At 49.6% G+C, this 114,026-nt stretch overlaps 2 protein-coding genes and 1 non-coding gene across 3 annotated transcripts; 2 read left to right on the forward strand and 1 right to left on the reverse strand.

The window, feature by feature from the left end:
- Positions 1-10,319: 10,319 nt before the first annotated feature.
- CCM2 (CCM2 scaffold protein) lies at positions 10,320-20,238 on the reverse strand. The gene is made up of 9 exons (XM_056857751.1): positions 20,223-20,238; positions 17,898-17,981; positions 16,624-16,805; positions 15,658-15,794; positions 14,986-15,121; positions 14,675-14,732; positions 13,659-13,797; positions 13,018-13,156; positions 10,320-10,625 (listed from the first exon to the last, which is right to left on the reverse strand). Exons 2-9 carry the CDS (start codon positions 17,903-17,905, stop codon positions 10,345-10,347), a joined length of 1,080 nt encoding a protein of 359 aa, XP_056713729.1. The 5' UTR covers positions 17,906-17,981; positions 20,223-20,238; the 3' UTR covers positions 10,320-10,344.
- A 21,825-nt stretch (positions 20,239-42,063) lies between these two features.
- On the forward strand, positions 42,064-42,201 carry LOC130484901 (small nucleolar RNA SNORA9). Its single transcript, XR_008933711.1, has one exon. It is a non-coding gene; the product is annotated as a small nucleolar RNA SNORA9 (small nucleolar RNA).
- Positions 42,202-49,271: 7,070 nt separating this feature from the next.
- On the forward strand, positions 49,272-113,196 carry MYO1G (myosin IG). Its single transcript, XM_056857167.1, has 22 exons — positions 49,272-49,372; positions 53,774-53,982; positions 55,275-55,368; positions 58,066-58,231; positions 59,996-60,049; positions 61,767-61,862; positions 65,143-65,259; positions 66,693-66,899; positions 68,568-68,713; positions 70,194-70,308; positions 71,245-71,415; positions 73,215-73,285; positions 74,609-74,683; positions 75,554-75,686; positions 76,901-77,067; positions 78,811-79,018; positions 80,611-80,834; positions 82,571-82,715; positions 88,256-88,360; positions 89,171-89,284; positions 91,185-91,339; positions 113,040-113,196. The coding sequence occupies exons 1-22, from the start codon at positions 49,278-49,280 to the stop codon at positions 113,194-113,196; spliced, it is 3,024 nt and encodes a 1,007-aa protein (XP_056713145.1). The 5' UTR covers positions 49,272-49,277.
- Positions 113,197-114,026: the final 830 nt, after the last annotated feature.

Raw genomic sequence — 114,026 nt, forward strand, 5'->3', positions numbered from 1 at the left:
GAGGTACTAGCAGCTGCCAGGTGAGAGGGGGCCTCCAGTGTGCATCACTTATCTGTAACATGCCTATGTGCTATGTCTGCTTAGGTTGGGGGGGGCACATGGTCTGGAGCAGGAAGTGAAGAAGGGGTGAGTGCGTTAACCCATCTGAGCGTCAGGGAGCCCAGAGCTGAGGGCCGGCCTGTTCTCTCGGCTCATCTGCCGGCTAAAGCTTTTCATGTTCTTACAATGTGCTTTGCCGGCTCGGCTCCTGGCTGTCTTGAATAAGGGGAGGGGCCCTGTGACTGACGAAGCCTAGAATAGAGTAGAATCATAGTTGGAAGGGACCACCAGGGTCATCTAGTCCAACCCCCTGCACAATGCAGGAATCTCACAACTACCTCCCCTCTACACCCCAGTGACCCCCACTCCATATGCAGAAGATGGCTAAGATGCCCTCCCTCTCATGAACTGCCTAAGGTTATAGAATCAGCATCGCTGACAGATGGCCATCGAACCTCTTCTTAAAAACTTCCAGCAAAGGAGAGCCCATCACCTCCCGAGGAAGCCTGTTCCACTGAGGAACAGTTCTAACTGTTAGAAAATTCCTCCTAATGTCTAGATCACTGGTTCCCAACCGGGGGTCCGTGGACCCCCAGGGGTCCGCGAGAACTAAATTAAGGTCCGCGAAACATAGTTATAAACCCATAATAAATTAATATTTTCAATTAAAAGTTCTCTATTATAAAAATATATTCAAATATTATTCTAAGTTTAATGTTTAACTAACAGTTATGATTAAAGTTTATTTTCAAATTCTCGGAATTTTTATTTTGAACCTTGGAGTCCCTGCACCGAACAAAAAATTCCTAGTGGTCCCTGGTCAAAAAAAGGTTGGGAACCGCTGGTCTAGATGGAAACTCTTTTGATTTAATTTCTGTTCTGAAGACTGCTCCACAATGCGCAGCCTCCAGGCAGTGCCGGATTTAGATGAAGAGAGGCCCTAGGCAATTTCACTTGTGAGCCCCCCCCCAATCCCCCACCCTCGCGGCTAGAGGAAGATGGAAAAGTGTTTTCAACAAAATTCAGTGAAGCCGAGGATGATGACGGGTGTTTAAAATTCTGCAATTCACAATTCCTCCTCTAAAGAACATAAGATGTTATTGTTAAATACTGTAGTGATTGCGGAAAAAAGCATAAATGTTAAAATGAACACTGTGAATAACTTTTGGCATAACCGAACTTTGTAAACATTCTGTGGAATAAGCAGGAATTTTTAGGAAAATGAAGTTGTAAGTTTACAGTTATAGTTTTTAAAATGTATATTAAGAAATAAACTACAATAATCAAATACACTAGGCTATTCCACTTGTGAGGCCCTTCCCAATCCCCCACCCTCGTGGCTAGAGGAAGATGGAAGATTGTTTTAAACAAAATTCAGTGAAGCTGAGGATGATGATGGGTGTTTAATTCACAAAGGACGTAAGATGTTATTGGAGGGGAGCATAAAGGTTAAAATTAACATTGTGGAAAACTTGCAATAACCGAACTTAAGGGGAGGGGCTGTGGCTCAGTGTTAGAGCATCTGCTTGGCATGCAGAAGGTCCCAAGTTCAATCCCCGGCCTTTCCAGTTAAAGGGACTAGGCAAGTACCGGTCGGTGATGTGAAAGACCTCTGCCTGAGACCCCGGAGAGCTGCTGCCAGTCTGAGTAGACAATACTGACTTTGATGGACCAAGGGGGGTCTGATTCAGTAGACGGCAGCTTCGTGTGTGCAGAAGCTTCACAGCCTCTCCAAGAGACACTTTCGGGGAGGGGCCGTGGCTCAGTGGTAGAGCATCTGCTTGGCATGCAGAAGGTCCCAGGTTCATAAGAACATAAGAAAGGCCCTGCTGGATCAGACCAAGGCCCATTAAGTCCAGCAGTCTGTTCACACAGTGGCCAACCAGGTGCCTCTAGGAAGCCACTAACAAGACGAGTGCAGCAGCACCAATTCCCAGCATCTCCAGTTAAAGGGACCAGGCAAGTAGGTGATGTGAAAGACCTCAGCCTGAGACTCTGGAGAGCCACTGCCGGTCTCAGTAGACAATACTGACTTTGATGGACCAAGGGTCTGATTCAGTAGAAGTCAGCTTCATGTAAACAGTCTGTGGAATAAGCAGGAATTTTTAGGAAAATGAAATTGTAAATTTACTGCCTTGGAGGGTGGTGGAGTCCCCGTTTTTGGAGGTCTTTAAGCAGAGGTTGGATGGCCATCTGTCGGGAGCACTTTGATTGTGGGATCCTGCATGGCAGGGGGTTGGACTCGATGGCCCTTGTGGTCTCTTCCAACCTTGTGTGATTTGTGAACATACATATATTCTTTTAAAATACATATTAAAAAATAAAGAAACTACAATGATCAAATACACTACTGCAGCATGTGTAAGAAAGGCCTATGACCGTGTCAAAAATATTATACACCTTGGCAGGAGGCCCCCCCTAGATTTTGAGGCCCGAGGCTTCAGCCTGCCAAGCCTATAGCTAAATCCGGCACTGTCTCCAGTGTAAACTGAGGCTGTGCTTTATCAATGAGCACTAGAAACCTGGTTTTCCCTGCAAGAGAGTTTGCAGTGTGCCACCAGTGCGCCGCAGCTGAAGTTGTGCTGCAAATTAAGTCTGTATTTACGGTTCTGCAGCTGCCCTGATGCAAGAACAAGAAATCACTTGCAGCTTGTCAACAGAAGGAGGGACAGCCAAATTTGGGGGGGGGGAAGGCTAGAGACAACAGTGTGCATCTGATGCAAGAGAAGGAAAGCGTCACTGGGCGTACTGCTTGGGCAAGCAGGAAACTGTCGCTGCCCCCAGCCAAGGGCTTTAGCGGCAGGACTTGGTCTTCTGTGCAAAATGTTGAGACTTGAAGCACCAGCCTCTCTCCCCTTCCGCCGCCAAGCCTGTCTTCCTGCTCTGGGACTGCAAGCTCCTTGGGGCATGGCCCTCCCCCTTTTGCACTCGGGCTAAGTTGGTGCTGCTGTACTAAAAACAAGCAGGGGATGGGGGTGGACAATATATTTTTAGCAGCACAGCCTGATGCCTCTTGTGCAGGCCTGCCTGCAGAGGATTGCATGCGGTTGGGCACAGCCTCCGAGCAGCAGGCAGTGATGTCAGACAGGTAGATTCGAGTCCAGGAACACCTCAGGGACCAACAAGGTTTTTGGGAGTCAAAGCTCTCTTCGTCAGATATGAAAGGTTACTCCGGGCATGCTCCTTTTCTGCCGCCTCCCCCTGCGTATTCTGAAGGTGACAGCAACCCCCCCACCCCAGGAAGTGGGGATAGAGGGAAAGTTAGCAGGGCTGTGGGGCTGCAGGGGAGCCACCCCACAAGCTTTCAGCCCCTTCTTTTTTAGGCCATGGCTGGTGTTTCCTCAGGGTGAGTGGCTAGCAACGGCCTCTTTTAGAGTCCAACTGTTTCCCCGGCTTCTCTCAAACACCAGTGAGCGTTAGAAGTACCAGGCTGAGTGCAATCTGCCATCTTGCACATGCTTTCGGTCCAATTTTTGGATAAATGTCTTTGGAGATGAGACTGCGGGCATCACCATGAGGCAAAGCCCGGTTGGCCCCTGTGTGAACAGACTGCCGGACTTGATGGGCCTGGGTCTGATCCAGCAGGGCCTTTCCTAATGTTCTTATGTTCAAAGCAAAAACCCAAATCTCACTTTGTTTTGCTTTGTTATGATCAACCATAAGAGCATAAAACAAGGACAGGGAGGAGAATCAGCTGGGGGCGGGGTAGCAGCTAGCTCCCCCCCGCCCCCGTGTGGCTTCCACTGACTCTTGCTGGTGCATCAACAGAATCCCTCTCCAGTATGAATGGGTGGGCTTTCCCCTCTGCTCTTGGGCTTCCGAGGGACAGCTATTCTCCGCTGGGGTGAAAAAGATGCCCTCGATCACCTCCGGTGGTTAAGAGTGCGAAGGGATGCTGCCTTCATCTCTGTCCCCTTCTTTCCAGAAGGCCAAAGGTGCTGTCTGCACCCAGCACCCATTCAGGTCTTCAGGGACTTTGTATAGGATTGGGGCCTGAAGCATCCTGGTTTCTTGCCCACTTGCCCAGTTTTTGCGGTTGTTCTTTGACATCCAGCCTGGTAAAGAATTGCAGAGAATGCCAAAGCCAGTGCTTACTACTTTGTTTTCCGTTGGTCGGCCCTAATAAGCGGCATTGAACAGTTTGTGTGTCTTTTTGGTACTACTTAATTAGCCTCTTAGCTTCAGGTTGGTAGAGGAAAAGAGTAAATGTATTGGCGTTAGGAGACTTTACCAACAGGGTGGAGAATGTGGGCGAGCAGTTCCTCATTTTCAGCTGGGACACGGCAGAGGGTATAAATGGGCTGGCTGACTTCTACCCCAGCACTTACCAAGCTGAAAGCCCGCGCTGGATTCCTTCGGTGGCAATTCCGGCAGATGGAGAGACCAAGAATAGAAAAGGCCTCAATTAAAAAAAAAAAATTAAGTCGCTGTTGCCTACTTGGGTTTTGGGTCCTGGCCTCCCTTCTTCCATTGCTGGCTGGGGGCTTTGCAGTCCCTCCTCACCTGGCTTGCATCCTCAAAAACATTTGTGTTGTTTGGCCCTGGTGGCCCCCTCTGGAAAATAAAGACTAACAACATTTATTTCCAGGTGAGCTTTCAAACAGCAGCCCATTTCTTCAGAGAGGAAGCCAAGGCTTGGTGCGAATGGCACACGAGATGTTCAAGCATAAATCTCAAGGCAAGGGGAAAAGGCAGGAGTTGATGTCAGAAAGGTTCGGTATGAGTCCCGTCATAAATCAATTAGTGCTGGTGAGGGAGGTCAGAAGTTCAAGCAGAGAAGCAAATAATTTTCACTAAAATTAACTGGCATTGCTACAAGGTTATAGTCTGACAAAACATGTCAAGGACAGCCAATTAATCTTTCTAAAAAAATGGGCCCTGTAGAGGTTATTAGAGACTGCAGTGAGAGAGGGGAAAGTGTAGAACTAGAACTCGGTAAAACTGCAGTGCTCCATGTCATCCTGGCTTTAACAGTGACTGAAGATTTACACTTGGAAGACACCAAGCCTTGCCTTGCCCAATTTTCCCCATAAGATTACCTTCACATTGCTATGTGAAGAAGTGGGCTGTGACCCAAGAAAGCTCATACGTGCCTAATGCCTGTCCTTATTTAGTTAATCTCAGAATCAGAAGGGACCAGCAGGGTCATCTAGTCCAACCCCCTGCCAATGCAGGCACTACAACTATAACATCCCCAACAAATAGGTATCCAATCACTATTTAAAAGCCCCCAAAGACTCCACCACCTCATGAGAGAGGCGGGTCCAGTGTCAAATACACCTCATCGCCAGAAGTTCTCCCTCATTCTTCTCCTCCTGGACTAGGAGAAACCATGTTAGCAGCCCCTCTTATACGCAATCAGCCCCCTTTAGAATGCTGCAACCACAGAATTCTTAATGGCCATAATTTTTAATTCTCACCTCCATCCAGCAGATGCTTTAGTCCAGTTTCCCAAACGTTTTGAGTCACAGAGCACTTTTCAGGAGAGAAATTCGTCACTGAGCACTAAATTTCACCCAGCACCTATATACTAAACCAAATGACAGTAGTATTTTTCTTTCCAATCTCTTCATGGAGCACCAGGAGATGTTTAGCGGAGCACCAAGTGCTCCACAAAGCACAGTTTGGGAACCTTTGCTTTAATCTAACACACACACACAGTGGCTCATGAGGTTTTAGCAAGACCTAGGCTGGTGTGGTGATGAGATGCCAGACCAACAATCGGGAGGCCTGGGTTCGAATCCCCCTACTCTGCCATGGGAGCTTTCTGGATGCCCTTGGGCCAGCTGATCTCTTGCAGCCTGAGCTACTTCACCGGGTTGTTGTGAGGACAAAAGGGACTGCCAACTTTGAAGGCTTTAAGAGGGGAGTGGACAGGTTCATGGAGGAAAGGGATATTCATGGCTACTAGTAAAATGGATACTAGTCATGATGCATACCTATTCTCTCCAGGATCAGAGGAGCATGCCGAATATATTGGGTGCTGTGGAACGCAGGCAGGATAACGCTGCTGCAGTAGTCGTTTGTGGGCTTCCTAGAGGCACCTGGTTGGCCACTGTGTGAACAGGCTGCTGGACTTGGTGGGCCTGGATCTGATCCAGCATGGCTGTTCTTATGGGGAGGGGCTGTAAGCAGGAAGGAAGTGGGGAGAAGCGCGGAAGGAAAGACCAAAGCAGACCTCAGGTGCAGTGTTATATTTGCTGGTAACAAACACTCCATACACAAAAAGGCAGCCGTCAGTCATCGGACAATCCCGCGTAAGAAGTCATGCTTGAGGGTGCTTCCAACGACCTGCAATGCAACCACCAGCCCTTCCGATCCCCCCAGTCGGAACAGTGGCAAACCTGAACCGGATCTTTGGTAGATGGATTTTCAAAAGCCAGGCAAGGGTGCTTTTGGAAAAGTCCAGGCCGGCCGGGACTGTTTTGGTTTCTTTTATGAAATTTGGCAGGGAAGAAGAGAAAGTACCGCAAGGAAAAGCCAGATTCGAGGCCTCCCGTCTCTTGAACCACTTTCAGAAGCAGCCGTGGACTTGCTCAGATGGGAGCAGGGCCCATGAGGCACGAGAGAGTCCACCCCATGAGCCTCCAACCCCCAAAGGTTGGAAATATGCCTTAACCCGGTAAGTACTACGAACTTCAAGGGGCAAAAGATACATAAAAAGCGAATGGCCTTGCACGTCGCCTAGGCTCGTTGTTCTTCAACAGAGCAAGGTCGGGGTATGCTTTGGAATTGCTACAGGTAGAAGAGAACCCAACATTCGTGACACAGGAAACCAACCTGAACAGGCGGTATGGGAAGAGGGGAAAAAAGGAACCAGGTATACAAAAATAGCCCCACTGCTTTACCCCCCTCCCCTATGTGTCTCTGCATTTCATTATACAACCATTTCAAAAATAAGCTTTTATTTTCACAAAACAACCTTCAATGGTCTGCCTATACTTTTGAGAGGAGCAAATATACATATATTTGCTAGAAAAAGTAAATATATATATATTTACTAGAAAAAGGCACTAGGAATAAGCCCACCCTAAAGATCCTGGATTCACACACCACGCTTAGGAAGATCCAAATTTATCAAGGAACCAATTAACCTTGTGCTGGATGGAAGGTATTCTAAAGCAGGCATGTGTTTGCTCACTTCTCAAAGTGGGGGGGAGGGTCCCAGCATCTTTCACCTGTTCAACTAGGGGGGGGAATCACACAGCCCTTGCAGTGCGGACATCACCGTCCTGGCTCCCATATTCTCCCAATACTGACAGGCACAATCCAGCTCTGAACAAACTTTCCGGCCACATAGACTGCAAGCGGGTGAGAGAAGCAGGCCTATCCTGAACTCTCTCACTAGAACAAAAGGGTCCAAGAATGACCCCCAGGCAGGCACAGATGCAGACGCCATGGGGCAGCAAAGATTCTGACACCACAACCCAGCCAGGCTTCCTGCAACCAGTGAGCAACCAAGCTGGATAAAAAGAGGCCCAGTCAGGAGGGGCCGTGGCTCAGTAGTAGAGCATCTGCTTGGCATGCAGAAGGTCCCAGGTTCAATCCCCGGCATCTCCAGTTAAAGGGAATAGGCAAGTAGGTGATGTAAAAAACCTCTCTACCTGAGACCCTGGAGAGCCGCTGCCAGTCTGAGTAGACAATACTGACTTTGATGGACCAAGGGTATAAGGCAGCTTCATGTGTTCATGTGATCAGTAGAGAAGAACTAAACGTGTTCATGAGTCCCCAACCTCGCTGAGGCTGCAGGCATGTCTGGAATTTTGAGAGGGGGAGATGAGCACCACCCCAAAATGGCTGCCATAGGAGGCGGAGCCAAACCCAAAATGGCTGCCTACAGAAGCAGAGCCAAATGGCATACTTCTGTCCTTACACCTCCTGGGAAGAAGGAAATCCTGAAAGGGGAATGGAACCACACACTGACTAAGGAAAGCACCGTTGCATACCAGTCCCCCTGATCCTCCCGTGAAAAACCCTTTTCATTTGAATGAGGGAAGCCAATAACAAGCCCTGCCTTACAACGGTACCCGCCCCTTTCCTGAAAAACTTGGCGGACACCAAGCAAAGTACTGGCAGGTGCCATGGTGCCCATGGGCAACACGCTGGGAAACCCAGGGCCCAGTTTTTGGGGCTCAAAGATGCCAACTATACACTTCAACCGTTCTTCCAGAAGACAACTCTGTCCGCAAATCCCGGTTTCCAGACATCTCCCACTTCATGCTATTTTTGCAAAGCCAAAGATCAATCTGCTGTGCTTTTTCATTTCAAGCAATAAAGGGGGGCAGCTTAGTGGAAGAGTATTTGCTGTGCATGCAGAAGGCCCCAGGTTGCGTTTAACTTGAGATGCCAGGGATTGAATAATAGGTGATGTGAAGGGCCTCTGCCTGAAACCCTGGAGAGCCACTGCCAGTCTAAGAAGACTGTGCTGATCTTGATGGAGCGAGGGTCTGGTTCAGTATGAGGCAGCTTCCTGTGTGTGCCCCAGAAGAGGGGCACCACTGTTCCCTGAGTGGAAGAGAAAGACCCAATCCTCAACCAAGATGGGCACAGCAACAGGGGTCCGTCTCCCACCCAGATCAGCTACGGTTCTTCTGAACACCCCCCAGGCTGAGCATGACCCATGCCAGGACACAACTTCATGCCTTTGGCACAACCCCCGTCAAACCCAAGTAGATTTTTTGCAGCCACGTCTACCATTTTCTCAGCAAGACCTGCCACATCACCCGCTGGGGGCCAGAGACGAAAACGGGGACCGGCTTACACCTCACGCTTGGCGTAGCTGACACTAAGGGCCTACTTAGGCCAATGTGCCAGGTAGAAAAGGGCTGCTGATTCTCCCTGCCGACAGCCAACGTTTTGTTTGCAACTTGCGTGTAGAAAAAAACGGCATTTTTCTTTATAAAAGCCACACCCTCAGTTTTCCCTACTAAGTTTCTATTCTTCTTGCCCCAGGAATTCTTATGGCATGAAACACACATACAAAAATCAGGGTGCCTTTATAGGTATAATATATATACAGTGCATATACATTATGTATATAGTTCTTCCATATCTTGTTTCTTTTAGAAAAAAACAAAACAACCAAAACCCAAAGAAATCTATTTCACCCTTCTGTTTGCTATCACCTTCCCACAATCTGGGAAAGCAACCCAACCGATTCATACAAAAGCTCCCGGAGCACCTCAAATGCCCAAGTGACGGACCAGCCCCTCCAAAGGGGAAGAGAAACGAAGTCTGTCAAACGCTGCCAACCGGCACGGGGCCCACTGAAGGCCAGCTCAGGGATCCTGCCAGCGATCCTCCGCTGAGGCAAGAGTGCTTGGTGCCCCAAAGCCCCACCCCGCCACAACCACTGCCCGAGCAACCTACAGGACCGGACACTCAACGTCCTAAGCAGGTACGGCAGCACCGCTGACCTCTGCAGGAAACAATGGTCCACATAAAGCGGAAGGGATCTGGACACAGATGGCCTAGCTAAAGGACAGCCTCGCCCAAAGTAACCGGGTTGCCTGCCACCGGTTCTCCACTACAGGATCTCCTTGCAGGCAAGCTTCCCCATCCCAAACCCAGCAACAAGCGCTGAAAGCCAAGGAAAACGCATGGCCGCCAGGACTCAGCCGCTCGAGGTGGCACAGCCTACCCGACATCCTGGCTTGCTAAGGAAAGATCAGCTGGCAAGAGGTACCTCCGGGGCCAGGGAAGATCGGCTTCTGACTGAGGCCTTCGCCACAGAATGACACCACCCTCCCCTTGACAACCAAGGCCACCTTCTGGTTTGCATCGGAAACAACTCCTGACAACACCTGGAACATTAAGTTATTCACATTGTGGTTAAAACTTCATTAAAAAAATAGAAATGTCGTGTGCAACGCTGTCAACTGGCTGAGAGGCTCCTCGCGGCTGGCAATCCTCAGCTAGGCCCGAGCCCCTCCTCTTGGCTTCCCTGCTTCTCTGATGGTTCAGACTTGGGGGAGAAGAGAGGGGGACACACCAGGAAGAGCTGCTGAGCTTTGCCCTCCCCCTGCCCAGCCCTCTTCCCCTGCCGCGGCTTGCTCGCTTCGGCTCCTTCACAGAAGAGACCATTGGACACGAGCACAAGGTGGATTCCAAACGGAGCCACGGGTAAAGGCGGGAGGGGGAAAAAAGCCGTACGGGTTTCCACCTTTAGTTTTCCCCAGAGACAAACTGGGGAAGTCATCCCTCTAGGTGTGCGTGTGTGTACAGGAGAGCCACAAAGCCCCCCCCTGGGTGCGTGGGTGGGTGCACGCGCCAGAGCCGCCTCTATCCTCTCCTGACCTCTGGGTTTCAGGAGGAATCGTGGTCCATGCTGCAGCCGAGAGCTTCGATGTCGTTGCTTATGTCCGAGATCATGCGGTCCCACTCATCGCCCTCTGAGGGAGCCGACTGGTCATCCGAGCTCCCCGTGGCCCCGTTGCCGTTGGTCGTGGAGTTGGAGGTAGAGCTGACCGTCCGCCGGTACCTCCCAAAGCTGTCAGTGATGATGCCACGGCCGTCCTTCACGCCGAGAGTTTCTAGGAAGTTCTCAAAGTATTGGCTGTCCTTTTCGGGAATGAACGGTCTCAGGCCTTTGGGAAAGGAAGAGTCAGGAGAGAAAGAAGCGAACATTTTTAACCCTTCCTGTTGGGGCCAGGCAAGCATTCTGAGGCCATATTTCCCCCCAGAAGCAGAATGACCACATAGAAGAATAACCGAAGAGACCCCCCATATCCAGAGGCAGTAAAGTTCTGTGCTAAGAGGCCCCCATCAGGGGCAGGCCTTAGCCTCTGTGCCCTGTCTGTTGACACTCCAGGGCAACTGGTGGGCTACTGTGTGAAATGGGATGCCAGACTAGATGGACCCTCGCCGGCCTGATTCAGCAGGGCTCTACTGTTCTTCCTGTTTCCAGAGCCAGCTTCAAGGGTCAGCATCCAACTGGGGGGGGGGGATTTTGTTGCAAAATGGGTGAAGACCCCAATGTGATTGTCCACCTTGAACTGATAAATTAGGGTGCTTGTCTTCCATTTCTTCCAAAAGTTGCATTGGCTGAGCCACTAGAGGGAGCCACGAGAAAACACAACTTGCTAGAATTTTATTCAAAATGCTCCTGAAGCTGACTTCCCACAACAGGTTTAGCTACTAGACAGAGCATCTGAAAGAAGCAGCAAGCTCAAGCTGACACACACACACACACACTCCCTGTTATGCAGGATTCACACTCAACCCCCCCTGCTCTAACTATGCTCAGATAGCCACTGCTCTGTTGAACTTTTAAAAGTTTCCTTTAAAAAAATCTTTTCCCCCTCCCTGTAGCTCTCTCCAGGGATGACAACAGTGGTGCAGTCATGTGAGTTACTGGGGCCAGCAGCTGAATCACGTACTGTCCCGCACCGCTTCGCTCGCACCACCAAAATCCAAGCATTTATCAGGGAGGGGCATAAAGGTCCTTTGCCTTCTGCAAGAACAAGCCATCCTCCACCCCGTTGCTTCCATTCAAACCGACAGTGGATGGGCTCTCCTAGAGATTCACTCCCCCCCCCCACATCTCCCCATATGCAACTTAAGCATCTAAAAGGATCCAGCGGTCTTGAGCCCTGTCGAGTCCGGGAGTCCCCCCAGCTGAGTCACAAGCCTTGTTTGGCTTCCCATGGGAAGGTCTTGCTACACATGTGCTGAGAACATGCCTCCTGCCTCTCTCTGTGCGCCTGCTAACAAGGGTCGCAGGATGGTGCAGTGATGCCACTCAGGGATGGAGAGGATCGTGCCTTGCTGTTTTTCTCCCTTTCTAAAGCCCCCCGTCCCCATCCCCCCTGCGGTTCTGGTGTTTCTTTCTCTCGGTCTGTTGCCCACAGGACTAACCTTCACACCAGCCAAGGTATGGCTCTGGCTTCCTTTCTTCCCATCACGCCCTGGAAAGCTCTACGTCACCCTGAGGATCACATCTAGCCAGGAATCTGGCGTCTGATCACCACTAATTTCCGCAGCTTAAGAACATAAGAAAAGCCCTGCTGGATCAGACCCAGGCCCATCCAGTCCAGCAGTCTGCTCACACAGTGGCCGACCAGGTGCCTCCAGGAAGCCCCCAAACAAGACGACTGCAGCAGCATTCTCCTGCCTGCGTTCCACAGCACCTAATATAATAGGAATTCTCCTCTGATCCTGGAGAGAATAGGCATGCATCATGACTAGTAGCCATGGATAGCCCTCTCCTCCATGAACATGTCTACTCCCCTCTTAAAGCCTTCCAAGTTGCACCCCTTACCACATCCATCGGGTGTCCTAAACAGGATCTTATGTTTTTATGATTGGTATGGCCTAATGGGCTTGAATCTACATAAACATAAGAACATAAGGAAAACCCTGCTGTATCAGACCAAGGTCCATCAAGTCCAGCAGTCTGTTCACACAGTGGCCGACCAGGTGCCTCTAGGAAGCCCATCAGTCATAAGAACATAAGGAAAGCCCTGCTGGATCAGACCAAGGTCCATCAACTCCAGCAGTCTGTTCACAGTGGCCTCTAGGAAGACCACAAACAAGATGACTGCAGCAGCAGCACCTCATAGAACAGGCCTGCTTCTCTGATCCTGAAGAGAATAGGTCTGCTTCATGACTAGTATCCATTTTGACTAGTAGCCATGAATAGCCCTCTCCTCCATGAACATGTCCCCTCCCCTCTTAAAGCTTCTCAATTTCCACACGACCTTCCCATGGTTAATCAGTGTATACGAGAGGGGCAAGAGTGAGCCTGTGCAGGCCAGTATTCTCCTCGTACTGCAGATGGTGGGGGAGGGGAGAGCCAGGCTGCTGAACGAAGGGGCTGGATCCCACAGACCGGTCCTGCTAACTACAGAACTTCCCCAAGCACCAAGGAGCCTCCTCCTGTTGCAAAATGGTTCTGTCGGATCTGACTGGCAGCGAATATCAACACCAGCGGCCTTTCAGGATTAACTCTGAGTGAGCTCGACTCCAGCGGGGGCTCACCTAGGAGGAGGAATTTCCTGCTGTCCCCGTAGAGCTGCCGCAGGCTGGTGCAGAACTCCTGGATGGAGGCCCCGTTGCGGTATTCGTGCAAAAGCAGGGCGAACTGCTGGATCTCGTGAGAGGAGAGTTTTGTTCGTAACTAGGAAAGGGAAAGACGTGGGGGGAACTCATCAGTGGTGATTCCAACATTGGAGGGAACAGATCTAAATATTGGTAAGGCATCCCAACAGGCATGGCGATGTCATTTGTGCAAATGTCTCGCACTGGGTCAGACAATACGCTCAGTTTAGGTTTCCAAATTGCTCTCACACACATGAACACACGAAGCTGCCTTATACTGGACCTGGCCCACCAAAGTCAGTACTGTCTACAAAGACCGGCAACGGCTCTCCAGGGTCTCAGGCAGGGGTCTTTCACATCACCTACTTGCCTAGTCCCTTTAAACGGAGATGCCGAGGATTGAACCTGGGACCTTCTGCATGCCAAGCAGAGGCTCTACGATTGAGCTATAGCCCTTCCCCTAACAGGACAGTAAGGACCCCTCCATCTAACATGAACACATGAAGCTGCCTTATACTGAATCAAACCCTTGGTCCAACCAAGTCAGTATTGTCTACTCAGACCGGCAGAGGCTCACCTACCGTCATCATGTAGTCCTGGAGCAGCTCCGTCGCGGTGGTGCTCAGCTCACTTTCGCTGGCCGCCTTTGTGTGCGGAGACGGCTGCGTGGTGAAGGAAGAGGGGGAGTTGCCACCGGTCTCAGAGGATTCTGGGAAAGAGCTAAAAATGCACAAGGGCTCTCGGAATCACTCGAACTGGACCCAGGGTAGTTGGAGCCTCAGAGATTCCCTCCCCCCCAATTCTGGATCATGGAAATTCAGATACTGACGTGCATTTGCACGGTACAGCCCCCATCCCCTACTACCCCCCCCCCCGGACATCATCACCCTTCCTCCACAGCAATGTCAATGCCAAACGCCTCCCTGAAAACCTTCCAGAATCCCGACGCATTTCATTGGCCCTCTTGCCCCCTCTGGCTGTTCAGATGTAGACTGGGATTAACTGTTGTGTCAGGACAGCTGGATTTAAGTCCAGGAGCATCTTAGAGACCAACGGGATTTGGGAAGGGGTGCTGCGTTTTGACTCTTGAAAACTCATCCCCCCCTCTCCTCAAATCTCTAAGATCTCTCTTTACTCAATTCTAGCTGTCCTACTGCAGGCCCACCCTCTGAAACCATGTTGTGTCAGGACGGTTTAAGTATGAAGAAATCAAACGAGAAGAAGAGTTGGTTTTTATATGCCGACTTTCTCTACCACTTAAGGAAGACTCAAACTGGTTTACAATCACCTTCCCTTCTCCTCCCCACAGCAGACACCCTGTGAAGTAAGTGAGGCTGAGAGAGTTCGGAGAGAACTGTGACTAGCCCAAGGTCACCCAGCTGGCTTCATGTGGAGGAGTGGGGAAACCAACCCGGTTCACCAGATTAGCCTCCGCCACTGATGTGGAGGAGTGGGGAATCAAACTTGGTCCTCCAGAACAGAGTCCACCACTCCAAACCACTGCTCTTAACCACTACACCACGCTGGTCTCAAGAGGGGTGTAGTGGTTAAGGGGCGAATGGGCCCCCCTTCTTCCTTCAGTGTTTTGGGTACTCACATCGTGCTCGCTTCAGTTTCATAAGAATCTTTAACATCCACTTTTGTAGAAGAGTCATCTGCAAAGATGTCAGAGAGAAGAGAGCCATCAATGCCACTGCAGGCCTCCGGGGGCTCAGTGGGGTGCTCACAGCAGGCCCCCGAAGCATGTGTACAAGGGGCAGGCAGAGAGATTAGAGAGAGTCCTTGGGGCTGAGTTAGGGGCAGCTATGGCCCCCCAGTGAAGAGGAGAGCAGCAGGCAGGTGGGAAAAAAGTAAGAGTGGCCCTTGAGGATACCCCAGAAGACATGATCGGAGTGCCGTTGCTCATACCACTGTGCAGGGACAGGTGACGCGTTGGTGTGGAGGCCCCATCAAATATTGCTCTGTCTAGGAAGTCTATGGTGGACTCTGTGTAAACAATATGGAAGACTTGGCTGAGAAGGGAGCAGAGCTCCTCCGCCGTTACCTGGAGAAGGAGAGAAAAGGGGTCAAGAACAAGAGAGGGATCCCCTCAGCCTTAAAAGCAACAAGCTGAGAACTTGCCCAAGAGAAAACAACATTTCAGCATGGCGAGAAAGCTGTCTACACAAGTCACCCTCCACTGTTCCAGATGTGGGTTCATTTGCTGCATTATGTTGCCGTGGTCCCAGAAATGCAGCCATACCAAATTGCAAAGGTCAAAAGGGGCATCTGCAGAGATTCGGCCCATCTCCTGTTGCTCTGCTCCTCTAGATTGTGCCCGAAATTGGTCTTCATTTAGACAGAGCACAGGATTGCGTGAGATCACCTTGCGTTCCCTCACAGTCCACATGGGACACTTCACCACCACTGCGCCATCCACAGTGATGAGAGGTGCAGGTCAGGAGTAACGGGCATTTCTTTTGCGAGTCTGGTCCATGCTGAAAGGACCCTAATGGGGACCCCTTTGAGGGGGAAACGCACAAGTGCAGACACGCCCCGGGGAGGGAACGCCACCAGAGCAGAAAAGCAGAAGCGTCTTACTTTGTTCTCCGTAGCCAGGACCACTAGGCAGCAGGCTTCGACGGGTACCACTCCGCTCTCTGAGAGCGATCCGGAAGTAAGAGCTTTTGAGCTTTCGGTGCAAAGACTCTGGCTGGGGGAAATCCCGGGGTCCTGAGCTGAGAAAAACCAGAGACTGTTAGTGAAACCACTAAGCAAGTCTGCATAGCTCCCTGTATCTTCCTAGGGTTGCCAACTTCCAAGTGCTAGCTGGCAATCTCCTGTTATTACAACTGATCTCCAGCCGCTAGAGATCTTTGGCCATTGGACTCCATGTCACTGATGTCCCTCCCCAAACCCCGCCCTCCTCAGGCCCCGCCCCCAAACCGCCCGCCGGTGGCAAAGAGGGACCTGGCAACCCTATATCTTCCCCCACCCTCCAGTTACCTTCCAGAATTACACGGAAGCATATTGGCACAGACTACCACCACGGTGGGGGGGGGGGGAATGAAACTGGATACATGGTGGTAGCGGGGAGAGAGGGCAAGGGGAACAAAGCCAAGAAGGCAGGGTGGGTGCGAGGCATCGAAGCCCACCCGGACCTAGACCCCTGAAAATCAAGAGGGTGTGTCTCTCCACGATGAGGCCAATGGGGAAAGGAAGCACTGATCAAATGATAGCCAAGATTCAAGCGATTCTTCCTGGCGAACCTGCGGCTTTGCAAACAAGGAGAGCCATGAATAAGCGGACGGACGGCCCATAGTAAGCAAACCTCCCAGTGTTATGCAAATAGGAGCTAAAAGTGCATCGCACCACGACTTCCTTTTCCTTGTCGAGCACCAACTGCTGTTGAGATGCTGCCACCCTCGGGACAGCAAAGGAATTGGGGTGGGGTGGGTGGTACAGATATAAACAAGGGGGCTTCTTCCCCCCAATGGAGCAACAAAAGCCGAGGGAGCCATCAAGACTCCTAACGGAGGCAGATTCCCCAAGCTGGTCCCGGCCTACCTGTTTTCAGCACCACCAAATGCGAGGAGTCGTCCCGGATGTACGAGACCGACGCGATGTCGTGGATGGGGACCCTGAGAATGATATCTTCGCCATCTCGCCACACCAGCTTGATGTTGTAGGCTGACAAACTAATCACTGCATCATGCTCTGGGGTCAGCTGACCCGGAAGCTGATGTGCTCTCTAGGGGAAGGGGGGAGAAAGAGATAGCAACCAACCACAACATCTGCAGACAGTATGTTTGCTCAGAAAGGCAGAAGCCAGAAATGGAGTGAAAGATTATAACGGGGGAGGGGGGGAATACCATTCCCTTTGGATTACCTAAACCTATCACTTGCATTTTTCTAAGGTGGAAGAAATTAGATCAGTAAAACTCCCCCCCTCAATAAACTCACACATATTTTGGGGCACAGAATCATAGAGTTGGAAGGGGCCATCTAGACCAACCCCCTGCTCAATGCTCCCAACAAAACTTTATGCTTTGAAGAAGAGTTGGTTTTTATATGTCAACTTTCTCTGCCACTCAAGGCAGAATCAAACCAGTTTACAATCACCTTCCCTTCCCCTCCCCACAACAGACACCCTGTGAGGTAGGTGAGGCTGAGAGTCACTAGCCCAAGGTCACCCAGCTGGCTTCATGTGGAGGAGTAGGGAAACAATTCCAGTTCACCAGATGAGCCTCCATTGCTCATGTGGAGGAGTGGGGAATAAAACCTGGTTCTCCAGATCAGATTCCACCACCAAACCACCGCTCTTAACCACTACACCACGCTGGCAGCGCATATACTAAAATTGGAATGATACAGAGAAGATTAGCATGGCCATGCTCAATGCAGGATCAGCCTAGAGCATCCCTGTCAAGTGATTGTCCAGCCTCTGCTTAAAGATTGCTAGTCAGGGGGAGCTCACCACCTCCCTAGGCAGCTGATTCCACTGTTGAACAACAATTACTCTGGCTGGGGCTGCCTCATATCTCAGAGGAAAGAGGCCCTTTTCCCCACTCTTGATGACCCCAGATTTCCAGGCAATGCCAGGGATGGCAGCCAGGACTTACGAAGGCTGAAGAACATGCGCTACCACTCGCCTTCTAATGGCTGTGGCCAAGAAGAATCACCAGGGAGGGTCCGTTAGCAAACCTCCTTCCTTTGGATGTGTGATTTAGGCAATTTTGATTTTTTTTAAATCTCTGCTCTGCTCCAGAATGCTAAAGCTGAGGTTTAGCCCCAAGTAGAGCCCAAAGTTCAGACTTACACTCGAGTAAACTGTTACGCACCTTTGCATTGTCTATTAAATAAAGTATTTCGGTACGGCTGGAAGGATTCAGGTACCCCGGGACAGACGTTAATTGTCCTAAATACTGGAAAGCAAGAAAAATGTAACTGAGCGAGAGAGATGCATGCTCCTCTTGGGCCCAAGCTAAAAGACAAGCAGTGTGGCTTTCAGAACGCACCGGGGCAGAATGCCTTTCCCTGCACAGTCCCCTCCATGCATTTAACGCAAGCAAGCCCCATCTTTTATCTTTACCTTTACTCAAGTTTAACAGCCCATAAGCCATAGACCGTTTAAGAATTTAAAATGACAGCAAAGAAAACTTTTGCCACATCAACCGTGCAAGATTTACAGAAGCCACTCAGAAGCAGTCTTAATTGATGGGGTATCAGAAGCGGCTGAATATTTTAACAACCACTTCACAAGCAAGCCATTCTTGCTTTGAAAGGGTGCTCCCCCATTTTCACGAGCAAGAATGGGTGTGTGTGAGAGAGAAATGACCTAATCTTTTAAAATAGACTACTACAGAAGCTTCACATAAACCAAAGCCACAAATAAGGATTTTTTTCAGACAGGCCTTTGGGGATTATAAATGTGTGCTGGTTTTCATTTGACCATCATTTTTACTGCAATATGCTATTAGACTTTACGCTACTACCTTTATGATGTTCCGATACTAGACAACCCCCAGAGCCAGGGTGGGATAGCGGTTATTTATTTACTTACTTCATTTATGCCCCACCTTTCTCTCCAGTGGGGACTCCCACAGCAGCTTACATCGTCCTCCTCTCCTCCATTTAACACTCACAACAATCCTGCGGGGTAGGTTAGGCTGAGTGACGGGCCCACTAGGTCACCCGCAGCTTCCATGGCAGTGTTGGGGTTTGAACAAGGGCTTCCCAGACCCTACACTGACACTCTATCACTACACCCTCCTGGCTCACTGGTTAGAGTGCTGGCCAGGAAGGAAGGTCTGGATTCAAATCTTTGCTTGAAATGAAGCTCGCTGGGAGACTTGAGGCCGCCTACATGCGAGTAGTCTTTCTCTCTCAGCCTAACCTTCCTCACAGGGTTGTTCATCTGATCTCTCCAATATCACAGGAGCAGGCCTATTATATTAGGTGCTGTGGAACCCAGGCAAGATAATGCTTTGTGGGCTTCTTAGAGGCACCTGGTTGGCCTCTGTGTGAACAGACTGCGGGACTTGAGGGGCCTGGGTCTGATCCAGCAGGGCCTTTCTTAGGTTCTTATTCATGATGCATCCCTATTCTCTCCAGTATCAGAGGAGCAGGCCTATTATATGAGGTGCTGTGAGCACAGCCAGGACAATGCTGCTGCAGTCGTCTTGTTTGTGGGCTTCCTAGAGGCACTTGGTTGGCCGCTGTGTGAACAGACTGCAGGACTTGATGGGCCTGGGTCTGATCCAGCAGGGCTGTTCTTATGAAGGACAGGTCTATCCATGGCTACTAGCAAAATGGATACTAGTCATGATGCATACATATTCTCTCCAGGATCAGAGGAGCATGCCTATTACATTAGGTGCTGTGGGACACAGGCAGGATATTGCTGCTGCAGTCGTCTTGTCTGTGGGCTTCCTAGAGGCCCCTGGCTGGCCACTGTGTGAACAGACTGCAGGACTTGATGGGCCTTGGTCTGATCCAGCAGGGCCTTTCTTATGTTCTTATATTCTCTTATGTGAGAATCTTATGTTCTTATATTCTCTTATGTGAGTGGAGGATGAGAGATCCAGTTAAGCCACTCTGTGAGTTCCTTTGGAGGGAAGGTGGGAAGAAAATGTGGCAGGCAGGTATCTGCCCCTCCTCAGCAAATCAGAAGTGTAAAGATTTTGAATGGGGATGAGTAGAGGCAGCCTTGAATTTCCGAGGGTTAGAAAATATTTAACACTTTCAGACTGGTTCCCCATGGGAAGGGGGACGCTTGGTGCCCCCAGCGGCACAAGCGAACTCTCAGGACGCCACTCCTCAACGGACTCACAACAGGGGTACCGAAGCCAGTGTAGTGGTTACAGTGTAAGACTAGGATTTGGGAGATCCAGGTTCGAATCCCCACTCTGCCACAAAAGCTTGCTGGGTCACCTCGGGCCAGTCACACTTGGCCATACCTACCTTGCAGGGTTGTTGTTGTTGTGAGGATAAAATGGAGGAGAGGAGAACGTTGTAACACCACCTTGGGTCCCCACTGGGGAGAGAGGCAGGGGAGAAATGAAGAAAATAAATAAAGAAGCCACCCAGAGGGCCAGAGTGTCTTCAGGCCAAAAATCGGAAGCAAAGACGGTGTGTCCAACTGCCCAAGAGCAGGAAGCCGCTACCTTCACTTCCTTCTCAATGTAGTCGTTCAAGAGGACGTCCGGCTCCACTCGGTCGGGCAAGGAAAGCGACACTGAATGCAGCGGCCGCCGCTCCGTCACCTTCTCCTGAGACTTCTTATCCCTGCCCTTTTCGCCTTTCAGGAAGACGCGCTTGAAAGGGGACACTAATCCAGGCTGCAAGGAGAGAGGGGTGGAAAGTGTTTCAGAATTACGCTGAAGGAGATACCATCACATGCCCACAAAGCCACCTGGGTTTGCACCTAAGTGCAGGACTGCCAGATAGGAATAAATTACAGAGGTATTTTAAAAGGGGGTGCATTCATGGAAAACAGCACAGCCTACCCTCTTCCAGGGAGCTGAGAAGCCCTGATATCAAGTGCAGCCACTTTGCCCATCTTTGGAAAGGGCTCATTAGTTGCCCGTTCCTAAAAGGAACAGCTGGTTCTTCTCTACACAGAGCACCCCACCGGCTCAAAGGAACACAAGTGGGCGGCTATTTATGTCACCCCACGTCCCAGAAACCAGGCTGGCCCAATGCAGTTTGCTCGCTGCCTTCAATGAGCTCCGCTGCGGGACCCGGAAAGCCTCTGCCCCCCGATCTCCCGCAGCGTCAGAGAAGGCAAGCAGAGGCTTTTCAAGGGAACACGGGGCATGCGCTTCAAACCGCAGCCTGTTCCAGTGGCAACCTAGCAGTACTGCCACCTCCCCCACAAACACACACATGCAACAGCACAGGCTGCCTGCACAGGGAAGGGCTGTGGCTCAGTTTTAGAGCATCTGCTTGGCGTGCAGAAGGTCCCAGGTTCAATCCCCGGCATCTCCAGTTAAAGGGACCAGGCAAATAGGTGATGTGAAAGGCCTTGGCCTGAGATCCTGGAGAGCCGCTGCCGATCTGAGCAGACAATACTGACTTGCTGGACCAAGGGTCTGATTCAGTATAAGGCAGCTTCTTGTGTTCACAAGCGGCCTGGTTCCATCCTGAGAACAATTAACTCTGTTTTCGTTTCACGTCTTTCCAGTTGTGGAGCTTTATTCTTGACACGTTTATAAGCCATGACATGGCAAAGTTTGGGGAAATGCAGAAAGAACCTGCCTGTCAAGGTAATGCACCAACAGGCAGTGCTGCACACTCCTAATATTTGTGCTCATGAAGTTTGATTCCACAACCGTTTCAAAGAAAACAAACAACGAAGCAGGTGTTCTCCTCCACTGCTTACGCCATGCTGGGACAACCCTCAACACAGGCCTTCCTCACTAAAGGACACATGAAGCTGCCTTCTTCTGAATCAGACCCTTGGCCATCAAGACCAGTGTTGTCTATACTCAGATTAACAGTGGCTGTCCAGGGTCTTCGGCGGGGGTCCTTCACATCATCTACTGCCTGGTCCTTTAACTGGAGATGCCAGAGATGGAACCTGGGACCTTCTGCATGCCAAGCAGATCCTCTGGCCCCTCCCCAGTACCTGATCCTTTAAACTGAACATGCTGAGGACTGAGCTTGGGACCCTCAGTATGCCAAGCAGATGCTCTGCCATTGAGCCAAGGGCGCTCCCAAACAGCACAGGACATGGACATATGAAGCTGCCCCCTACTGAATCAGAACATTGGTCCATCAAGGTCAGTATTATCTACACAGACTAGCAGCAGCTCTCCAAGGTCTCAGGCTGAGGTCTTTCACGTCACCTTGTCCTTTTAAGCCTGCAGCCATCACCACATCCTGGGGCAGGGAGTTCCACAATTTAACTATGCGTTGTGTGAAGAAATACTTCCTTTTATAGGTTTTGAATCTCTCACCCTCCAGCTTCAGAAGATGACCCCACCTTCTAGTATTATGAGTGGGAGAAAAGCTTCTCCCTGTCCACTCTCTCCATACCATGCATCATTTTATAGACCTCTATCATGTCTCCCCTTAACCGCCTTCTTTCCAAGCTAAACAGCCCTAAGCACTTTAACCGCTCCTCAACTACCAGTTGGATGCTGAGAAGCAGTCGCCACTGGATCCCGCTTGTGAACTTCTGCGGCATTCAAATGGCCACTGCGGGAAGCCAGGCTAGAAGGAGCACCGGTCTAATCCGCCACCACAACTCCTCTGCTTTCATTTCTGGCTCTCAAAAAGGTCAGGTGCAGGTGACAAAAGCCACACGCTTCTACGGCAGGTTCGAGTTTCAGTTTTGCTAAATGGCGGTCCACAAGCAGCGCTCCTGTGATTGAGACAACTAGGTGGTTGTTCTGGTTTATTTTTGTAGATTGAGGCTTTGTTGCCTATTGGGTTCCCTTTTCAGCTCTGCTGCACATTTGAATCCGGTATGGAAGAGAAGGGAATGACAGACGGTCCTCTATACATTTAAACTCCCAGTAGCCAGTTGGCTGTAGCCAAGGAAGCTTTTTGATTGCTCTCCCCCCACTTTTTTTTTTTACTTTCTTAATGAACTGGCTTTACCTGACTTGGCTTTTCAAAATGGGAAGGGGGAAAAACCCTGACAGGGAAAAAACAACCCTAAACCGCTTTTGAATAGCAAAACTGACCTGTCAAATTTTTCTCCTCTGTTCATGTATCAAAATCTCCTTTCCCCTTGTTATGGCTATGGTTTTTCTCCACTCTTTTCCCTCTGCAATATTCTGTATACAATGTGCTGTTTTAAGGCCTGGATTTGGCCTATGCGCCTCCCAGGCCCACCTTCCCCTCATATACAAACTAGTACACTTTGCCATTTTGCCCCAAGGGTGCTTCTGGGACCCACAGCATGAGGTTTGGTTACAGAAGACAAGGGACAGACAGCACTGGAGGAGGGGGAGAATTGGCAATAAAAGTGCGCGAGTTGCAGCTGAAACTCTTCAGGTGAGAGGAGTTGGGAATTGGCTATCTTGCGGTCAGGGTTACATGCCAGGTGAATTTAGAACTTAAGAACATGAGAAAAGCCCTGCTGGATCAGACCCAGGCCCTTCAAGTCCGGAAGTCTGTTCACACAGTGGCCAACCAGGTGCCTCTAGGAAGCCCACAAGCAAGACGACTGCAGCAGCACCATCCTGCCTGTGTTCCACAGCACCTAAGATAACAGGCCTGCTCCTCTGATCCTGGAGAGAATAGGTCTGCATCATGACTAGTATCCATTTTCACTAGCAGCCATGGATAGTCCTCTCCTTCATGAGCATGTCCACTCCCCTCTTCAAGCATTCCAAGTTGGCAGCCATCACCATGTCCTGGGGCAGGGAGTTCCACAATTTAACATATTTCTAAGTCTGTTGACTATACAAAGGACAAATACAGAAATACAGACACATTTTCACATTTGGTAGTGTAGGGGCCAAGGCAGCATTGTGGTTTGGAGCATCAGACTAGGAGCTGGGGTGATGTCAGTGTCAGGTGTCTGTCCCTAGCATCCCATAAGCAAACTCATCCAGGCAGGTAGCTCTGAAGCAGTAATACTTTATTAGGAGCAAAAAGACAGATTAAAGGACTGACTGCCTACAGGCAGGTGAGGCTAGTAATGGGGAACACAGGCAGGTTACATGCTTAAGATACTACGGACTGAAAGGGTAAACATTGCTAGCCAGCCTCGAGATAAGCGGTTCCCAGCTAAACATTACCACAGCTGCAGAAAACAGGACACAGTACACAGAGGTTAAGTCCTTGGTTCTCATGACTATGAACCAAGGACTTAACGTGTGGCCAGAACCTGGCCTGACTCATGTCAAGAGCCTTTGCTCCAGGAAAAAAAAAAGGCAAAGGCCTGACAGGTGAGTTCCCTGTTCTGCCATGACGTTGGTTCTCCAAAACCACGAAGGGGTGCTTATGAATTTTGAAATAATTGGAATATAATTTCTTAAGCATAATTACATAGCCTAAGTTGCTCAGTTTTCTGTGGAGTATGAGGTTGGTTCTCGGCATAGCCCTCATCATAGGGCTACTGTTGGTGTAAAGCACCGTCAAGTCGCAGCTGACTTACGGAGATCCCCTCATGGGGTTTTCAAGGCAAGAGACAAGTGGAGGTGGTTTGCCATTGCCTGCATCTGTGTGGCAACCTTGGACTTCGACTCCCATCTAAATAGTAACCAGGCTCAACCCTGCTTAGCTTCTGAGAGCTGAAAAGGATGGGCCATCCAGGTCACAGAGTTATGAGGAGGAGACAATGAGAAAAGCAGAGCCACATACGGTGCTCTGAGGTCCCTGGAGAAAGGGCGGCATAAAAATAAGAGACAACTAGCACAGACCAGATGTACATCAACAACAAAGAGTAAAAGGTGACCTTGTAAAGCGTTGGCACCACTGGGACATGGCTGGTCAAGCATGAAGCTCTCCTGTGAGCCAATCCTCGAATCCACAAGTTCCAGAAACAAGTTCCTTAGGCAATTGAGAGGGAGGGGCACCTTGGCTACCTTCTGGGCATGGAATATAGGGGTCACTGGGGGTGCGGGGGGGAGGTAGTTGTGAATTTCCTGCATTGTGCAGGGGGTTGGACTAGATGACCCTGGTGGCCCCTTCCAACTCTATTATTCTATGGCTGAGTTTCCACCGATCTGCCCGCTGGTGAGGAGGGCGGTTCCCGTGCCTACAGACAAAGGGGCAAACCACACCTCTGGAAAAACGCAAGTGTGTGTCGTGCGCTTGGATAACCCCAGGAGAGGTTTTTCCAAGTCATCTGTTAGGAGGGGATTAAAAAACAGAAAAAGATTTGATGGTTGTGGAAGGGGAGGCACAGAAGAGGGAAGGCACAGCAGAGACAAGGAAGAGGTAGAGACGAGGTACATTCAGGGATGGCCGAGGCTCTTTGAGGAAGCAAGACAGGCCCCTGCCACTCGGTCGACAGGCTGCCCAGCAATTCCCAAGGCCTACCTCGTTCTCCATGAAGGATCCAGGGAATCAAGAGCAGAAACACCTGGGAGGGGCTGTTGTCTGGATCCTACTCGGCCTGCCTCACAGCACCCCGCTGCGCTCCACCAGGCGCCCAGCTGATACGTTCAAAGGGCGAGGCAGGCGTCCGCTTGCGCTCTTAAGCAAGTGTACAAACAGGACGCGGGCAGACCGCAACTTCCTTCTGCTCAACCAACATATGAGCAGAACCCAGCCGGAGAGACACCAAGCTGAGACAGCTGCAAAGGCCAGAAGTCCCCGGGAAGGCATGCAGCAGGTGACACACTCGTCTCCAGCCATCCAAGAGTGCTTCTTGTGGCATTAGGGCAGGCCGGATCGAGGAGCACAGGCTCTTTTGTGCAGCCTGAATCGAGGATCGTTGGCTCTTCCCTCTGACAGAAAGCACCACTGTAGCCCGTGGGATCCAACCCAAGAAGCTGGAAGCCAGAACTTGCAAACAGCTGCGCTCTACAACTAAACCAGTCCTCTGCATAGCGACTCTGGACTTCCTTGGCAGTCTCCCATCCAAGGACTAACCAGGGCTGACCCTGCAAAGCTTCTGAGATCTGACGAGATCGGGCTAGCCTGGGCCATCCAGGTCAGGGCAGAGACAAACAGAGGTAGTTAGCCCTTGCCTGCCTCTGCCTTGCGACCCTGGACTTCCTTGGTGGTTTCCCATCCAAGACCTAACCAGGGTCGACTCTGCTTAGGTTCTAAGATCTGATGAGACGAGCTAGCCTGGGCTATCCAGGTCAGGGCAGCCGTTGGCTCCAGGAACGCAAACAGTGTGCAAGAACCCCCCACCACCACCGTCTAAGCTGGTCCTGAGCAAACCAAACGTTGTTTGTATACATTATGAGAATTCCCACGTGCGTGGCAACATGAGCTGGGTCATGCAGCCCTCCCAACTTCCCTTTGTCATGCGCACATGTCACAGACAAAAACCATCACCAGGACCTAAGCCAGCTTTGTAGTGACCTCGCCCTGTGGAGGTCCCCGCCGCATGTCCCCCTCAAAAGAGAGAGATCTACCCGTTCGCCTTCAGTACAGACCGCCACAAACTCTCCGTTTCATGTTTACATCAGCTGTGCTGACCTCAGTGCTGGTATTCAAGGGAAAAGGAAAGGAATTTTCCCCAATGCTATTTTTAGCACCGCCTCCTTTTGCTTGCTCTCTTCAGAGAAGAATTTCAGCCAGCTTGACTTAGTCCTTCAAAAACACGCTTTTAATCCTGATTTATTATACCTCCTGGAGGGAAACTGAATCATTCGTTGAAAGGTTTTAAAAAAAGGGGTGTCATTCTTCATTTGTCAGCCACGGCACCTGCTGGTTGAACTGTTAATGCAGAACAAGCCAAGATTTTAGTTGACATTCACCAGCCAGGAGCCACAAATGCACATATGCATTAACAGTCTTACAGCGCACATAAGAACATAAGGAAAGCCATGCTGGATCAGACCCAGGACCATGAAGTCCAGCAGTCTGTTCACACAGGGGCCAACCAGGTGCCTCTAGGAAGACCACAAGCCAGACGACTGCAGCAGCACCATCCTGCCTGTGTTCCAAGGCACCTAAGATAACAGGCCTGCTCCTCTGATCCTGGAGAGAATAGGCATGCATCATGATTAGCATCCATTTTGACTAGTAGCCATGGATAGCCCTCTCTTCCATGCACACTTAGCACACACAAAACCTACACACAGGCCAGCTGGTTCAATGCTGGGCTCCGTGGCTATCACCGCCAAGTTTGCCCTGAAACTGCCTCCTTCCTGAAAGGCGAGACTAACTGCTAGGAAACCCCTGCACTGCTGGATGTGTAATTGCTTGGCCACTCAGAAAGCCGAGAGGCAGGGATGTGCCAGTCACCAATGACCCAGAATGCTGGAAGGGAGACTCTAGAGACTCAACTCCCTTCCAGGATGCTTGGACGCTAATGAAAACCACACTAACTGAAGCCCAGATACAATACATTCTCCATGTTAGGAATGGTGCAGTCTTAAAAGGATGCTTGCAGGCTTAACAAACCAAGTCACAGAAGGCGAGGTTTCCTTTAAAGGAAGAGGCATGTGCCAACAAGGTGAACAGAAAGGAGCGCAGGTTCCAGTAAAACAAGTGCACAGTGACGATAAGTCAGCAAAAGGAGAATCTGAGCAGCAGGTTGCTAAAAACCATAAGCATTTCCTTAAATATATCAGAAGCAAGAAACTGACCAGAGAGGCAGTTGGGCCACTGGACAACAAAGGAATGGAAAGATTATTGCATAAGACTGTGTGTGTGTGGGTCTAAACTGTGACTGAAAAGGAAAGAATCTGGATTAGACTACTACAACGCACTCTAGGTGGGATTGCCCTTGAAGACTGTCCGGAAGCTACGGTTGGCACAAAATGCTGAGGCCAGAACGCTGACTGGCAGGCCTCCAAGGGACCCAATCACTCCAGCCTTGTTCCATCTGAACTGCCTCCCCATTTGCTTCTGGTCTCAATTCAAAGTGCTGGACTTGACCTTAAAAGTCCTGTATGGCCTGTGACCATCATTTTCTGCATTGTTTATACTATAGGGCAACCAGGATGATTAGGGGGTTGGAGCATCTTCTCTACGAGGGAAGGCTGAAGAGTCTGGGACTTTTCAGTTTAAAAAAAGAAACAACTAAGAGTGGACGTGATAGTCATGTATAAAATTATGCATGGGGTAGAGAGAGATGACAAAAAGAACTTTCCCCTCTCTCTCAAAACACTAGAACTTGAGGGCATCCAATGAAGATGATGGGCAATAGATTCAGGACAGACAAAAAGAAATACTTCTTTATACGACGAGTGATTAAAATGTGGCATTCGCTACCAGAGGATGTAGTGATGGGCACAGGCATAAATGGCTTTAAAAGGGGACTAGATTGATTCATGGAAGATTGGTCTATCGGTGACTACTAGCCATGTAGAACCATGTCCAGAGGCAGTAATTGTATGAATACCCGCATCAGGAGGCAACATCAGGGGAAGGCCTCGGCCTCTATTCCCTGCTGTTGGTCGTCCAGAGTAACTGGTTGGCCACTGTATGAGACAGGATGCTGGACTAGATGGACCACCGGTCTGATCCAGCAGGGCTCTTCTTATGCCTTAAGGACCTCCTTTTCCCATATGAACCTAGTCACCCATTCCAGTCACCTTTGGAGGCCTTGTTTCAGGTACCCTTGCCATTGGAGAATAGACAGGGGGCAACCCAAGAAAGGGCCTTCTCAGTCATGGCACCAAAACTTTAGAACTCTAGTTCCAGGGAGATTCTATGGTCTCCATCGTTGACTTTTGCCAGTGAGTAAAGGCTTTTTTCTTTCGTTTGTCATATGCCCAACAACTGTTAACAGCTCTCCTCCACGTTTTGCGAACTTAGGCAGATTGTGAGAGGGAGGGCAGGAAGGGATGAGTCAGTGCTCGGCTCTAGTGGCCCTTTCTTACATGCCCAGGGTAATGCCTATCACCACTATGCAGTCAGGAAGGAATTTTCCTCCAGGCCAGACTGGCCAGGGACCCTGGAGGTTTTTTGCCTTCCTCTGGGCACAGGGCAGGGGTCACAGGGGGAGGGGGAAGGTAGCTGTCAATTTCCTGCGTTATGCAGGGGGCTGGACTAGATGACCCTTGAAGTCCCTTCCAGGGCTATGTTTCTGATGTACATTTATGCTTGTGTGTGTGTTAAGTGCCGTCAAGTCGCTTCCGACTCATGGCGACCCTATGAATGAAAGTCCTCCAAAATGTCCTATCTTTGACAGCCTTGCTCAGATCTTGCAAACTGAAGGCTGTGGCTTCCTTTATTGAGTCAATCCATCCCTTGTTGGGTCTTCCTCTTTTCCTGCTGCCCTCAACGTTTCCTAGCATGACTGTCTTTTCCAGTGACTCTTGTCGTCTCATGACATGACCAAAATACGACAGCCTCAGTTTAGTCATTTTAGCGTCTAGGGTCAGTTCAGGCTTGGTTTTATCTATAACCCACTGATTTGTTTTTTTGGCAGTCCACGGAATCCGTAACACTCTCCTCCAACACCACATTTCAAAGGAATCTATTTTCTTCCTATCAGCTTTCTTCACTGTCCAGCTTTCACACCCATACATAGTAATAGGGAACACGATGGCATGAATTAATCTAGTCTTGGTGGCCAATGACACATCCTTACACTTCAAAATCTTTCTGATTGAAAATGTCCTAATCCAGTCCACTTTAATTCACTTACTCCCAGGACTGAAATGTCCATACGTTCCATTTCTTGTTTAACAATTTCAAGCTTACCCTGATTCATGCTTCTCACATTCCATGTTCCTATTATATGCATCGAACTGCTTCGGACTTTCCTTTTGCATTTATGCTTATATTACATTATTTTAAATATACCTTTATTACATTATTTTATATATACTTTATATTAAATGCTGTTTTAATGTTGAAACATTTTGATATTTGCTGCCTGGGGGATCCTATTTGGGTGGAAAAGTGGCATGGAAGCGTTTCAATTTAATAAATGAATAGTCTGCCCCCGGTTCCCACTGAGAAAGGCGGACTATGAAGGAAAACAACAGGTTTGGAGAGGTTGTCCACCACAGAGTGGTGTGCATATCCCCCAAAGACAAACCAAAGTGCTGTGGTAACACTGGAGTTCTGCTTACAAGCCCAAGTGCTTTTGCTGTTACGTACAAGTCATTTCACAAGAGGGGAAATTTGCAGACCGTGCTGATACTTGGAAACGACAAGACAGGTGGGATGGGAAAACCCACTCGCTGCTTCATTTAATCAGCTCCATCCATCTGCCAGGACTTTGCCGCAGGTGCTGGCCCATCAGGGGGCGAAAGATGTTTCTAACATGTTTTCGGAGAGCCATGACAGAGACAAGCAGGCAGCCTTTATAGAGGTCTCTGGGCAGACTGTACAGCAAGGCTCGTGTTTTATGTAAATTTGAGCCCATTAGGCATAATGAGCACCAATAATAAGAACCTAAGAAAAGCCCTGCTGGATCAGTCCAAGGCCCATCAAGTCCAGCAGTGTGCTCACACAGTGGCCAACTGGACCTCTAGGAAGCCCACAAACAAGACAACTGCAGCAGCAGCATCCTGCCTATGTTTCACAGCACCTAAGATAACAGGCATGCTCCACTGATCCTGGAGATAACAGGTATGCATGTTGACTAGTATCCGTTTTGACTAATAGCCAAGGACAGCCCTCTCCTCCATGAACATGTCCAGTCCCCTCGTACAGCCTTCCAAGTTGGCAGCCATCACCACATCCTGGGACAGGGAGTTCCACAATTTAACTATGTGTTGTGGGAAGAAATACTAACTTCTGTCTGGTTCTTGTAGGTTATCCGGGCTGTGTAACCGTGGTCTTGGTATTTTCTTTCCTGACGTTTCGCCAGCAGCTGTGGAAGGCATCTTCAGAGGGGTAACACTGAAGGACAGTGTCTCTCAGTGTCAAGTGTGTAGGAAGAGTAATATATAGTCAGAAAGGGGTTGGGTTTGAGCTGAATCATGTTCTGCAAAAAGTAACAAAGGTAATGTGCTAACCATTGTCCTGTAAGTATCAAGATAATGTGCTAATGAGGGTGTGGTATGTTAATATGGAACCATTGTATCCTGAAGTGATCTGTTAATGTGTGAAATCCAAAGCTAATCTGCATGGCTATTGTTGACTGTAGTCTTTGTTAGTCTGGAGGTTTTCAGGACAGGAAGCCAAGCCTTATTCATTCTTAAACTCTCTTCTTTTCTGTTAAAGTTGCGCTGATGTTTATGAATTTCAATGGCTTCTCTGTGCAATCTGACAAAATAGTTGGTAGAACTGTCCAGTCTTTCAGTGTCTTGGAATAAGACCCTGTGTCCTGTTTGTGTCAGTCCATGTTCAGCCACTGCTGATTTCTCAGGTTGGCCCAGTCTGCAGTATCTTTCATGTTCTTTTATCCTTTTTTGTATGCTGCGTTTTGTTGTCCCGATGTAAACTTCTCCACAGCTGCAAGGTATGATATACTCCTGCAGAGGTGAGGGGGTCTCTTTTGTCTTTTGCTGATCATAGCATTTGTTGTATTTTCTTGGTGGGTTTAAACACTGTTTGTAGGTTAACTTTTGGATCATCCTTTTGGGGAGGGGCCATGGGCTCAGCAGCAGAGCATCTGCTTGGCATGCAGAAAGTTCCAAGTTCAATCCCCGGCATCTCCAGCTGAAAGGAAAGGACCAGGCGGTAGGGGAGGCGAAAAAACTCCACCAGAGAACTTGGAGAGCTGCTGCCAGTCAGAGCAGACGACACTGACTGTGATGGACCAATGGTCTAATGCACTTTAAGACAGCCGCATGTGACACAATGGTCTAATGCACTACTCATGGTGCCAAGTTGTTTTCTGTTGCCCCAGAAGGTCGGACCAGAACCAACAGGTTGAACTTAAATCAAAAGAGTTTCCATCTAGAAATTAGGAAGAACTTTCTAACAGTTAGAGCGGTTCCTCAGTGGAACAGTCTTCCTCGGGAGGTGGTGAGCTCTCCTTCCCTGGAGGTTTTTAAGAAGAGGCTAGATGGCCATCTGTCAGCAATGCTGATTCTATGACCTTAAGCAGATCATGAGAGGGAGGGCACCTTAGCCATCTTCTGGGCATGGAGTAGTGGTCACTGGGTGTCTGTGGGGGCGAGGTAGTTGTGAGTTTCCTGCATTGTGCAGGGGGTTGGACTAAATGACCCTGGTGGTCCCTTCCTACTCTATGATTCTATGAGGGGCTGCAGCAAAAGAGCACAGGCTTGGCACGCAGAAGGTCCCAGGTTCAATCCCCAGCATCTCCAGCTGAAAGGATCAGGTAGTAGGTGATGCAAGAGCCGCTGCCAGTCATAATATTGACCTTAGTGGACCAATAGCCAGATTCCGTATAAGGCAAATTCATGTGTTCCTGTGTGTTCAACCCATTTGCTACTTTTCTATTTGCAACAAAGGCAGCAAAGGAGAAACCATGCATGGCCAGCGCTCATTCTCAGCCCCAAGATCCTGTGCCCAATGCCCTCATGGCCCACACAGAAGAAGTTTGTTTTTATATGCCGACTTTCTCTACCACTTAAGGGAGAATCAAACCGGCTTACAATCACCTTCCCTTCCCCTCCCCACAACAGACACCCTGTGAGGTAGATGGGGCTGAGAGAGTGTGACTAGCCCAAGGTCATCCAGCTGGCTTCATGTGGAGGAGTGGGGGAAACAAATCCAGTTCACCAGATTTGCCTCCGCTGCTCATGTGGAAGAGTGGGGAATCGAACCAGGTTCTGCAGATTAGAGTCTAAACCACCGCTGTTAACAACTACACCACGCTGGCTCTCACTACACACAGTGACATTGTCTCATGTTTCTGTGATGATCGTTCCTGCCATTCACACTTGTCTTATCTTGCAGTTTAATTTCTCTGACTTTCACCCTTGTTTGTTCACCCCAGTGCCTCTTGCTACGTCTTGGCAAGCAGCACAGGAGACGTATCAATCACTCCTCTCCAGACAGCAAGTTTCTGCCGGCTTCTGTACTTCAAACAATACAAAGAAGAAGAGTTGTTTTTTTCTACCCCAACTTCCTCTACCAACCGGCTTACAATCACCTTCCCTTCCCCTCCCCACAACACCACAGTCAAGCAACTGCCTGGTTGGAGGGTGAAGAAAAGGTACAAGGTCTTTGTACGGACAACTGGAACAATGCACTCCAGTGTGTTTGTGGGACAAGAGAGGCTGACCCAACATTTCCGGGAGTGGTCGCCATGCCCCATTGGAGCTCTGGATTAAGGAGCCAGTGAAGGGTATATTTTTAGCCCTACAGCATATGTGAATTCCAAAGGACAGAATGAGGTGGCTCCCATAGGATTCCAGAAAGACTACCACTGAAGGCGTACATTCCCTTTTCCGGCTTTATCCAACCCAGCTGCTACCCAGACAAGACTCCTCCCAAATGGAGCCTCTCAGACTCGTACTCCACGCTTGTAATTTTTTAATCTATAATGGGAGTTCTGAAGCTCCATGGACACAGTGGTGTCACCAATTCCTCAATTCTTGATATTCAGGCAAAAAATATGCCACTGATTAGGAAAACTAAGGACACCAGAGCGATTAATGAACAAAGTCCAGGAAACCATAAAAGGCTTCCTTGGCCAAAATTAAGGCAAACAAAATGAGAGGCCGGGGTAACGATTCCCTGCCCTGGATCCCCACGTAAAGCCAGCTCCAGAAAAGTAACTTTGGATGTGGGGGTTTAAGTCTTCTTACTCAGCCAGTCACACGAGTAAAGCACACTTAAATTTCTCCAAAGGAAATGAGAACGGTTGCTCTTTCCACCCCAAAGGTGCAGCAGCACTATCCTGAACTCCCAGGGAGCTTCCATGGAGGGGGGATTCGAACCTGGTTCTCCCAGATCCTAGTCTGATACTCTAACCACTACACAACACTGGTTATTTTGCTGTAGGTCCACATCATCCTTGAAGAGGCAGCCCACTTTTTCCACCCTGCACGTATCCTGGGAAGTCTCCATCCTGGAGTGCGAGAGACCGATGGTCTCGATTCAGTATAAAGCAGCTTCATGTATGTTCACTAAAGCCTCTTCTGGGCCCAAGACGACTCTTGTCCTAGTCTAGAAAGACACATTATCAGCGTGTTTGAATGGCTTTGTCCGAGCGGAAGTGTCTCAGCGCCATGCAACAGGTTGCTCTGCTGTAATTTTTTGAAACTGAACATCTTTCGGAACTCCTTGGCCCAGGATGTGATGATGGCTGCCAACCTGGAAGGCTTTAAGAGGGGAGCAGACATGTTCATGGAGGAGAGGGCTATCCATGGCTACTAGTCAAAATGGATACAAGTCATGATGCATACCTATTCTCTCCAGGATTAGAGAAGCATGCCTATTATATTAGGTGCCTTGGAACACAGGCAGGATAATGCTGCTGCAGTCATCTTGCTTGTGGGCTTCCTAGAAGCACCTGATTGGCCACGGTGTGAACAGACTGCTGGACTTGATGGGCCTTGGTCTGATCCAGCAGGACTTTTCTTATGTTCTTATAAAGTTGCTGCTGCTTAATCCGGCAAACAGGCGTCACTAAAAATAGCTCCTTTCCCACAGTTACGTCCCCAGCTGGGGAGGGCGGGGAGAGAATGGCCAGTTCAAAGGGGATGAGCTCATAGGGCGGCTCTCACTGGAGCTGGTATCCTGGAACTGATGTGTATATATAGCTTTGGTTCTGAGCCTTCTCTCCCAGTCAGTGGGTCCCATTAACACAGCAATACGGAAGCCAGAAGAGCATCTCAGGACGATGCTACGAATTCTGAAATGCAAAAGACACTTGGAGGCAGGTTTCATCAGTAGCAAGTTTCTGCTCTGGAAATATGAGGCTAATTATACCAGCAGCTCCAGCAGATAAATGGAACAGAATGGGTGAGGCCTGTCTTTACACTCACTGATGCCATTCCCAAGGTGAGCGAGATCACGAATGCAGCAGGGAGAAAGCGAGGACTGGGACTGAACCCGGGACCGACTGGGTGCAAAGCAACGGGCTTGACCACCATCCCCAACACGCCCTGGAAAATGCAGCAATAAGAACAAGCCATTTTAGAAAGGGAGACTTTAAACCGCCCAAACTGGGAACATCCTTCAAAGGAAATCATCATACTAGATGGTCTGTGAGCAGCTTGTTCTCTTCTCCCGCCCCCTCTGAAACCATATTTAGAGCAGGGACTAATTTTTGTTCTATGCTCAAACCTAGCTAAAATTAGCTGCCCATTTTAATCAGAACACTGCTCTTGGGAAAAGTCAGAATCGCATTTATGAGCTCGTGGGCTGGAATAGAGAATCACTGACCTCCCTGATTTTTCACTCGTGTGTCATGCCTGTCATCTAAATGCATTCTTTTGAACATGGCCAAATCCTTGACGTGAAAGCCCTGGGAAAATTAAATGCCACTTCAGCCCCCGTCTCAGTTCTTTTGTAAGCGAATGCAAGTGTATACATGTACACAAACGCGCATTCCCCTCTCTCCCCTTGCAGACTGGTCTCCCTTATGAAGTTCCACTCAGGGGGGTAAAATGCATTCTGTTTTCTGGGAAGAACTTCCCCATAACTTTACCAAGCATATATGGCAAATAAAACTCATTCATCCATGAAGCCCGTATATAGCCACAATGGTATGACAGGAAGCACACAGGAAGGGTGGAAAGCCAGAAGGGTTGTCAGCTTTATCCAGCAATGAAGAAAACAATGTCAGTTTTTAGGAGCTAGAGAGACAAAACGCCAGTCCTGGGCAGTCAGACAACATCCTTTCGAATCCCAGGTGCCCAGGAATTTCCCAGTCCAGACACCCAAGGAGTGGGCACATGGATTTCACCAGAGTCACATTTGCTAGGCTGTGCAAAGCTGAATGCACAATACTGAGCTGGCCTCATGCCTTAATGTCCCCGGGAAGAACGTCTCCTTTCTCTCCATGGCACAAAAAGCTTGGTGGCACATTCTGTGACACTACTTTGCACAATGCGTGGTTTCGACGCTGCCTGCATGCAGCCTCCCCCCCCGACCAGCCTCTCTTCACCACAAGCAGCCACACCAGCCGTTCTCTGCCCCCCTTGCCAGTCCTGTTCTACCCACAGCGCCACACCTTCTTTGCCAAGGCCACATTCCCATTTAGTACTACAAGCAATATGTTGCTCTCTCCACCATCTTTCTATCTCACTCTTTGCCAACAAAGGAGACATTTTTTTAAAAAATAACATACAGTAATTGACAGGGAGATAATTTCTCTCTTCCTGAACTTAGGCTTGGTATGCAAACAATCAAAGACAAATTCAAATAAGTAAGAGAACTGGAGTTCATGAATCCCATGGCTTTTGCCTGAATTCTGAAGAATTATGGCTTGCTTCTTGCTCTGGAAAAACTGGCCTCATGCATTAACAGAGCTCTAGTATTCAAATTCTTACACACTAAAAAATGCTGCAGCAAGATATTGTGGTAATCTTTAGTACTCCAGATGCTGAAGGGTATTTTCTGCATCTCATTGCTTCATTTAGCCTCTCTTCTACTTCAGCTACTATCGGAATACAGTGGTGCAAATTCCCACTTCCCATGTTCTGTGAAGGAAGCACAGGTGGAACACTTGATTTGCACGAAGAAGGTCCCAGGTTCAATTCCCAACATCTCCATTTAAAAAGGACCAGGCAGGAGGTGATGTGAAAGAACTCGGCCTGAGACCCTGGAGAACCGCTGCCAGTCAGAACGGATAGATTGATGTGGCATAAGGCAGATTTATGGGTGCGTGTTTCTTTTCTGGGACTCAGTGATGCTAAACGCATTCAACTTTTGGCTGTTCTGCAATAAAATACAAACAGACCCGCTATGAAATTAAGCCTTCTAGAATCATAGAGTTGGAAGGGACTACTAGGGTCATCTAGTCCAACCCCCTGCACAATGCAGGAAACTCACAACTACCTCTCCCACACACACCCAGTGACCCTTACTCCATGCCCAGAAGCTGGCCAAGATCCCCTCCCTCCCTCCCATGAACTGCCCAAGGTCATAGAATCAGCATTGCTGACAGATGGCCATCTAGCCTCTGCTTAAAAACCTTAAGGGAAGGAGCACTTACCACCCTCTCTAGGAAGTCTGTTCCACTGAGGAACCGCTCTGTTAGAAAATTCTTCCTAGATAGAAACTCTTTTGATTTAATTTCAACCCGTTGGTTCTGGTCTGACATTTTGGGGCGACAGAAAACAACTCAGCATCATCCTCCATATGGCAGCCCTTCAAGTACTTGAAGATGGTTATCATATCCCTTCTCAGTCTTCTCCTCTTCAGGCTAAACATACCCAGCTCCTTCAACCTTTCCTCATAGGACTTGGTCTCCAGACCCCTCACCATCTATGTTGCCCTCCTCTGGACACGTTCCGGCTTGTCTACGTCCTTCTTAAATTGTGGCGCCCAACAATACTTCTGTTTGTTGTTGGCAGCTTTGGAAGCCAGCACAAACTATTTCAAAGCAAAGGAATAGGTTTTATTGAAATGTAGAACGGGGTATGTGAATGGAAACAAAGATCACATTTTCTTGCCCAGTTCTGTTGTTTTTCTGTGGTCAATAGTGTTTTATTGACACACATGAAGACTTCTACTGAATCAGACCCTCGGCCCACCAAGGTCAGTTTTGTCTACTCACTGGCAGCAGCTCTTTAGGGTCCCAGGCTGAGGTCTTTCACATCACCTACTGTTTGGTCATTTAAACTGGAGATACTGCTGGGGATTGAACCTGGGACCTTCTCCATATTAAATGGAGACTCTTCCATTGTGACATTGCCCCTCCCCTACTGAATATTTGCTGCTCCCCGTGGGGCTTTAATTGGTTATTTTTATCTCTATGTATGCAGCCCCAGTTACCACTTGGCCAAGGATTATTGCGCAGAATGCAATTTACTACAAGAGATACAGGGCAGGAGAAAAAGGGTCTTTTGGGGTCCGAATCCCTTATGAGAGAAAATGGAAGAGAGGAGGGCAAAAAGGAGACAAAAAAGGATATAAATGAAGTAAGCAAATGAGTAAGTAAGATGCCAGGGGGGGTCCCCTCAACCACCCATGACATGCCAGGAGGGAACGGTGATTAAGGTTGCCAACCTATAGGTACTAGCGGGAGATCTCCTGCTATTACAATTGATCTCCAGCCGATAGAGATCAGTTCACCTGGAGAAAATGGCCGCTTTGGCCATTGGACTCTGTGGCACTGAAGCCCCTCCCCAAACCCCACCCTCCTCAGGCTCTGCCCCAAAAACCTCCTGCCAGTGGCAAAGAGGGACCTGGAAACCCTAACGGTGACCAACCCACTGCCTGGCAAAATGCATGCCAGTATAAGGCAGCTTCATGTGTACATGCCAATGCATTCCCACCCCACCCCCCAGGAAATGGCTGGAAGGCAGGAAGGGAAGCAAATTAGGTCTGAAGCGAGACAGTGCCTGAGTGGTAAAGGGGCAAACCCCACAGGCCACCTTTCGAGTGCCACGATGAAAGAAACGCAGAATCATAGAATTGGGACCACCAGGGTCATCTAGTCCAACCCCCTGCACAAGGCAGGAAATTCACAACTACCTAAACACTAATCTAAAAAAAATAAAAAAGTGTTTCCAGCAATTGCGAACTTCATTCAAAATTATGGCAGCCTCGAACTTATGGGAGAAGCCAGCCTGCAGGGACCCCCCCCCTCTCCAAAAAGAAGTGGGGGGTTCCTCCCCCTCCCCAACCCACGCCCAAGTGCTCAATGAGGAGCCCCTCCCCCGCCCAGACAGACACGCCCAGCCGGCCCCGCCCCCCGGCAGGCCCCGCCCCCCCGCCTCATGACTCGCCTTTTTGCCCCGCTTGCCTTCCTCCTCCATGTCTCAGGCGGGGCCCGGAGCCATGTCCCCGCCCGGGTCCCCCCGCCCCTCCGCCTTCAATCCGCCGCCATCGCCGCACCCGGAAGAGCCGGAGGCTTAACGAGGGGAAGAGGCGCCGCCGCCGCGGCAACAACTTTTCAATCCTGCCGCCATCTTGGGCGTCGGCATCCCCGGCATGCCCCGCGCGCTCTCGCCTCATGCAGGCCTCGCTGAGCCAGCCGCCGGTTAGGCGCCGGAGGACTGACGTCAGTCCTCCGAAGGAGGACGAGCGAGAGGAAGGACAGAGAAACGTGTGGGGGAGCAGCTGGCAGGGCGCATGCGCGCGTTCGGAGACACGGCCCCGAGACAGAAAACGCAATGTTGTGCGCAGCCTTTACTTCCGCTTGTAGGTAGACTCTGCGGGGCGGCAGGGGTAACATGGTTGCATTCCTCGGTGCACGGTTCCCTCGCAGTGCTGCGCAAGTCTATATGCATGGGGTTAGGCTGCAAAAGTGCCGCGTTTAAAACCGCTTTTCTTCCTCTGCCAGGGAGACTTTCACGATCTGCGATACAGAACCGGAAACCCTTCCACAGCCTCACGAAGACTGCAACTCCTATTGCGGCTCCATCCCCTGCCTGCTAGGTACAGGAAGCTGGATGTTGATTGGCCGCTGAGCGGAGTAGTAGTCACAACAAACCGCTAGGGGCCGCATAGGTTAAGGAAAGACCTCGTGCTGAAAGGGGCGGAGGGAATCGAGCGTGATGACGCCACGCGCACGCAGAGAACCGCGGTACCTGGCAGCATGGAGGGAGCGGCGTGTTCCGTCTCCCGGGCAAGGGGACGCTGGAATCCGTTGCCATCCGTGGCGGCGGGGCCCCGGTGCTCGTTGGGACACGGGCGAGGCGGGTGGGTTCATTCCGGGTTTGCGGTAGTTTAAACGGGGAGCGGTCTCGGCTGCTGGTTCCTCGATGTCGTCCATCCTTGCGGACTTCTGTTCCCGGGAGGGAGCGCGGCCCTTCGCCCCCGCCTGTGGCAGGGAGTTACTGTACGGTGCACGTTGGGAATTGTAGTTTATTTGTGGGGAATGGGCAGCTCTTGTGCAGAGTTCTAGGAACAGGTAATTGCTGGTTGCTCCTTTGCTCCCCCTTTTTTTTTTGACAACCTGTCCTTAATCTTGCCCTCTTGAGCCTTTGCCAGGTCCCCCTGTGAGCCACGTGGGTGTGTAGCGTGTAAGACACACTGTTTGCGCGTCTGCAAGAGTAGGGCTTAGGGCTACAAACTCTGCAAGTGCTTATGCAGGGCTTTTGGGTTTCTTACGTGTCGTCCTTCCTATGGTGACACTTGGTCCACAGCTCCGATTTGTCCCCTTTTCTTATTGTGACTAGTGGCTTGCGTCGCCCTTGGCCCTCACGTTGCTTTTCTTCCTTTCCAGGGATGCCAGCCTCCAGGTGGGACCTGGGGATCCCCTGGAATTACAGCTCAATTCCAGACTACAGAGATCAGTTCCCCTGGAGAAAATGGCTGCTTTGGAGGATGGACTCTGTGGCATCATACCCCGCTGAGGTCTCTGCCCTCCCCAGGCTCCACCCTCGAGTTTCCAGGAGAGCCCTACCTCCCCTGTTCCTTTCTCTTTCATCTCCAGGCGTGACCGTCCACCTGTAGCCTTGAGGCTCAGCGAAAGGGATGCAGTTTCTTAAGGTAATGCTGTGGCAGTGGAGAACTGCTGTGAACAGCTGTTGGGGCCACATCCCTTGACCTGTGGGGATTTCTGGGAGGAGGGGGCCTGTTGCCCCTTTGGTCTTCTTAGTGATCATATGCCTGGTGCGCTGGGAGGTAAGAAGATGTGTTTTCTAAATGGTTCCTGCTACCTTTTGTTTTTTTTATGGGGTTTGTATGCCGTTTCATACTTTAGAAGGTAGCTTGTTTACAGTAATAACGACAAAGCAACTGCATCAGTACATTGTAATTGTATCTCTCACAATGTATAAAGAACTGTGGTAATCAAACTGCATGGCTGATCGTAACAGTAGCCCTTCAAGGAAGGCCTGTATTCTCATCCCTGTTTGCAGAGAGAGACACTTGCCTAAGGCTGCCAAGCAAGTCCATAGTGGAGGCAGATTTTAACCTGATGCATAGTTAGACATCATTGTCTCCCACTGAGTTTGCCAGCTCTCAGTGCCACTGCGTTTAAAATTTTGGAAAAGCGTCTAAGCCAGGAGTGTCAAACTCAGTTGTTACGAGGGTGGAATATGATATAAATGTCACTTGGCCACGCTGGGCCTCGCCACACCCAAACTGAGAGTGGGGTGTGTGTGGCTGGCTTGGGGGCCAGATAAGACCTCTCAAAGGGCTGGATCCGGCCCTCAGGCCTTATGTTTGATACCTCTGGTCTAAAATATTCTAAATGCCAGCAAATAAACTAAAAGAGAGCATTTAATCATTCTTTGACAGCGGTTGTCAGAGTACACCAGTGGACTCTACAGTCTGTCTCCATGAACTTTGGAAAAAATGTGTGCTGCTTCTTGGTATGTTAGGGTAAGGCGCACAAACTTTTTTTTTCAGGCTTGGGCAATTCTCAGCTTGCTGAAAGCAAGCCTGTTAGCCACCTCTTAACTATGGCCTGACCATCCAAACGTGATTGGGGTTGGAGGGCAAGACCCCTTATTTTGCCTTCCTATATAATGAAACAAACAAAAAAAGATCCTGGGGCCACAGAAGAGCGCATGCCTTCCTGTTCTCTCCACGGGCGCCAGATTTCCAACAAAGGGCCTCTGTTATCTCTCTTCAGTCCAAGATGCCAGAACAACAACTTTGCCTGGGACCCGGATGAGCTAAATGAGGAGGAAACTGATCTTGCCTTTGAAGCCCTCCTGGTTCTGGGGAACCGTGCCTTCTCGGGGCAGCTCCTTTGTAGAGTCCTGTCCAATGGGGTCGAAGCACTGCAGTGCCCTGACGTGAAAATGGCTGTTCTTCATCGGAGTGACAGGTGAGGGTTTCCAATGGGCAGGCCTCGTGCTGCAAGAACAGCTTTGAGCCTCAGTAAGGTGGCTTTCTAGGTCGTTCCTGGAACAGCTTCTCGGTGCCCAAGGCTCATGTCCAAGGGGGCTTTGGCTGCTGGCCCCCAGAGTGGCATTTGGTCATCTTTTAAGACCATATACCCTGACCTGGTTGGCTCAGGCTAGCCTGATCTCGTTAGATCTCAGAAGCTGAGCAGGGTTGGCCCTGGCTAGTACTTGGATGGGAGACCACCAAGGAAATCCAGGGTCACTACGCTTGACGGCACTGTCTTTACATAAGTTATGTTTGGCAGTTGTTGGTTAGGTACGCTTTCTGTTCTGTGACAGAGAATTTTGTACATTAAGAGAAGTCGTGTGTTGGTTTTCTTGCATGTTGTTGGTTTGCATCGGTGCAGAGTTTCAGGGCGAGGTACAGAGAGGAAGTAATCATCCGTCAAGGTTGCTGTTGTGATTGGGGAGAGCTCTGCAACCTTTGGAATTATTTTAGTCATAGTTTTATAGCAAGAAGGCCAGAAATCAACTTTTACAAAATGATTGCTGAGAGATTCTCTGGGTGGGAGAATGCCAGCCTTGATAGCAGCTATTGCCAGATATTACGGGGAAGGGGTTTCCTGCTTCCCCCTCGCAAGCCTTCCAGCATGGCTGGGTCTTGCCCATGACCCTGATCACTCCTGTAGTGCTTGCAAGAGAAAACCTGAGATGGTTTGAGGCCTTGCTCCGCTCCACCTTCGGGGTGAGGTTATAGAAATCTCAGACAAGCATTGTCTAGCTGCTCTTGGAGGTGGCGTGGGAAAGGACCCCCCCTTCTGTTACGAGTTCCCCTGAGGGAGCCCTTACAGCAGAAGCTTAATTTGAGGCTAGGGAGCTCTGGCAGTTGGCCAAGAGCCTCTGAAGCCCGGGAGTTGTCACAGCACTGAAGAAGGAAACAACAACAGCAGCTTCCTTTCCTAGTGCAGGGCAGAGGGTGGTCTGCCATTCCACACAAGACCTGCGTGATCACAGAGTTTACTGCTTGGCGTCCTGCTGGTGACTTGTAGAATAAACTGCATAACGGAAAAACATGTACATTTATAAACCGTATCGGTATCAATTCATTGGCAAGGTTTTATTGTAAGGCCCAGTGTGTGTATAAAGAAGGATACATCACATACATATCTGCCCTTTCTTATTTTTGTAGGCTTGGACACACGAAGCTGCCTTCTACTAAATCAGACCACCAGTCCATCAAGGTCAGTACTGTATACTCGTACTGGCATCAGCTCTCCAGGGTCTCAGTCTGAGGGCTTTCCCATCACCTACTGCCTGGTCCTCTTGAGATGCCAGGGCTTGAACCTGGGACCCTCAGCATGCAAAGCAGAGGCTCTTCCACTGAGTCACAGTCCCTCTCCATGGCTTGTCTGTTTTTAACTGAGTCTGTTTAAAAGGGAGACTTTTGGACCCATGGGTAGGAAGCTCAGAAACCAAGTAGAGGAGTTCATAGCTGCTTAACAGCAGGCTCAGCTGCCTCATCTTGGCATGGATGATTCCCTGGGAGGAGTGTGCTTGCTGCTGCTGAGTTGTCTGGGGGTGTGGTCCTGTTTGTCGTAGCCATATCTGATGAAGTGGGTACCTTGTGCCAATCACAGCAGCAGCAAATACAGGCCACGGGTTTCTGCAGCCTTGGACTCTCCATGTAGACAAGAAATGGAAAACCCTGCTTGCTGAAGACTATATTCCAGGAGGTATAGAATGGTTAGAGCAGGAGAGAATTGGCTAAAAGAAAGGGAGAAGTTGATTAGACAGATTAACAAAGGATAGGTCTCAGTGGGTAGCCGTGTTAGTCTGTTTGCAGTAGTCAAAAAGGGCAAGAGTCCAGTAGCACCTTAAAGACTAACAAAAATATTTTCTGGTAGGGTATGAGCTTTCTGAAGAAGTGAGCTGTGGCTCACGAAAGCTCATACCCTACCAGAAAATAATTTTGTTAGTCTTTAAGGTGCTACTGGACTCTTGCCCTTTTTGACTAAAGGATAGGTCTGTTAGTGGCTGCTAGCTCTGGTGATCAGAGGGAAAGCTCATTGGTAACCTTAAGACCAGTGCCAGGAGACAACGTCAGGGGAAGGCCTTGGCCTCTATGCCCTGCTTTTGGACCTCCAGGGCAAACTTATTTAACCTCTCCCACCAGTTTCTTGAATCTGCACCTCTTTCCTTCTAACTGTTGTTATGCTGTGAAAGAGGCCTGAATGTTGATGCAGTACAATCACCTTCCCTTCCCTACAACAGGCACTCTGTGAGATAGGTGGGGCTGAGAGAGCTCTAAGAGAGCTGTGACGAGCCCAAGGTCACCCAGCTGGCTTCATGTGGAGGAGTGGGGAAACAAATCCAGTTCTCCAGATTAGTGTCTGCCGTTCATGTGGAGGAGTGGGGAATCCAACCCAGTTCTCCAGATCAGAGTCCACCGCTCTTAGCCACAACACCACACTGGAGGCTATGCAAGAATAGGGTGGTCATGGCCACAAGATTTGGAAACCTCTGGCCTAAATGTGCAACTGCTTCACCAGCGTTCCTGACCTTCAGCATCTTGGCTGTTTCCTTCCAGGTTCCATGAGGAGATTCCCGACAAGGATTCCTTATCCCGACAAGAGGCTCCAGGGAGGGTTCCTGTTCAGCAGGCCCTAGCTTTTGACACTCCTATACTGTCAACCAGGTGTTGCAGTTAATGCACCGGCAGAGTCTCTGATGTCGCCACGTGACTCTTAGCTGAGGGGACATGCCCTCTTTTCTTCCTCAGTCGCTCGCTGACTAATTCCGGGCAGGGTGCAGTTTGAAATGTCTCAAAAGAGGAAGTATCTGCCGTCAGACATTAGCTTCTTTTAATAAACATGCAAAGAGGAATCATCAGGTGTCATCTTGGTTTCTCTGGTGCGCACACTTTGAGAAATGAACCAAACTGAGAAATGGTTTTGGAAATGACCAACACCCAAAAGATATCAGGCCTGGGCTGTGATTGTGGGTGGGGATATTCCAGGTGGTATCAGTTCCGTTATCTGATAGATTGGGGGGGAATCATTTTGCCTGTTTTTCCCTGCCTATAATTCCTTGAGAGAGAGATGGCCACGCCCAGCTGTGTTCTGCATTTCTTTGGCCTTTCTCACAGCCTGGCTGCAAAGTACTGGAGCAGGGAGTAGAATAAAAGGGTGGATCCCACCTAAATTCCCTGCACAGAGAAGTGTGACTTCCCTGCCTCTCTCCTTCCGCTGCAACCTAGAATGCTGATCCTGGGGGAGGGGGGAAATCATGAAAAACTTACCCCTGGTACGTGGATATTTTTCCCCAATGTAAGTGACCCAGAATTGGGGTGGAGGGTTGTTTGTAGTTGAGACTGAGATATCTTGTGTGCTTTTCCTTCATGAATACTGTTACAATTATCACTAGTCAGTCAGACTATATTTAAATCATGTTTTTCTACATGAACAGCACTTCTCATGATGTTTCATTTGGGCCACCAGGCCTTGCATTTCTTTGTTGCAGTGTTTGCATTTTGCACACAGGCCTGTCTTACCCATAGGTAGAGGAACTTCATGAAAATATTTCCAAACTGGGACACTTTTATGGCCTGCTGCCATGATAGGTTTTCTCTACCAGGAGGGAATAATATGATGAGGCTATGTGCACAAAGATCCCAAGACCTGTGGAGACTTGCAAAGGAACAATGGGATTAAGGTCTTCTTCTCAACTCAGTATGTTTGTTTTATAACATTTTTGCCATGAAGAAGAGGCATGATATCTCTGCAGACACAAATTCACAGTTTTGAAAACTGCAAAACCAAGCATCTGTGATAATATCTTCTAGTTAGAAAAATTGCCCAAAATCTTACAGAAACGTTTGGAAGAGCATGACATTGTGAATAGATTAATTTACCAAAAAATGTAAAAATTGCATCATGCTACATAATTTAAATCTAATCCTTATGTCATGATGAATAACCTTTGGACTATATAAGGTAAAGGTCCCCTGTGCATGCATCGGGTCATTCCTGACCCATGGGGTGACGTCCCATCCCGACTTTTACTAGGCAGACTGTTTACAGGGTGGTTTACCAGTGCCTTCCCCAGTCATTTCCCCTTTACCCCCGCCCACCCCACCCCCCGCAAGCTGGATACTCATTTTACTGACCTCAGAAGGATGGAAGGCTGAGTCAACCTTGAGCCGGCTACCTGAAACCAACATCCGTTGGGATCGAACTCAGGTCCGTGAGCAGAGCTTGGACTGCAGTACTGCTGCTTACCACTCTGCTTTAGATAGATTTTTCCTCAAAAAGCATTTTATTTTTAAAAAATCCTATAAATCGATGTAAATTTTTTAATCTGACTTTTTAAAATCCTTTGATTTTTATCTACTCTGGTTTCAAATCTATGCATTAAAATATTTTAAAAGGGAAAAATAAGCCCTTAATACACCGGATGTGGAGCTTCTGCTGCTACTTAAGGTTTGCTCTGTAAGAGGAACGTAGAAATGCATTGTGTGAAATAAGAAATGTGTCACATTGTGGAGTTTTCACGGCCTTTCACTATAGCATGGAACACCTGAAGTTGCCTTCTACCGAATCAGACCGTCGGTCCATCAAGGACAGTATTGCTTACTCAGACTGCCAGTGGCTCTCCAGGGTCTCAGACTGAGATCTTTCACATCACCTGCTGCCTAATCCTTAACTGGAGGTGCGAGGGATTGAACCTAGGACCTTCTCTACCACTGAGCCACAGCCCCTCCCCAAGAAGAACACATGAAGCTGCTTTCTACTGAACCAGACCCTCAGTCCATCAAAGTCAGTATTGTCTACTCAGACAGGCAGTGGCTCTCCAGAGTCTCAGGCAGATCACCTTGCCTGGTCCCTTTAACTGGAGATGCCAGGGATTGAACCTGGGACCTTCTGCATGCCAAGCAGGTGCTCTACCACTGCTCTACCACTCTACCAAGTTCCGCACTAGACAGTGGGTTAGAGGGACTGTGGGCTAACCCACATAGGCTCCTTGGTTGATGCAGCGCCTGCCTCAAGGCAGAAATGACTTCACCAACCACAGGCAGGAGTTGGACGTCACAGTGAAGGCAGGCTGGAGGTGGCTCCTTCAGATGTGATGAACAAGAACAAAGCCATTTATGGTCTGACAGGACAGCTGCCAGGCAATAAGGGTGCCCCGCATGGTGGGATTCTGCACCGTTGCTTCTTGTGCTGTTTTTGAGTATTCTCCAAGTGGGTTAAGGAGAGACAAATTTCCCCACCTGGTGGGGAGAGCCCAGTTCTCACACTAAGAATAAATCACGGGGCTGAGGAAGAACCGCCATTTTCTTTAAAGCTTCTGAGTAATGAAAAATATCTCAAGCCATTCACCTGCTCTGTAGCAGGCTTCACTGGAGATCAAGTCCTATGAGGAAAGGTTGAAGGAGGTGGGTATGTTTAGCCTGAAAAGGAGAAGACAGAGAGGGGATATAATAACAGTCTTCGAGTACTTGAAGGGCTGTCATAGAGAGGAGGGTGCAGTTGTTTTCTGTTGCCCCAGAAGGTCGGACCAGAACCAGCGGGTTGAAATTAAATCAAAAGAGTTTCCGTCTAGACATTAGGAAGAAATTTGTAACAGAGCGGTTCCTCAGTGAAACAGGCTTCCTCGGGAGGTGGTGAGCTCTCTTGCCATGGAGGTTTTTAAGCAGAGGCTAGATGGCCATCTGTCAGCAGTACTGTATCTATGACCTTAGGCAGATGATGAGAGGGAAGGCACCTTGGCCATCTTCTGGGCATGGAGTAGGGGTCACTGGGGGAGTGGGGGGGAGGTAGTTGTGAATTTCTTGCTTTGTGCAGGGTGTTGGACTAGATGACCCTGGTGGTCCCTTCCAACTCTATGATTCAAACCAGTTTAAGGTTTGCCACCTCCTGTTGTTCAGTCCCAGGTTGTGAACTATCGTGACGCATGGCAGATGTTCCATTTAGCTACCACAGTCTGAAATGATCGGGAGGCCCTGTCTTCCATGGGTTTGCTGACTTCCCTGTTAAAGCTATCAAAGCCGGTGGTCACTGCCTTGTCTTGGAGAACTCCATCTGCTAATTATGCGTTACATAACAAAGCAGGGCCAGTTCGAGGTATTTGTCGCCCCAAGCAAGGTGTGCCCATTTCCTTGTAGGAGGACCTTGCTGCTACTTGCCAGGGCTGGCTTTAAGCCCAGGAAAGGGTGCCCCCTTCTCCTCCTGGCCCACTGATGCCTGGAAGAGAGCCATGTCCTTGCAGTGCATCAGCACCTGCCTCCTCTTAGTACTGCCTCAAGTGGCCCCTTAGGGTACTTGGCCAAACCATCAGCCTGGGTTTTAGGGGAGGGGTTGTGGCTCAGTGGTGGAGCATCTGCTTGGCATGCAGAAGGTCCCAGGTTCAATCCCGGGCATCTCTGGTTAAAGGGACCAGGCAAGATGGTGATGTGAAAGACCTCGACCTTGAGACCCTGGGGAGCCGCTGCCGGTCTGAGTAGACAATACTGATTTTGATGGACCAAGGGTCTGATTCAGGATAAGGCAGCTTAGTGTGTGTTCAAGAACCAAATAGCCATCTTCTCCAGGCCTTTTCAATATCGGGAGGGGCCATGGGTCAGTGGTAGAGCATCTGCTTGATATGCAGAAGGTCCCAGGTTCAATCTCCGGCATCTCCAGTTGAAAGAACCTGGCAGGAAGGTGATGAGAAAGACCTCTGAGAGCCGCTGCCGGTCTGAGTAGACAATACTGACTTTGATGGACCAAGGGTCTGATTCCGTATAAGGTAGCTTCATGTGTTCATGTGAATCTGCTGCTTGTCAGTTTTGAGAGGTGACCCTGAGTTCTTGTAGCATTAGGTGTGGTGGAAAAAAGGTCTCTCCCATTCGCCATGCTGTTCAAAAGCCTAGAAACCCTTACATTTGTGCTCAGGTTTTGGATCACACGTTAAGCTGCCTCCTACTGAATCAGAGCCTTGGTCCATCAAGGTTGGTACTGTTTACTCAGAGTGGCAGCAGCTCTCCAGAGTTTCAAGTGGAAGTCTTTCACATCACCTCCTACAAGATCCTTTTAACTGGAAATTCCGGGGATTGAACCTGGGATCTTCTGCAGGCCAAGCAGATGATCTACTGCTCAGCCGCAGCCCCTTCCCAATATATAAACATTATCTACCACCTGATCCTTTCAACTGGAGATGCTGGGGATTGAACTTGGGACCTTCTGCATGCAAAGCAGAGGCTCTTCCGCTGAGCTACAGCTCCTGCCAGAGACTGGCAGTGGCTCTCCAGGGTCTCTGGCAGGGGTCTTTCACATCACCTTTTGCCCAGTCCCTTTTACTGGATTTGCTGGAGATTGAACTTGGCACTTTCTGTGTGCCAAGCAGATGCTCTATCACTCAGCCACAGCCCCTCCTCAAGTTTGGGAAGACCCTCCTTCCTCAAGTCCAGCCTAGAGAGTTTTCCATCAACTTAAGTAGCTCTCCAGTTGGAGAAAGGCTACTTGGAGGATGGTTGGATCCGCCTCATCATTTCCTCCCTTCTAAATCTAAAAGCCCCAGATCACCAAATGAAGTAACCAGCCGCATGTACAGCTAAGGAGCTGGTGAAGGCTCTCTACCGAGTGAAGATGACATCCAAGTAACAGGAACTGTGAGCGGCTGAGAAGTCTTTGCTAACCACAGAACCCCACCCACTCTGCTGTGAAGGAACCTCAGGGCCGGAAACCCTGCCCCGCAGCTCTCATTTGGAGAGTTGAGTCATCTGTGTGCTCTTTTGCTCTGCCAGTGAGAAACAGCCCAGCTCCGGAGAGTTGCTCTGTGTGGCCGGGGCACCTACTCTTGCTGGGCAGCATGGCTGAACAGGAGAGCTTGGAGTTTGGGAAAGCGGACTTTGTCCTCTTGGACCAGGTGACCATGGAGGACTTCATGGAGAACTTGAAACTGAGGTAATGACCAGACACCAGGAAGTGAGAGGGGATGAGGAAGGCCCTGAAAAGCGGGGGTATGATGGTCATGTACGGGGCTAAGACTTGTGCCAGAAGGGAGAAATACCTCCTCCCACTGGTTCAGACCAAGGTAGGTCCATCTCATCTGGCCTCCTGGTCTCAACAGTGGGCAGTCAGGCATTTTGGGGCACCCCCTAAGCACGGGATGATGCGGTTAGTCATCCAATCTGTCTGTCTCTGGCTTCTGATGTTCAAAGTGACACTTCCTCTGAACGTGGAGCCATCAATTTATTGTTATTTTTGTATTTTTGTCCATCTTTTCAGCCCACAACTGCCCCTCAAAACAGCCCACAGCAATCGTTAAGATTTAAAATGTAGGTACATGGGAGAGGGCCATCCAACCTCTTAGAAAGCCTTGCAGATTGTGGCCAGTGGGGCATCTTTTGGAAGTGAAGTCCATGAGCTAATTGTGTGTTGCGTGAAGAAGCGTTTCCTTTGGTCAGTTCTGAATTGACCACCCATCTCCTGCCCTCTGCTTGTTAAAACACGGTTTAACCCAGGTTCTTGTGGGTAACCGATTCTTCTTCCGAGAGGCAGGTTTCAAAGGCTTTGAGTTGTCAAAGCAACTTGCCAAAAGGGAGCTGGGCAGAGAGAGGAAGGACCCCTCCCAGGCCTCTTGAAGCATTCATCCTCCCCACCACAACCTGACTTTTTATAGCTCCCACAGGTTTCATGCTTCTGTCTGTAGCTAAATGAACTAGAAACCTCTGTTGTTGTTGTTTTAAAAACAGACTTTTAGAACAAAGGAGTGATGGTGGTATAGTATAGCCCAACCTCATCAGATCTTGGAAGCTTTTCCGGGTCGGACGCCCCCCCCCCCGCCAAAAGCGCGGAGCCGCGCTCCTGCCGCCCACTGCCTCGGGGCAAACGATCAGCCCTGTGAAGATCTTGGATGGGAGACCACCAAGGAAGGCTCTGCTAGAGGAAAGCAATGGCAAACTACCTCTGCTTCTCAGTTGCCTTGAAAACCCCTTGCTGGGGTTGCCATAAGTCTTGGGTGGGAGACCACCAAGGAAAAATCTGCAGAGGAAGGCAACAGCATACCACCTCTGCTTCTCACTTGCCTTGAAAACCCTATGGGGTCAGCATAAGTCGGCTGTGACCTGATGGCACTTTCCACCACCAGGTTTTGTATGAATGAAATGAGTTCACTCGTGGGAATCAATCATACCTGTACAGACAAGGATGCCCACAACCCCAGTTATGTGTCGGGATGTGTGGATCCAGCAGCCTCTTCCTAGAGTTCAGACCTGCAGAGGAAACCTGGCAGTGCCTTCAGGCTAGTGAGTGTACCCCTGACTGGGAGCTGCAGTCTAACTCTGCTCTTCAAAAACTCACCTGTGTGATACTCATGTTCACGATTTGGGGGTTTTGCCGAAAAGAGGTGACGTGTGAACAGTGGGTACGCCAGGCTGCATCACCTGGGGTCTGGGGCAGCAGCCCCCCGGGTGCCTGAGCTGTGGGGTTCAGGCCAGGTGAATGCCAGCCGCTCTTGTCTCACTGACCTGGCCTGAGCGATTTGTCTTCCTCATCTTCGTTTGTTTTTGTGAGGGCGTTTCCTGCCAGCGGCCTTCCCCTGTTGACAGGAAGGTGCTCGTTTCTCAACCTCAGAGCAGATTCTTGCTCATGCCAGTTGTGGGAACAGACTTTTCTATGGATCCCACCAGTGGCACAGGGGATGGTCAGGGAAGGAGAGAGGCCAGGGGCATGTTCTGGTCCCCCCCTCCACCACGGGCACATGTGATGCCCAGTGGCAGATCTACTATGAAACTATGAAGCTTAAGCTTCAGGGCCCCTAATCCCAGATAAGGCTATTTTAGTGATAGAATTATAAGTAGGGTTGCCAACCTCCAGGTGGTAGCTGGAGATCTCCTGCTATTACAACTGATCTCCAGCCGATAGAGATCAGTTCACCTGGAGAAAATGGCTGCTTTGGCAATTGGACTCTATGGCATTGAAGTCCCTCCCCAAACCCCGCCCTCCTTGGGCTCAGCCCCCAAACCCTCCCACCGGTGTCAGAGAGGGACCTGGCAACCATAATAATAAGCCAATGGGTTGAAGTACTTCAAATTGACCATAGAATATGCTCTAATATCCATTTCATAGGGACCTTGTTGGATGTTGCCCTATTGTGGCTGGTAGCGAAGGGGCCCCCATAACTGTCAAGTTCAGGCATCTGTCCCTAGCATCCCATAAGCAAACTCATCCAGGCAGGTAGCTCTGAAGCAGTAATACTTTATTAGGAGCAAAAAAGACTAATGAACTGACTGCCTACACGCAGGTGAGGCCAGTAATGGTGAATAAAGGCAGGTTACATGCTTAAGACACTACGGACTGGAAAAGTAAACATTGCTAGGCAACCCCGAGATAAGCAGTTCCCAGGCAGGCAGACTAAACATTATCACAGCTGCAGAAAACAGGATGAGCAAAACTGTACATAGACGTTCAGGCATGAGAACCAAGGACTTGACAGAACCTGGCCTAACTCCTGTCAAGAGACTCTGCTCCAGCAAAAAGGCAAAGGTCTGACAATAACGGTTCAAGCTTCAGGGTCCCAAAAATGTAGGTCCGCCGGCGCCACGGTGTGACACTGCCTCCTGCCAAGTCTCTCAAGGACAGAACTGTCTTTTTCTGGCTCTCCAGGGTCATCTTCTCAATGAAGATGCTGGGGGCTGAACCCAGGGCCTTCTGCTGCACACATGAGCACCAGTGGTAGCTGGGCCCAAAGTTCTGCATTCTGGGAATGGTGGAGTCTTCCTCCAGTGAAAAAGTCAGGCCCCGCTTAGGAGAAGACTTCTGGCACCAGACTAAAGACCTGCCTTTGGCAGAATGGAACCTTTTGATCTAATCCAGGATTTGGGATTCCTCAGTCAGATTCCAGAGTTGACCCTGAACCATTTCTAGCTGTTCAGATAGGGCTGCCCACCTCTAGGTGGTGCCTGGAGATCTCCCGCTATTACAACGGATCTCCAGCCGATAGAGATCAGTTCACATGGAGAAAATAGGCCACTTTGGCCATTGGACACTATGGCTTTGAAGCCCCTCCCCTCTCCAAACCCTGCCCTCCTCAGGCTCTCCACCGCCAAAACCTCCAGGTATTTCCCAACCTGGAGCTGGCAACCCTCTGTTCAGATGCTTCTGACAGTAGCGGTCTCTTGCAAACTGGCTCCAGCAGTGAATCTTTAGCCTGCCTTTTCTCTGAGCAGGTATGGGGAGTGTATGAGGACCACTAATTAAAATAAATAACTCATAACAGCTGGGGAGGCAGAAGAACTAATCCAATGCCAGAATACATCTGTCTTCAGCTGCCTCCTAAAGATGAGAGTGGGGGCCAGGTGCACCTCCCTTGGATTATTATTGACAATTAGGGTTGCCAACCTCCAGGTACTAGCAGGAGATCTGCTATTACAACTGATCTCCAGCCGACAGAGATCAGTTCACCTAGAGAAAATGGCTGCTTTGGCAATTGGACTCTATGGCATTGAAGTCCCTCCCCTCCCCAAACCCCGCCCTCCTCAGGGTCCACCCCAAAAACCTCCCGCCGGTAGCAAAGAGGGACCTGGCAACCCTATTGACAATGTTGATGCTCTTATTTTTATTATTTAATTGCATTTTTAAACTCTTGAGAACTGCTTCAAGCAGGTCTTCAGTGAGACGGCATGCACATTTTCAGAATGAATGAATGCCAGAACAGCAATGATTTGTTGGCAAAGAATGACCCCACTGTGCAGCCGCCCATGGTCAGACCACGTTGGTTTGTCTCATAGTTAAATTGTGGAACTCCCTGCCCCAGGATGTGGTGATGGCTGCCAACTTGGAAGGCTTTAAGAGGGGAGTGGACTTTTTCATGGAGGAGGGAGGTATCCATGGCCACTAGTCAAAATTGATACTATTCATGATGCATCCCTGTTCTCTCCAGGATCAGAGGAGCATGCCTATTATCTTAGGTGCTGTGGAACACAGGCAGGATAAAGCTGCTGAGGTCATCTTGTTTGTGGGCTTCCTAGAGGCCCCTGGTTGGCCACTGAGTGAACAGACTGCTGGGCTCGATGGGTCTCGGTCTGATCCAGCAGGGCTTTCTTGATGTTCGTATGGATACTAGTCATTATGCATGCCTATTCACTCCAGTATCAAAGGAATATGTCCATTATATTAGGTGCTTTGGAACGCAGGCAGGTTGGTGCTGCTGCAGTCGTCTTGCTTGTGGGCTTCCTGGAGGCACCTGGTTGGCCACTGTGTGTGAACAGACTGCTGGACTTGATGGACCTTGGTCTGATCCAGCATGGCCTTTCTTATGTTCTTATGTTCTCACATAACTCTGGTTTATTTGGTTCTGTCTAGGTTTGAGAAGGGGAGGATCTACACCTACATTGGGGAGGTGGTGGTCTCCGTGAACCCCTACAGGCAGACAAATCTGTATGGCAAGGACATGATTGAACAGTATCGGGGCCGAGAACTGTACGAGCGGCCGCCTCACCTCTATGCTGTGGCTGATGCAGCCTACAAAGCCATGAAGCGGAGGGCCAAAGACACCTGCATTGTCATCTCAGGTATGGGGTGGGCATGGCCGTCTCTTTCCTAGTCCCATCAGCATCTGGGCTTTTGTAGGATGGTTAAAAATTGCCCCTCTTTTTTGTGGGTTTGGTGTTATGCTTGAGATCCATTTTGCGAGCCACCATACCAGACTTCACCTGTGCTTAATTTGTGCCCAGTATCACCAGAACTCGCCCTAACCTGGAGGGCCCATGCTAGCCCAGTCTTGTCAGATCTTGGAAACTAAGGGGGGTGGCCCTGGTTAGTACTTGAATGGGAGTCCCCCAAGGAAGTCCAGAGTCGCTACGCAGAGGCAGGCAATGGCAAACCACCTCTGTTTGCCTCTTGCCTTAAAACCCCTTGAGACGGTCGCCATAAGTAAGCTGAGACTTGACAGCATTTTACACATACGTACCACATCAGAACTCAGTCCCAATGACAGTTGAAGCAATAAATAAAGATGCGTGACTCTTAGCATTTTGAGAAACCATGGCCAGCCCTCAAAACCTGATCTGCAGAGGTGGGGTTTCCCAGATCAGAGGCTGTGCCTTCCAAAACAGGATTTGGCCATTTTGACTCTTTTTAGGTTTTGGCTGCTAAGATCCACCAAATGCTTCTATTAAGCGACCTGGCTATGGAGCGGGATGTGTCCTAAGGATGTGTCCTAAGGATGTGTCCTAAGCCAACTCTTGGTTTGGAGATTGCTGGAGATTTGGGAATGGAGCCTGGGGAGGGTAGATTTTGGGGATGGGAGGAAGAAGGGATGTAATACCTTCAGTCCACCCTCCGTAGCCATTTTCTCCAGGGGAACTGATCTCTGCAGTTTAGAGATCAGTTGTGGTTCTGGGAAACCTCCAAGCTCCACCGGGAGAATGATAACCTGAGTGCCAAGGCAGTTTGGGATTTAAAAACTGGCCTGAGATGCCCTTGGTGCGCAGGCAGTGCCTCGGGGGCAGGGTTCCTAACCTGCAACCTGGAGGTCTCCCATTACAACTGATCTCCAGACTACAGAGACCTGTTGCCCTGGAGAAAACGGCTGCTTCGGAGGCTGGGCTCTATGGCATTAGGTCCTTCCTCTCTCCTAATCCCGCTCTCCCCAGGCTCCACCCATAAATCTCCAGGAATTTCCCAAACTGGAGATGGCAACCCTACTGAGGAGATTAGCTAAGCTGACCCTTGAACCCCAGCGACTCTCAAGGGCCCGGTACGTGACAGCCCATCTGCCCCGATGCCTACTAAACCGGTCTCTCCATTGAAAGGACTTTCCCCACTCGTCTTACCTGTCTCAACGCATTGACCTGCCTTTCAGGAGAGAGCGGAGCAGGGAAGACGGAAGCCAGCAAGTATATCATGCAATACATTGCTGCCATTACAAATCCCACCCAGAGAGCAGAGGTGGAAAGGTAAGTGGTTCCAGAGGTCGCGTTTTTTAGATGCAGTTAGCCTTATTAATGACTTGGAATGGAAGCTCTGTATCCAGACTAACACCTCCCTACCTCCAAGTGGTTCAAGCTCTTGAGTCGTTGCCACCATCTTGCCTTAGTCATGTGACTGGCCTAGGGTTGCCAGTCTTCAGGTGGTGGCTGGAGATCTGGTATTTCAACTGGTCTCCAGGTTACAGGTCAGTTCAAATGGAGAAAATGGCTGCTTTGGAGGGTGGACTCTACAGCATTGTACCCTGCTGAGGTTGCTCCCCTCTCCAAACCCTCCCCTCTCCAGGCTCCACCCCCAAATCTCCAGGTATTTCCCAACCCTGAGCTGGCAACCCTAAAGTGTCAACGGTCATGAAGGGCTTTGTCGATGGTAACCAATACCGTGTACTGAATGATAGGCGGCCAGCAGAGTGACCACGAAACGGACTTTCGTCTGTTTCGTGGTCACTCTGCTGGCCGCCTATCAGCAACTGCATTCAGTACACGGTATGGGTTCCCATTGACAAAGCCCTTCATGGCCTAGCTCCTGATAATAACTGAGCTGTGGCATTCTGCAACGATGTGGTGTCTCTGGGCCCCACGGCACCCACCAAAATTTTCAGAAAGTGGGTAGAGCTAATGTAAGGCAGGACTTGTTATAAATGTAATGCCTGAAATCATTATATGCTATGGGAAATGTATTCTTTGATTTGAATTATATTCTTTGTACTCAATAAAGTATATCTGCACTTATAAACATGCCACACTCAGTATATAAGAGTTGGCATCCATTACTATAGTCACACCAAGCACTTGTGTATGTTACATGCCTCAAGTATAAGAGGCCCAGTTTTGCTCCTTAGAAGCTAATTAAAGAATCCATAGGTGGTCTTAGTATGCTTTCATAAGCTGGTTTTCCAGAGATAAAGGACCAGCTAGGAACCTCCTTAGTTAGCCTTGGCAGGAACCAAGGTCCAAGATAAGGATGGCAGTAACTTAGGATCAAACTAAGAAACACCTGACAATGGTGGGTTTTCTCTGCTCATTAGATGAGCATTAGATCACCACTTTCTATGCAACGCCTCTGATTCTCTAATAGGGTATGCTAATCCGGGGGTCCCTTGTATTGGGTATTTGGGTCTCTGCGTTATGTATTGCGTCTTTGGACCACCCATTACCAAAGACTATATTCGTGCTTGCAATCCTTTGATGTGTGTGTGTGAATTGTCCGGCGCTTTGGGCAATTTTCACCAGGTGTTTTGTGTATTGGGCCAATAAACAAACTGCTTTGAATCTTCAACCTCCTGCTGTTTTATTGTCATTGGGTATTGATACAATATTACAGGCATTTCATTAGCGTTGCCAACTTCCAGGTGGTGGCTGGAAATCTCCTGGGATTAAAACTGATCTCCAGGAGACAGAGATCAGTTCACCTGGAGAAAATGGCCTCTTTGGAAGGTGGACTCTATGGCATTATACCCCACTGAAGTCCCTCCTCTCCTTAAACCCACCCTCCTCAGGCTCCACCCCAAAAATCTCCAGGTATTTTCCAACCTGGAGGTGGCAACCATACTTGTTATTGGCTCTCATAATTCAAATGAAAGGGTTACCCATGGTTGCAAAGGGGAGCGTAGGGAAGTTCTGCATTTGGCTCTGTGTCCTGTGGGGGCCATTTTAGTATTTGGATTCAACTGTTGTGGCAGCCACTTTTTAATTTCATTTTTAAAAATTTGTATTATAAAGCAAACCCAGAAACAGAAAAAAATAACAAAATATATCAGCAATGGTGGCAAGTCTACAGATAAGCTTCTATAAAAGGTTTCCAAATATCTAAAAATATGTCCATGTGCAGTTGTCATCTATAGGCAATACGTTCATAAGTGGATAAGGTTGTTAGGTCCTCAATCCATTGGATTACTGGTGGTGGGCATTTTTCTTTCCAGTGTTGTACTAGGAGTCTTTTACCAACCGTAAGTGCAAGGAGGGTCTATTTTTGTTGACTATCAGTCTCCAGAAGACAGGCAAATAGCTTAAAAGTACAAAAGCATTCTCAAAAACCACTGACTGCTCTAACTCAAACTGCAGCAGCCATTTTGGGCTGGTGATACCCACCCTTTCCCAAAATCCCACTGGTGTCTGGTGACTAAAAACCGGTTGGGGATCTCTGGACTAGCCTTTGACTTTCCAGGCCCTGGTCTTCAGGTGTGACATTTCAGCAAGATATTAGATGGTCAACCTTTTGTTCCACTGGGGCCAGGGTCATTTGCATAACAAAGCATTGAGGAACGCTGTGCTTGGATTTCCCATAGGGTTGCCAACCTCCAGGTGCTAGATGGAGATCTCCTGCTATTACAACTGATCTCCAGCCAATAGAGACCCGTCCACCTGGAGAAAATGGCCGCTTTGGCAATTGGACTCTATGGCATTGAAGTCCCTCCCCTCCCCAAACCCCACCCTCCTCAGGCTCCACCCCCAAAACCTCCCGCCGGTGGTGAAGAGGGACCTGGCAACCCTAGTTTCCCAGCAGCTCTCCTTTCACCAGCTATGAGTTTGCAGCTGGTCTCTGGCTCACAGACAAAGTGCACTCCCAACTTTTGGAGCGTGAATTCTAGATTGGGGGAGCCACTATGCAAAGAGCTTGATGTGACCGCCACCACTTGAGTGTATAAAATCTTGGTCTCTCCTCAGGGTAAAGAATGTTTTGCTCAAGTCCAACTGTGTGCTGGAGGCATTCGGCAACGCAAAGACTAACCGCAATGACAATTCCAGCCGCTTTGGCAAATACATGGACATCAACTTTGACTTCAAAGGGGACCCAACGGGGGGCCACATAAACAATTACCTGCTGGAGAAGGTACAGTGGCGCATGAGTGGGCCAGAGTGGGCAGGCCTTCTAACTTCCTGGTGAGCCAGTGTCCTGGAGGGACCAAGTCCTATGAGGAAAGGTTGAAGGAGCTGGGTATGTTTAGCCTGAAGAGGAGAAGACTGAGAGGGGATATGATAACCATTTTCAAGTACTTGAAGGGCTGTCGTAGAGAGGATGGTGCCGAGTTGTTTTCTCTTGCCCCAGAAGGTTGGACCAGAACCAACGTGTTGAAATTAAATCCAAAAAGTTTCTGACTAGACATTAGGAAGAACTTTCTAACAGAGTGTTTCCTCAGTGGAGCAGGCTTCCTCAGGAGGTGGTAAGCGTTCCTTTCCTGGAGGTTTTTAAGCAGAGGCTAGGTGGCCATCTGTCAGCAATGCTGATTCTATGACCTTAGGCAGATCATAGACTACACCTAAAAAAGGATATTACAGAGCTTGAGGAGGTGCAGAAAAGAGCAACCAAAATGATTAGGGGACTGGAGCAAGTGTCCTATGGGGAGCGGTTAGGACGCTTAGGGCTGTTTTAGCTTGGAAAGAAGGCAGCTAAGGGGAGACATGATAGAGGTCTATAAAATTATGCATGGTTTGGAGAGAGTGGACAGGGAGAAGTTTTTCTCCCTCTCCCATAATGCTAGAACACGGGGTCATCTGCTAAAGCTGGAGGGCGAGAGATTCAAAACAGATAAAAGGAAGTATTTTTTCGCACAACGCATAGTTAAATTGTGGAACTCCCTGCCCCAGGATGTGGTGATGGCTGCCAGCTTGGAGGGCTTTAAGAGGGGAGTGGACATATTCATGGAGGAGAGGGGTATTCATGGCTATTAGTTAAGAATGGATACTAGTCATGATTCACACCTATTCTCTCCAGTCTCAGAGGAGCATGCCTGTTATATGAGGTGCTGTGGAACACAGGCAGGACAATGCTGCTGCAGTCGTCTTGTTTGTGGGCTTCCTAGAGGCACCTGGTTGGCCACTGGGTGAACAGACTGCTGGACTTGATGGGCCTTGGTCTGATCCAGCAGGGCCTTTTTTATGTTCTTATGAGAGGGAGGGCATCTTGGCCATCTTCTGGGCATGGAGTAGAGGGTCACTGGGGTGTGTGGGGGAGGTAGTTTGGAATTTCCTGCATTGTGCAGGGGGTTGGACTAGATGACCCTGGTGGTCTCTTCCAACTCTATGATTCTATGGTGCCCAGGAGTCAGCTGAGACGAGCCTAAAATGATCCAAAAGACTTGCAGATGGCCCAGGGAGGTAATGGGAATTCTGTGTACTACAAGAGGTTGTGGGCTCAGTGGCAGAGCATCTGCTTTACATGCGGAAGGTCCCTGGTTCATTCCCTCAACATCTCCTGATAGGAAGATCAAGTAATAGGTGATGTGAAAGACCTTTCTCCACCTGAGACCTTGGAGAGCCCTGCCAGTCTGAGTAGACAGGTCTGACCTGGTTGGACTGAGGGTCTGATTGAGTAGAAGGCAGTGCTATGAGTTCACAGCTGCAAAACTGTAGATCCGTGACTAAGTATTGTTGTAAATGGCCTTCTAATAGCATGCTTTCCCTCTTTTGCATGAGGGTCTTGAAGTAATTCTTATATTGATTGTATGCTTTGATTGTTTTGACTTTGTGAGCACGTCTCTGGAGGGGTAGCTTATACATTTTTAGACAAGTAACAACTGTGGTGCCCGTTTTGTAAAATTCCACTTCCCCCCACCTTTGATGAAACTACAAGTGTACTGTGTCTTATTCCCTGCAGTCTCGCATTCTCCAACAGCAGCCAGGCGAGAGGAACTTCCATGCCTTCTATCAGGTGAGTCGACCTCCAGAAGCTGGAGATCCATCAGCTTCCCGTTTGGATGGTTCTTAGATCTGGCCCAACAGGCAGGCAGAATTAGCTAGATGTGCTTGACCTCCAGAGCCCTTTGGACAGCAAAGCCCTTCCTGTAGGTAGATAATCGGAGAGATGGATTATAGTTTAGCCTTTTCCCTGACACTCTACCTTTCTATGTGTAGGATAGACAACCCATGAGAGGGCCTTCTTGGGAGTGGCACCAAAACTCTGGAATTCTCTCCCCGTGGAGACTCGTCTGTCCCCTTCTGTTGCCATTTTCCACCAATGGGCGAAGACGTCTTCGTCTCATTTGGCATTCCCTCAGTGATCCCTCCTCCCCGACCAATGTTTTAATTATTGTTTTAATGTTTTTCTATAATATGTTTTGTTGGTTTTAATGGTTTTTTAAATTTGGTTTTAAAAAATGTATGTTTTAATTTGTTAGCCACCTTGGTGGCCCTTATGAGGGCAGAAAAGCAGGGTATACATTTTGTAAAATAAAAACGATAAAATTTTCTTTCACGGGGAAGGATTCTATCATGTGACTAACAACAATCAGAGGGAGCCCCCAGAACAAGCGACTCATCAGATAAAGTCAGCCCTAATCCACAATACTTTCTGCTGAAATAAAATGTTCTTAGGTGTCCCAAGACATCTTTTATTTTTGTTGCAGCACACTAAGATAGGCTCCTCCTAGGTCTGCCATCCTCCAGGTTGGGCCTGGAGATCTCCCAGAATTACAGTTGATCTCCAGAAGACCAATATTGTTGGATGTAAATATACACTCTCCTCTGTGACCAGATTTATTATCACAAAGTAGAGACGACGCCAGGTTTAAGAAGCAAAGGGAGAAAAAAGCTTTTTTTATTTTGCCAGGCAAAAGAGGAAGACATTTCAGCCCTTTTCGGGTTCAAAAGTGAAAGTCTCCTAACAGACTCCGCCTAGTCCTCATATTTATACTTTTCCAGAGTTCTTTGTTCTAAGAGGATTTGAATATCTCCTCCTCTCAAATCCACCCTAACTCTGATCTCATCTTTGTGGTCACATGCATATGATTTCATCTGTTATTTGGTGATATCCTGTACCAGATACGAAAAATCACCTGATTTATTCAGTTTAAGTTAGACAGGACTATTTTCTACTGACTTATATAAATAACCACAGCTTACAAATATAATAGAAAAATAACATTTTTCTAATATGCTAGAATTAAATTAATTAAAATCTTACACATCCCACAATATCAGTTCCCCTGAAGAAAGTGGATACTTTGGAGAGTGGAATCTGTGGGATTGTCTCCCACTGAAGTCCCTCCCCTCTCCTCCCTAGACTCCACCTCCAAAATCTCCAGGAATTTCCCCACCTGGAGTTGGCAACCCTAACTCCTCCCCTGAAATTACTTTCAAAGCAACAGCCGGGGCCTATGCTGGAAGACCCCATGTGTAGGGTTGCCAGCTCCGGGTTGGGAAATACCTGGAGATTTTGGGGGAGGAGCCTGAGCAGGGCGGATTTGGGGAAGGGAGGGTCTTCTTTAAACTATAGTGCCATAGAGTCCACCTTCCAAACCGGCCATTTTCTCCAGGTTGAACTGATGCCTGGGAGATCTGTTGTAATAGTGGGATATCGCCAGCCACCAACTGGAGGTTGGCAACCCTACTTGTGTGCATAGTAACAAGGACATTCTTGTTTCCCACAGTTGCTCCTTGGGGCCTCGGATGCTTTACTGGACTCGCTCTACCTTGGCAGAGATCCAGAAGCCTACAGGTTCACCAGGGAGGGAGCCAGAAACAATGTGAGTTTCATGTGGATTGCAAAAAGAATGCACCTTTGTGTGCAGACCTTTGTGTGCAGACCTTCTTTAACATGGATTGGAGCCAAGAGTTCACCTGTAATCCTGCACTGCATAAGAACCTAGAGGCAAAAAGCCAAACTAGAATCACGGATAGCTCAAACTTGCCCCAGAAACCAAAAAACGCCCTGATTGTTTTGGGGTGGGATCACTCTATCCCTTGGCATCTCAATGGTGTACACTGAGCCTGAGATGGTACAGCAGACAGTGTGTGTGTTAAGTGCTGTCAAGTCGCTTCCGACTCATGGCGACCCTATGAATCAATTTCCTCCAAAATGTCCTATCTTTGACAGCCTTGCTCAGGTCTTGCAAATTGAGGGCTGTGGCTTCCTTTATTGAGCCAATCCATCTCTTGTTGGGTCTTGCTCTTTTCCTGCTGCCCTCAACTTTTCCTAGCATGACTGTCTTTTCTAGTGACTCTTGCCTTCTCATAATGTGACCAAAATACGATAGCCTCAGTTTAGTCATTTTAGGGTCAGTTCAGGTTTGATTTGATCTATAACCCACTGATTTGTTTTTTTGGCAGTCCATGGTATCCATAACACTCTCCTCCAACACCACATTTCAAAGGAATCCACTTTCTTCCTGTCAGATTTCTTCATTGTCCAGCTTTCACACCCATACATAGTAATAGGGAATACGATGGCATGAATTAACCTAATCTTGGTGGCCAGTGACACATCCTTACAACAGACACTAGGCTTGTGCATTTCTTTTGTTATTAGTTGGAATGATTATAAAAATGTGATGTTCATAATTATCATAAATGAATATGAATACAAATCAAATTTCCCCATGTAAACCCATAATTTTCTGTCGTTTTGTTTGGGTTTCTTTCATTATTGCAATCACCGCTTCTGTTGGCTTCACTTTTACAATACTGCTAGCATTTTCCTAATAAGGGCATTGAGAGGAAACAGTCTTCCTTAGAGGGACGGGCAAGACAGGCACCAGAATTACATACCTTCAGTCACCATGGCTAGTAGCTGTTGGGGAGGGCCTGTGGCTCAGTGGTAGAGCCTCTGCTTGGCATGCAGAAGGTCCCAGGTTCAAACCCCGGCATCTCCAGTTAAAAGGGACTAGGCAAGTAGGTGATGTGAAAGACCCCTGCCTGAGACCATGGAGAACCACTGCCAGTCTGAGTAGGTGATGTGAAAGACCTCTGCCTGAGACCCTGGAGAGCCGCTGCCAATACTGACTTTGATGGACCAAGGGTTTGATTCAGTAGAAGGCAGCTTCATGTGTTCCTCTTCAGGAAATCTGTCTGATCCCCTTTTAAAGCTGTCTGATGCCTGTGACCATCACTACATCCTCTGCTAAAAAGTGAATCAAGGTTAGAGAGCTGTGCATTGTGCAAAAGAAAAGAAACAGTGGATTTACTGTGTTCTTTTCAGAGATCAAATCAAGGCCTGTGTGCTTCTGGGCGTTCCATTTCCCAAACAGTCACTGGGAGGCACTCGAAGGCAATAAGCAGAACGTAGAGAAGCGAATCAAAGGAAGATCCTCCACTTTCTAGGAGGCAGAGAGAGCTTAAGCAGTGCAGCCGCAGACCCTGTGACTTGTCCTGAGGGCTGGGTGTGGGCCAAAGACAAGCAGAAGCCACTGACATGATGGAGGCAAAGGAGGACTGGCCTCCTGCCCCGGTGATAAGTGCGAAAGGGGGCAATTCCGGGAGGTGATGTGAAGCTCTTGCCAGAAAGGTCTTTCTCCCCTCCTGTAGTGCGGGGGGGGGGGCGCTTAGTGGAGCAAATGAAGTCCAGAAGCTCTGGGTACTGGAAGGTGGCAGCAAAGAGATCAAGTTTAGGGTTGCCGTCCTCCAGGGGGGCCCTGAGATCTCCCGGAATTATAACTGATTTCCAGATGACCGAGATCAGTTCCCCTGGAACCTCTGCTTGGGAGGCTGGACTCTATGGCATTATACCCTGCTGAGGTGACTCCCCTCCCCAAACCTTCCCCTCCCCAGGCCCCACCCTCCCAAATCTCCAGGAATTTCCTAACCCAGAGCTGGCAATGGTAGGTTTTGGGGTAGCCCTGGTTGTGTCTGGCTGGTTTCAACTTCTGGAAAGCCTGTTTCACGAGAAAAGTGCATAAGCTATTGACAGACAGCCATGGAAGAATGAAAGAGCCCGATCCATTCGGCACAGAGTCCATCTCAAGTAGTCTGTTGGTGATCTGGGAGGGTCAGGACAGTGTGCCGGGCTTTGAAGATGCTCTTTATGGCCAGGGGCTCCTTTCCCATTTTGTTTGGGAGGAAAAGTATGTGCAGGATAGGCATGCCAGCCTCCAAGTGGGACTTGGGGCTCCCCCAGAATAGCAGCTCATCTTCAGGTGACAGAGGTCAGTTCCCCTGGAGAAAATGGCTGCTTTGGAGGGGGGACTCTAGGGCATTGCACCCCACTGAGGGCCTAACCCTCCCCAAACTCTGCCCTCCCTAGGCTTCACCTCCAAATCTCCAGGAATTTCCCAGCCTGAGTTTGGCAACCCTCTCTGCAGGCCCAGTCTGCCACCGATTGTCCGTTCACAACGAAAGAACGTTGTGGGGGTGGAGGTGGCGGCACACAAGTGAGGGCAAAAGAATGAACCTCTTTTTCAGATGCCCAAAGGCCAGTTGTGTGCCAGAGGGCTCCCCTGGAATGGCTGGCAACCTTTCAGGTGGGTACGGTTGCCAACTCCCACTTGGGAAATACCTGGTGATTTGAGGGGGGTGGAGCCTAGGAAGGATGGGGCTTGGGGGCATAATGCCATAGAGCCCACCTTCCAAAGCGGCCAATTTCTCCAGGGGGAACTGATCTGTGGAGATCAGTTGTAATCCCGGAAGATCTCCAGCTCCCAGGGTTCTATAAGAGGATCCTTGCAAGGTGAATTTCTGAGCATTTTGCGGGATGGCTCTTTGCTGGTGGAATGTATTCTCAGAATCCAACCCAGATATGTGAAATCAATGAAGAGAAGAGCAGCTGTTTGGTGAGGCAGTCGCAAGGGCACCCTGGCATTAGTTGTGGCATTGCTCATTTCAACCCTTTCAGTGCCCAAACTTTCTTTTCAGGGATTGACCCATGCGGTGGCTGCAAAAGTGCTGCCACTCCGCAGGAATCTGGTACACACAAGCAGCATCTGACTCAAACAGAGCCAGTTGGGCTACCTGGATGGAGCTTAATTCTTTGGCAAAGCACCAAAGGGGGAGTTCGTAGCTTATCCTTGTCTTTCTTGCGTTGTCTCTCTCTAGGGCTTGGGCAGTGACCAAGCCAACCACAAAGCTGTGGAAGATGCCATGAAGGTGATCGGCTTTAGCCGGGAAGAGACGGACTCCGTCTACAAGATCTTGGCGGCCATCTTGCACTTGGTAAAAAAAAAAAAAAAAAAAAAGAGTTGGGCATGGGAGGAGGGGGAGGGAGGGGTCCTCATCGCAGCGGGATTGGATGTATTGGTTGACATGAACCCTAACTTGGCACGAAACCTATAATCGTCAGAATCTGGACATTTTTGGTCACCCATTTTTTGGATTTGGTCATTGTGCTTTTCTGCTGGTTTTGTAAGCCTTCACCCCTTTTTTCAAGGGCGGGTGGGGGGAACTAGAGTTGAACTGTACTGAATAAACATTCATGTCTTTGTCCATTTCATTCCATCTTTATTACGGTCCACAAGCCATGCAGAAGGGGCATAAACCACAACAATTAATTAATTACCTAAATGATTCATGTCATTTGTTAGAGGTCCAGGTTTGGGGTTGTTATTGGAAAATTGTCTACTCCACCTTTCCCCTCCAGAAGTCCAAGAGGGTTTACAATTAATTAAGTCAAAGCTCAAGAACTCTCCAAGTAATAAAATCCCCCAAACAGTCCTCCCAGTGCCAGGAAATGGACTTCAAATTCCATCAAAAGCCAGAGGAATCAACACTGCCTTACAGCTCTTCCTGAACACCTGAAGAGAAAATGCAGAAGAGATTGGATCTGCCCAGAGCTGATGTAAGAATGGGGTGGCGTCTACGTGTGCTGTATGGCCCTGCCATCCTTTGCAGCCTTTGGCTTTCCTGGGCCCCAAGTCAGGGTCAGGAGATTGTCAGCCAACGTCAAATTGGTCCTTCTTGGGCCTATTAACCTCTGCCAGTCTGTAGCCACTCTTCCTTCAAGGAGCCTGTGGGCTTGCTTCTGTGCCTCCATAATTTCTGCTTTTATAATAATCATATTATTTAAAAAGTACAGCAAATGTTCAATAGATGTTAAGGAGCACAGAAGCCAGCATGCAGGCAGGAAATGTTGTTTCCATGGCCTGTGAAAATGGCTGCTCTTTGAGGGTAGGGTTGCCAACCTCCAGGTGGTGGCGGGAGATCTCCCGCTATTACAACTGATCTCCAGGCGACAGAGATCAGTTCCCCCGGAGAAAATGTGCACTTTAGCAATTGGACTCTATAGCATTGAAGTCCTTCCCCTCTCCAAATCCCACCCTCCTCAGGCTCCCCCCCCCCGCAGATCTCCAGGTATTTCCCAACCTATTTGGGGGTGATCCTTTCTTTGACTTTGAGAGGGCTGTGGCTCAGTCGCTGAGCATCTGCTTGGCATGCAGAAGGTCCCAGGTTCAATCCCCAGCATCTCCAGTTTAAAGAATCAGGCAATAGGTGATGTGAAACTCCTCTGCCAGAGACCCTGAAGAGTCTGAGTGGACAATACTGACTTTGATGGACCGAGGATCTGATTCGGTAGAAGGCAGCTTCATGTGGTCATGTGCACTTTTACCTGCTGCTTCAAGCTGATGTTTTTCTCTCCTTGGCTTTCCCAGGGCAACGTGTGTTTCATCACCACGGAGGATGCCATGAAGATTGAGGACGACAGTCTGGTTTCCTACATTGCCGAGCTGACCTCGACAGAAACTGGGAGCCTCTTCAATACGCTCCTGCACCGGACGGTGGCTGCTGGGGGCGGGGAGGTGATCCAGAAAGCCCACAGCATCAATGAAGCCAACTACGCTAGGGACGCCTGCGCCAAGGTAAACACGGAGTGGGTCCTGGGCAGGGCTTCCTTCTTCATTGGCCTGAGGCATTTTGGCTTCTGAGCGGGAAAGCAAAATTGTGTTCCTTTAAGGGCTGCATATCCCACCTTTTGAATTGACGCAAGAGCACAAGGGATCTTGCAAAAGAAGAACTCTCAAATGAAAAGAGTCAGTATAATATACAATAGAAATCTACATTAAAATGAAAATCCATACTAAAATATGCCCCCAATGTCACAGAAATAGGACTGCCATTCTCCAGGTGGCACCTGGAAATCCCCCGTTATTACAACTGATCTCCAGGGGATAATCAGTTCCCCTGGAGAAAATGGCTGCTTAGATGGGTGTACTCTATGGCATTATACCCTGTTGAAGTCTCTCCCCTCCCCAAACCCTGCCCTCCCCAGGCTCCACCTCCCCAAATCTCCAGGTATTTCCCAACCCAGAGCTGGCAACCCTGCACAAAAAGCAAGTGCCTGGAAAAAGAAAAAAGATGACTGAATGATATCTAAAGGGGAAAAAAGACTTGACACCAATAAAATGCTTGTGGGAAGGGCCTTCCAGTACCAGGGTACCACCACAGAGAAGGCAGAAGAACATCAGAAGACTGTGTGTTGGTCTTTACGGAAAGTTGAATGGCACATGCAGCTTTTAGGCTGCGAACTAATCTGTTACATATTTTTATCCCACCCTTCCACCAAGGAGCTCAGGACACGGATGTCTTCTGTTTTATTCTCACAACAACCCTGTACAGTAGTTTACCTGAGAGCTACATATCTGAGGTCACCCAGTCCCTAGACTGACTCGCTAACTGCTCCTCCACATTGGTTCTGAAATGAATATGTTTGTGAAAATCTTTAAGGTCTTTGCTTTCCCCCCACTTCTCTTTATGCTAGTACAGAGGGCAGCCCCACGTGAAGGGCTGTGGCTCAGTGGAAGAGCAACTGCATGGCATGCAGAAGGTCCCAGGTTCAATCTCCGGCATCTCCCGTTAAAGGGACTAGGCAAGTAGGTGATGGGAAAGACCTCTGCCTGAGACCCTGGAGAGCTGCTGCCAGTCTGAGTAGACAATACTGACTTTGATGGACCAGGGGTCTGGTTCAGTATAAGGCAGCTTCATGTGTTCACATGTTCCCTGAATGTGCAGGAAGGGAAAGTAGGTGCAACCCCTCCATCCTGATCATCTGCAGGGGGCGGCTGCCTGAGGAAGCGGCCATGCTCACACCCCCTCCCTGTGATTGGTGATATTCGGAAAGCAGCAGCTGCTCTTTATGGGGAGGGGGCATACACTCAGCCCCTTCCTCCACGCAGTCCTGCCCTGCAGATGATCATGCAGAGGCATGGCCAGGGCACAACCAGGTGATCATGCAGAGGCACGGCTGGTCTCCCTCCCCATGTGTTCAGTGTACGCATGGGGCTACCTTCGGTACTGGGCTTCTGTGTCTCATCGACAGAAATTTCTCTCTTGTAGTGTAGACAGAATTGCTGCTTCCTCTGTTCCCATTTTCCTGCCACCTCAACACAACGCATCAGTTCGTTTTAATGTTGCACATATATGTAAAAGAATTGTCTCAAGAGGCATTTGACTGGGCGATGCGGCACCTTCAAGTTTCAAAACTCAGCAGAGCAAAAACCAAGAGCAGGTGCCCCTGTCTTCCTTCGCAGGCCTTCTATGAGCGCCTTTTTTGCTGGATCGTGGCCCGGATCAATAAAGTCATCGAGGTGAAGAACTATGATGCCCGACTCCATGGCAAGAACACCGTGATCGGCGTCCTGGACATCTATGGCTTTGAGATCTTTGACACCAACAGGTAGAAATGGAGCACCAAGAGGCTGGGGGGGGGTCATTTAGGATAGAGGTGGGCAGAAGGTGTGTCACGCTAGAGCAACGGCCCTATGAGGAGCAGTTGAAATACTTAGGGCTGTTTAGCTTGGAAAGAGGGCGGTTAAGGGGAGACATGATAGATGTCTATAAAATTATGCATGGTATGGAGAGAGTGGACAGGGAGAAGCTTTTCTCCCTCTCTCATGATACCAGAAGGCGGGGTCATCTGCTGAAGCTGGAGGGTGAGAGATTCAAAACTGATAAAAGGAAGTATTTCTTCACACAATGCATAGTGAATATGTGGAACTCCCTGCCCCAGGATGTGGTGATGGCTGATTTTAATTGGAAGATTTTAAGAGGAAAGTGGACATGTTCATGGAGGAGAGGGCTATGCAAGCCTACTAGTAAAAGTGGATACTACCGTAGTCATGATGCATACCTATTCTGTACAGTATCTGAGAGCATGCCTATTCTGTGAGGTGCTGTGGAACACAGGCAGGGTAATGCTGCTGCAGTCGTCTTGTTTGTGGGCTTCCTAGAGGCATCTGGTTGGCCACTGTGTGAACAGACTGCTGGACTGGATGGGCCTGGGTCTGATCCAGCAGGGCCTTTCTTATGTTCTATCAATGGCACTGGTGCTATGGGCTCGGACTCAGCCAGCAGGCCCAGACAATGATGCCCATCCCTTCCCATGCCACTGAAGACTGGGAGCCAGCTGTGGCCCTGCCCCACATTGGGGTCTTCTTACTGTGCTGCCTGTAAGCAGTTGCTAGGGTGACTTGGATGGAGAAGCAGCTGTGCCAATCCAGCATGACACTTCCTATGTCCTTAGCGCATTTAAATGACAGGCTCCGGTTCTGAGATTCTTGCCTGTCAGATGGCAGGTGATTCAAAACCCTGCCCCACAAATTCCCCACCATCCCTGCCTCTTTCCTACTCCTTACCCTCGATTACCCCCAGTCCTTTCTGAGGTACTTCAAATTATGTTGGAGCCCAAATATTGCCAGATGAGTAATATAAACAAACAAGAGCTAGATTTTGGTGCGGGAACACCTTAGAGACCAGTGAGATTTTTAGTGTATAAGCTTTAAAGAGTCAAAGCTCCCTTCACCACACAGATTCTCGAAGGTTTATACCCGGGAAATCTTGTTGGTCCCTAAGGTGCCACTGGACTTGAATCCAGCTTTTCTACGGCAAACCAACCCAGCTACCCTCCTGAAACTATAAATAAGCCAATGGAGGCACACAAGGGTGCATTTTTCTGAGTGCAGATTTTCTATAGCTTCTATTCTTGGATGACTTTGGATGCTGCAGAGTCCCACCGGCTCTCTAAGAATCAGTTTTTCCCTCCCCCTCACTTCCAGTCCTGATCCTGTGGGGGGGGGAGAGATGGGCTGCCTCGATTGGGTTTGCATTTGCTCCCCCTGGGCTGCATCCCAAGTCCCCTCTGTGCTGTGTCTTTCCAGCTTCGAGCAGTTCTGCATCAATTATTGCAACGAGAAGCTGCAGCAGCTCTTCATCGAGCTGATCCTGAGGCAGGAGCAGGCGGAGTACCAGCGCGAGGGCATCGAGTGGCAACACGTGAGTCGCAGTGCCTGGCAAGGGGTGGGGGGGAGTCTGGATTGGGGAAGGGGAAAGGGAGCCAGCGTGGCATTTGCCCACATTGCCTGAGGCTCAGTGGAGCAGAGAGCCAGTTCTCTGGCCTAGGCACTGGGAGAGGGAGGGGGAATGTAGGGGGAAAGCCCCCTTGGAGGAAAGAGGCCAGGGTCCGGCCTCTTTGGCATCATCCTTACTGGCCCAGTTCCTACGCCTTTAATGCAGGGTCCCCAACCCTTTTGAGACTGTGGGCACCTTTGGAATTCTGGCACAGCATGGTGGGTGCAGCCGCAACATGGGCGCCATGAAATAGCTGCCGCAGGTGGTGGAGCTGGCCACAAACGGCTGGCACTGCTTACCTTCACTCTCACGGTGAGGATCTTTATGCTGTGGTGGCAGCTGCTGCCAAAGCAATATTTTAAAAAAAATTCTGCGCAGCCAGTCAAATCTCCAATGGCCAATCAGAAGCCTTGCTGGGCAAAAAAACTTGGCAGGTCCCCAGAAAGGTGTTGGCAGGCACTATGGCGGGGACTATGCACCACACCGGGGACTTCTGCTTTAATGGCTTGTGACGAAAGTCATTTCCGTTGATTGACATGATGCAGCATCCTAGCTGGAGATCTCCTGCTATTACAACTGATCTCCAGCTGATAGAGATCGGTTCCCCTGGAGAAAATGGCCACTTTGGAAGGTGGATTCTATGGCATTATGCCCCATTAAAGTCCCTCCCTTCCCCAAACCCCACCCTCCTCAGGCTTTGCCCTGAAAATCTCCAGGTATTTCCCAACCCAGAGCTGGCAACCCTAATTATCAGCAATCCCCAGATGCCACCATTCCCAGGGGGATGCTCCCAAAAATGGCAGCTCTGGGTTTCCCGCAGTGTGACACTGCCCGCTAACTCTGCCAGCTTCTCCTTGGCAGATCGAATACTTCAACAACCAAATCATTGTGGACCTGGTGGAAGAACCGCACAAGGGCATCATTGCCATTCTGGATGAGGCCTGCATGACGGCTGGCAAGGTCACCGATGCCCTCTTCCTGGAGTCGATGAACAGCCGGCTCGGCAAGCACCCCCACTATACCAGCAGGAAGGTATCGATTTACGCCTTTTGTTGACAAAGTCTGTATCCTGCCTTTTTGCCCCTCCAAAGGCAACCAGTTTGCTACCCGTTTAAAACATACATGATAAAATCGCATTTTAAAACCATTACAAACAACCTCCCTTCCCAAACACACACCATTAGAACAATAAAAAGCAAACTTAAAATACACAAAAAAACTTAAAAAAATTGGTTAGGAAGGAGGGATCATTGATAGGGTTGCCAGCCTTCAGGTGGTGGCTGGAAATCTCCCTCTATTACAACTGATCTCCAGGTGACAGAGATCAGTTCCCCTGGAGAAAATGGCTGCTTTGGAAGGTGGACTCTATGGCATTACACCCCATTGAAGTCCTTCCCCACCCCAAATCCCACCCTCCTTAGGCTCCATCTCCTAAATCTTGAGGTATTTCCCAACCTGGAGCTGGCAACCCTCATTGCAAGAATGCCAAATGAAACTAAAAAGTCTTCACCCACTGGGGAAGACGGGAACAGAAGGGGACAGATGAGCTTGCCTGGGGAGAGTGTTCCAGAGCTTTGGTGCCATGAACGAGAAGGCCCTGTCCCGGGTTGCCACACGATTAATCTCAGAAGGCAGGGGCACCCAAAGCAGGACCACCAAGATGACCGTAGTGGTCGGGCAGGTTCATAAGGGAGTAGGATAGAACTAATAAAATGCACTTCAACGAAGACAAATGTAACGTTCTGCATTTAGGTAGCAAAAATCAAATGCATAATTATAGGATGGGGGAGACTTGTTTGAGCAGTAGTGTGTGTGAAAAGGATCTTGGGGTCTTAGTAGACCAAACACTGAACATGAGTCAGCAGTGTGATGCAGTAGCTAAAAAGGCAAATGCAGTCTTGGGCTGCATCAAAAGAAGTGTAGTGTCCAGATCACGCGAAGTGATGGTATCGCTTTACTCGGCTCTGGTTAGATCTCAACTAGAGTACTGTGCTCAGTTTTGGGCACCACAATTTAAGAAAGATGTAGACAAGCTGGAATGTGTCCAGAGAAGGGCAACAAAGATGGTGAGGGGTCTGGAGACCAAGTCCTCTGAGGAAAGGTTGAAGGAGCTGGGTATGTTTAGCCTGAAGAGGAGAAGACTGAGAGGGGATATGATAACCATGTTCAAGTACTTGAAGGGCTGTCATATAGAGGAGGTGCTGAGTTGTTTTCTGTTGCTCAAGAAGGTCGGACCAGAACCAACGGGTTGAAATTAAATCAAAAGAGTTTCCGTCTAGACATTAGGAAGAATTTTCTAACCGTTAGAGCGGTTCCTCAATGGAACAGGCTTCCTAGGGAGGTGGTGAGCTCTCCTTCCCTGGAGGTTTTTAAGAAGAGGTTGGATGGCCATCTGTCAGCAATGCTGATTCTGTGACCTTAGGCAGATGATGAGAGGGAGGGCATCTTGGCCATCTTCTGGTCACTAGGGGTGTGTGTGGGGGGGAGATAATTGTGAATTTCCTGCATTGTGCAGGGGGTTGGACTTGATGGCCCTGGTGGTCCCTTCCAGCTCTATGATTCTAGGCGGTCGTTCAGAGTCTGTGAGCCGTTCTTAAACAAAACCAACATCCCATTTATAGCAAAAGGGGATAAAGAGGAGGAATCTGGGCCTAGACAGCCACATCCCCACAGCAGGGATACTCACTCTGTAGTTTGGGAGCCACCTGTGGCTCTTCTGAGCACCATTCCCCACTTTGGCACCCACCATGTCTTTCAAGAAAGTGGGCAAGGCCATTGCCTAGTGGGGTTTGTGGCTGACGGGTGGTTCCTGTCTGCTTGTGTGTTCCCAGGTCAGTCCGACCGACAAGTCTATGGAGTTTGGACAGGATTTCCGGATCAAGCACTACGCGGGAGACGTGACGTACGTTTTGCCCTGACTCAGTGGACGTGTCATTTCTGTCTCACGGGGTGCAGAATTTGGTGGGAGTTGAGTGGTAAAAGCCCCCACTGACAAAAGCAGCCTGTAGCTTTGGGGAAAAGCGGATGTGTTGAGTGTGCGCGTTGGGTGTGGCAGGGAATGCAGGCCTTTCGATGTGTTTCTTCGCCTTTCCTAATCCAGCCAATTGTCATACCTAAAACGGAGCCTTTACCTTTGTGCTTGATTGCTTATTCTTGGGGTCCCCAACCTTTTTGAGCCTGTGGGCACCCTTGGAATTCTGACATGGCATGATGGGCACTGCCACAAAATGGCTGCCACAGCTCATTGTCATTGACAAAGTGAAGATCTTTGTGCTGTGGTGGCAGCTGCTGCCAAAGCAACATTTTTAAAAACGTGCGCAGCCAACCAGAAGTCTTGCTGGGCAAAAACTCTCCCCTGGCCCTGCCCACTTTCTAAAAACACTTGGCAGGCACCAGGAAAGGGGTCAGTGGGTGCCATGATGCCCACCGCCACCATGTTGGGGACCTCTGCCTTATTCTAACCTTGGACGTTAAAAGTGGAATGTGCTGGAGTAACTACCTCAATCTCAGTTCACGCCCCCGACGCATAACCACTTCCAGTTACCAGATTACCTCTCATCATTCAAAGCCGTACCAAGCAGCACGTCAAGCTCCGATCTGGGGAGTTCTCCTGGGGGAAGAGAACTCAATAGCCTCATGGCAACCAGCAAAAACTGTATGTGGATTTGGGTTCATTGTTGGCATTGCCAGGAGTTCAATGTTTGGCAGGCGTTGGTCTCTTACAGCTGCAAGACTGTACAGCAAACCACAGTGTCTCTTGGCAAGGGGGTTCAAAAGCCTGCGTCCGTAGGGAGGGCTGTGGCTCAGTGGAAGAGCCTCTGCTTTGCATATGGAAGGTCCAAGGTTCAGTCCCCAGCAGCGCTCCAGTTATGAGGACCAGGCAGTAGGTGCTCAGTCTAAGACCCTGGAGAGCTGCTGCCCATCCGAGTAGACAGTACTGACCTTGATGGGCCAATGGTCTGATTCAGTAGAAGGCAGCTCCGTGTGTTTGTCTTTTGCTGTTTGGGAGGGGCCATAGCTCAGGGGTTGAGAATCTGCTTGGTATGCAGAAGGTCCCCGTTCAATCTCTGACATTTTCAGTTAAAAGGATCAGGCAGTAGGTGATGTGAAAGGCCTCTCTCTGCCTGAGACCCTGGAGAGCCGCTGCCAGTCTGAGTAGGTAATACTGAACTTGATGGGCTGATAGTCAGATTCAGTAAAAGGCAGCTTCCTGTGTATCTTTCAGGTATTCTGTGGAGGGATTTCTCGACAAGAACAAGGACACCCTTTTCCAGGACTTCAAGCGGTTGATGTATAACAGGTATGCAGGCCAGCTGGGGTGCGCCCTGCCTCTCATGACCTGCCTAAGTTCACAGAATCAGCACTGCTGTCAGATGGGCATCTACCCTCTGCTTAAAAACTTCCAAAGAAGAAGCGCCTACCACCTCCCGAGGAAGCCTGTTCCACTGAGGAACCACTGTAACTGTCAGAAAATTCTTCCAGAAACTCTTTAGATTTAATTTCAACCCGTTGGTTCTGGTCCGACCTTCTGGGGCAACAGAAAACAACTCGGCACCCTCTTCTATATGACAGCCCTTCAAGTACTTGAAGATGGTTATCCTATCCCCTCTCAGTCTTCTCCTCTTCAGGCTAAACATACCCAGCTCCTTCAACCTTTCCTCATAGGACTTGGTCTCCAGACCCCTTTGCTGCCCTTCTCTGGACACGTTCCAGCTTGTCTAAATCCTTCTTAAATTGTGGTGCCCAAAACTGAACACAGTACTCTGGATGAGGTCTAACCAGAGCAGAATAAAGCAATACCATTCCCCTACTTTCCTGTTTCACACTCACAACAACTTTGTGAGGCAGGTTAGGCTGGGATCGTAGGGTTGCCAACGTCCAGGTGAGGCCTGAAGACCTCCTGGAATTACAGGTGATCTCCAGACAACAGAGATCAGTTCCCCTGGAGAAAAAAGCAGCTTCACAGGGTGGACTCTATGGCATCACATCCCTGCTGAGGTCCCTTCTGCAGCTCCACCCCCAAATCTCCAGGAATTTCCCAACCCAGAGCTGGCAACTCTGTGTCCTGCTCCACATGATCACCACCCTTTTTTGTGGACCAGGCTTTCCAATGTTTCCTCTTGCCTCGTTCTTGGAGGCCCCTCACGTCTCCTCTGTGGTTTGTCCCCAGTGCAGACCCCGTCCTGCGAGAGATGTGGCCTGAGGGGAAACAGAGCATCACCGAGGTGACCAAACGGCCCCTGACGGCCGCCACCCTCTTCAAGAACTCCATCGTGGCGCTGGTGGAGAACCTGGCCTCCAAGGTAATGGCGGCTCCTCCCTTAGCCTCCTGACCCATGGCCACTTGGGCCCCCCAGCTGGCTTTGTAGCATTATCCAAATGCAACACACACACGATGGAGTGGCAGGGGTTGTACCAGAACAAGTTGTCGGTTCTTCCGACAAAGCAAGCTGTGGCTCAGTGGTAGAGCATCTGCTTTGCATGCAGAAGGTCCCAGGTTCAATCCCTGGCACCTCCAGTTAAAAGGACCAGGCAGTGGGTAATGAGCTTTTCAGAGCTTTTCAGCTGTGTGACCTCTAGAAGTGAAATCTCTGGGTGGGTGAGTTCTGTCTGTAGTGCACATGAAGGGAAATCTTTGCCTCCCATGCCATACAGTACAGCTGCTGAGGTATATTTAAAATGGCTGTTGTTGTGAGACTGTTTGGTATCCCAGATGTGTCTTTGGTCATTTATGCCTGGGAGTTTTACTTGAGGTGCGTTGTTGGCTGGACCCACACTTTCCAGCTGGGAGTCTCTGCACCAGCAGTCTCCAAACTCAAATCAAGTCCCGCCCCTTTAAATGTCACAGTGCTCTTTCCCTAACTATGGGTATGCTGACACCAGCCAGGGCATGGCAGAGAGTAAATTGCTCAGCCAGTAGGACCTGACTTGGTTGTGTCTACCCTAACCCAGGACTCACCTTGGATAGGGGCTGTAGGTCAATGGTAGAAGCACGTGTTTTGCGTGCCAAAGGTCCCAGGTTCAATCCCAGGCACCCTTGGCAACAGGATCATAGAATCATAGAGTCAGAAGGGACCTACAGGGTCATCTAATCCAACCCCCTGCACAATGCAGGAAATTCACAACTACCTCCACCCCACACCCCCAGTGACCCCTCCTCCATTCCAAGAAGATGGCCAAGGTGCCCTCCCTCTCATGATCTGCCTAAGGTCACAGAATCAGCATTGCTGACAGATGGCCATCTAGCCTCTGCTTAAAAACCTCCAGAAAAGGAGAGCCCACCACCTCCCGAGGAAGCCTGTTCCACTGAGAAACCGCTCTGTTAGAAAATTCTTCCTCATGTCTAGACAGAAACTCTTTTGATTTAATTTCAACCCGTTGGTTCTGGTCCGACCTTCTGGGATCTCAGGTGCTGAGAGAGCCTGCCAATCAGATCGAAATGAACCAGGCAAAAGAGGGTGTCATCCATTCACCGGCCTCTCCTTTTCCCTATTGCTTCCCCCCCCACCAAAAATAGGAGCCATATTATGTCCGTTGCATCAAACCCAATGACCAGAAGTCGCCGCACCTCTTTGACGAGGAACGCTGTCGCCACCAGGTGGCCTACCTGGGACTGCTGGAGAACGTGCGCGTCCGAAGGGCTGGTTTTGCCTACAGGCAGCCCTACGACCGCTTCCTGCTCCGGTAAGCATGAGCCTGTTCCTTCCCTGCAGCTTCCGAGAGGCCATCTCAGTAGGGCCAAGATAAGGGAGAGCCAGTGTGGTGTAGCGGATGGAGAGGTGGACTAGGATCTGGGAGACCCAGGTTTGAATCCCCGCTCTACCATGGAAACTCACCAGTCGACCTTGGGCCTGGCCTACCTCACAGGGTTGTTGTGAGAAAATGGAGGCAGGGAGAACAATGTTCTAAAAGCTGCTTTGAGTCCCAACTAGGCAGAAAAGCAGGATATAAATAAATGCAAATGCGAGTGCAAAGCTCTCATTCAGCTGTCATGTCTATTAGCTCGTAATCGGCTAGCAGTTGATAAATCTGTCCAGCCCCCTTTAAGATACATGTATTTTAAGAGTCTGTTGTGGCAGTGAGTTCCGCAAGTCGATCAGCTATTGTGTGAAGTAGGACTTCCTTTGGTTTGTCTGGAATCTACTGCCAATCAGTTTCATGGGGGGGCAGTTCTAGTGTTATGGAGGAGACAGAAAAGGTTCTTGCTACTCACTTTCTCTGCGCTGTACTTTAATTTTGCAAAGCTCACCTTTGTTCTCAACCAGGGCTCCCCAATCTTTTTGAGCCTGCAGGGACCTTTGGAATTATGACACAGCGTGGTGGGCACAGCTGCGAAACGGCTGCCACAGCTTACCCTCCGTCACACCGTGAAGATCCTTGAGCTGTGGTGGCAGCTGCTGCTCAAGCAACATTTTTTAAAAATCTGCACTGCCAATCAAATCTCCAGTGGCCAATCAGAAGCCTCGCTGGGCAAAAGCCCCACCTGGGCCTTCCCACTGTCTAAAAACACTCAGGTGTCAGGAAAGGTGTTGGCAGGTGCCACCTCTGGGTTGGGAAGGTGTTGGCCCATTAGGGTTGCCACCTCTGGGTTGGGAAATGCTTGGAGATTTTGTTGGTGGAGCCTGAAGTGGACGGGGTTTGGAGAGGGGAGGGACATCGATGCCATAGAGTCCAATTGCCAAAGTGGACATTTTCTCCAGGTAAACTGATCTGTATCGGCTGGAGATCAGTTGTAATAGCAGTGAAATGCCTGGTTGTCTTATAGTGTCCAGTGATAGACAACAAGGAGGAGGTTAAGTTAAAAGCAACAGTTCTTTATTTAGCTAAACACAGACCTGGGGTGAAATAACCACAGATAAGATGCAGGGTTACTCACCAACGAACAAAGGAAAGTCAGTATCATTTATGCATTCGAATGGGGCAGGCCCATAGCTGCTGACAAGCAGATTGATACACAGAAGCACCAATACACATTAGGTGTCTACTCCACATTAATTAGCATAGCCTATAGATATTGCCCGAAGGTGTCACTGAGTGCTTGATCTTGTGAGCTTAGTAACCAGAAACCACATTCCTGAGGATTGAGGTAATTCAGAGCTCTCTACTGGTACGAGGCAGTACCAGGCAAGCAAGTGTAAGCTGGTGGCAACCCACTGTCGTGGATGCCAACTTTCCCAAAGCTTCCATGTGTGTGCATATGAGTACATAGTATTTTATACATATACTTATATCTGGGCATTACAGCAGGAGATCTCCAGCTAGTACCTGGAGATTGGCTACCCTAGCACCCATGGGCATCACATTGAGGACCCTCGCTCTACACTGTACATTATTTTAGTAGAGCTCACCTTCATTCCAAACTCCGAAGCCCCAGCTGCTGTCGGCTTGCCCCTCTGTCTTGTCACTGGTGCTTTGCTGTCCCGCCAGGTATAAGATGACCTGTGAGTACACGTGGCCCAACCACCTCATGGACACAGACCGTGATGCCACGCAGGCCCTGATGGAGCAGCACGGCTTCCAAGACGACGTTGCCTACGGGCACACCAAGATCTTCATCCGCACGCCGCAGACGCTGTTCTGTCTGGAGCAGGAGCGGGCCCAGCTGGTCCCCATCATCGTACTGTTACTGCAGAAGGTACCCGGAGAGTCACTTCTTGGGGGCGGGGGTAGTGTTAAATTTGCACACTAGTCAGTTGTAGTGAAAACGGGAAGTGGGGGAAATCCAGGGTTGCCAGGTCCCTCTTCGCTTTCGGTGGGAGGTTTTTGGGGTGGAGCCTGAGGAGGGCTGGGTTTGAGGAGGGGAGGGACTTCAATGCCATAGGGTCCAATGGCCAAAGCGGCCATTTTGTCCAGGTGAACTGCTCTCTATCGGCTGGACATCAGTTGCAATAGCAGGAGATCGCCAGCTAGTACCTGGAGGTTGGCAACCCTAGGGAAATCCCAAACTGGGAGGTGAAGGCTGAGTCTTTCTGGAAAGGATCAGGGTGAGCGCGGGGCAGCTGTGAGTGTAAATTCTGGGCTTTAAAGCCAAGAGGGGACAGACTCGTGGTTAGGGTGGAGGAGCTGGAAGTCAAGGATTTCGGAGCTACATTCCTCTTGTATTACTTGTTCGGCAAGCAGCGTCCAATTTTTGGCACCTCTTTGGTCTGGATGGATGAATGGCCACGAGCATAGATGGCTTGTAAAGGTTTTAGAAGGGTAGCCACGTTGGTCTGCAGTAGAAGAGCTAGGTTTGAGTCCGGTAGCACCTTAGAGACCCAACAAGATTTGGGGGGTATTTTCGTGAGATATCTGATAAAGAGAGCTTTGACTGTGGAAAGCTGATCCCCTGACAATCTTGTTGGGCTTTAAGGTGCTGCTGGTCTCGAATCTAGTGGCTTTAAAAGGGGATTAGACAGATTCATGGCGAAGAGGTTTATCAGTGGCTACTAGTCATGGTGACTAAAGGGAACCTCCACATTCAGAAGCAGTAAACCTCTGAATCCCAGTGCAAGGAGGCAACATCAGGAGGCCTTGACCCCTGTAACTTGTTGGCCTTCCAGAGGGACTGGTTGTCCACTATGTGAGACGGGATGCTGGACTAGATGGACCCTCACGGGTCTGATCCAGCAGGACTCTTCTGAGGTTCTTATCCAGGGAAGGCCTCGGTCTCTATGCCCTGTTGTTGGCCCTCCAGAGAACACATGAAGCTGCCATATACTGAACCAAACCCTTGGTCCATCAAAGTCAGTATTGTCTACTCAGACCGGCAGCGGCTCTCCAGGGTCTCAGGCAGGGGTCTTTCACATCACCTAAACTTGCCTGGTCCCTTTAACTGGAGATGCTGCCGGGGATTGAACCTGGGAACTTCTGCATGCCAAGCAGATGCTCTACCACTGAGCCGCGGCCCCTCCCCTAAACTGGTTGGCCACCTCTACCTGAGACCCTGGAGAGCTGCTGCCAGCCTGAGTAGACAATACCAACTGTAATGAGCCAAGGGTCTGATTCAGTAGAAGGCAGCCTCATGTATTCATGTGTGTATTCAGGCAGCTTTGGGGTTCCGTTAAGGACAGCAGAGTAGTAGATAGACACACCTGGCACAGCGGCCACACCCTAAACCTTGTGGTGCCTAATTACCATAGGACATGAACCACTGTAGAGTTCCTCTGTGCAACCTGCTTTGAAATGAAGGGTGAGGGGGGTTGCAGTTTTGCCTGCTGGCCTCTGACTCATCTCTCTCCACCCCAGGCTTGGAGGGGTGCCCTGGCCCGCAAGCGTTGTCGATACCTCCGGGCCGTCTATACCATCATGTATTACTTCAAGCGCTACAAAGTGAAGTCCTACTTGCTGGAGCTGGTGCAGCGCTTCCAGGCCGTGCGCTGCATGCCTGACTACGGCAAGAGCGTGGAGTGGCCGGAGCCCCCAGCTGTGCTGGCGCACTTCCAGGAAAACAGCAAGCTCATCTTCCGCAGGTAGGAACAGGGGGCGCGCTGGGCCCTGGGCAACGGGCCGGGGGAAGTCACTGGTGGTGGACTCGTCATCAGCCAGTTGGAGCGGTGGACTCTGATCTGGAGAACCGGGTTCGATTCCCCCACTCCTCCACATGAGCGGCGGAGGCTAATCTGGTGAACTGGATTTGTTTCCCTACTCCTACACACGAAGCCTGCTGGGTGATCTTTGGCTAGTCACAGTTCTCTCAGCCCCACCTACCTCCCAGGGTGTCTGTTGTGGCGAGGGGAAGGAGATTGTAAGCCAGTTTGATTTTTCCTTAAGTGATAGAGAAAGTCGGCATATAAAAACCAACTCTTCTTCTCTTCTTTTATCGGGAGCCTGGCTTTGCGTTCTGCAACCATGCCAAGGAAGCACTGACATTTGGTGCAAAATTCAACATCTCGAGAAGAACGGCAGCTTTCAGTTATTTTATAAAAAGAAGTTTCTAGTCCTTATGAGTGCAAAGTGAAAACAGCAGCAAGTGTCTAGCTTGGGGTCCCAAAACATTTTGAGCCTGGGGGCACATTTGGAATTCTGACACAATGTGGTGGGTGCAGGAGGCGGAGCCAGCCACAAAATGATTGCCACAGCTTAAGTTCAGTCATACAGTGAAGATGAACACATGAAGCTGCCTTATACTGAATCAGACCCTGGGTCCATCAACATCAGTATTGTCTGCTCTGACTGCCAGCGGCTCTCCAGGGTCTCAGGCAGAGGTTTTTCACATCACCTACTTGCCTGGTCCCTTTAACTGGAGATGCCCCTGGGGGTTGAACCTGGGACCTTCTGCATGCCAAGCAGATGCTCTACCACTGAGCCATGGTCCCTCCCCTTTAAGCACCCCTTCACATTAAGAGGTACAGAAAAGATATAATAGGACCCTACTTGCTGCAAGCTATGCACAGCGGTATAGACTACAGTCCTTGTTACTTTGTCCAGGTCACTTTGTGAATCATTTAGTACTGTGCACCGCTATTGCCTGCATAGAAAAGTCCTCTAGGAATAATTTCATTTTCCATCGTTTGCGGAAAGCAAGGAAGGTGAAAGCCTTCCTGACCTCCTTGGGATGGCAGTCCCATAAGGTGGGGTGCCACGACAGAGAAGATCCTTGTGCTTTGGTGGCAGCTGCTGCCTGAGCAACATTTTAAAAAATCTGCACAGCCCACTCATCTTCTGGCTGATCAGAAGTCTGGGTGGGCAAAAGCCCCCCCTGGCCCCACCCACTTTTTAAAACACCAGGTGGGCACCAGGAAAGGTGCTGTGGTGCCCGTGGGCACCATAGTGGGGACCTCTGGTCTAGTTCCCTGAGCTGCAAGGATTTGGTTGAACCTTTGGACTGAGGGGCCCACTGGCCAAGCCTGTCTTTGGAAGCCTGCCTAAGACCTGGAAATCTGATAGCGGTGCATATGCAGAATCCCAGAATCTACCTGACCAGAGAGACTCTCTTAAGTGTCTTGCCAGCGTGGTATAGTGGTTAAGAACAGTGGTTTGGAGCAGTGGGCTCTGATCTGGAGAACCGGATTTGGTTTCCCACTCTTCCACATGAAGCCAGCTGGGTGGCCTTGGGCTAGTCACAGCTCACTCAGCCCCACCTACCTCACAGAGTGTCTGTTGGGGGGAGGGAAGGGGATCGTCAGCCCGTTTGATTCTTCCTTAAGTGGTAGAGAAAGTCGGCATATAAAAACCAAATCTTCTTCTTCTGGCATGCTCTCCGCAGGTGGCGCGCAAGACAGATTGTGAAGAACATCCCTCCCTCCGACATGGAACAGATTAAGGCCAAGGTGGCAGCGCTGGACGTCTTGCAAGGACTTCGGAAGGACTGGGGCTGCGGCAGGAACTGGGGACGGAATTATTTGGTGTTGGTAAGAATTTGACATGGGAAGGGGGTCAGCAGCTCAGGTTTTTCCATTCCAGCCTATGCCAGTCCTGGCTTTTGTGCGCTTGTGGTGGGAGAAGAACACAAGAGCAGGTGTCAGACGGTTGAACAAGACATCCTCATGAAGTGGGAGAGCAAGATGCCAGTCCAGGAGCACTTTAAAAACCAACAAGATTTCCAGGCTACGAGCTTTTGAGAGTCAGTGCTCACTTCATCAGATACGAGCAGGACTCACTCAAATCCTGCTCTTCTAAAGCAGTCCAACATGCTGGACTGGATGGACCCTCACTGGTCTGATCCAGCAAGGCTCTTCCTGTACTCTTTTAAATCAGCAATTCCCCCTTCTTAAAGACAAGTGAAGTAGCTCCCTCCCTGCCCTTCCCTTGAGCAGTTTCTTCAGCTGGTTTCTGGTTTCTATAGAGCTTTTGTAAAAAAGAAAAGAAAACAACCCTCCAAACTCTGCTGCCACCCCCTCTTTCCTGACTCTTCCACCTTCGCCTTGCCTCCCCGCCCTTCACGCCTCCAAGTCCTTCCTCTTCACCCCCACCTCCAGTCTCACTTGAGTCCAGGAAGAGGCTTCTCTTGCTGGCATTTTGCTGGCCTGCCGTGAACTCGAGCTAGTTCTGCTGCGCTCAGGAGGAGACCGGAGAGTTTGGCTCTTGATTTGGAGTGACGCTAGAGGGTGCTCTGACCCAGCTGCTACCCACACAGCATTACAAATTACATTATAGCAAACATGTAGTCCTTTTGGAGTATCTTAAAGCTTTTCTCATGCACTGTCTTAGTAACTTAGTAAGTAACTACCTTAGTAAGAACCATCTTAGTAAGAACTACCTTAGTAAGAACAGAAGTATAGGGTCTAGATCACGCGAAGTGCTGGTATCGCTTTACTCCGCTCTGGTTAGACCTCAACTAGAGTACTGTGTTCAGTTTTGGGCACCGGAATTTAAGAAAGATGTAGACAAGCCGGATCGTGTCCAGAGGAGGGCAACAAAGATGGTGAGGGGTCTGGAGACCAAGTCCTATGAGGAAAGGTTGAAGGAGCTGGGTATGTTTAGTCTGAAGAGGAGAAGACTGAGAGGGGATATGATAACCATCTTCAAGTACTTGAAGGGCTGTCATATAAAGGATGGTGCCGAGTTGTTTTCTGTTGCCCCAGAAAGTAGGACCAGAACCAACCGGTTGAAATTAAATCAGAAGAGTTTCCATCTAGACATTAGGAAGAATTTTGTAACAGTTAAAGCGGTTCCTCAGTGGAACAGGCTTCCTTGGGAAGTGGTCAGCTCTCCTTCCCTGGAGGTTTTTAAGAAGAGGTTAGATGGCCACCTGTCAGCAATGCTGATTCTATGACCTTAGGTAGATGATGAGAGGGAAGGCATCTTTGCCCTCTTCTGGGCATGGAGTAGGGGTCACTGGGGGTATGGGGTGGAGGTAGCTGTGAAATTCCTGCATTGTGCAGGGGGTTGGACTAGATGACCCTGTTGGTCCTTCCAACTTTATGATTCTATGAATCCTGGGGAAGAGCCGTGGCTCAGTGGTAGAGCATCTGCTTGGCATGCAGAAGGTCCCAGGTTCAATCCCCGGCATATCCAGTTAAAGGGACTAGGCAAGTAGGTGATACAAAAGACCTTTTCTTGAGTCCCTGGAGAGCCACTGCCGGTCTGAGTAGACAATACTGACTTTGATGGACCAAGGGTCTGATTCAGTAGAAGGCAGCTTTGTGTGTTCATGTGTGTTAAATGTGTTTTCAAGATCACAGGGAGAGGCCCTCCTGGCTGCCCCATCAATCTAAAAAGCTCATCTAGTGGGCCCACAAGAGAGGGCCTTTTCGGTGGCAGCCCCATGATCAGGATCAACCTCCACAGGGAGGTGCGCCTGGCCCCCCTCACTCTTGATCTTTGGACCTTGTTTGATTAAAGCAGTTTTAATTTGTGATTTTAAAATTTTGGTTTTATGTATTTTTGTATATTTTATTTTTATGTATTTTGTCTACGTTATAAGCTGCCTTATCTCCATAAGGAAGAAAGGGGACTAATAAACTAAAAAACAAATAAACAACTCTTACTACACCCTTGTGAGGCAGACCTGTAGTAACAGGCAGTCTGAAAGCTGAGAGAAAGAAGTTTGTCTGACTCTGAGGCTTCCCTCTTGAATTCATGACCAGGGAGTTGAACCCCTCAGGCAATTTAAACTCTTACAAGCCTTTGCAAATCATCTGTAGGGTCCTGGCCAGGGCACTGCAGTTACTGGCTCAGTTCAGACGTAATGTAAAGCCGTGGGTGTTTTTTATGGCTAGTTCATGAAAGCAGCATTCAGCTCTGCACTCAAATTCTGGCGTGCCCTGAGAAACACTGGTTTTATCGCCTTCTCTCTGGCCGAGTTTCCCTGTAGCAGAGGAGTCTGCCAGGATGTTACTGCAGAACAATCTTTTTCTAGTTTTTTGTTCGTTCACCAAAATCAGACAACCAGATGCTCCAGGTTGGTTCAGAACATCAAAGGAGCCCTTCTGGAGCTGACCTAGGCCATTTATGCATGGGAGGTTTTGTCTTGGATTTGCCGCTCTCTAGATGCACATTTTCCTTATCCGAATTCTCAGAACCTCAAAATTCTCAAAACTTCAAATTCTCAATATTCTCAAAAATAAGCATGGAGGCTTATTGCTGAGTTTTGAAAATTCGGATGGGAATAACGTGCATCTAGAGAGCGGCAAATCCAAGGCAAAACCTCCTGTGCATAAATGACCCTAGACTAGCATCCTGCTTCCAAAAAGGCCAAACAAAGGGTTGCCAACTCTGGGTTGGGAAATTCCTGGAGATTTAGGGGGTGGAGCCTGGGAGAGGAAGCAGCTCAGTGGAAATGTATGCCATAGAGACCACTCCCCAAAGCTGCCATTTTCTGCAGGGGAACTGATCTCTGTAGCTTGGAGATCAGTTATAATTTCAGATCTCCAGGCCCCAAATGGAGGTTGGCAACCTTATACTCCCAGCATAACATACCTCGCAGTGTTGTTGTGAACATGAAATGGGAAAGGAAGGAAATCTTAGGGGAGGAGCTGTGGCTCAGTTTGTAGAGCATCTGTTTGGCATGCAGAAGGTCCCAGGTTCAATCCCCGGAATCTCCAGTTAAAGAGACTAGGCAAGCAGGTGATGTGAAAGACCTCAGCCTGTGAGACCCTGGAGAGCTGCTGTCAGTCTGAGTAGACAATACTGACTTTGATGGACCAAGGGCCTGATTCGGTATAAGGCAGCTTCATATGTTCATATGTATGTGTTCTTTACTGCCCTGAGTTCCTCGGTGGGAGGACGGGGTAGAAATGAATCGATAGGTAGCAGTCGATAGACTTTTCCTTCTCCGCGAATCTCTCTGACCCCCTTGGGAGCCCCTTTCTGGCTCTCTGGCTCTGCCTCGTGTTGGGGTCCCCTGCTCCTGCCAACTAAAAGCACAAGTACATCAAGTCTGGTACAGAGAAAGGCAACTAAAGGGACTTGGCGTGGGCTCCAAAAACTTGTGCAAGGACATGACCTTTTAGTTTAGACGAATCAATGTTGACCTAACTTTCCTAAACTTGAAAAAAAATCCCTTCCTTATAAATTCTCCAATCTAAGGGAATGTGATGGTTGAGGCTTATAAATTGTGGAGAAATACCAAATAGAGAGTAATTATTTATGGAATGTACAAAGCAATAAATGACAGAATGGAAGGACGGGAGAGACATTAGCATAGAACATTGATAAAAACAACAAAACCCAGACTGTAAAAATAGCAAGCAGGTAGCACAGATCTCCGTTGTCTTGGCACCAGAACGGAGCCATCAGACACCGATGCCCCCATATTCAACTCCCTGAAGCTCCTGCCTGGTGGAAAAGAAAAGCATTTTTGTTTTAACCTGAGCGGTGAAGCTGTTCTACTAGCCAAAAGCCCCTGGTGGGCGACGGCGTTACCGCCATCTTGGCTCTTGGCTCTCAAATTGCCCCCATTTGGGGGTCTAATGGATCAGGCTACATTTAGACAACGTCAAGTTCAGGTCCCTCTTTGCCACTGGCAGGAGGTTGTGGGGGCGGAGCCTGAGGAGGGCAGGGTTTAGGGTTTGTCTTCAATGCCATAGAGTCCAATTGGCAAAGCTGCCATTTTCTCTGGGGGAACTGATCTCTATCAACTGGAGATCAGTTGCAATAGCAGGAAATCTGCAGCTAGTACCTGGAGGTTGGCAACCCTAATTAAGTGGCCTGAGGGCTGAATGATAAGCTAGGGAAGGCCGGACGTGGCCCTGGGGTCATAATTAGCCCACCCCTGCCTTTGCTGCCTCTCCGTTCCACTCTGGCAGGATTGCTGAGTCAGCCTAGGCCTGTTGCGTCAAGCCTGTCCCACCCACCGGGGTGGGTGGGTGCTTTGTCACCCGCTGCTCACTACAATGCCAGAAGGGTCTTGGTGGCGCAAGGGCGCTGGAAGCAACCAAGATGCCTGGGGTTTCCTGGGGAAGAAGGTGGGGGCTACTAGCTTTTAGAGCTGCATGTAGGAAAGGGCTTCCCGAGTGCAGGGAGTTATTTCTTTGCACCGTCTCCATGGTGATTTCTCCCCGAATCTTCTAATCAAGGAGCAAAGCGCCGGTGTGGGTGGGAGGCCCCCACAGCCGCTTCTGTGCTTGCTGGCTACGGAGTCATGCTGTGCTAAAGCAGAAGAGCCTCCCCACCCAAGCTGCCACTCACAGAGGGAGAGCCGCCACACCGGCCAGCATCTAGGGCTGGAGAAGCAAGAGGAAAGCCAGGAGCCCCCTTCACCAGAAAGCGGCTGCCTCTTGGCAGCTGTTTGACCGGGCAGGCAAAAAGGGCAGTTTTGTCCAGAGAAAGGGGGACTGGAATTGAGAGCTGACTTGCACTTTGCAGAGATGGAAGTGGTGTTATTCAGGTATCACTCCAGACAAGCAAGGTCTATCCCCTATTTTTTATCTGGCAATGCCAGGAGTTAAATCTGAGACCTTGTGCATGCAGCACAGGTCGGGATGCCAGCTTCCAGGTGGGACCTGAGGACCCCCCGGAATTACAGCTCATCTTCAGACTACAGAGGTCAGTTTCCCTGGAGAAAATGGATTCTTTGGAGGGTGCACTCCATGGCATTCCCCCCCCCCTCTGAGGTCCCTGTCCTCCCCAGGCTCCATCCCCAAATCTCCAGCAGTTTCCCAAGATCATCTGTTTCAGGATCTGGTTTCCCGCAATGGGCAATTGGGTGCCCTGGCAGGCCCACAAACAGAGGCACAAAGCATTTGTCTGTTACACTGCCTTTGAACATGGAGGTTCCCGATAGCCATCATGGCTCTCATTAATTTGTCTCTTATAAAGCCATCTAAGCTCCTGGCCACCACCATGTCCTGTGGTGGGGAGTTCCGCAAGCTGATTATGTCTTCTGTGAAGAAGTCCCCTTCCCATTCATCACTGGTCTTTCCCTGTAGGCTCCTCTCCTCAGATAATGGCTGTTTCTTTCCTTGCTCTAGGCAGGCCCCTCTGCTCACGCCCTTCTCTGTTCCTCCAGGTTGACGAAAACCCTGTCATGGCTGGCCAGTTCGCAAAGCGGGTGGAGGCCCTGAAGGAGAAGGTGCATTTCCACTCGGTGCTGTTCTCATGCCACGTCCGTAAGGTGAGGGGCGGACCCGCGTGGAGAAGCTGTGCTTTCCCGCCGAGAGCCTGCTTATTGCCTGGGCAACTCCACATCACAGATGCTCTGCTTGACTAGCTATTCCTTCTCCCTGGGGCCCCCCTGCAGACTCCAATTCTATAAGCCGCTGATGGGTCTCTAATTCTTAGCATACATATGAAACTTCAGCTCCCAAGAGGATTTGGGGGAAACCACACCTAAACAGGTAGGAAAGTGATAAATTGGTGGCATAGAGCCGAGGGTTGTCAAAGTCCAGGCGGGCCCTGGTGATCTGCTGGAATGACCGCTGATCTCCAGACTACATAGATCAGTGGCTGCTTTGGAAGGTGGACTCTGTGGCAGTATACCCTGCTAAGGGCCCTGCCCTCCCCAGGCTCCACCCCCCACATCTCCAGGAATTTCCCAACCCAGGTTGGCAGCCCTCCAGAACCATAAGGTTGCAGCACTATTACCCAGCTGGGGTTTGAGCCAAACCCAACCTCGGTGAGCCAAAAGAGCCATCTGCCACGTCTCTTGGTCAGCCTCATCCGATGTGGCAGCCGTTGAGCAATCCAAAGGCATCCCCCTCGGTCTCTCTATTCCTTGGTAGCAATATAATGAAAGACAGATATACTTTTCCCTGGAAGTGGAAAAGCGGTTAACTTTCAGATAGGAAGTTAAATTTTAGCCTGACTGCGATGGCGTCTTTTTGGGTCTCTGTGGTTGACTGGAGAGTGGCCAGGTCATTAACATCCGCTGCCTGCTCCATTTCCTTATTCCTGTCATCCTGGTTTTCCCAATGGTCCCTCACAGATAAACCACTGCAACAAGAGCACAGACCGGGCCCTTCTCATCACAGACCGGCACCTGTACAAGATGGAGCCCAGGAAACAATACCGAGTGATGGCATCCATCCCTCTGAAGATGGTGAGTGTGCCTTGCAGTGCGAGGAGGCTCGGAGGAGGAAGACAAAGGGGTCTGTCTGTGTGGGGAACACAGTCTAAGATTCAAAACCCCTTGGAATAAGGGGCTCCTTGCTCATCCCTCCTCTAGGGTGGGCAGGGCCCCTAGGATTTTGCCTCCCTTGTTCTTCCCATCTTGGGGCCCCTGCTAAACAGTGGCCCTGAATGCAGTGGGATTTCACTGCAAGATGCAGAGCTCTCAATTGTGCTCTGGCTCTTTAATTAAAGCCACACCTCTGGCGACTAGGTTTCTTAGCACATGCACTCAGATGGAGTGAGGTTACCGGGTGGAGGCAAGTCTGCATCCCACGGTTCCTTTGGGGAGGGGCCATGGCTCAGTGGTACTTGGCATGCAGGAGGTCCCAGGTTCAATCCCCGGCATCTCCAGATTAAAAGGACTAGACAGGTAGGTGATGTGAAAGATCTTTGCCTGACCCCCTGGAGAGCCGCTGCCGGTCTGAGTAGACAATACTGACTTTGATGGACCGAGGGTCTGGTTCAGTATAAGGCAGCTTCATGTGTTCATGTGATGTTCCCAGAATGTTTGTGATAGAGAGGGGGCACAGGGCAAGACCTACGGCCCCAGCACCTTGCCATGGACCTGGTGGTTAGCCTTTCTGAGCACATGAAACCGTAGTGCCACCAACCAAATACTTGTGGCTCTTGAACAATTGAGCCCACCCCGATCCTCTCCTAAAGATACCACCTTGTGGCAAACGAGCAGGCTTCCTTGGGAGGTGGTAAGCTCTCCTTCCGTGGAGATTTTAAAGAAGAGGCTAGATGGCCATCTGTCAGCAATGCTGACTCTGTGACCTTAGGCAGATCATGAGAGGGAGGGCACCTTGGCCATCTTCTGGGCATGGAGTGGGGGTCACTGGGTGTGTGTGTGGGGGAGGTAGTTTGGAATTTCCTGTATTGTGCAGGGGGTTGGACTAGATGATGGTCCCTGGTGGTCCCTTCCAACTCTATGATTCTATGATTTTATGAAATCAACATAAAACCTCACAGTCTATTGTTTGGAAGCCCTATCAAAGCATAGGGAAGTTTGTGGTTGGTCTTTCAGGCAGACTTTTGCATGGGAAGGGTGTGTGCCGGTGTTTGATGGAGTCTTCTAAAATCCTACTTGTTGACTTAGACCAGGGATCCCCAACCTTTTTAAGGCTGAGGGCACCTCTGGAATTTTGAGAGGGGGGGGGGTGAGTGCCACCCCAAAATGGCTGCCACAGGAGGTAGCGTGAAACCGAAAATGGCTGCCTCCAGAGGTGGAGGCAAATGGCATTCCTCCTTCTTTACACTGCCCGGGAAGGAGGAAATCATGAAGGGGGAGTGGAACCCCACACTAAGGAAAGGGCAGGTGTTTACTGGCCATCCTGATCCTCCAGTGGAAAACTCTTTCATTCAAATGAAGGAAGCCAGTAACAAATCCTGCCTTACTATGGCTGTACCCACTTTCTGAAAAATGTGGGAAGTTCTAGTGGGCACGATGGTTCCCACAGGCACCACGTCTAGGAATCCTGATCTAGCCATTAATTCCTTCCCTCCTGTCACTTAGAGGAGGGCAGGGAGCAGTTCCTGTTGGCAGCAGAGGATCATAGGACTCGCAATAGTGGGTTTAAATTATGGGTGGAAAGATTCTGGCTGGATATTAGGGAAAATATTTTTATACAGTAAGAGTTGTTGGACAGTGGAATGGGCTGCTTAGGGAGGTGGTGAGGCTCCCCCCCACTGGCAGTCTTTAAGCAGAGGCTGAACAAGCGCTTGTCAGGGATGCTCTAGGCTGATCCTGCATTAAGCAGGGGTTGGACTAGATGGCCTCTAGGGACACCTTCCAACTCCATGATTCTATGTGATTTTCATCCTGACAGGTGACAGGGGTGAGCGTGACTAGTGGCGTGGACCAGCTGGTGGTATTCCACACACAGAACCACCACGGGCTGGTGGTCTGCCTTCACAAGATGCATCCAGCCAATGACAACCGGGTTGGAGAACTGGTGGGCGTGCTGGTGGACCACTTCAGAAGGTGGGTGATGGGAAAAGGGGGTGGGGGTAAATGGAAGAACCTCAAGGAGGCGGCTCTGGTGCCAGATGGCACAGAGGAACTTCCCGTTTTTGTTTGAAAACCCAATTTTGCTTCCCTCCCTTGAAGCCTAGGAGCAATAATTTGGAAGTAACACTGAGAATTGTGTCTGGTTCTCAGGCTCTCTCAGATGTAGATGATGATGTAATGGCCATAGGCATAGACAGCTTTAAAAAGTGATCAGACACATGCATAGAGGTCTGGTCTATCCCTGGCTACTGGCCATGGTGACTAAAGGGAACCTCCACATTCAGAAGCAGTCAACCTCTGAATGCCAGTGCCAGGAGGCAACATCAGGGGAAGGCCTCATCCTCTGTACCCTGTTGTTGGACCTCCAGAAGAACTGGTTGGCCACTTTGTGAGACGGGAGGGTGGACCAGATGGACCCTCACGGGTCTGATCCAGTAGGGCTCGTCTGAGGTTCTTATGTTCTAAACATATGGGGAAGGTCTTGGCCTCTTTGCTCTGTTGTTGGACCTCCAGAAGGTCTGGTTGGCCACTGTGTGAGACAGGATGCTGGACTAAATGGACCCTCACTGGTCTGACCCAGCAGGACTCTTCTGATGTTCTCATCAGGGGAAGGCCTCGGCCTCTATGCTCTGTTGTTGGACTTCCAGAAGAACTGGTTGGCAACAAAAACTTCGTCAGATAGATGTGGAGAGGGTGTTCCACAGGGGCAGGACCCCTGAAGGAAAGGCCCTGTCTTGTGAGCCATTTGCCTCCCGTTGAAAGGTTAGGGCACTCTGGACTAGACCTCCACTGGAGATCTTGATAGCCAGGCAAGTTTGTATGGGGGGAAACCCTAAGGCGTCCCCTCCCCTAGTCTGAAAACCGTTTGTCACATTGATAAGGAAGTCAGGTTTTTCAGATAAAATGGTCTCTGTGTCTTCAGTGTTGGGGCAAGATGGTAGCCTCCCAACAGCTGAGGAGTCATCTTTGTGCTCATACTTCATGTTAACTTTGTGTATATTTGTTAACTTTGTGTATATTTGTTGTGGGAGTCTAAATATTCTTTTAAAGGCTTGCAGGGCAGGCATAGCTTGAAGAGTATGTTCCCAAGCTTTGATGTGAGGTTGTGCCCACACAAATTTCCTCCATTATCTGGGAGAAAAAGCAATTCTAGCCTTGCTGTTTTCAGTTAGAGAGCCAGCTTGGTGTAGTGGTTAAGAGCGGTGGTTTGGAGCGGTGGAGTCTGATCTGGAGAACCGGGTTTGATTCCCCACTCCTCCACATGAGTGGCGGAGGCTAATCTGGTGGACTGGATTGGTTTCCCCACTCCTACACACAAAACCAGCTGGGTGACCTTGGGCTAGTCACACTCCCTCCGCCTCACCTACCTCACAGGGTGTCTGTTGTGGGGAGGGGAAGGGAAGGCGATTGTAAGCCGGTTTGATTCTGCCTTAAGTGGTAGAGAAAGTCGGCATATAAAAACCAACTCCACCTCCTCCTCCTCCTCTCCTTCTCCTCCTCCTCTCCTTCTCCTTCTCCTTCTCCTTCTCCTTCTCCTTCTCCTTCTCCTTCTCCTCCTCATTTTTAAAAGTAGTAATAATTGTAACAAATAAAATATATTAAGAGTACATACCAAGCAGAGCAGTCCCACCACTTTTCTGATATTATTTTGGACAAACGTGTAGCTTTAAACAAAAGATTGGGGCAGGAGGTTTACCATCCTAGATTATCCCATCTCTTGATTTGTATCTCTTGATTTGTGTTATTTTTTGTGATTGAAAACAAAGGGAACCTTCCAGAGTTAGGCAGCTCACCAGCTCTAACATCTGTTAGAGGTATGTAATTAATAAGATTAGAGTATTGCAATATTTTGAATTTGCTAGCATAGGGAAGAATGGCAAGCAGACACTTTAAGGAACAAAATGAGCCTTGTTACTATATAGATGAGGCAGTTAAATCTAGTTTGTCACTATATAGACTGGGAACAAATTACCAGAGCTGGGTTCTGCAGCTCCGAAAGGCATCCATAGAATTTTCTAGCGCTCTGGAGGAGGAGGGGGGGATTTTATATGCTGACTTTTTGTACAACTTAAGGTTGTTTCATAATCATGGGGGCTGCCATGAAAAGGCCCTCTCTCATGTACCTACCAGACAAGTCTATTTAGAAGAAGAAGAGTTGGTTTTTATATGCTGACTTTCTCTACCACTTAAGGAAGGATCAAACCGGCTTACAATCACCTTCCCTTCCCCTCCCCACAACAGACACCCTGTGATGTGGGTGGGGCTGAGAGAGCTCTAAGAGAGCTGTGACTAGCCCAAGGTCACCCAACTGGCTTCATGTGGAGGAGTGGGGAAACCAACCCGGTTCACCAGATTAGAGTCCGCCACTCATGTGTAGGAGTGGGAAATCAAACCAGGTTCTCCAGATCAGACTCCACCACTCTTAACCACTATGCCACGCTGGAGCAGGTGCCTCTCACAACCTACACTGGAATGGAGTAATCGGCTTTTGAAAAGAACGCTTTGCTCAGCTCTTTCTGCCGGTGTGGTTGGTCTGGATCTGGCAATGCCTAGCCCCCTTGGAGTCTTCCTTAGCTTCAGTGGATCATCTTCTGTGAACCAGACCAGAATGGGAATAGCAGGTACCTGAAGCTGGGCTCTGCTCTTCCCAGCTGTGCTCCCGGCCTCCAGGATCATCAGAGGTGTTTCTGGAGGAGCCATTTTCATCTTCTTGGCTGTGTTGTCTGCACAGTGCATCTTGGGAGCAGCACTCCAAATGCAGTTCCCTAGATAGAGTGTGACATGAAAAATGTGTTCTGCAATTGAATTGTGGCCCAGACTAAATCCCAGCACTTAGCCAGGAGATTCACCTTGTCATCCATGAGAGGGATTCTGGGTTCCGCATTCTTTTCCTGGGATGTTAGGCTTGCCTGGTGATCTGTTAAACAGGGAAACTCACAAGCGTTCCCCTAAATCTAGGCTCACTTCTGACTGTGGGTCTTTTTACAGTCACTGATCAAGGGCACATGTGGCCTTTCTCCCAAGCTCTGGTTGGTTGGATGGTTGGAGACGTAGCATTACAGGAGCATCTCTAAGCCGGCCTTGAACAGTGGCTCATTCTCCTTCGTCTTCTAGGCATGTCTTTAAACTGGCTTTGGGCAGATTAGCACCTGGAGGGAAGCTGCTATTTTTGATTGGGTGCTTCCGTGAAGGCCCCCTGAGGTCAGCTGGGCAGCTCCCCAATTTAGCCAACGGGCCTGCCACAGCCATTTGAGGAGGGTGTCATTCTTCTGCCCCTTCTCCTTAAGCACCTTCGAGCCAACCGAAGCTGTGATACTTTCGGAGGGTAGCCTTGTTGGTCTGCAGCAGACCAGTTAGATTCGAGTCCAGGAGGGGAGGGGCTGTGGCTCAGTAGTAGAGCATCTGCTTGGCATGCAGAGGGTCCCAGGTTCAATCCCCGGCATCTCCAGTTAAAGGGACTAGGCAAGTAGGTGATGTGAAAGACCCCTGCCTGAGACTCTGGAGAGCTGCTGCCAGTCTGAGGCAGCTTCATGTGTTTACGTGTGTGTTCAGGAACACCTGAGACCAACAAGAGTTTTTGGGTATCAGTTTTAGCTGTGACTCTCCAAAGCGCATACCCCGATGTTGTGGGGTGACTTGTTTGTCTCTGAGGTTTTCCTCTTTCCTTGAATGCAGCTCTGGAGGCTGAGGACAGGCCTTCTGAACCCATTCCCCTCCTGAGATATTTCCTATGAAAAATTCATTTATTTCTTTGGAGAACAGAGCACATTTCCATTTCTATTCCTCTGTCGGATGAAAAACCACCCTTGGGGAAAGCAGTGATTTGTAGGGGAGAAACCACCAGAAGGGAAACTGTTGGCCCCCCTGCCTGGGTGCCAGTTTTATGTTGGAGACTCTGTGGCTGCATTGTAAACAAGGCGAAATTGTAGCCAAAAAGAATCCTGTTTGCGTTGGAAGATGCTGTGCTTTTTGGTACTGGGGGAAAGGTGGAAATGCCATATGGGGGTGCTGTGGGAGAGGCGGTCTGGCCTCCTCAGAAATCCCCCTCCTCCGGCATTCTGTGGAGGCACGCCGACTCCTCTCCCCTTCCAGCTGTCTCTGGTGCAAGCCGCAACTGCGTGCTTGTGACGCAAGGGATGGACAGCCCCGTCTGTGCCGGGATTAGGCTTGACCCTCTTCCCTGGGGACGGCCTCATGCAAATCTGAGTCTGGAGTGGAGAAGCAAGAAGGGGGGGAAGGGGCGTCTGAGCTGGGATTAGCGAAAGGGCGATCCAAAGGCACCCTCTTCTCTTGACGCTGGTGCTCTCCATTCTGCAAGCGGGGGCTCTGTCGCTTCCCGGATGGGGCCTGCTCACGAGGAGGATGGATCTCCGTCTAGGCTCCGGGAGAGCACTACCTGCAGAGAAAGGGGCCGCCCCACTTTCTTTTTCCTTGTGTGAAGTGACTTGTGGGATCAGAAGTGGAGAAGGAGTGTTGTGTGCCTGTGTGTGTTAGCCGTATGATAGAGTTGCCAACCTCCAGGTGGGGCCTGGCGTGCCTTATTTTTGGGGCATTTCTGTGTTGTGGGGTGGCCGTTGCTCAAGTGGGCAAAACGCTACACCAGACAGTGGCTACAAGGCAAGAGAAAAACAGCTAAGGAGTTTACTGGTACATTGAACCATCTGCACAGGAAGTCTTTGGTTCCAGTGCTATTTCAGGCATGAACTAGGGTTCCCAGCCTCCAGGTGGGGCCTGGAGAGCTCCCGGAATCACGACTGATCCCCAGACGACAGAGATCAGTTCCCCTGGAGAAAATGGCTGCTTAGAAGGGTGGGCTGTATGGCATTATGCCCTCCTGGGGTCCCGCTCCTCCCCAGCCCCACCCTCCTCAAGCTCCACTTTTACATCTTCAGGAATTTCTGAGCCTGGAGTTGACAAAACCCTACTGAGAGGCCAGAACCAGCCCTGCTGTTGGGCTCAGAAGGTGATAACTGATGAAGAGAAATGTCCTCTGGTCCCTCTGGCTAGAATACATGAACACATAAAACTGCCTTATACCCTGGGTCCATCAAAGTCAGTATTGTCTACTCAGACTGGCAGCAGCTCTCCAGGGTCTCAGGCAGAGGCCTTTCACATCACCGACTTGCCTGGTTCCTTTAACTGGAGATACCAGAATTGAACCTGGGACTTTCTGCATATCAAGTAGATTCTCTACCACTGAGCCACAGCCCCTCCCCCAGAATTGCTGCTAACAGAGAGATTTTGTGTGTCTGGCCATTTATGCATGGGAGGTTTTGCCTTGGATTTGCCGCTCTCTAGGTGCACATTTTCCCCATCCAAATTCTCAGAACTCTGCATGGGGGCTTATTGTTGAGTTTTGAAAATATGGATGGGGAAAATGTGCATCTAAAGAGTGGCAAATCCAAGGAAAAACCACCCATGCATAAATGGCCTGTGAGTTTGGGGAGGGGCAGAGAAGGAGGGTTTGTTAGGGCTGCCATCCTTCACGTGGTACCTGGAGATCTGCTGCTATTACAATTGTTCTCCAGATGACCAAGATCAGTTCCCCTGGAGAAAAGAGCTGCTTTGGAGGGTGGATTCTATGGCATTATATCCCACTGAAGTCCCTCCCCTGGCTTCTCCCCTCCCTGGTAGAGAAGGCAAGCGAGTGCCAGGCAGGGCAAATGCTGCCCGGGCCCGCTACTCAGCAGCAGGTGGCAGATGGGAGCCCTCTTGCCGCAGAGCCAAGCTGCTACCATCTGCTCCCGACAGCTGCCGCCCCACGGCTGAATCTGACCGGTTGTGGGGAAGAAAAGAGTGATGGAAGGACGGTGTGGAGAGGGGGAGGGAGTGGGCTGTTTACTGTGTGTTTCCCCCAGAGCTTCTCAAAGGAGATTGTGAGGAATTACCACCCAGTCATGGCAGGTTGAAAATGTGGGGGAGGCAGACAGCTGGCCGGGGGTGGGGGAATTGCACAGAGAGCAACTCAGTGGGAGGGTCCGGAATTTGCACGCCCAAGATGATTTCATTCACTTGTGCCTTTAGAAATGTGTAGCCTCTTCTTTGTCCTGGGGCAGCCAAAGTTACGAAGCCAAGATGCAGTAAGCATCAAGACCCCGCCCAAGAATGACAGCGAGACCCATCTCAGGCAGCAGACCCCTGCTAAAGACAATGTAGATACTCCCCATGCCAAAGATTCGAGAAAACCTCCATAAATGACATTAAAAACATGTAAGAGCAAAGAGCACGGTTTAAGAGGACTCCTGGGGAAGAGAGCATGGGTCAGAGCATCTACTTGGTATGCAGAAGGTCCCAGGTTCAATCCCTGGCATCTCCAGTTTAAGGAACCAGGCAAGTAGGTGATGTGAAAGGCCTCTGTGTGAGACCCTGGAGAGCCGCTGCCGGTCTTAGACAATACTGACTTTGATGGACCAAGGGTCTGATTCAGTGTCTGGCAGCTTCCTGTGTTCATGTGGGACCATGAAAACCTAATTCCTCAGCCCCCTCTGGGTGATAAAACTAATATGTAAATCTAGCAAAGTATAACCCAACCGGCCATTTAACAAAAGTAAACAAAAACGTCTTCCCCAAACTGGCATCAGGACCGGCACCAGCTGATCAAGTATGGGGAGGGCATTCCACAGTTGGGGGCCCACAGCCGCGAGGGCCCAGATTCTAGTGGTAGACTGCCTGGCTTCTGCCGTAGACCAAAGAGAAAGCCTGATCTAGGACAAGGGCCTTCACTGATGGACAGGACCACAGAGAAGTGGCAAGCCTCTGGATATCCTGGCAAGGCTTGCCTGCTTCAGCTCTGCCTGGTGGTGCTCTTTAAGGTCTCAGTCACAGAAAGGCCTTTCCCGGCTCTGTGACCTGGACTCCCCTTTTAGTTGGGACACCAAGGATGGCACCTGGGGCTTTGGCAATGGTTATTTTCCTCTTCTTCTTCAAGTGGCTTACGAAGCCCACAAACAAGATGTCCGCAGCAGCATTAGCCTGCCTGTGTTACGCAGCACCTCATATAATGGGCATGCTCCTCTGATTCTGGAGAGAATAGGTGTGCGTCATGACTAGTATCCATTTTGACCAGTAGCCATGGATACCCCTCTGCTCCATGAACATGTCCACTCGCCTCTTAAAGCCTTCCAAGTTGGCAGCCATCACCACACCCTGGGGCAGGGAGTTCCACCATTTAACTATGCATTGTGTGAAAAAATACTTCCTTTGATCAGTTTTGAATCTCTCACCAGCTTCAGCAGTTCTAGTATTATGGGAGAGGGAGAAAAACATCTCCCTGTCCACTCTCTCCAAACCATGCATAATTTTATAGACCACTATCATGTTTCCCCTTAACCACCTTCTTTCCAAGCTAAACAGCCCTAAGTGTTTTAACCGCTCCTCATAGGGCAATTGCTCTTAGCCCCCTTATCATTTGGGTTGCTCTTTTCTGCACCTTCTCAAGCTCTGCAATATCCTTCTTGAGGTTTGGTGACCAGAACTGTACCTGTGGGTGCTTGAACAGTGCCTCAGCGGGAGAGACTATGGAACCCCTAAGCTCTGGAGGGAGGGTCTCCTGTGGTATCCCAGCCAGCCACAACTGAGACACTGGATCAGAATTCCTGAACAGCTCTTTGGTAGACCAACAAGGTCCATAGAGTCATAGAGCTGTGTCTGCATGCAGCGAATCATGTGCATCTGTTGCATGTGGGGATCAGCCCATAGGCTCCATGTCTGTTTCCAACTTGAATGTGTTTTCTATGCAGGATTTTGTTATAGGAGGGCAGAGAACTGTTCCTGTTGGCAGCAGAGAATAGGACTTGCAGTAATGGGTATGAATTACGGGCTGGACATTAGGAAGGAATTTTTTACAGTATGAGTAGTTCAGCAGTGGAATCGGCTGCCTAGGGAGGTGGTGAGCTCCTCCTCTCTGGCAGTCTCCAAGCAGCGGCTGAACAAACACTTGTCAGGGATGCTCTAGACTGATCCTGCATTAAGCAGAGGGTTGGACTAGATGGCATGTAGGGACCCTTCCAGCTCTATGATTCTCTGACTCCTGTTGGTCTCTTCTGAATTAAGATATTGAAATGTATATTGCATAGGAGCAGAAGCAGTTCTTAGAGGTTCTAGCCCACACAGGCTAGAATTTACATCTGCTTTTTAAAATCTTTCTGCTTTCTATATCTGCTTTCTATAACCACTGGTAAATCCTACACTGAAAGATTATCTGTGCTTGCAAACCTAGGCATGCTTTTCTTGTGAGTAAGCTCCATTGAAATCACTGAGATATATGTCCAAGTAGACATGCACAAGGTTAAGCTCTTATCATCACTTGTGAAGGGGTCTGAAGTCTGCAATCTCCGTTTTTTAGAAACGTTTTCAGTTATTCTCTCCTGCCTTTTAGCTAAAATCCATTTAGGTGGCTTATAATCATATCATATAAAAGTAATTTATACAAACAAATTCAGAAGAAGCAGAAGCCCTAAAACAAATAAATTGGCAGGGTTGATACTTCAGCTATTTAAAAAACAGCAAGAAACAAGACAGTTATACAATTCCAGGGGAGAAAGAACCCTTGGGAGGAGCTGGCCGTGGTGCTGAATGGAGAGGGCTTGAATAGACGCTCGCGATGGAATACCGCCTTTCAAATCTACTTTCCATGACAGCTTGTTCTAGAAAGCGGGGGCTGCCCCAAAATATTTTGCCATCCTAAGAGGCTGCGTTGTATGTTCTGGGCTGTTCATCCCAGCATTCCTTGCAGGACGTTGTAGTACAACTTCCAGGTTATGGGCAGCTGCAAGAAGCCTCTGCAACATGGCCAGTGTGTGAGACAGCAGCTTTTAAATGTCATGGGACAACCTTGGCTTATAAGGGAGGCATATCAAAAATTATTTTCATTTGCAATTAATGTTTTGCCCTCTGGAGTCAAGTCATATCGTTTAGGTACTGGATTTAACCGTATGGAGTGGAAATCTACCAGTCTCATGAGTCAAGGCTATCACTGATGTTCTCTAAGGCATGTCTGCTCAACAAACTGAAACTGGTGTAACAGTCATTCCTGCTTCCCCAGGGATGTTATGAACTGAAATTTTCTGGGATGAGAGCTAGGAGTCAGGGAGGGGCTATGACTCAGTGGTAGAGGAATCTTCTTGGCATGCAAAAGGTCCCAGGTTCAACCCCCGGCATCTCCAGTTAGAAGAATCAGACTGTAGGTGATGTGACACACCTCAGCCTGAGACCCTAGAGAGCTGCTGCCAGTCCAAGTAGACAATACTGATCTTGATAGACTGATGGTCTGATTCAGTATAAGGCAGCTTCATGTGTGTTCAATGAGGAGGTCTCAGCATTGCAAGGAATTACAGTTCCCAAGATTCCTTGGGAGAAAAACCATGACAGTGAGCTGCTGGAGAACTTCTGCCTGTCTTAGTCAACACCGACTTTGATGGATGGATGGTTTGTTCCAGTATAGAGCAGCTTCATGAGTTCATGCTTGACAGTAAAAATGCTATAAACCTGGCACAAATTCATTGTGCCAACAGAGGGTGGCACTTGCCATTGTTCAATCCCAATAAATGCTAAAGGGCCACTGCAGAAGGACACCTCACATTTTCTGAACAGCAAGGAAGTCTCTTCAAAACTACAGGGCCAGGAATGAATGTGTGCATTTAATTGCAAAAGTAAAACTATGCATAATTAACATGCATAAAATGTGTGCGAACGTGATGGACGCGTTTCACTTTTGCTAAGACACCGCTCCTGCCATTTCCAAGTGCGAGACTTGAAGCCTCGGCTCTTTGAGAGGTGATCACCCTGTTAAATGAGATTTCAATTTGCACTTCTTAAGGTTTTGACGCCGGAAAGATCTCCTTGCCAACAAAGGTGCCACCAAGGAGAGAACAATTTCCAGCCACGTTGTACCAAGGCTGTACATTTTACTTCCCTGCCAAGATTAAGAGATGCCCACAGTCAATCCTGTGTATTCGGCAGGCATTTATTCTGATTTCTGAGCTCAGAGGTACCTAATGTCTAGGATCAGAATAATGTATGCAAACTGAGTACATTCTTTCTTGGGATTTCAAATGATCTGGAATATTTAAAGAGATACACATAGAGTGGAAACAGATGGAGATATCGCTAAAGTTTTGTCTGCAATCATTAGCATTTATACAGCCCTCTCAATGTTCTGACTGCTTCATAAACATTATTTTGGTAATTCTTACAATAGCCCTGTAAGGTAGGCCAAATTGTAGATGGGGAGCTGAGGCTGAGAGTGTTCCTTTCTAAGACCAGCGATTAATCTTGTGGTTGAGGTGAAATTTGAACCAGGGCTGCCAGCTTGGAGGGCTTTAAGAGGGGAGTGGACATATTCATGGAGGAGAGGGGTATTCATGGCTTAGTTAGAATGGATATTAGTCATGCTGCATACCTATTCTCTCTAGTATCAGAGGAGCATGCCTATTATTTTGGGTGCGGTGGAACACAGGCAGGGTAATGCTGCTGCAGTCGTCTTGCTTGTGGGCTTCCTAGAGGTGCCCGGTTGGCCACTGTGTGAACAGACTGCTGGACTTGATGGGCCTGGGTCTGATCCAGCAGGGCCTTTCTTATGTTCTTAACTCCTCCTCCTCCTTTTACAGTCTGCCCTGGTCTCGATTTCTGGTCCAGTGTCCCAAGTGCAACTGGGATATGAATCCTGATTCTCCCATAGCCTTGCAGTTCCTTCCCATTCTGAGTTATCTGCTCAGGTTGCTGAGCACCCTTTGAACTTCTTCCTCTGGAGCTGGAGCAGGGGAAACCTGCAGATATCTGGGAGCCAGGGAGATGGTTGCTAGGTAACTACCCGAAAGCTTATTAACGGCTGAGACTAAATGGTGAGCCAGGAAGGAAGGAAAGAAAGAAAGAGGAAGGTGGAAAGAAGGTGTTGAAGTGCTCACAGGCAGTGAAGCGGCATGAAGTCCTCCCCCTTATGGGCCTGCCAGCACATCTGGGTAACGGCCACATCCATAATTCCTATTATTCACTAGATATCCATGGAAACAAGACGATCTACCTAGTCTTGGGGAATCATCTTGTTTCCTGTGCTCTTTCCTCCCTTCACACAGAGGGACTCCTTTTATTAATCGATTTCATTATGGATTGTAAGGAGTTCACGTGCTTTTTGTTTCCATGCGTGGAGTGACTTGCATAGGAACAATGTTGAAAAGCACATTTAAAACATGACACAACGAAGCAGGGCAAATAAAAAAGAGTTAACAGAACGACAACAGTCATTAAAAGCAATCCAAACAGGCCACAACGGAACCATCCACCAGATGCTACCCAGGATAGCTCTAAGCAGATTTAATGATTTGTTGGATCCGAACCTCACCAAAAATAGGCAGCTCACAACAAACGAGAAGTCTAAAAATACAGCCTAAAATGTTTTCAATTAAAATCCAAATGACGTCTTTTGAAACAGAGGAAGGCAACCCCTGGCCACCCCACCGGCATGCCAGACCATGTGTCTTGGCACACCGGCTGGTTCTCTGCCCAGATGGCTAAGGAGGTGAGCAGCCCAGAGCAGGAGTCCAAAGAGGCTGCATTGTATTTGGCTGCATGCTTTCTGTGATAGAAACCAAGCTTGGGTGTCCCACACTTTGCCTTATTCATGGGGATTTCACCCAGGCTGAGCTCAGGGGAGAAGGAAGAATCTGGTTAACGGAGGAATGGGAATTCCCCGGATTTGTGAGGGCTGGCAACGAGGTAATCTCTAATGGATGGAAAACTCATGCATGGCTCCAAGAAGCAACCGAGACAGACCGGGGGCAGACCTGAATGAAAGTACCCATGCATAAACGACCCATGACTCGGTGAAGTCCCTGTGAGTTTCATTCTGTGGCACAGCTTAATCACAGGGGAGGGGGTGGGGGTTGAAGTTGGCTCAGGAAACCTGCAGGCGTACTCCGTGTGTGTGTGGAAGTAGGTGGGTTTGATGCACGCTCTTTGGCCCCCACGCACACCAGCCTGGCAGGGGATGGGTGCAGGCTGGCTTAAATGGTGAGCTGCAGAACTGAAAGGCAAAGATTTCCTGGGACTTGCAGATCCCCCCTGCAGCCTGAAATAGAAACTCCAGCAAATGTCGCACAGCGGGAGTCTGCTGAATGGATAAACTCTCCCTTGTGTGGGTGTGTTACATGCTGACAAGTCACTTCCAACTTATGGCGACAGTATGAATTAATGACCTCCAAAATGTCCTTTCATTAACAGCCTTGCTCAGGTCTTGAAGTCCTAGGTTTGTGGCTTCTTTGATGGCATCAGTCCATCTCAGGTTGGGTCTTCCTCTTGTTCTGCTACCTTTGACTTTTCCTAGTATTATTATCTTTTCCAGTGACTCTTGTCTTCTCATAATGTGACCAAAATATGATAGCCTCAGTTTAGTCATTTTAGATTCTAGGGTCAGTTCAGGCTTGATTTGATCTAGAACTCACGTATTTGTCTTTTTGGCCGTCCACAATACCTGTAACACTCTCCTCCAACACCCCATTTCAAAAGAATCCACTTTCTTCCTGTCAGCTTTCTTCATTGCCCAGCTTTCACACCCATACATAGTAATAGGGAATACAATGGCATGAATTAACCTAATCTTGGCGGCCAGTGACACATCCTTACACTTCAGAATCTTTTGTAGCTCCTTCATGGCTGCCCTTCCTAGTCTCAATCTCCTTCTGATTTCTTGGCTGCAGTCTCCCTTTGGGTTGATGATGGAGCCAAGAAAGTCTTCAACAATTTCAATTTCCTCATTGTCAACCTTAAAGTTGAGTAACTGGTTCCATATCCTACAACATTTCACTTTTGGCAGTTCTAGAGCTCAGAATCTCACACACATGAAGCTGCCTCTATCAAGGTCAGTATTGTGTACTCTGACTGGCAGCAGCTCTCCAAGATCTCAGGCAGAGGTCTCACATCAGCTGCTGCCAGATTCTTTTAACTGGAGATGCCAGGAATTGAAGCTGGGACCTTCTGCAGGCCAAGCAGAGGCTCTAGCCCTGAGCCATAGCCCCTAGGCTAACCTAGGCCGGTTCTAGGTGTCCTTGGAAATTGTACAAACATAATGATTCACCTGATGGATTTTCCTTTGTGGATACGGAAACAGAGTGGAGTGATCACAATAATGTAAGCTTCGGCCCTAGACTGCAAAGCTACAGAGGGCCATCTCAAAGTGTCATGTTTCTATGGGAAGCGGAAGAGATGTTGTGGTGGGAGGGGTGGGGGTCTGCGGCAGCCCCTCAGCAGGGACCGTGACTTGATGCTGGAACATGCTGCTGTTATCCAGAGGATCTCTGGCACTGGGCGTGGTTGGGAAACTCCATGCCAAGACTGTCGAGGGCAGTTGTCCCCTGGAATGGAAACGGTCCTGGGCTAGGCAGATCAGTGGTCTGACTCAGTGCAAGGCTCTTATAGAATCATAAATCATAGAATCATAGAGGTGGGAGGGGGCATACAGGCCATCCGGTCCCACCCCCTGCTCAATGCAGGATCAGCCTAGACCATCCCTGTCAAGTGCTTGTCCAGCCTCTCCTTAAGGACTGCCAGTGAGGGGGAGCTCACCACCTCCCTCGGTAGCTGATTCCACTGTTGAATTACTGTAAAAATGTTTTCCTAATATTCAGCCGGTACCTTTCCGCCCACAATTTCTGCCCATTATTGTGAGTCCTATTTCTGCTGCCAACAGCTCCCTGCCCTCCTCTAAGCGACAGCCCTTCAAATACTTAAATTTCTTTCCTCCTAGCACCTTTTGACCAAGAGGCCTATGGCTCCATATAGCCCCAAGCCATAGGGTTGCCAACCTCCAGGTAGTAGCTGGAGATCTCCTGCTATTACAATTGATCTCCAGTCGATAGAGATCAGTTCATCTGGAGAAAATGGCTGCTTTGGCAATTGGACTCTATGGCATTGAATTCCCTCCCCAAACTCCACCCTCCTCAGGCTCCGCCCCAAAAACCTCCCGCCGGTGGTGAAGAGGGATCTGGCAACCCTACCAAGCCCCGATGCTCCCATAACCAGGGGACTCAGCTCCCCCCTGGCTCTTCAGAGCGGCTTGCTAGACTGATTTTGGAGCTTCCTCTCATCCTTTCGGCAGCTGCAGAGGGCTCTTTCTACTCAGCAGGGCTGCGCTAAAAATAGTGCTACAAGAAAGCAGAATTCCCATAACAGGCCCTTTGTTTCCTCCTGCCATGTGAGCTGCCGGGTGGGGGGGAGGATTCCTCCCCATGTATGCGGGTGTGTGGCTTCTTGAAGCTGCTGTGTGCCCTCAGGGCATCTGCCTTCTTTGGCAGGGGGGAAAAGACAGCCAACAAAAGGACAGGAAGTGATGTCACAGACACTAGGGTTGCCAACCTCCAGGTACCAGCTGGCGATCTCCTGCCATTACAAATGACCTCCAGCCGACAGAGATCAGTTCCCCTGGAGAAAATGGCCACTTTGGCAACTGGACTCTATGGCATTGAAGTCCCTCCCCTCCCCAAACCCCGCCCTCCTCAGGCTCAGCCCCAAAAATCTCCTGCTGGTGGCAAAGAGGGACCTGGCAAACCCTAATACAGACCCACTGACGCTTGCAAGTGAGAATTGCCAGGTGGGAGGATGGGGTAGTACATGCCTCACGGCGGGAGCGAAGCTGTCTGCACATGCATCGATAATCTCTTTATCTTCATTTGATATATACAGAGCCGATCACTGGTTTAGGAAGCAGGTTCTGGGATTAAGCTGTGATGATTCCTGTCTAAGGTTGCCAGCTCCGGGTTGGGAAATACCTGGAGATTTTTTTTGGGGGGGAGGGACTTCATTGGGGTATAATGTCATAGACGCTACCTTCCAAAGTGGCCATTTTCTCCAGGGGAACTGATCTCTAGCGCACAGAGATAAGTTGCAATAGCGGGAGATCTCCAGCCACCACCTGGAGGCTGGCAGCCCTAGTCCTGCCTGATTGGGGACTGGTTTGTTTTTTCTGTATGAAAACCTGGGTCTTCAGGAGTTCCGGAATCACTGAAGTGCCATATTCTGTTCATCACAAGTCTGCAGACTCTCTTGTTAGCCAAATTGCCCTTTAACTTGGGGAATTAGCAGGCAGGATGGCAAATTACAATATTTCTTTTTATAGCGGTATCGCAACCTTTGTCTACCAGAGCCCGTAACTGTGACCTCCAAATAAAGACAGAAGCAATAGATTTCCAATTAAAAGTGTTTGTCTTTTTCATTCAAATCAATGATGCAAACACACATACAGAGAATTCTAGGAAGTTTAAAGAGAGGAGTTCAAGCACGAATAGGAGTTGTTGAGGAGGGGTAATATCTACCTTCAGATGCGGTGTTGTCCAAGTTCACGTAGACTAAGACAGATTGAAAGTTAAAACCAAGATGGGGGCAGGGGTTCCCGTAGACTTGACCAGCAAGGCGGAAGGGAGCGTGGTCGGGCTGCGCAAAACCCAAACCGACAGAGTAACGGCAAAGGTGCCAGGAAAGACCTAAGGTAAAAATGATGGGATGGGGGCACCCCAGATATACTGTTTTTCTGGGGGCGGGGAGAGGAGATTCACCCCTCCTAGGTTCCCAGGTGACAAAAGGTGACCAAAGGATTAATCTGTGGCTACTGGGGGGGGGGTAGTGAAAATTTGGAAATCTATTCTGATTCCGATGGCTTTTGCAACCCTGGAGGAACTGGAAATTCTCTGCTGAAGTGATTAACATTCTGGAACAATGGGTGCGATCTGTGCAAACGTCCTGGGAGCGCTGCTGCATAGCGGGAAGAACGACTCATCTTGATATCAGGATCACTGTTGACGGCCCATTAAGCTGTGGATGTTGCAAAGGGGGGGTGTTTGGCACTGACTATGTGACTGTCTGCTTTCCATGGCATGGCTGCGGCTGGAACAGTGGTTGTACAGGAACATGGCTTCTCTCAGGTTCACCGGAGACTGCCTTTGCATCTGCTTCCTAGCTGCTAGCTGCACGGCGCTCGCAGGAGCGGCCGAGTCCGTGACAATGGAGCGCGCAGCGACCGTCCCGTAGCATTTGGGGCGGGCGCACGGCCAGAACAGTAGTCGAGTGCCTGCATAGCGGGTTGCCAGGTCCAGTCCAGGAGTTTTAGGCGGCCCATATGCTATCACTCTGGCTCCTGAGAACAGAGTAAACCCTTAGCCCATTTTCTGGCTATGGTTGCCAACTCCAGGTTGGGAAATTCTTGGAGAACTGGGGGTGGAGCCTGGGGAGGGTGCGGTTTGGCATGAGGAGAGACTGCAGCAGGGTATAATGCCATGAATTCCACCCTCCAAAGCAGTCATTTTCTCCAGGTTAGAGTGGAGATGCCAGTCATAATACTAGATGGCGGGGTCATCTGCTGAAGCTGGAGGGGGAGAGATTCAAAACAGATAAAAGGAAGTAGTTCTTCATACAACGCCTAGTTAAATTGTGGAACTCCCTGCCACAGGATGTGGTGATGGCTGCCAACTTGGAAGGCTTTCAGAGGGGAGTGGACATGTTCATGAAGGAGAGGGGTATTCGTGGCTACTGGACAAAATGAATACTAGTCATGATGCATGCCTATTCTCTCCAAGATCGGAGGAGCATGCCTATTATATTAGGTGCTAGAAACACAGGCAGGACAATGCTGCTGCAGTCGTCTTGCTTGTGGGCTTCCTAGAGGCACCTGGTTGGCCACTATGTGGACAGACTGCTGGACTGGATGGACCTTGGCCTGATCCAGCAGGGCCTTTCTTATGTTCTTAGTTGTAAGACGATGTTCTTGCTTCTTGACACCTCTCAGCTCCACTGGCAGATTTGTACTCAAGCCCCTTTACCATTGGCATCAGCATTTCGTTCATATGCCTCCCCCACCCCTCTCCAAGCTGGGGTATTCCCAGGCCTTCCCCACCCTGGCAGTCTTCTTTCAGAGGGCGGAAGGAGGCCCGTGGAAGGCAGATGTCAGCCACGGGGGATCAATTACCCAGACTGAAAAGACACAGGCCCACCCGGGGTCAGAGGTCGCCTTCCAGATGGCAGCACATGTGTCGCACAAAAGGGGCGGCTGCCAAGGGGCGGGGAAAGCGGGGGGGGGGTGTCTCTGAGGAAGGAGCTCTCCTACAGGCAGGTCAGTGAATCAGAATTCAGATCCCCAATCTGAAGCGTGACTTGGAAATCCTTTGTCCCTCTTGCCTGTCCAAATGCTGCATAAGGCTTTAGAGCTGCAAGCCGCTCATAGTAGAGAAGTCCCGCTGTTATTTCTGCCGCAGCATAAATATTGCCGGTATCATGGCAATGGGCTTGCAGCTGGCAGTGGACTGGTAGTTTGTGCCCATTTCTCTCAAGCCTACCCAGCCTGGCAGCAAGATTTAAGTAGCCCCTTAAGCACATAAAACTCTAGATTAGGGTTTCCAGGTCCCTCTTTGCCACCGGCGGGAGGTTTTTGGGGCAGAGCCTCAAGAGGGCGGGGTTTGGGGAGGGACTTCAATGCCATGGCTGGAGATCAGTTGTAATAGTAGGAGATTTCCAGCTAGTACCTGGCGGTTGGCAATGCTACTCTAGATGGCTAATCCATGGGGGTTGAACTGTGATGGGACTGGGTCCTTTGCAACTGGTAGGGCTGGAGAAGTTTGGGCCTTCTGAGATTATAGAAATAATGACTCATGTGTGGAGGTTGATATTATGGAACAGGGGTCCCCCAACGTGGTGGCCATGGGCACCGTAGTGCCCGCTGCCCCCTTTTCTGGCACACCCCAAGTGTTTTTGGAAAGTGGGCAGGGCCAGGTGGGGGCGTTTCCCCAGGAAGGTTTCTGACTGGCCATGCAGATTTTTACAAATGTTGCTTTGGCAGCAACTACCAGAGAGCCAGTGTGGTGTAGTGGTTAAGAGCGGTGGACTCTGATCTGGAGAACTGGGTTTGATTCCCCACTCCTCCTCATGAGCGGCAGACTCTAATCTGGTGAACTGGATTTGTTTCCCTACTCCTACCTGTGAAGCCATCTGGGTGACCTTGGGCTAGTCACTGCTCTCTCCAGATTCTCTCAGCCCCACCTACCTTGCAAGGTGTGTGTTGTGGGGAGGGGAAGGGAAGGGAAGAAGGTTGTAAGCAGATTTGATTCTCCTTAAAAGGGGGAGAAAGTCGACATATAAAAACCTACTCTTCTTCTGCCACCACAGCACAAGGATCTTCACCGTGTGACTGTAGGTAAGCTGCAACAGCCATTTGGTGGCTGGCTTTGACTCCTGTGGCGGCTGTTTTCTGGCTGCACCCACCACGCTGTGAGAGGATTCCTACGGTCCCTACAGGCGGAAAACGGTTGGAGACCCCGTCCGGTGTGGGGAAAGCAAACTCTTTTTCTCCTTTTCCCATAATACCAGAACTTTGGGGGGGGGGTCACTCAATGAAATTAACATACAATGCATACTTTTGGTGCCACAAACTGTGGCTGTGTAGATGGCTTTAAAAGGAGACCAGCCTCATGAATGCATGAGGAGAGATGTATAACTGAGCTGGGTAAATGGAACCTCCATGGTCCAAGGCTGTGTACCACTAAATGCCCTGGCCATGGAGGCAGTACTAGCAGAGGCCTCTCACCTCGTCACCCTGGTAGTGGGCAACCTGGGGGTTTCTGGTTGGCAACTGGGACGAAATGGATGTGGCATTTTACGGAGCCCCCTTGGCCAAATCCAGCAGGGCTCTTCATAACGGGCTCCGCTTCTGACTTTTCGAGGGAGCGGGGTGCTTCCTTTCAGCCCAGTCTCCCCTACCAGCCTGCCCTGGCTCCTCTGCCTGGGACGAGCCGATCCCTTCCAGGTGATTCTTTGAGTGCCAACATCCTGATGCCATATTTGGACAGCCAGAAAGTGCTAGGGACCCCGTTGCCATGGCACTGGCTGAGTGCCCGGTTGCCATGGCGATGGTTGGCCAGGGAGAGACGGATGGGTTTGGGATAAGTTTAGACGTGGGTTAAACGCTCCGGTCCATCTGCCGAGGGAGGGGGCAGATTCTCCATCATGAGAAGAGAGGCCGTCTCTCCAGGCGGCCGCCTGTGGGCCGGAGGTTCTGTTATCATTGCGGATCACGGTACCATAGGGGGGCAGGGGACCCTAAAACCCCTTCAGGCGCCCACATGGGGCAAGTGCCTGACTCTTTGGGATAGGGATGCCAGCTACGGGTTGGGAAATACCTGGAGATTTTGGGGGTGGAGCCTGAGGAAGGGAGGGTTTGGGGAGGGGATGGACTTCAATGGGGTGAATTGCCATAGAGTCTATCTTCCAAAGTGGCCATTTTTTCCGGGTGAACTGATCTCCGTCACCTGGAGATCAGTTGTAATCCCAGGAGATCTCCAGCCACCACTTGGAGGTTCTCGAGTCCACTCGTTTGCATCTCTCCCCGCTCAAACACTTGGGGTTGTGTTTTGCAAACTTTGGATCTCAGGGCTACAGGGGTTTCTTTCCTTTCTGGATTAAAACTGGAGGCCTCATTTCATTTGCTTGCAACACACAAGAACCTGCATATGTCTTCCTTTGATCAGCTCCTAGAGCAATTTTTGGGCCCACACACACACCCTGCTGATACTGTGGGCTGGCCCACTTAATATTGCCTCCTGGCATCTCCCTTTCCTTTTTAGCCCACTATGACAGATGCTTCAAGGATTCTCCCATCATGCCCGTCAGCTGCAGCACGTGCAGCATCAGGGAACCCTGGGGTATCCTCCCTCCCTCAAGATGGTGTCACTGTCCATACACTGGGGGGGAATCAACATTACATGAGCGAGTGTGGTATAGTGGTTAAGAGCAGTGGTTTGGAGCAGTGGACTCTGATCTGGAGAACTGGGTTTGTTTCTCCACTCCTCCACATGAGCGGCATAGGCTAATCTGGTGAACCGGGTTGGTTTCTCCACTACTACATATGAAGCCAGCTGGGTGACCTTGGCTAGTCACAGCTCCATTTGAGCTCTCTCAGCCCCACCTACCTCACAGGGTGTCTGTTGTGGGGAAGGGAACGGAAGATGATTGTAAGCCAGTTTGATTCTGCCTTAAGTGGTAGAGAAAGTCAGCATATAAAAGCCAACTCTTCTTCTTCTACATGGGATCTGCCTGCTCCAAAGGGCAGAAAGCAGTAGATTCATGGACAAAAGAGCTTAATATTGCAACGTGTCCTCCCTGCCCCCATTGTGTCATATTGTTTGGGTACCACCATGTGGGAGATCAAAAGAAGAGCCCCCGCCGACTGCCATTTGGGCAGGCCCCTCCCCAGCCTGAACGCTTCAGAGCTTTTGCTTTTTATTTTCCAGGAAAATAAAGAGACTCCATACCTTACAAAGGGCGCTCTTCCCTGCCTTCCATTGGAAGGCTTTAAGAGAGGAGTGGACATGTTCACGGAGGAGAGGGCTATTCATGGCTACTAGTCAAAATGGATGCTAGTCATGATGCAGACCTATTCTCTCCAGGATCAGAGGAGCAGGCCTGTCATATGAGGTGCTGTGGAGCACAGCCAGGATAATGCTGCTGCAGTCGTCTTGTTTGTGGGCTTCCTAGAAGCACCTGGTTGGCCACTGGGTGAACAGACTGCTGGACTTGATGGACCTTGCTTGGATCCGGCATGGCTTTTTTTACGTTCGTATGAATACTAGTCATTATACATGCCTATTCTCTACAGTATCAAAGGAATATGCCCATTATATTAGGTGCTGTGGAAAACAGGCAGAATAATGCTGCTACAGTCTTGTTTTGGGGTTCCTAGAGGCACCTGGTTGGCCACTGTGTGAACAGACTGCTGGACTTGATGGGCCTGGGTCTGATCCAGAAGGGCCTTTCTTATGTTCTTATGGATATTAGTAATGATGCACACCTATTCTCTCCAGTATCAAGAGGAGAATGCCTATCATATTAGGTACTGTAAAGGAACACAGGCAGGATAATGCTGCTGAGGTCATCTTGTTTGTGGGCTTCCTGGAGGCACCTGGTTGGCCACTGTGGGAACAGGCTGCTGCACTGGATGGGCCTTGGTCTGATCCAGCAGGGCCTTTCTTACGTTCTTGTGTTACAGCTGTGGTTGTTTTTTTGATGATGCTAGGAGAAGTAGCAGAAACTATTGGGGATCTTTCCTGTGGCTGCTTCCCACTGCAAAGCCTTTCTTTTGGAGGCCTGCCAAAATTATGAGTTGCCCCTTTTCCAAAGAAAAGTAAAAACACACACACAAACAGAACATTGTCAATGGCTGGGGCTGTTTTTGTGTGTGTTTGTGTGCTTTGGTGTATCATATATTCTAATGGTTAACCGTGGCCTGATCTGCGGATACTTAAATCCACAAATCAGGGCCATAGACTAAAACAATTGATTTAAAATGATTGATGAGCCAGTGTTATGTAGGACTAGGATCTGCGAGATCCAGATTCAAATCCCCCACTCTGCTATGGAAGCTTGATGGGTAACCTGGGACCAGTCACACACTCTCAGCCTGGCCCACCTCACAGGGTTGTTGTGATGATAAAATGGAGGTGGGGAGAATGATGTGAGCCACTTTGGTGGGAAAGGTGAGGTATAAATGAAGTCAGTAAATAAGTAAATTTTTAAAATCTGAGTCTTCATAGAGATTCCTCTCTCTAGCTTAGCCCTGCTTCTTTCTCTAAACAAATGTCTCCGTCGTCCTTGCTGCCCGGTCTGCAGAGAGTTCCACTGACCCTCCTCCCTCTCCCCACCCCAGGTCAAAGCTGGAGCTGCGGGTTCAAGTGTCGGACTGCATCCAGCTCAGCCTGAAAGGAAGGAAGAGGCTGGTGTGTGTAGAGACGAGCAACGGGGAAGCCCAGCCCAACTTTGCCAAGAATCGGGACGGTTTTGTGCTTTACTCGCCGAGGAGATGAACTGAGGATGGAAGGACAGCTGGCCAGGAGGTGTGAAGGCTCAGAGCACGGGGAGAGGCCCAAGACCTTGAGGACTCCAAGCCCTGGCATTCCAGTGCTCTGGGGGAGCTGTCTACTCCGGTTTGAATCCCCACTCCCCCATGGAAGCTCCCTAGGTGACCTTGGGCCAGTTCCCCTGCCTCACAGGGTTGTTGTGAGGATAAAACAGAGAACAATACAAGTCGCTTTGGACCACATGGGGGAGAAAGGCGGAGTATAAGTAAAAATAAATAAAATGAATAAATAATAATTACATTTGCAGCCCATCCAGAATAGGGGAAAATCTCCACACATGTATCAAGGAACCTTCATATTCACCCCCTTCTAGTGTGATGAGATGAGTTGCTTTTGGGGGTAGGCAGCGGCACGTTGAGGACTTTTAAAGAAGTACATAATTTTGGTATCCCCCAATTAAAAAGGATGCTCTGTGGAAGTTTTGCGGGCTCCCTTCTCCTTGGAAGAGGAGAGCTTTGGTGTCTTTGTAATAAACTGTGATGGGAAAGACCTCGGCCTGAGATCCTGCCTACAAGCCACACAATGACAGGGGATGGTGTGTCGCTAGGGTCGCCAGCCCCTGTCTTGGAAATCTCTAGATATTAGGAGGTGGAGCCTGGGGAGGGCAGGGTTTGGTGAACGAAGGGAAGGGACTTCAGTGGGGCATAATGCCATAGAGTCCACCCTCCAAAGCAGCGTTTTCTCCAGGGGAACTGATCTCTGCAGTCTGGAGATCAGTTGTAATTCCAGGAGATCTCCAGGCCCCACCTGGAGGATGGCAACCTTATATGTAACCC

Source organism: Euleptes europaea, chromosome 11, assembly GCF_029931775.1.
Source record: "Euleptes europaea isolate rEulEur1 chromosome 11, rEulEur1.hap1, whole genome shotgun sequence".
NCBI lineage: Eukaryota > Metazoa > Chordata > Lepidosauria > Squamata > Sphaerodactylidae > Euleptes > Euleptes europaea.

Coding starts and splice junctions, on each gene's coding strand:
- MYO1G (XM_056857167.1), top strand. CDS start 49,278: ATGGCTGAACAGGAGAGCTTGGAGTTTGGGAAAGCGGACTTTGTCCTC. Junction 66,900..68,567: donor CTAGGGACGCCTGCGCCAAG/GTAAACACGGAG, acceptor CTTCCTTCGCAG/GCCTTCTATGAGCGCCTTTT. Junction 82,716..88,255: donor GACGGAATTATTTGGTGTTG/GTAAGAATTTGA, acceptor CTGTTCCTCCAG/GTTGACGAAAACCCTGTCAT.
- CCM2 (XM_056857751.1), bottom strand. Junction 15,795..16,623: donor TTTGGTGGTGCTGAAAACAG/GTAGGCCGGGAC, acceptor GGTTTTTCTCAG/CTCAGGACCCCGGGATTTCC. Junction 13,157..13,658: donor TCCAGGACTACATGATGACG/GTAGGTGAGCCT, acceptor TCCCTTTCCTAG/TTACGAACAAAACTCTCCTC.